Source organism: Melitaea cinxia, chromosome 16 (assembly GCF_905220565.1).
Source record: "Melitaea cinxia chromosome 16, ilMelCinx1.1, whole genome shotgun sequence".
Taxonomy (NCBI): domain Eukaryota; kingdom Metazoa; phylum Arthropoda; class Insecta; order Lepidoptera; family Nymphalidae; genus Melitaea; species Melitaea cinxia.
The window spans coordinates 10251875-10373592 of record NC_059409.1 but is presented as its reverse complement, the minus strand read 5'-3'; the positions used below and the strand labels follow the sequence as shown (position 1 = coordinate 10373592).

At 33.2% G+C, this 121718-nt stretch overlaps 13 protein-coding genes across 13 annotated transcripts; 5 read left to right on the top strand and 8 right to left on the bottom strand.

The window, feature by feature from the left end:
* Positions 1 to 4198: 4198 nt before the first annotated feature.
* LOC123660912 lies at positions 4199 to 10895 on the top strand. Its single transcript, XM_045595931.1, has 5 exons — positions 4199 to 4255; positions 4680 to 4763; positions 7924 to 7990; positions 9078 to 9265; positions 10478 to 10895. The coding sequence occupies exons 1-5, from the start codon at positions 4199 to 4201 to the stop codon at positions 10877 to 10879; spliced, it is 798 nt and encodes a 265-aa protein (XP_045451887.1). The 3' UTR covers positions 10880 to 10895.
* A 6700-nt stretch (positions 10896 to 17595) lies between these two features.
* LOC123660911 lies at positions 17596 to 29517 on the bottom strand. The gene is made up of 7 exons (XM_045595930.1): positions 29420 to 29517; positions 28881 to 29048; positions 20528 to 20645; positions 20129 to 20214; positions 19042 to 19209; positions 18491 to 18620; positions 17596 to 17771 (listed from the first exon to the last, which is right to left on the bottom strand). The coding sequence occupies exons 1-7, from the start codon at positions 29480 to 29482 to the stop codon at positions 17596 to 17598; spliced, it is 909 nt and encodes a 302-aa protein (XP_045451886.1). The 5' UTR covers positions 29483 to 29517.
* Positions 29518 to 31340: 1823 nt separating this feature from the next.
* On the top strand, positions 31341 to 33646 carry LOC123661286 (general odorant-binding protein 56a-like). Its single transcript, XM_045596273.1, has 5 exons — positions 31341 to 31450; positions 32587 to 32753; positions 33118 to 33232; positions 33346 to 33431; positions 33526 to 33646. Exons 1-5 carry the CDS (start codon positions 31384 to 31386, stop codon positions 33541 to 33543), a joined length of 453 nt encoding a protein of 150 aa, XP_045452229.1. The 5' UTR covers positions 31341 to 31383; the 3' UTR covers positions 33544 to 33646.
* Positions 33647 to 34051: 405 nt separating this feature from the next.
* On the bottom strand, positions 34052 to 42926 carry LOC123660910. The gene is made up of 7 exons (XM_045595928.1): positions 42762 to 42926; positions 42318 to 42491; positions 42022 to 42139; positions 41040 to 41125; positions 35216 to 35389; positions 34441 to 34555; positions 34052 to 34143 (listed from the first exon to the last, which is right to left on the bottom strand). Exons 1-7 carry the CDS (start codon positions 42822 to 42824, stop codon positions 34052 to 34054), a joined length of 822 nt encoding a protein of 273 aa, XP_045451884.1. The 5' UTR covers positions 42825 to 42926.
* Positions 42927 to 52153: 9227 nt separating this feature from the next.
* Positions 52154 to 57824, bottom strand: LOC123661070 (general odorant-binding protein 72-like). Its single transcript, XM_045596080.1, has 5 exons — positions 57734 to 57824; positions 54604 to 54679; positions 54119 to 54207; positions 53729 to 53840; positions 52154 to 52272 (listed from the first exon to the last, which is right to left on the bottom strand). Exons 1-5 carry the CDS (start codon positions 57794 to 57796, stop codon positions 52184 to 52186), a joined length of 429 nt encoding a protein of 142 aa, XP_045452036.1. The 5' UTR covers positions 57797 to 57824; the 3' UTR covers positions 52154 to 52183.
* An 860-nt stretch (positions 57825 to 58684) lies between these two features.
* Positions 58685 to 59655, bottom strand: LOC123661072 (general odorant-binding protein 72-like). The gene is made up of 4 exons (XM_045596082.1): positions 59580 to 59655; positions 59128 to 59216; positions 58944 to 59055; positions 58685 to 58837 (listed from the first exon to the last, which is right to left on the bottom strand). The coding sequence occupies exons 1-4, from the start codon at positions 59653 to 59655 to the stop codon at positions 58749 to 58751; spliced, it is 366 nt and encodes a 121-aa protein (XP_045452038.1). The 3' UTR covers positions 58685 to 58748.
* Positions 59656 to 60956: 1301 nt separating this feature from the next.
* On the bottom strand, positions 60957 to 64567 carry LOC123661073 (general odorant-binding protein 19a-like). The gene is made up of 5 exons (XM_045596083.1): positions 64559 to 64567; positions 63180 to 63255; positions 62112 to 62200; positions 61457 to 61568; positions 60957 to 61076 (listed from the first exon to the last, which is right to left on the bottom strand). Exons 2-5 carry the CDS (start codon positions 63253 to 63255, stop codon positions 60988 to 60990), a joined length of 366 nt encoding a protein of 121 aa, XP_045452039.1. The 5' UTR covers positions 64559 to 64567; the 3' UTR covers positions 60957 to 60987.
* Positions 64568 to 65837: 1270 nt separating this feature from the next.
* Positions 65838 to 69236, top strand: LOC123661071 (general odorant-binding protein 72-like). The gene is made up of 5 exons (XM_045596081.1): positions 65838 to 65944; positions 66209 to 66284; positions 67597 to 67685; positions 67848 to 67959; positions 68974 to 69236. The coding sequence occupies exons 1-5, from the start codon at positions 65888 to 65890 to the stop codon at positions 69060 to 69062; spliced, it is 423 nt and encodes a 140-aa protein (XP_045452037.1). The 5' UTR covers positions 65838 to 65887; the 3' UTR covers positions 69063 to 69236.
* A 3593-nt stretch (positions 69237 to 72829) lies between these two features.
* Positions 72830 to 78089, top strand: LOC123660909 (general odorant-binding protein 19d-like). Its single transcript, XM_045595927.1, has 5 exons — positions 72830 to 72943; positions 74332 to 74523; positions 75004 to 75121; positions 77582 to 77679; positions 78004 to 78089. The coding sequence occupies exons 1-5, from the start codon at positions 72830 to 72832 to the stop codon at positions 78019 to 78021; spliced, it is 540 nt and encodes a 179-aa protein (XP_045451883.1). The 3' UTR covers positions 78022 to 78089.
* Positions 78090 to 80526: 2437 nt separating this feature from the next.
* LOC123660762 lies at positions 80527 to 88042 on the bottom strand. The gene is made up of 5 exons (XM_045595795.1): positions 87644 to 88042; positions 87175 to 87323; positions 86066 to 86144; positions 83864 to 84073; positions 80527 to 80794 (listed from the first exon to the last, which is right to left on the bottom strand). The coding sequence occupies exons 1-5, from the start codon at positions 87941 to 87943 to the stop codon at positions 80699 to 80701; spliced, it is 834 nt and encodes a 277-aa protein (XP_045451751.1). The 5' UTR covers positions 87944 to 88042; the 3' UTR covers positions 80527 to 80698.
* A 4850-nt stretch (positions 88043 to 92892) lies between these two features.
* LOC123660866 (protein SMG9-like) lies at positions 92893 to 103944 on the top strand. Its single transcript, XM_045595893.1, has 8 exons — positions 92893 to 93114; positions 93194 to 93419; positions 96289 to 96423; positions 96701 to 96967; positions 97457 to 97673; positions 100628 to 100813; positions 101349 to 101515; positions 103682 to 103944. The coding sequence occupies exons 1-8, from the start codon at positions 93079 to 93081 to the stop codon at positions 103882 to 103884; spliced, it is 1437 nt and encodes a 478-aa protein (XP_045451849.1). The 5' UTR covers positions 92893 to 93078; the 3' UTR covers positions 103885 to 103944.
* Positions 103945 to 104319: 375 nt separating this feature from the next.
* On the bottom strand, positions 104320 to 105762 carry LOC123661119. Its single transcript, XM_045596114.1, has one exon. It carries the CDS (start codon positions 105745 to 105747, stop codon positions 104404 to 104406), a length of 1344 nt encoding a protein of 447 aa, XP_045452070.1. The 5' UTR covers positions 105748 to 105762; the 3' UTR covers positions 104320 to 104403.
* A 4879-nt stretch (positions 105763 to 110641) lies between these two features.
* LOC123660908 (protein Flattop homolog) lies at positions 110642 to 119109 on the bottom strand. The gene is made up of 3 exons (XM_045595926.1): positions 119083 to 119109; positions 111517 to 111730; positions 110642 to 110817 (listed from the first exon to the last, which is right to left on the bottom strand). Exons 1-3 carry the CDS (start codon positions 119107 to 119109, stop codon positions 110642 to 110644), a joined length of 417 nt encoding a protein of 138 aa, XP_045451882.1.
* Between the last annotated feature and the right edge of the window lie 2609 nt (positions 119110 to 121718).

Genomic DNA, 121718 nt, shown 5'->3' with positions numbered 1-121718 from the left:
CTGCCGGGTCCGCTAGTAGTTAAATAAATGTTTCGGTTAAATTTCTTTGGAAAATTTTAAAGTAGCCCTTCAACCCCACATCTCCTTCTAGGAATAAAATAAGACGTCTATTAAATTTACTTAGATCACTAATCAAAGAAAAATGGGCTTACAGTCACTTCACATCAATTAAGAAATAAAAAAAACAGTTCTTTGATAAAAATAACTAAAGGCAAAATAAATCACCATAAATACAAATCAACGGTATAGATTGTTAAGTTCAAAGCGCCCTTCTTTTTGTTTTCGAAGGAAATGAAGGGTGAAGTTCATCTCCAATCATTAATTTACTTCCGTAGAGTCGTAAACACAATGAATCGTTTCAAATGTCTTCACGCGTACGTAAAAAGTTTTAATTTTTTATTTATAACTCCTTATACCTCTTATTAATAAAGCCACCCCCTCTCTTCCCCCGTGGTGTCGTAAGAGGCGACTAAGGGATAACACAGTTCCACTACTAACCTTGGGACTTAAAAAAACTGACCGATGGCGGGATAACCATCCAACTGCTGGTTTTGAAATACACAGGCCAAAGACGGGCAGCAGCGTCTTCGGTGCGACAAAGCCAGCCCTGCGGTCACCAACCCGCCTGCCCAGCGTGGTGACTATGGGCAAAACACATGAGTTCACGCCATTTTTGACGTGAACTTGTGGAGGCCTATGTCCAGCAGTGGACTGTGGTAGACTGAAATGATGATACCTCTTATTGTGTTTTGAAAATGGCGTATAACAAACTACGACACGACGACTCATCATTGATATGTGTATTGAATTCCGTAACCATTACAGAGTAACTAAAACAATTATTTTAACATTTTTTATTCAGATCGATGAGTTTTAATTAGAACCGAATATAATACGTAGAATTTTCTGTATATTAGCTATCGGGTCGTTTACCGTTTCAATATATCAAAAACAATTGGTTGTTTTTAAATTTTGTAGATATGAGTTTTATTTAGGCAGGTGATATCGCCTCATTAGGCGCTATGAGCCCGCTCGTTTGTCAGCGTCCTCGTTTCCGAATTATGCGGGGTTTTTTATTAACGCCAATTCCTCGCACTCTAACGAGTGTAATTTTTTTGCTCCACCTTTTCCTTTTGGACTGCGCAGCGTGGCATGTGTTTACGTTTGTGGCTTTTAGATTTATTACGGAGATGTGTCGAGAGGAAAGACCGTTTATGGCTAATCGTTTCTATTCATCAAAATTGTGTAACTGTAATTTAAAAAAATAAAACAACATTTAGGAAGACAAACACACAACCACACCGACATACAAATTAAGATTTTATTTTAACTTAGATATACATATATTAATTTAATTATATGTGTATCTAAGTTATATTTTAATATATGTATAGACTAAATGTATATAAGTATATTAAAATAAAGAATACCACTAGTGAGTTTTGTGAGTTGTTGTGAGTAGTGTGAATTTTAACCGTAAAATTGAATAATTTAAAACCTAAAATTTTATGTTAATAAAACACTTTTATGCCTACGACGTCTCAACTCTCAACAATTCATAAACGATGTCACCTCAAAGTCACCCCATTTCTATTTCGAATCCCCATACGTCTGCACATTTGCTCCCTCGCATATTCAGCTGCATTAACGTCTGACAAGCATCACCGCATTTTTCAAACCACGTCACTCACAAGACTCGTACGAATCTCAAAAACATCTCCCTCATATCATCGGTAGATGCATTTAAAGTATCTACCTACACTCGGGCAAGTTTTCGCAATAATTACTTTTAAAAATAAAAATTACGGTTAATCGTCTATTTGTCTACAACAATACTTTCGATGACATTGCGAACAGATTTTTAATTTTATTGAAAACTAGCTGCTGCCCGCGACGACGTCTACATGAACGCTATACAGCACCAAAAATACCTACGATTGTACCTTTTAAAATAACATTCATTTACCCGTTTCTTCTTTACATTTCATATCTACAGAAAAATCTCATAGATGGCGCTGCTTTAAAATTGTTTTGTCTACTTATATTAATTTAATTATGTTTATCGGCTTAGTTTCTTATATTGCGTTATTTTTATAGTGTGAAGCTAGCTTAATATAGCATGGTTATTGACATAATAACAACAACATTCAAATATGCGTCGTTAGATTACACATTGTTACAGAATGCGTTGAGGAAATAAGGGTTCACTGCTCGTTCCCGGTAGGTGATAGCATGATAATATGTAGCCTAGGTATATGTTGACCCCACTTTTAATAATATTCGTGCCAAATTTGAAGTATCCATGCGGTACTTTTTGAGTTTATCCCGGACATACATACAGACAAACAGACAAACAGACAAAAATTCTAAAAACTATATTTTTGGCTTCGGTATCGATTTTAAATCACACCCCAAGTATTCTTTTAAAAAAATATTCAATGCACAGTTTTGAATTTCATACCATTTTATTATATGTATAGACTAGACCAACGAATTTCGAACGGCCTTATACTACTATACTTTTTTATAGGTTTCGAAGATTCATTTTATTAATACATTTCACATAGAAATAACAGAAGATTTCTAAGTTTACGTTTAGCCTTATCAAAATCAATACGGTATCAAAAACCCATTGTGTCACGAATAATCAAAACCAGGGACCATCACTCACAAGAGGCATAGTCAAACGCAATCACAAATCGCGTTTCTATTGATACTCGATTACGTTCGATCTATCTACTGTGACACCTTGCTTTACCTTACAAACGTTTCTTTGATGCTAGACATTGATGGATGTTTGCTTTCTAAAGCTTAAAAATTAGATTCAAGGAAACAGCGTTTTCGTTTTATTGTACGAGAAATATAAGTAAGTTCAACGCCAGTATTTTTATACTTTCTTACCTATCTGAAACCTATAAATGTATAATAATATTGAATATTTTTATTTTTTATTACGTTATTTATTTATGTTTTCTATACACTGTAGGTACCTGTCTGGCAGAACAAAAAATAACCCTATAAATAAAAGATGATATTTGTCCCAAATAACCAACAGAATCATTTGTCACGAACCTTTCTAATTCCAAATGTTTTTCCACGCGGTAGCAATTGAAAAGGCATCCGATACTTTTTCCACCTATGGATCTCCTAAAGAATTGAAGGTCGTAAAATAAAAAGGATCGAATACCGTCTACATAACGAAACGATACAGAAACCTTCCTGGAAGGGGTCTTTGTAAATATAGAATGTTTTGATATAAAAGTTTTATGTATAATAATATTACATAAGTTTTTATTTTAAGCATAAGTAAAATGTTTATATTATACGAAATATACATAAATAAAATAATACTGTGCTTAGAATAACTATGATAATACTACATGGTTAAATAATTTCTGAGCTTATTTATAGTTTTATGACATTTACTTTTCTTTAAAAGTTTAACTTTTTCAATTTATTCAATAACTTCGGTCCCTTTTATGTCTGTGTACAGAGAATTTTATTAGCGGGTTCCTGATATATTGCAATGCCAATCGTAAATCTACTTGCGCGAAATAAATAATTTAAAGTAATAAAACTGAAACCTGTACGTTGGTGTCAATCGATTAATTATTCATTGTAAGCTAGTATCTATTTAGGTCAAATAAAATAAAATAACACGGAAATTGACAGTATTTAGTAATATAGTAATATAGACAAAGTTTTATTTCAAAAACACTGTATTTATCTAATAAGTTAAAAAAACTATAAAATTTTTGGTGCAAGTCTTTCAACTTTAGTATTATAGCCTTGACATTTCAAAGAATAATTCTTGTTTTATTCGATATGACGGAACTGAAAAATAAAGAATTTTATGCAACGCACCAATATTTTGTAATCCAAAGTCACTCATATTAAAGGATTTTTTGTGGTTATTCAAAAATGTAAGTCTATAAATAAAGCACAAGTATTGTAAAGTTTACAATCGTATCTATACCATATACATAAAACATACAGTGCAAAGACTTCACTTTTTGCTTTCGCGTAAGTTCTTTAGTTCACTCCATTCCTGCTGCTATAATAAATATATTGGATAATTTTTCTCTCATTTTCTCTACCCCATCTTCGGAATCAATTTGCTTTTATTCTTTAAGTAGGAATAGCAGTTTGACTAATATACAAGACAATGCGCATGCACCATGTAACAATCTGCAATAACATGGCCATCATTATGATTAGAAACAATGAAACGACTTCGCAACGTACTCAACAGGGCGTAACTATACCTTGGACTCCATTGTTCTATACTCCGTCAAATTGTCAAACAAACCGCCCCTCTTCCTTTGCAACTTTTTATAAAGTGTACCATTTCAGCCTTTACTCTTTTAATGTAACGTGAGATCCATACATTTCATGTGTTTGAGCAGTTTTATAAGAAAGTGTTAGTGTAGGTACATTATGAAGTTAAATTCTATGAGATCTCCATATAACGTTTTTATTTTATCCGTAATTTTTATATTAACGAGAACGAACCTTGGAAGATGTAATCCTATTACAAATTCCAATTTCAACGAGCACATCAGGGAATTTTCTTTGAAGCAAGATAATACTGTAAGTAATATGCAAAATTGTTTGAATGCCGTCTTGTTTTATATTTTTATCAAATATTGAATTTTTTGAACTAATGTATTTTATTGCAGAATATTACAAATGTTAAAACATTGCAAAGAGAAGATCCACAACGATATGCTGACTTATCTCATTTCCGACCCATTATTTTGCCGGTATGTTTAAGAAAAATCTAATGTACCTACTTAATATTAAGTAGATAAATAATTTCACGCCTCCAAGGAGGCTGTGCTTTCATTATATTTTAATTTTGAATATAAAAATATTGAATTCTGATTGTTAGTGTTATATTGAGTTATCATTGTGATTGTAACTATTTATTACAGTCTGAACTAGGCGATGATTTAAATGCAATCCAAACGCTATATATATATATATATATATATATATATATATATATGTGTGTGTGTGTGTGTGTGTGTGTGTGTGTGTGTGTGTGTAACATATAAATAAAACGTCGAACTGCGTAAGAAACGTTGTAATTGAAATATAGAAATACAGCCTTAGGTATTGGTGGGAATATCACTAGTATGGCCCACATTCTTGATAACTTGTCGGAGCGGAAACGTGAGTCAGTGTAACCGATATAATTTACATTATTTTTATTACGAATACCATTAAATGATAAATATTGCTCCCATGTAGTAGGATTGTTTTACCACTGTAATAAATAGCTCATAGTCAATTTCTCGTCAAAACTCGGTCGACGTAACTGGTAACCCTTTCCCGTGACGGATAACATGTTACCTTTCTAAAGGAACTTTTACACGCACTTAAGTTAGTTACACGACTTTCGTATAAATTTTGGTTTTAAACTTTAAAAATATTAGTAGTTTTCTTTGTTTTTAACTAGTAATGAAATTCACATGTATTTGTTAATTGGTCTATTTATACTTTATAACAATGTGTTAAATGTGTGAGATAAACGTAAAATGCGATTAAACATATTATAGTTTTCATAATGTTTCCACTAGAATATATTTCACGAAGCCTTTAAAAAGGCATAAAAAGCCGACCGAAAAATTGACGACTAGGCTGTTGTTGTCTGTCACTACTACTTACTACAACTACTAGTTCAGCCTACCGCAGTCCCCTACTGGACATAGGCCTCACCAAGTTTGCGCCAAACATCTCGGTTTTCCGTAATCTACTCCACCGGCAATCTTACATAGATCGTCAGGCCAGCGGGCCCCGTCTTTAATAAAAACAAGTTTTTGCTTGGCAGACTCTGCCATTAAAAGTTTTTTTTTTTAAATGCCGCTGTAATAATTCCTTTCTTATCAAAAAGTAATTGCCATTTGCACTGTAATTATTTTAGTCTAAGATCCGAACTAGACACGATCTTCACCTATCTGCTTAATGGATAAAAGTTAAATAAATATCTTCATTAATATGTTGAAGATAAATCGCGAAAGGGTGGGCTAAAAAATACCTGCCTAGGCTATATTATATTCGGCAACTGCCATTCAAACTAGATTTTTAGCAGCCATTATCGTCGTATTTACGATTGGCATATGTTGTCATATTCGCAATGAAGTAGCGCTCATTTTGATGTAAGATATATTTATTCTACATGTGAGTGAAAGTAACTAGAACAATATATATTAATATACCTCTTTATATCTGCCAAACCAGTAGTTATGCCAGGAAAATAAAAGACAACCCAACGTTAGCAATTTATAGCGACTTCATTATGTCAGTTGGTATTTTTATTCCTTAAAAGCATTGGTGCATTTTTAAATATAAATATATTTTTTTTTCAATATTGAATTAACTATAGTCTAGCCAGGAGTTTTTCAGTCCACTCTTTCGGGATTTCATTTTTAATATACTAAAATAAATATAAAAAAAAATTTCGTGGAAAACATCGGAGACATTCGTCTCTAGTTCGGATCTCCTACTATTTAGTTTGTTGATCTAATTATGTATTAAATTTTCATCTTAACCACCACAAACTTTATTTCACAAATAAATGTTTACTTATATACAGCTCAAATATTGTTTATCCGAGGCCGATACACCCACAGTTCTTCGTTCAAACATATTATATTTATGTGAGTTCTAATTCACATCTTCAGTATTTTTATTACTTATTTACTAAAGTTTAAATCTTAAAAAATCAATTATTACTCTCGCATTAAAAAGGAATGAAAATTGTATTTTTTATTATATTTTTATTTCAATTCTATATACAGACTGTGTGAAGGCTCCTTTTTATTAGTCAGATTGTAAGTGAGATCGATTCTCGGTATATCTTTTGAATAATACATTCGAGGAAAATGTTTGAAGTACTTGACTCAATTTTTAAATTAAGAAAAATATTTGACTATTCGCGTTATTTTTGTAATCTAATGTCGATTACTGTGTGATTATTAGTTATATAATACGTTTTTATTAGATATTATTTATTAATTGCTTATACTTCCGATTTGCCTTTTTTATATTTAAGTTTTAATGTTTTTTATACCTCAGATATAATCTTCATTTAACGTATTTAAAGTGATGGTTAGTCAAAGTTTTAATCAAGTAAACGCTTAAGTAATTGAAACTAAATATTATGTCAATCATATTAAAAAATACCAAATTATTTCAAGTGAAACATCACTAGCGTCTAGTAACTTAAACCAATCGTAGTATTAGAAAACAGTTATAAAACTTCAATAACATCGTAAAACAAGTTGACGAACCCATTTGAAATATTACGATGCATTTAACGTGTACTTATTTACGTTTAATTCATTTCGATCGGAAAAAGAACAAGTCTTTGATACGATTGAGAAGTTTCAACATTAAGAGCCGTGTGAAAAGAGGGCAGTAAACAGACGCACTGAGAACATCGAGCTATCGGACCGTGCCAGAGGGCAGAGTAATTGGATTTAATTATATTTACTAGGGAAAAAAATCTCCAAGAAGGCCCCATTAACTCCTACACCTTTAAAGGAATTCTTCATTCAAGTTTATTTTTTAATATTTTAACGAGCACACGCGATCGTCTGTTCCTAAGATGCAACTTAATGTTTGTGTTAAAAGTAACAGCTGACTGCTTGCTATATAGCTAGATATTTTTTCAATAAGTTAATATCCATGTATGTAAAAACAATCAATGTCAATTAATAAGAATGACGTGCATACCTGTAATTGGCATGCTATCTTAAAATTATATAGAATGACTTTTTGTAATATGATGTTGGTTATGCTGTCGTTTCTGTAAATAAATAAATGTTTACATAGACTCAGGAATCGAAACTACGCCAACTATCTAGTCATTTAAAATCTTAGGCTAGTTGTTCATATATTTATTTTCTTTGTTTCTAGGAAATACCGGATAGCAAATTGTCCAGCTCGAGTCACAGTCGCGGTCTGATTAGCCGTGATCATCCAGGTAAAAGATACTTCTAGTAAGTAGAGGAAGTGAATGAAGTGTTGCATGAATCACTTTCTAGATAATTTTATTTCGCTTTATAGAAAGAAAACTTAAAGCTTCTTACTTTGATTATGTTTTTATTTTATTTTTATTAAGACATACTGTAATGAAGATTGTGTTTTTGATTTGTACGTATGTATGTACCTATATCTACGTATAACCTTTTGTCGTATGTTTTCGTAAGTCTTAGACAAATGAAATTAGTTCGACTAATTTAAAACGTTATTAAATTTAAATAATCTGAAGAATCTTACAATAGAATAATTTACTTTTGTAAGTAACTGAAACAACTTAGGAAAGTAAATAAAACTAAGAATAGATGAAACCAGGTTGAATTGATTTTTAAATAAAAGCTTTCGGAAAAGACTTCTTAATAAAAATCCTAGAAAGGTAAAATTGGTCAATTACTGCAAACGTACCTATATAATTGTCGATGACTTTAGCCATTTCTTCCTCTTTTCTGTCGTATGTATATTTATATTTTTATATTTATTTTATATATTATACTAGCTGACCCCGCAAATGTTGTTTTGCCATATATTTTATTATCTCCCTTATAACTTCGGGGTATGGAAAATAGATGTTGTTCGATTCTCAGACCTACCCAATATGCACACAAAATTTTATGAGAATCGGTCAAGCCGTTTCGGAGGAGTTTTACTACAAACACCGCGACACGAGAATTTTATATATTAGATTTATACAAATATGTTTTTATAAATAGTATATTATAAATAGTATATATATGTATGTATATTTATGTGTATGATTATATGTCTATACAATATGTATGTACACCTCCATGGCGTCAAACTTTCTTTGATGATCGCTCTTTTAGCGATAAGACATGTAAATGTTTTTCTTTTCGATATAAAAATTTCCTTTCTTACTGTACAATAAAGTATGTTTCTATTGTATTGATCGAGCATCGTCCGTCGTCTTTACATAAACAATATTGTTATTATAATTCACTCTATGATTTACATAAATGTACTTACTAAAATTACACATTTACCGTGTGTATTTTACATTTTTTACCTTTCAGGCTACTCTTTACACGATTATGAAGAATATCCGCATTTTGATTACGGATACGATCATCATATACCAATTGCCGATCATCACGAATTCGGTCATCACAGCTATGACCCATACCACTATGGACACCACTACGGTCACCACTATGAAGAGGAACATCACTATCCGAGTCATCAAAACAAAAATTATAAAAACGTTAGATTCATTTTTACTCTTTTCTTAATTTTTTTTTTTTTTTTTTTAATATACGTATATTACTCTTTTTACCATCGAATTACAGTTCATTATCTCATAAGATATTTCTATTCGCAAATATGAATTTATAAGTTGTAAGTTATTAGTAGAGGAGAAACAGTAAAAAGTCCTAATCCTCATAGTAAAACGGCCTATTCCTGCTGTTAAAATCTATTCGTAACTGATTAGCAGGTAAACATTTAACCACAACGGTGAAACCGGCTCTTGATATACTTACTCGTAGTGACAAGGAATACGCTTTAAATCTTTAGATTTACTCTTCGAATGTCATTTTAATTTATTTATACTAATCAAAAACCTTATAACCTGTATCACTTTCTTAGAAGTGGAAATTCCAAAAATTCCGTGTCTTTATGCGTGTATTTGGTAAAGGAGCTTGAGTCTTGCCTAATTTTTTGAGTGTATTATCAACAGTTAAATTTAGCGATGAAGAATTAGCTAGTCCTTAGTAAATGGATTTATATTAAAGTTTCAATAACTATCTAAATAACATAACTAATATATCTTACGATATTTTAATATCTAAAATCTTATTACCTTGACACACATACCTACGGATAGGTTTACATAAGTACAATTTTACGTAATGATTTAATAGAAGGGAACAAATTAAGTCTGCCCACTACGTAAGCTTATCAGGTACCAGATTACTTAGTAAATATCTAGTAAACGTAAACATCTAGCTTATAATAAATTACTAAGTCATTTAATTTGATCAATTATACTTTATTTTATATCAATTTGAATTACTATATTAATAAACTAGTATATATTGTAAGTTAATGACACTGAGAACTTGTTGTGCAGGTTAAGCGAATCAACTGCCTATATGTAATGTGTGGTTATGTGTACGAATAAAATACAGTGTTGAACGACAAGAATTAATATTTTAGTTATTGTATTGTATTGTATTGTACTGGGCTCGGTTTTCCGCATTTAGACGCAAAGGTAGTCCATTATGCGTGAAAATATTTTAGTTATTAAGTATATATTTCGCAATTATAGATAATCATTTAACAGATGATAATATAAACTTATTATATATACAAACTATAACAACACAGGTACAAAACAAGGTCACGTTGTACCGACTTGGTTATTATATTTCCATATTTGCTTATGAATATTTATTAAACGTAACATTTTTTTCAGGCATTGGCCGCTAAAGCGGTATTATGGCCGATTGCAGGAATTGCACTTCTTGGAGCCGCGGCTGCTTTAGTAAGCAATCCTATTCTTTTGCAACTAGGAGTGGCTACCGGCAAACGGAAGAGAAGAGATACCGAAGAAATTACAGGACCTGATACCGAAATTGACTTTAAAAAATGGAACTCTGATGACGATGATCATGGAAAACATGCCATGAATATAAACGAGAAAAAATCAAGCAAGCTCTTTCAAAGGAAAACTTTAAAAACTAGGATAATTAATCCAAAACGCTTTACTAAGTATTCCCGTCTCCAATCTCCTGATTTACAATTTAATGTCAATACTTCAATAAGTAATGAATCAGATGAAGTTAATTTTATACCGATAAAACTAAAGAATGTTTAATAAAAAACTTCGTCAATATGGTAATTTTTTTACCCCACGTTTCGTAATAGCTGTATCGATTAATACTAATAAATTAGAAAGTTGTTGTATCTTACAAGTAAATTATTTATACCTTATAAGTTTAGTAAAGTAAAAAACAATTTATTAGAATTTTTCTTACCGATAATTCAAGATCACGGTGACTTGATTACAAATAAACTAAAATTCACAATATTATAGCTAATGAAGAGCACAAACATCGCAAAAGCACTTCAACAATTAAAAGAATTACTGAATAAACATCACATAAACGCACTACATATGTTCGATTGCAACAGAAACTGTTATACACGAGATATTGACAAAACAAAACTAAACGATCAATTGTTTACACAAAACGTCATCAATAAGACCCAAGACCGTGCTTGAGTGAAGTTAGAACTAAAACACGAACCAGCAGCGTATCAACAGGCGCTACTTTGAATGAAGTTGGTTGCCTATTGACCTTTCTCTGTGTGTGTAACTGTACATGCTCTCACGCAGCGCAGGGTGTAGAAAAACCAGGTTCGATGAATATGTGTGAATCATGCATAAGATTAATATTTGTGACTACTCTGCTACAATAAGAATGTGAAACGTCACAAAGTAGAATCATTGTCATAACTTATAAAAATGTTTGTGGTAAGACTTTAATTTTATCATTATTTCAATCAAGGTTTAAATTTTTTATCTATTAAGTTCTTTCTGTGCTTATATTCCGTATTACAGATCATTCAAAATGAAGAGATAATGTTGCCAAAATTGTACAAACTATTTCGCCAATGATGCCACATTAGCTCGAGATTTTACAAATGTTATAATTTTGATTCTGTGAAAACATAATATACATAGGTACCTGCGTAAAAACAAAAAATATGTTTATGCAACTAACGTCCTCTGTCAAATATTATCCAAATTACGACGCAACAGAAAAAGCAGTACTGTGTGTTACAAATGCTCTTTTCCAAAAGTTTCAGCATGATGCTACTAGATGGCACTATACAAAAAAATTAAGAAAAATGTTTCATCTAAAATAATATTCGCTTGAGTTTCTCACCTCCTATCTCAAATAATATCTCAATTAAATAAGAGTTTACCAAAAAAATAAAATGATAGAGCACCGATTTTTTTTTTGATCGTACCAATTCAGTAATCTTTGTGGGCTCATGCACAACGCTGCTGAAGATCATGACATGATCAAATGCATAGTTTACTAGCTGTACCCGGCATACTTTGCAAATGTTGCAGTGCACTTTTTCCTACTTTAAATAAAATGTTTAGTTTCATTGAATCAGTTTTATTTCAGTGGTTGAAAGGTGGGGATAAAAAGTTGTATGGTATCGTCATTGTAAGAGCTAGAAACTGATGTCCAAAATTAAACAAAATATATAGGTATCCAAAAAATGCTGTCCAAATTCACTGTTCCACGCGGATGACGTCGCGGGCACAGCTAACACGTGGTTCAATAAGTCCCGAGACTAAGTACTAAAAAAAGGTCTTTTTTATAAAATTATTTTTTATTCATCAACATAGTCTCCTCCAAGAGCGATACAGTCCCTCCAACGCTTTTCTAACTTTTCTATCCCATGTGTGTAGAACGATTTGTCTTTGGCTTCAAAATAAGCCTCCGTTGCTGCGATAACTTCACTATTTGAGTCAAATTTCTTACCCTGAAGCATTTTTTTGAGGTCTGCAAACAGCCAGTAATCACTGGGGGGCAAGTCTGGCGAATAAGGGGGATGAGGAAGCAATTCGAAGCCCAATTCGTTAATTTTGGCCATCGTTCTCACGGACTTGTGACAAGGCGCGTTGTCCTGGTGAAACACCACTTTCTTTTTGTTCATGTGACGCCGTTTATCCGCAATTTCGTACTTCAATCGCTCCAATAAGCACATGTAATAGTCACTATTTATATTTTGCCCCTTTTCAAGGTAGTCGATGAAAAGTATTCCATGCGCATCCCAAAATATAGACGCCATAACCTTACCGGCCGATTTCTGAGTCTTTGGACGCTTCGGGCGGCTTTCACCAGCCGCTCTCCACTCCGCTGCCTGCCGATTGGATTCCGGAGTGAAATGGTATATCCAGGTTTCATCCATTGTTACATACCGACGTAAAAGATCCTTTTTATTATGATTCATCAGCGCCAAACATCGCTCTGAATCATTGATACATTGTTCCTTTTGATTAGTTGTAAGCAAACGCGGCACCCACTTAGAAAAAAGCTTTTTCATGGCCAAATTTTTATGTAAAATAGTGAAAACACTACACGCTGAAATCTTCACTATCTCGGCTATCTCTCGCACTTTTACCTTCCGATCTTCCAATACGATTTTGAGGACTTGGTTAATATTTTGTTGAGTCACTGCTTCATTTGGACGACCTGAGCGTTCCCCATCATTGGTGTCCATGAGACCGCGTTTGAAGTCGGCATACCACCGACAAATGGTTGCTTTAGAGGGAGCTGATCCTGCATAACATTTTATAAGCCATCGCTGTGCTTCAACGGTATTTTTTCCCATTAAAAAACAATGTTTTATCAACACGCGAAACTCGTTTTTTTCCATTGTATCGAAATTACAACCGTAGCGTCACTTAAATGTTTCAAAATCAATAATTTTATTGTTCCATTTTTAAAAATTTGACACTCTTGTATTGATAGCCAGTACTTTTTAAAAATCAAAAGAGTTTTTAATATATGCGCCATTTCCAGGTTAGTCTCGGGACTTATTGAACGATCTAGTATTTGCCCGCGACTAATACCAGGTCAGTTAAGTTTGCAGATCGATTCCAGTTCAAAAATCCAAGCCAATAGTGGTTAGTGTACGTAAAAGAGCCACATCAGTTCAGTCAGTAGAACGTACTGACGTACTTAGAATAACAAGAGTTTCTCTACCTTCTTTGTTATTATTTAATTAAAAAAAAAATCATCTGTCTCTTTTTGACGTAAATATCTCTCTATCTCTCTCTAACTTCTTAGGTTAGTTTAGGTTAGGGGTGGGGTATACAACCCCATTCAAATTCCACAAAATTGTAACTAAAACCTGTTTTGGGCACGTAGTAAAAGTAATTATTATTATTAAAAGTTATTATTAGTGATATAACTGTCAACTACAATTTATTTAATTTGTTTCTTGTTTTGAACTAGTACACATATTTTTTTTGTGGCTGGTTTTCCGAGAGTATATATATACTATTTTGGAATCTTGATTAGTTGCGTCAACTTTTGAAAAAACTTGCCATAGGGGCGTTCTTAATTTTTTTTTACACCACGATGAGTTAAAATTGATTAAAAGTAAAAATCTTAAAAAATTTAAGGGAAAAAAATACATTTGATTAATATTTATAAAAAAAAAAACCGATAGTATTTTGGATTTTTTAATGTTTGAGGTAGATAGTAATGCTATTCAGGTTGCCTATAAAAAAAAAACAACAACAGAACTATTTAAAAATTTGTGGGCATGGTAGTGAAAATTATCATCAGAGGTCTAAATTTTTGAAGAATTTCGTTATTTTTTTGTAACTTATTAAAAAGTTGAGAGTCTGTCCTTCGTACTCGGCTTATCGTTGAATTTTGGGACAGCCTGTACACACACACACACACACGCACACACACACACACAGACACACACACACACACACACACACACACACGCACACACATATATATATATTGGTTCTCTTTATTGCTGCCTTTTCCTACTTTATATAATTTTACATATTTGTTTTTCTTTAATGCATATTTAACATATCTAACCTAATTCTTTAACCTATGAAATTGCCGTTTCATCGTCCTGGCTATTTCAAACCTAAAAAAAACTTTAAGAACTCGAATTTCAAATTATTTTTATTTTAAAAATATAGAATTCTTATTTTTTATTAGTCATTTGTTTAATGGTTAGCGTTCTATTTACATCGCGTTTGTACGTTTTTCGTCATCATGGATATGTTAAAAGATCAAGTGAGTATGGAGTATCAGTTCCGTCGTGATGGAAAAGTGGCAGAATTGGCACGCAACATCAACGACGTTTACGGTGCGAACACTACTACCGATCGTACCACCCGTTACTGGTTTGCTCGTTTTCGTTCCGGAAATTTTGACCTAAGAAATGAAGCACGTGGTCGGCCGAAAATGTTAGTTGACAATGACGATTAAAAGGCGACTGTGAAGGCTTCTCAAACTACAGCTCAATTAGATGCAGCTTTCAAAGTTAGCACTAAAACAATATCGGTCCATTTGCGTCAAATTGCAAAGGTAAAGAAGCTCGACAAATTGAATGCGTCGAGACGTGCCTTGCACTGCTCAATACACACAAACAAAGGCATATTGAATCGCATTGTTACTTCTGACGAAAACTGGATTCTATTCGACAATCGTAAGCGCCCAGCTAGTTGGTTAGATCCTGTTTCAGTACCTAAACAATACCCTAAATGAAAAATGACCCCTAAGAAAGTGATGGTAACTGTTTGGTGGTCTAGCGCCGGTGTAATTCAACACAGCTTCTTACCAAATGGCATGAGCATTACTGCAGATGTGTAATGTGAAAAACTAAACACAATAATGGCAAAGCTCGGACGTCTCTAACCAGCTTTGGTCAATCGCTCGGCTCCGCTGCTCCTGCACGACAACGCGCGACCTCATACTGCACAGCAGACGGTCTCCAATTTATAAGAGCTGGGGTTGAAAGTTCTCCGTCATCCACCGTACTCACCAGAGTTTGCCCCTACAGACTTCCACTTTTTCCAGAATTTGGATAACTTTTTGGCGGGAAAAAAATTCAATACCCGAGAGGCAGTACGAAATGCCTTTGAAGAGTTTGTTGCCTACCGTCCAGCAAAGTTTTTCAAGAAAGGCATCAATAAGTTACCACTACGTTGGCAAAAATGCATTGATTCCATGGGTAATTACTTTGAATAATAAAAATAAAAATATAGACAAAAGTGCGTTAACTTATTTCATCAAATACGGCAATTTCATAAAAATACCTATTATATACATACATATTATATACATACATACATAGGATTGCGCCAATCACGTTTACTGAGGCCAATGGATCAAAAAAAACCAGAAAGACTTAAAAATACTTTTATTACTTATAATGAAATTACAAATTAACAGATGTTAAACCTATTCGATATTAAAATTAGGAATCACAAATTTATGTAAAAATTAATGAAGAAATTAAATGAAGACAATGATGCTGGCGTCGGCGGCTCGTGGCTGGACGGACGTTGGCTGCATCGACTTTCCTTGTTTATTGTAATAATGCTTGCTCGACATTATTAGCTTAGGGTACCGTATGGTAGAGAGAACTGTTCCGTACTTAACATATGTATAATTGAGGATTTAATGTAAATCAATTTTCTCAGTTACTCACTCATTACTCATTGTATTAAGTTATTGTATTAAATTATATATATATATGTATATATATATATATATATATATATATATATATATATATATATATATATATTTAATTGAAAATTGCATCAAGATAATAAGCAAAGTTAATCTGACTTGATAGTATGAAACGTATAGAATGTGCAGCCGTTGGGTTGTCAGGTATAAACAGGTATGTCGATGTCAGTTACAAGAAATTTTAAAACTGACTCGTAAATGAGTTTTACAACAGAAAAAATTTAAGACAATTATCTACTTATATTTATTATTTAGGACTGAATAGAAAAAATAAAACAACGTATTTAATTTTGGAAAATTTGCATTTTAGTAAAGTCATGTGAGATACTTAAAAAACTAGGAAAATGTAAATATAGTAAACGGCTTTTTTTCGGTTATCTGCCAAAACTATCCATCGATGTATGCATCGATCTGATCTCACTGTTGGACTTCTTAGGCAGAGTCAAAGATCTGGCACCACGCAAATTAACGTAAGCATTTAATGTTTTGTTAGTATTCTCTCTTCAAGGAGTTATTACATATTTTTCGTCTAAAATTACAGGATTTGCATAATATGTTAACAGCTAAGTTATTGCAGTTTGAATCCCAGCTGAAACGAAATAAAATATTTTAACTATTTACGTACCTACTACAAACATTGAATTACATACGTGGATTTTAAAAACAGTTTTGAATTATTTTTTAATAGAGTATTCAATATGCTTAAATGAATGTGAAGTTAGAAAAATTCAAAATTTTCCCTTTTTAAAATCGACAATTGTTATAAACTTATTCATAAGTATATCCTGAATATTACATAGCTGCTTTTGTACCGACAACCGCTCTGGTGTAGTGGTGCGAGTAGTCACCTAAAACACTGGCGGTTTGCGGGTTCGATTTCCGCTCAGGATGGATATTTGTGTTTGTACAAATATTTCTTTTCAGTTTGGATGTCTGTCCTTACGGGTCTCCCCACCGTGCCTTGGAGAGCACGTTAAACTGTTGTCCCCTGTTGTTATCATGTACACCTGATTAAGATTGTTACTCATAGAATAAATCGGCCAACCTGCATTGGAGCAGCGTGGTGGATTAAGCTCTGACTCCTACATGGAGAAAGCGGCCTAGACCCAGCAGTGGGGTGTTACGGGCTGAATCGATTAAAGTATTTATATATAAACTATTTATGTATTTCCTAGCTCCGGTTTTTTTATTTTAAACTATTTCACAGGCTTCCGCTTCGGCCGCGGCCTATTTATACAACTTTTGTTAAGCTAGCCGTGGGCCACTTGATCATTTATTCATTTGTACGGTCATAGAGTCTGAAACTAGAGTCCGATTTTCTTGTCACACATATTAAAGTTTTTAGAAAAAAAAAATATTGTACCTTAGGTGCATTTTCTACTCCACATTTGAAAATTAGAGCGGCTCGATCACATCCCTTTTGGCCATCGCTAACCGATTCATCGTTTACTAAAAACATCAAGTTTAGTGTGATAATAATAAAATTAACATTCGACACTCCCGTAAAACTTTAGTAACCTTGGATAAATCTTAACTGGTTCGATCGTCTTTATAAGTAAATCTATATTGTTATCATCAAAATTGATAAAACAAAATTATGAGGTAATTAATACTTCAAAATTCAAAATAATCATCTCGTCGTTTCGTTTCGTGTCCCTTCGCGTTGCCGTGTTTGTTACTAATCTAAGTACTAGATAATTAATATATATATATATATATATATATATATATATATATATATATATATATATATATAAGTGAATGTTTGTATGTCCCTTATAGAATCGTAAATTATGCATTTGATCATGTCATGATCTTCAGCAAAGTGTTGTGAACGACTAAAAAGAAGCGTAGTAACGCGCGCAGGGTACAGCTAGTAATAAATATATTTAACGTATAAGTTTTTAAAATTTTACTGTTACTATGAACACTTATTTAAATGTTACGTTACCACGATTTTAATTATTTGAAATATCAGGAGTTTCAAAATGACAATCGCGGTAAGTGCCATAAAATAAAAAAAATCTAATGTAAGACCACAAGCATTATTGTCAGGGATATCATACGACTACATTATACGATAGAAGTAGATTCTCGTGATATACCACAAGTTAAAACCAATGATATGGTGTAGTTGTAATTTAAATACGTAACGCTTACACTATTACCTTTACTGCATATATCGACAAGTTTTCTTGCGTTTTTAAGCCTTTTTTCATCTTCGGTTGAGGATCCGTTTTTCACTAATTCAGCAATTTCATAGGCTTTTTCAATGTCATACAAACCTTGACTATTCATCTACGGAGATAATTAACACAAAAGTCATAAATCAAATTATTTTAAAAGAACAAATGTTTAATTTCTTTTTTAATGAGTTAAATTTAAATTTACAAAAAAAGCACTTAAATATACCTTTTAGGTACTAATACTAATAATCTTAATTGCAAATTATTATTATGAAATAAATTTATTACCAAAAACCGAGTATGCTTTAGACTACACGACAGAAGTAAAACTTACGAAACGTAAATATCTCTCTCTCTCTCTCTCTTTCTATCTTGACTAACTTATATCTCCCCATCAACTTCCGTTCGCCTCGCCCAATCACACTTTTCGTAACGCTCTCACCACGCAATCACCAGCTCAGACTCCCCAAGTTAAGCGTGCGTAAGAAGTACTTCAAAAATAATAATTTAGGTATTTGAAAAAATATACTCACACTACCCAATTTTTTGTAAGCACAAGCCAAAAGACACTTTACTTCTTTTTTAGTCGGCACTATCAACTGCTGCAGTGGCATTAAGTCTAGAATATCTACAGGGCTATCTTTCATACATGCCATTACTATTTTTGTAAATTCTTCTTTAAGTTCATGGTCGGTCTTCGCCTGTGTAATTGTATCGACTGATATATCAAACGTATATCAAGAAATTTATGAATATTTATATTTTTTTCAATCATTTTAAAACTTGTTAACATAAATAAAATAAATCAAACATAAAGAAATCCACATTTCATTTTCACATAACATTTAATACACAGACACACGATTGATTTTGTTATAAGTAATGATATTGTAATTAAAATAAAGTTTTCAAACTTACGTATGAACTGCTAGAAAAAATAAAAACAAACAAAAAACTCCACTTCAAGTAATACATCGTCGATCGCTTTCGCTAACAAGCTGTATGGGAATAATTTGAATGAATTTATACCGTACGGTTTTAAAACAAACTGATTGGATTTATTTAAATGAATCCATAGTGTCTGAACCACATAATGTTCAGCTTCCGATATTTAAACATACAAATTTCAAGAATGAATAGAAAATATATATTCATTATTATATTAAATTAGTATAATTTTGTACACGACAGGACTAAATTAAAAAGTAGGAATTGTAATTGTCATACATGTAGTTATGAAAATTAAGCTCATTGAAAATTTAAAATGATAACATGGTAGAAAAAGTACAATTATATTTTATTTCGGTAATGATAGGTCATTTCCATTTCCTTCATTAAATAGTTCTAAAGTATGTTCGGTAATTTTTAATTTAACAAGACATTAAAGTGTAATAATAAATAAAACACGAAATTATGTTAACATATCTATTATTATTTTTGAGTACTTAAATATTTTAAATGAAACCTGTTTGACATGATCATTTAATTTTAAAATTATTAAATCGTTTTCCACCGTAGACCTCTTTAAAAATGAAAGTCATACTAAAAAAAAAAAAAAAAAAAACATTAGTAAACGTCGATGTTATACATATTAGCAATTAAATAATTACCAAATCTAACCTTGGGTCCTTTTTCAATGCTGCATTTAAAAATCAAAGCTGCTCTTTCACAGCCTTTATTTCCGTCAGAAACATTAACGTCGTTTACTAAAAAATATGTATATATTCTCAGATATTATTTTACTTTTAAATACAATAGATCCAATTAAAATTACTTCAGAAAGTTTAAGTAACTAAAGGTCTTAGAACATAATAATAATAACTAGGTTAAAAAAGGAAAATGAGTGAAATCAAAGTGCGTCATGCTGTCAGTATCATTAAGGAATCATGGTCACGGAAAGACCACCCGTATATATTATGTGTATATTATAATGAATAAAATTCGCGTAAAAAGTAGAAAACAATAATAAGTCTAACTTGTTGGCGCACTATTACAAATAAATAAACATGGTTATCTCACCCTCTTTGCATGCCTCTGTAAACATCTTTGCCTTTTCAAGTCGTTCCGGGTCGTCAGCGTAATACTTCTGTGCAATACTATTTACACCTTCAACTGATAACATTCCTTCATCATCCATCTAAAGTAAGATATATTAAAACATTAAATTTTTGTTTAAATAATGAATCAAAAGAAAAATTTGTGATAGTATTTCGTATCGTGATACAATTGTTTCTATTACATGTTAATTGCGGAGTAATATTTGCAGTAATTTAACAAATTATTTAATCTATATATATTATATAAAATCGTTAGGCCATTGCCTCATCGTGAAATATCAAAAACTGCTACGCGTAAAGATGAAATTTTGGCAGGAGGTAAGTTTATAGTTAATAGACTCTACAAAGAGCGGATTTTTTGATAGAGTCGGATTAAAAGGCTTCAACAAGTTTGTATGCAAGTCCTTCATTATTTGGGCTAGAAATTTTGCAGAGATAAGTAATAATTAAGTAGAAGTTCTCTTGAACGGATTTCATGACAATTGCCGCATTAATCTATAGGTATATAGGATATCTAAGGGTTTTCGTACATTTCAATAAAATACTACAATTTTCTACTACAAGCTTTAAATTTGGCAGGAGGTCTAAGGGCTCTCAACAATTTTTACAAAATACTATACAACAAATTTTGCGACAGAAACGCATTAAAAGGGTCTATGAGGTCATCGTTGGATATGGGTTAATAAATGTCCTTAAATTTTTATGCTACAAACTGAAATTTAACTCAGGTGTAGTTTAAAATGAGTAAAACGCCGCTAAGAACGGTTTTAACATTAAGAACGGAACTTCAAAAATTTTAATTTATACAGTGCGATTCGAAAGTGCCTTTGAAGCCTATTTAAATAAATTTATTATTCAGTTTGAATTTTATTTTCGATAGATCCGGATTAAAGTTGTCTTAGGACTCTCACAAGTTCATATCTCCTCTAACGGTTGGTATTTGAACTTTTTGCAAACAATCTTGGTCACATTCCGCCTACGATGGCTTCGTCCTTCTCGATCGAGTCAGAGATATCCGTTCCCCCTTCCATTACTGAGGGAGAGATGGAAATGGCCCTGAAATGTCTGAGGGCAGTGAGGACGGCCCCAGGATCGGATAGTATTGCAGGTCAAGTAGTATGGATCACCATAGTCGCCCTTTTAGGTATAGATGTAAAGGTACATTATATATAATAAGGTACATATATATAAGTAAGGTAACATTTAAACTATTACACGTACTTTTAAACGTTTTCCTATCAGTAGAAATTTTAGAAGCATGAAATTTTATCTTAAGGGTTTTGATTTCACCATCATATCTTCATCATTGGCCTTAGTCCGTCTATTGCAGGCGATTTAAACAGTGTTAGCGTGAGTTAATCACACAGTCTTTTCGTGACTGAATAAACCGATTCGTGAACAAAGCGTACCTGCAAAGCGTGTGACAGCCTCTACCACACGCTTTGCAGGTAAACTGGGTGGTGTTAATGACGAAAGAAGCTTGTTGTTGTTGCGTTCTTCTGGCCACTAAAGTCTTAAACCAAACCATAGGATAAATAAGTATCCCAGCGTTTACGAAAATTCTGTATTGTAAAATAAAAAATGGCTTGAGAAACCTAAGAGAACCTGTTGGCTTCAACACTTGGGGCTGCAATACCGACGAAAACCCCTGCAGGAGCTTTCAGTCGCTTTAATTGGATGGTCCTGGATCTGCAGGCAACAGGATCCCTCCAGTGACAGACTGGCCCCGGCGAAAAGGCCAGACTTCTCCTCCATGGAGACTATCCGGCTCACCTCTGAACAATCCCGACGACGCAGTGTCTAGCAGAACCGGGTCCCCAACCCGGCCCGACACGGGCACAGGGGCGTTACTGGAGACGCATTAAGTAGCGCCTCCTACGCACCTCCGTTCGTCGTCTGCGCATGGAGGCCTCGTCGGCGGGCTCCTCTCTCATCCGCTCATCATTCTCCTTCTGGGACATTACTGTCACGCAGAAGGAGACCATCGCCCTCCATGACTTGTCGTCGCCGAGCATCGCGGTGATGACGCCGGTAGCGACACTCCGAGGACTGTCGTCAGATCGCGACGCAGCGCCACCCATCTCGGGCACACCTCGAGGGTGTGCCGGGCCGAGTCCACCGCCGCGCCACAATCGTGACATCCAGTCGTCGGTTCCCTTTGGGCCGTCCGACACAAGTATTCACCAAAGCAGCCGTGCCCGGTGAGAACTTGCGTCAGACGGAAGGTGAGGGGCCTGCGCTTATGGTGCATCCACCGCTCAAGAACATACGGCTGCCATACGGCTGGTCCACCAGGTCCTCCCCCCACCTCCGCATTAGTGCTTCTTGCTCCATCCGGTGCACCCGTAAGATCCCGTCCAACGTGGGGTTCTCACCGAGAGCCCTCCTACCCGAGACGTATGAGTACTTAGGTCTCGGCAAGGACCTCCGCCACGAGCTCCCATGGGGGGTCGCCGGCTAGAGCAGTAGCTGCAGCACACGATACCGTACGGTACCCCCGGATCACCCTCACCGCGATGATCCTCTGCGCAGACCGCAGCGCGGCCTTATTCCTCGCAGTGAGGGGGGAGTTTACCCAGTGCACTCGTCACCTTCATGACCTTCGGTACCAACACAGCGAAGTGTGGCCGCACCGCCCCTTGTAGTCTCGTCCCCGGGAGTAAACGAGGGTGTCATCCGCGTAGCATATGACACCCATTCTGGGGAGAAGATGGCCTCGCAGGACCCAGTCGTAACCGATGTCCCACGGGATCGGACCCAGCACCGATCCCTGCGGGACACCACAGCCTACTCGCCGCCACTCCACGGACCCCGACTGATTCTCGAGGCCTATTTTCCGATCGGAGAGGTACGCCTCCAACAGCCTCCCTAGAAACGGGGGCACACCGAAGAATTTCAGCGCCTCCCGAATCACTGCGTGCAGGGGCTGTTGAAGGCGTTCGCGATGTCTAACGACACTGCGACCACAACTTCCCTCCCGTGTTCCGCCACACCCATCACCGCCCTCAGGCGTTTGAGGGCGTCGATTGTCGACCGGCGTGCTCGAAACCCGATTTGAGATTCTGATAGTCCGGGTCCCGAGCCTTCCTCCAGGTGATTCTAGTAGTTCTAACGCACGAAAGATTTTTTTTATGTCACTAGGTCGGCTAACAAGCGTACGGCTCACCTAATGGTAAGAGATTACCGTAGCTTATAGACGCCTGCAACACCAGAAGCCTCGCAAGCGCGTTGCCGACCAAATTCCCTATCCCCCCCCAAGAGCTCTGGTCACCTTACTCACCAACAGGAACACAATACTGCTTGAAAACAGTATTATTTTGCTGTGAAGGTCGAGGTACTACCCCAATCGGGCTGCTCCATATTTTGAGCAGGAAATTCCTGCTGTGCCCTACCTCAGTTAAAGGTTAACCATAAATGTGGTACAAACAACAAAAACGCCGCGTTGGCGCAACGGTTACAGCCATGGATTGTATCTGTTGCGCTGGCGGTTGCGGGTTCGATCCCCGCACATGACAAACATTTGTATTGGCCATACAGGTGTTTGCCGTGGTCTGGGTGTTTGTGCAGTCCTAGTGGGTCTCCCCACCGTGCCTCAGAGAGCACGTTAAGCCGTCGGTCCCGGTTGTTATCATGTACACCTGATAGCGATCGTTACTCATAGTAGGGAATATATCCGCCAACTCGCATTGGAGCAGCGTGGTGGATTAAGCTCTGATCCTTCTCCTACGTGGGGAAAGAGGCCTATGCCCAGTAGTGGGATATTACAGGCTGAGGCGTGGTACAAAGAGGTGGTGAATTACTGTAATACAACGACTATACACTACTTCAGATACTGAAATAAAATATATCATTTATATTAAATTTCGTTTGGCTTTAATGTAACATACTCTAATTTAGAGTTTTATTTAGACCGGACGACGGAAATTTTTGCTTATGGTAGTCTTACCAAAATTTTGGAATTTACTTAGAGTAACATAATGGGTACCTCCATTATAAACATTGTAAAGTACAAGTAGCCAACCGTACTTGTTCCTTTATATAATGCCGAACGTCTGGGGCACCCGATCAGATTCAGTAAAAAGGTCTAATGTTAGAAAGCTCTAGTGCGATCTCGATGTTCTCGTCATACTGACCCAAAATCTAACAATTATGAGGAATCAGTTGTTTTGACAGAAAAATATATTTAATGAAACAACTTTTTTCGGATTTTATCGCGGTTTATTATTAACTTTTGATTCCCGACACTTCGGATACTTTACAGCAAGCATGGTCACGGGAGGACTGAGGTGTCAGACGTCCCAACGTTACAAAGTTATTCGAAACTACCCGACATACATCAATATCTTATATAGTCCTATCTACGCAGAATGTGCTAATTGAGTCTTTAATCTGTGGTGAATTATGCTTGGTTTTTGATTTAATTATATTAATAATGGGGTCCCAAGCATATAAAAATATATTTCTTTTTTGTTGCATACATCCTATAACCATTTTTTTATTAGCAGACTTCAAAAAAAGGAGAAGGTTCTCAATTCATCTGTATTTTTTTTAAAGTATTACCTCGGAAATTTCTTCTGCGTGAACCGATTTCGATGAATATTTTTTTAATCGAAAGCCACGTACCAAACCGTGCCACGTGGTTCCTTTTAAATTTAATTGCGATCTAACAAGTACTTTTCAAGTTATACCTAATAATAATTCTTGACTATTTTTTCGTCAATCTACGTTTGTATTAACTTTTCACTGGGTATACCGATTTTGATGATTCTTATTTTAATCAAAAGCTGATGGTTGTCTTGTAGTCCTATTTAAATCTGAGATCTGATAACTATTTTTTTGAGTAATTGGACGTTACGTTGTATTACTTGTCGACGTAATAATTGAAGTCCATTTTTTTATTTTCGTTTGCGAACTAAAACAGTTATTTTTAGCATCTAATCTTTACAATTTAATAGGTTCCCGTGATGCTCGAGTATTTTAAAATTTAGCTTTCTGGCCTCCACTACTATTATCTTTAAAACGGACAATAAATTGGATCCATAGTAATGATTCGGGATTTTGTTTATCGTTTTATTAAACTGAAGATTCATATGGTGTTCTATGCTATAAAATATATTCATGCTCAACTAATACATGAAAATTATATACATCGCCTATGTCAAATCTATATATATAATATATATAAAAGCGAAAGGTCACTCACTCATCACGAAATCTCCGAAACTATAACACCTACAAACTTGAAATTTGGCAGGTAGGCTCTTTATAGGACGTAGACATCCGCTAAGAACGGATTTTACGAAACTCGACCCCTAAGGGGGTAAAACGGGGGTGCAAGTTTGTATGAAAGTCCTATGTTTTTGAAGTAAGAGACTTGAAATTTAAAATGTATGCTCTATAGATAATGAAAAGGTGTCCAAATAATGTATCTTTAGAAATAAACTCCCTTTTGGGGTTAAAACGGGGGATGGTAGGTTGACTGACTCATCACAAAATCTCCGAAACTATAACACCTACAAATTTGAAATTTGACAAGAAGGCTCCTTATAGGGTGTAGACATCCGCTAAGAACGGATTTTACGAAATTCAACACTTAAGGGGGTAAAACGGGGGTTGGAAGTTTGTGTGAAAGTCCCATGTTTTTGAAGTTAGAGACTTGAAATTTAAAATGTATGCCTTATAAATGATGAAAAGGTGTCCAAATAATGTATCTTTAGAAATCAACTCCCTTTTGGGGTTAAAACGGGGGATGGTAGGTTTACTTACTCATCACGAAATCTCCGAAATTATAACACCTACAAACTTGGAATTTGGCAGATAGGCTCCTTATAGGGCGTAGCATTTGTTAAGAACGAGTTTTACGAAATTCGGCCCCTAAAGGGGTAAAACGGGGGTTGAAAGTTTGTATGAAAGTCCTATGTTTTTGAAGTAAGAGACTTGAAATATAAAATGTATTTTCTATAGATGGTGCGAAGGTGTCTAAATAATGTATATTTAGAAATCAACTCCTTTTTGGGGTTAAAACGGGGGATGGTAGATTGATTCACTCATCACGAAATCTCTGGAACTATAACAGCTACAAACTTGAAATTTAACAGGTAGGTTCCTTATAGCGCGTAGACATCCGCTAGGAACTGATTTTACGAAACTTGACCCCTAAGAAGATAAAACGGGGTTTGGAAGTTTGTATGAAAGTCCTATGTTTTTGAAGTAAGAGACTTGAAATTTAAAATGTTAGCTCTTTAGATGGTGAGAAGGTGTCCAAATAATGTATCTTTAGAAAGTAACTCCCTTTTTGGGTTAAAACGGGGGATGGTAAATTGTTTCACTCATCACGAAATCTCCGGAACTATAACAGCTACAAACTTGAAATTTAGCAGAGAGGTTCCTTATAGGGCGTAGACATCCGCTAAGTACTGATTTTACGAAACTCGATCCCTAAGGGGATAAAACGGGGTTTGGAAGAAGAAATTGTGCCTTTTAAAAAGTTACTCAGTTTGATAAGCATTTCAAGTGACTGAAATAAAAAAAATAATTTGCGTTAAACATCTTAATAGTAATGCATATCTTCATAACCACGCGGACGTAGTCGCGGGCAATAGTTAGTGTATTATAAAATAAAGTCCCCAAAAGTATATGTGATCGATTCCTTTAAAATCTACTGAACAGATTTTCATGCGGTATCACCATACGAGAGAGGGCTCCACCATTGGCAAGAGGAAAGTTTATGGAACGGCTAAGACGATTTTGATGAGAGTTTCACTGGAAGTTTGCCGGAAAAACTTTGTGACACACTAATTTCAACGCGGGCGAAGCCGCGGGCACAGCTAGTTAGATATAAAACCCAAACTTTTAATCAAGTTTTTTTGTTATTTAAACAACAAAAATAATATTAGGTGTACTTTGGGTGCATTTATTCGTAGATATAAACCCAATTTCATCAACATATGTACATAATAATAATAAATAATAAAAATAAAAAAATATTTATTTAGAAAAACGTTTACATAAGATGGTACCCGTGTTTGGGACATCCTTTTAAATAAGTGTTTTACCTGTGTCAGGATGTCCCGCTCTTATATTCATAAGTACTTATAAAATTAAAAAAAAAACTTAACATTATCATAATTCAATCACAAAAGACAAAAAAAAGAGTTTATTTATGCGTGTTTCTGTGCGTGTGTGTGATTGTGTTTGAGTGTGTGTGTGTTTTAGGTAATTACTTCAAGTAAAACCTCATTCTCTTCATAACTTGGTTTGTAAGCCATTCAGTTAGTGATTTTTTAAGTTTGTAAGAATTTAAAGAACATACATACTCGTAAAATACACTTAAGACTCAATTTATCAGTTCAGAACAAAGGTTAACATAAGGTTAACCCAAAACCGTGGTTTCCGGTAAACATGTAGAATTAGCCGTAACATAGAAATGTAATTGTTCAGAGATCAACAGACCATGTAATTGTAGTAATCTAGATTGACCTTGCAAAGTTACATGAACACATCAACGAATAATGCTAACTCACATACAACACGAGTCCACAGACAGGGTTTCGTATTTAAAAAAATTACCTGTTTATTTTAGTACGGTTTAAATAATAACAATTCAAAGCCAAAACTATTATAATTTTTGTCTATTTATCGGAAAAAAATACGTTTTTTTATGTAACTAGATCGGCAAACAAGTGTGCGGCACACCTGATGGTAAGCGATTACCGCATCTTATAGACGTCTGCAACACCAGAAGCATCGCAAGTGCGTTGCCGAACCCATTTGCATTCCCAATCCCCCCAGAAACTCTGGTCACCTTGCTCACCAACAGGACACAACACTGCTTGAAAACAGTTTTATTTAGCTATGATCTTCTGTAAGGTCGAGGTAATACCCCAGTCGGGCTGCTCTATTTTTTGAACAGAAAATTCCTGCTGTACCCTACCTCAGTTAAAGTAACTATTATAATGTAATGACTACAATTATTTCATAAAAATAGGTATTAGTTACTAAATAAATAGAAACAATAACTCCAACCTAGCTAGATAAGCCTGAATAAAATAAAAGTAGGCAGGCATCACAATTTTTAAGCACGTTTAAAAAATTCTTATCTTTCCTCCTCTTTTCCGTTACCGCTTATATACATACTAATTCTGCCCTTAATCATTGTCGAAAAATATTGAATGCAATCATCTTATTACTTAATTTAGTTAGTTTAAAATATTTATGAAATATATATATATATATAGGTATATATATATATATATATATATTAGACACTAGCTAAAAATATAATTTGTTATAATAAACAAACTCAGTCAACTAACCATTCCTGCTGTTTTATAGGCGCAGGCAAAAAAACATTTAGCATCCTCACTGTCTGGCATTTGTCTGTTCTTCAATTGTTCAATATCGGCTTCGGTGACAGGAACATCTTTTGCACATTGCATTATCATTTCCGAAAATCTTTGTTTCAAATCTTCAGAAATTTCTGCCTTTAATGTTAAACAAATATAAACTATAGGTACATTTACATCGATTGTATTCCTTTTTGAATCTTTACAATTTTATTTAAATCTTACAGTTTGAAACACAAACTTTTTATGTTCAAAATTTTACAATATAAGTACGCCTTTAGCAAGTAAAACATGTTCACGTGAAATGGTGGCAAGAATACTGGCAACATTTTAATGTTAAATGGCAATTCTGATTCTTAGGGCAAAAAATGAGCCAGCCTTCGTATCGCCAATGAATGCCATGCAGTGCGATGAGTTCATAATATATTTTTAATCATAATTTTTAAAAAATAAATTACTTTTTGTGCAAAAATAAAATATCATAAAAGTAAAATATCTGAACTTCTTACCAAAGCACAAAACTTTAACAAAACTACAAAACAAAAGAAGAACTTTATAGATGATTTTAACATTTTTATCGTGCTTGATGCTAGTAAGCTTGAAGTGAAAATGTGTTTAATAGCTTGCATAAATATTTATATACACGTAATAATAGCTATGGTCACACATATAGTATTGTTATATTCACAATAGATAGACAGTAAACCAATCACTTGGTAGTATTGCTATGGTAAAATCGCACTAAGCGCTTAGAAGCTAAACCTTAAAATATGACAGCAGAATTTTATAAAGAGTTTAACTGTTAATTGGTATCTCCATATGTAAAATGGAAACTGTAATAGTACATTGATTTTTACAAAAGTTTAATACAATGTTTGACCTAGTTTTATGTTTTTTATTTTTATTATATCACTAGGTCGGCAAACAACCGTACGGCTCACCTGATGGTAAAAGATTACCGTAGCTTATAGACGCCTGCAACACCAGAAGCATCGCAAGTGCGTTGCTGACCCAATCCCCAATCCCCAATCCCCCCAGGAGCTCTGGTCACCTTACTCACCAACAGGAACACAATACTGCTTGAAAACAGTATTATTTAGTTGTGATCTTCTGTAAGGTCGAGGTACTACCCCAGTCGGGCTGCTCCATATTTTGAGCAGGAAATTCCTACTGAATTTATGTGTGTCAAAACGTCTCTCGTGGTTTTACTCATATAGAGCTTTAATACTTTAACCGTCAGTTTCATTCGTCAGACCTATAGTAATAAATAATTCAACCAGACAATCGCAAGTAATAAGGGTAACCTCCATTTAACCAAATAAACTTTAACTGAGGTAGGGCACAGCAAGAAATATCCTACTCAAAAGCAGGAGCAACCCGACTGGAGAACTACCTCGACCTTACAGAAGTAAGTCCCTTAGTTGAACTACTCCATATTTTATGCCTCAGTTAAACTCTCGAGAACTTGGATGTCTTGGACTCTCTGCAGAGATGTCATTATCGACTGGCGATATATCGAGGTACCCTTCTCGATTTTGTTCAGGATTATGTTTACCTAGGCCATAACATCCAACTAAGCCGCAACAACTTCGAAAAGGAGACCGATAAGAGGATTCGGTCGGGCTGCACGGCGTTTGGCAGGCTTCGTCGAGTCTTCACAATGCTTGATGACAAAAGTCTTCGAGCAATACGTTCTGCCTGCACGTGTTCGTGTACGTATAACATACGGAGCCGTGAGGTGGACACTGAAGAAGGGACTGGTCCACAAGTTTAAAGTTGCTCAACGTGCAATAGAAATGAGACTATCCCCAAACCGATGGCCGTTGGAGCAGACGTGTCCTGGGGTGGAGCCCGCGTCTTGACAAACGCAGTGTGGGATGTCCTCCGGCCCGTTAGACCGACGATCTACGTAAGTTTGTCGGTATAAGCTGGATGAAGATTGCGGAAAACCGGGATGTCTGGCGCGAACTTAGGGAGGTTTATGTCTAAACTGAATGTTCCCTCATAATCTTAGTTGATATTCAACTCATACTTAGGCCAATAATTATTCCAAGTTTATTTCATACGATTTAGTCAACGTTAGCATAATTGAATTAGAACATGAAATTATCTTTATAATGTCAATAGTTAAAATATATAATCGTACTTTTGATGCTCAGTAAAAATATTACTCTATTACAGATACAAATCTGTCTCTACAGGCTTAGTTTTATGCTATATATTTTTTTCTTTATCGATTAATTTCATAACTCATTAAGAAAATAAACATGGTAAATTGTGTGACAATGAATGATACGCAGTCAGCATCACTTCCTACATTCACAAATTCCCAAATTGTGTTTGATTATAAGGTTCTACGTATATCATTAGGCTGATTATTAGTTTGACATGTATGTATAAAAGCATGTAACGAAAAATTAAATTATCACATTACAGAGTATTACGTTGACGCGGTTGTAACAGAAATATCAACATGTACAAGACTTTGTCTTTAACTTGCCTGTTCGTAATGAACTTCGTATTTTTTGAAATCGCTGTAAGTTACTTTTATTTAATTCTTTTATAATAGTATTAGTATTAATATGAAAACAAAATCCATTATTAATTTTGTAAATTTATAATGTAAAGTATCGATCAGAGAGATCGGCTAATTCGGCGATTAGATTTAATTTCGGCGGTGATCACTTGAAACATTTGTAGTCCACATTTAAAACTTTAATAACTACCCGTGTAATCGTAAATTACCTTTTTATCACACATCGTAGAAAACATCATCGTAGAAATGAAAATCAAAAAGGAAATTTTAAAATAAACACGAATCTAAATGTTCTAATTTACTAAGATTTATTGGTTAAGAGGCGTGGGCATGCTGAGAGACAACGAAAAGTCACAATTTTTTAAATTGATGGCGGGATAACAATCCAACTGCTGGCTTTGCAATACACAGGCCGAAGACGGGCAGCAGCGTCTTCGGTCCGACAAAGTCAGCCCTGCGGTCACCAACCCGCCTGCCCAGTGACTATGGGCAACACCAGCAGGCTTATGTCCAGCAGTGAACTGCGATAGGCTTAAAGTATATGTGTGTGTGTTTGTGAGTGTGTGTGTGGTCTAAGGACTCTAGCAAGATTTTTTGTGCTACAAGCACGAGCAAGTTTATACTTAATGGACGTTTACTAAGAACAGATTTTGATAAATTATATCTCTAAGTGGTTGAAATAAGGGTGGAAACATGTAACAGAAAGTTCTCATTTTTAAGCTGGAACCAACAAATTTTAATTCTGGACTGCTGATTTAGAATCAATAAACACGTATTTCAGTTTTTGTGGAAATTTCATTCTCAAATGGATAAAATATTGATTGTAATTTGTGTGGAACTCCATCATTTCTGCAGTTAGAAGCTTGAAAGATATTCCTTAGGTTTTTAATCACAAATACATTTATATATTATCCATATGTATTTCTTCACTTTTGAAATCGAGGAGAAATCGCTCATATAAAAAATTTGGACATTTTGTATGAGAGAGCGTCCTAATTTTGCAAAACCTTTATTTCTGGAATGCTTTTGAAATTAAAATAATACATATATTTACTTGAACATCTAGGTGTAGCAAAGTGCAGTAATGTGTTTCGTCATATATATTTAAAAAAAAACTTATTAATTTCTAGGCTATGACAGCAGATCAAAAAGCAATGATACACCAGCATTTTGAGCAACTGGGCATTGAGTGTATTAAGGATCACAGCATTACAGAAGATGATATAAATAATCTGAGAACAAAAAAAATTCCCAGCGGCGAAAACGCTCCTTGTTTCCTAGCCTGTATGTTCAAAAAACTAGGCCTCGTAAGTATGAATGAAAATATTTAAATATACATGGGGTTGTTTTTTAAGTAGAAGACGTAAATTTCATTCACCATTTCAAGTTACAGGAGAGTATATAATTATGTATGTAAATATCTTGGAGTTTTGGTTCGACCATAGGTCAAAAAACTATTTTCAGTTACTGGTGTACATTGACTAGAGGTCTAAAATGAACCTTCTTTGAATGTAACCCACTACGAACAACTATTTGCTTTAAAGTTAATCTCAGTTTATTATCTAAGTATAAAATAAAAATAAAAAACTTAGAAAAAAATATAAAAATGTATCTAATAATTTAAAAAATAATGTAAACTAATATTTTAAAACCATAATACGCTTATTCCAGTTGGATGACGGTGGCTTACTACAGAAAGAGAATGCACTTGAACTCGCTAAGAAAGTATTTAATGACGACGAAGAATTAAAACTGATTGAAGACTATCTTCATTCTTGTTCACATAGTAAGTATTATAAATATTTTTTATTTACGTTTTATTTATGTAAATAATTAAGACTGTTTTAACGGCCCTATTTTTTATAAATAAATAGATTAATATCATCTGACAATTTGTAGTTAATTCTGAATCAGTTAGTGATGGCAATAAGGGATGTGAACGCTCCATGTTGGCTTACAAATGCATGATCGAGAACGCTTCACAGGTAATTAATTTTGTTATTATTTAGTGTTTGTTTTATACATAAGTGTATAGCGCTTATCGTAATAATCTAATAAATAATATCTTGTTATTTTCAGTTTGGATTCGATCTTTAAGAAGAGGCATATGACTAATACAAAAACCACTCCGTAAGCAACAATACGATTAAGGATTTTTTTAAACATAATGTTCTGTAATTTCTCGCTTAAAAAAATACTAATATTATATTTTTTTAAACGTGTACTAATTTGGGTTTAAATAAAATAATCTTAAATGAATTCAAATTGCTTTATTTAAAACTAAACATAACAACGTCGGGTAAGGTGTGTACATAAATCGTTTAAGAAAAGACCCCAGCTTACAAATACTTTATTTAACCGGCTTTGACAAACTGAAACAAAGAAATAGTAATGATTCGTGTTGCACTTTAAATAAAATAATAATTAACTTGTAATATCAGAAATTTTGTTGCAAATATAGTTTCTGTCGGTTACAACTTATAATCAATAATTACATAACTAATATTCTTTTAATAACGAAAATTTTGATAGTGAATGGTAGTGATACAAACATATAAAAAATATAATAGTGATCAAAGTAAAGTAAGCTTTGAAAATATTTGCGTTATACCTCATCTCTAATCGGAGCAAAGCATTCGTGTAAGAGCTTAGCTCTGTCGCAGCCCTTCTCTCCGTCACTGACATCTTCATCGTTTACTGAAATCACAATATTAAAAATAACGAATAATTTATAAATATCTGTATACAAAAGAGTTCAAAACAATTATTTAGGTAGTATATATCATTGATTTTTTGTACAAAACAGTCATAAATTATACAAAAAGGGGACTTAAAGCTAAAGACATTCGATACTAGCAGTACCAGTCAACTTAAAGACAATTTAACTAACGGTTATAGGTGTGCAATGTAAAAAGACAAAAGTTATATTATAAAATAAATATTAGAATATTAATATTATCGTTACGTTTTTTATTACTAGTAAAAAATCCGTACCAGATTTGCAAGAATTGATGACTTCTAAAGCTTTCTTCTGATCGTCTTCATTTGGCAAGAACTTCTTTGTGATCTCCTCAGATTTTTCGGGATTATATAATCCTTTATCATCAATCTAAAATAATTAAGAAAACATGTATTGGAGAGGAAGCAAAAGCTTAGTGACGAATTTAAGTTATATTTATCAACCTACAATTAAATGTTATGCCAGTTTCACTGCTTACTTAAATGAGTTAAAATTAGTATAAACAAAGACGTTCGTATGTAATGAAATATCCAATCACTTGATTGTTTAATACTTTCAAAACATACGTCAATACCTTTTTTTGTATTATATGAACAGTAAATGCAAAATATGAGGAAAGATCACTGAAACAAACATTCGTATTAACAAACAAAATTAAGGGATATATTAGAATTACTAAGACAACGACACTAATCAGAAAAAATACTGTACCTAAATATAATCCGCGTAAAATCAAAATTAATATTTTTATTTAATTCTGCATTTATAAGCTTAAATCGGAATTTACAGACCAGCCTGACCGATTAGACCAATTTTGAAATCACTGACTAATAATTACACGAAAATGTTTTTTTGTAAGTGCACCGCTTTTTTTTTTTTTGTTAATATTCAAGTCTATACATACTCGTAATTTCGAGACTCTTCGAATAAGGTACACTACATTCCCACATGATTAAATGAATGACCATAAATACGGGTAATACAAATGCAGATAAATTTTAAAACTCTTTTAAAAGTAATTGTACTCACAATTCCGACTTTCTTGAATATACAACCCAGTAAACAAGGGTCGATGCCATCCACTTGGCCAGATTTTTTAGCTTCATTGGTCTGCTCCTTTGTTACACCGAACTCCTTTCTACACTCAGCTACATAGGGTATTATCGCTGCATGGATGTTCTCCTTATCTTCGTCAGACAACGACTGTAAAATTTACTTCTGTATTATTACGGTAACAAAAATTGTAAACAAAATATTTTTGAGTGAAGACTGCGTGGATGATGAATGCTAAAAATCTTGTTAAATAATTATAACAGTCGTGAAAAAGTAACGCTTTTTTATAGGTATTGGGTAGTTAGCATATTCCTCACAAAGCCAGGGTTTTGTTATTTACGGTTCATTCGATAAATTTATTTTGCGTATATTTCAATTATTAATAAATATAAAATCAAGTGGTAACGATGAAACCGCAAAAAAATACCGACTTTAGTGTTACTAGAACACCTACGCACTCGTATTTGATTATCTTTTTGGAACTATTGAAATACGTATGTATATGTATGCGATAAATAATGTGTGTGCTTTCTTATTTTAAAGTGGTTACATTTTTAAAATTTAAAGGATGAGAAGAGAGTCGTTAATATGACACACCTATCGTTTCGTAAGTTGTGGTTTAAACATTTTAAAATAATTATTGTATTATTTAAAAGTGTTATCAATCTTAAAATATATCGAGTTAATTAATACACCTTCATGATTGCTGTCTTGAAGACGCATTATTTTATACACGTATAACTTCAAGGAGGACTTCAAAATATACGAATCAATCAATAATATATCTATGTATTGTAATTCAATATTATTCACATTTTATAATGTTTTACTTACCTGAACATTTCGTAAGTTAATTGCCAGTCCAACGACGAAAAGCACAAGTGATAATGACGTCATTTTTCTGTAGCTTATTTAAGGAAATATGACTGTACTGTACGGTATACCGTCTCCTAGATACTGGTTACACTATTTAGTTGCACCAAGTAAACCCATCTTATATATATACAAATTGCATGGTCAGGCCAATTTTTTTCTAAAATGATTATGTCTTTTTAATCTTCTTGTAATACGTCACAGTACATTATCCGCCGTTAATTCATTTGTTAAGGCTAAGGACGCTATGTAAACTTGTCTTGTAACTATTAGTCAGGGTGTAAACTTAACAAAAAAAAAATTAACATAAGACACACAGACGAGAAAAAAGAAGGAAAATATGAAACGAAATAAACTTTTTCGATTAATTTTTAAAAACGTGTAATTTCGTGTAAAACTGAACAAACATAATGTTACAGTCATAACTTATACTTTGACTACCGCTATACCCTGAAACCATATGCAATATCTCAGGAAGTCTGCAGAGATATTCGCTCCAAATATTTTCATTGCATATATTGTATGACTCTTTACAACAACTTAACTTATCTTTATAAGTTAAGTTGTTGTAAAGAGTCATACAATATATGCAAAATACGCACGCTTAAGGTTTGCTATCAATTCATTTAGTCTGCGTCATTGAAGTAGAAAGTGTGCTTAACATTCAAATTATTTAATGTTAAGCAGTTACTGAATAGTATTTTAGCCCATAGACGCTCCAATACCGCAACTACAACCTCCATCAAAAGGAGCATTAAAAGCGCGTTGCCGATTTTACACCCGTTGACAAAACTTTGCAATCCCAGATCTCTGGGTGAGCAGAGAGTGTTTGAGGAGTCATCCAAACACTCTCTGCTCACGCGCTCTGTACAGACCATAGACATACAACTTTAGTACATGTAAGTGATAACTGTAATGTACTTTAAAAAATATTAAATTATTTGTTGAGACACTTCCTCGGTCTGATTTTTATCTGAAGTACCCTGTGTTTTATTCCCTTGCGAGTGTCAATGCAGCATAAACAGCTGTATCTCTTAGTTGCGTTGGCTTAGAATTTTAGGTGTTCCATTTTTTACAGCTCCAAGGGACAGTAGACCTGAGTATTTGATATGAATTTCAGATTGATACCTCCCTGCGTTCCTGAGAAAAAGGGTCTTGACAGAAAACGGACAACAAAGTGATCCCACAAGTCGTCCGTTTCTTCGTTTCCCGTTTTTTCGTTTTAAGGTACGGAACCCTAACAAGCAAAAGATTAAGTTCAGATAATGTACTTAAGTTTAAACTATAAAAATTTCAATTAATATAATGCAAAAAGAATTTTTTATGATAGACAAAATTTTATATATTTACTAGCTGACCTGGCGAACTTCGTATCACCTTATTTTTTTCTGAAATATAATAATAACATAATATATCAAAATAAAATATAGCCTATCTTTTAAGTTGGATCGAACTGCACATGGTGTGCGAATTTTATTATAATCGGTTAAGTGGTTAAGGAGTCCATTGAGGACAAACATTGTGACACGAGATTTATATATATTAAGACTAGCTGACCCGGCCACGCGTTGCTGTGGCTAAAGTTTTTGTTATATTACATTATAGTAAACAATCTAAGAGAAACAATAAGAGAACATCAGTCATTGAATTATACGGTATTTCGTTCACTACAAAATAAATTTAATTAATTTTATAGCGTCAACAACACGTGGTAATTATGCTGTTAAAATGTAGCTTATATGACACGTTCGTAGATTTACCATAGCAGCGCCATCTATTGATTACTTACTCAACCCAGTCGAAAGGTATCGACATCTGTTAGAATCATTTGGAGTTAACAGATAATTGTGACTGTCAAATAATAACAGACAAATAATTAGCAATAAATTAAAATTGCGACGATAATTTGAGATTTAAACTATCCTATCTCTCAAGTTGGATCGAACTGCACATGGTGTGCGAATTTTACTATAATCGGTTAAGTGGTTTAGGAGTTCATTGAGGACAAACATTGTGACACGAGATTTATATATATTAAGATGTATTAGCTCAGTGATCAATCAAGAACTTTATAATGGTTCTTTTTGACAGATTTTGTGTTCGACAATTTCAACCGTGTGTAATAAATATGTTAATGAAAAAGGTTTGTGGCTTATTGGCGCTTTATTTTATGCCTGGCATGAATAAATTTATAGTAATAGATAATTTTTAAGAGACTATTTACGGAGTTTTATTACCGATTCTTCTCTGCAGAATCTATATTACAAATTAGTGGTAGTTCATGTTAAACGTAAGGAATTTAAAAAAAATATCAATATAATTATATTATTGCAAAATTATCATTCAACAGTGCTTTTGAAGCTTACTTAAATAAAGAGAATTTTCATTTTGAACAGTATCATATCATTATGATTTTTTGACGGTGTTCCAATGCGAATAAAAAAAAAACATGCATTATAAGTATTCTATTGCTACTGTTTGAATTACTTTGGTTTGCCAAATTCATATACAATAACAGGAGTAGTCGATGTAGTTAGTAGCGATAGCTGGGCGCTATGATCATTGGAAAGGAGAGGGTGTAGCGATCATGGGTTTCAACAATGAACTAGTCATACTATAATTGGCCGTGGTTAGGGAATTTTTATTTGGGAGGTACGAATTACCCCGATATAGGAATCGCATCTTACTGGAAGGTTTTGAGTATGGGGTTTTTATTTATTTCGTTTGGATTTTATATTTTTAAGTATAAATTGTCGTTGTAATTATAACCCTACTACTTGTTGGACATACTACAGAAAAAGAGTGTGGGCTAATTTTTTTATTTCTATTTGATAGTTCGAAGATCCGGCATTAGAGAATAATACGAAAGGTCTGTAACCAGCAGTAGTTGGTCAATTGTCATTTTGTAGAGGTAGATAGGACACAGCAGAAAATGTACTGCTCAAAATTTAGAGCAGCCTGTTGTGGAAAATATATAACAGAAAAAACACCGTAAAATGATACTGCTGTCAAGTAGCTTTGTGTTCCTGTAGTGAATGCGGTCGTTAAAGCTTCATGGGAGAGTTAGAGTTAGGGTCGGCAAGCTGCTTGCAATGCTCGTCGTGTTGCAGGCGTCCATGGTTAACGGTAGATACCGAACTAACCATAAGGCGTACCATACGTTTGTTCCTCACCATCCACCAAAGTGTAAATATTATTTAATTTAATTATATAATAATTAATAAGCTTGAATTGCATAATGAGACCAGAACGGTTAGGAGATTAAACCCTATTCTGTTGGTTCCAGATCACTTTTAAGTACTGTTTATTTAGTGTAATAGTTATAACATGCAATTATAAACAATTACATTTTATTACGATTAAAGCGAGATATATTTATTATTTGGTGCTGTTTAACTTGTTATATTTTATACTACTAGCTGGTATTGTATAACTTCAACACTGTAGGCTTTTATTTATATTAACAAGTGATAAAACTAAGGTTTCATGTCAACCTTATTGTTTTTAATTCTAAACTACTACTACTACTCTTATATCTAGTTACTCCTTACAAAAATAAATCCAATGATATCGGATATTACATGAAACAAATAAATTATTATTCCACAGACGAAACAAAAATATAAAAATTTCACTACGAGTAAAATCGTTTTATTAATCATATAAGTAATGTACATAACATTTCTTATTGTTAATTAGTAAAAATTGCTATTTTGATACATTTGATGAACGGACTGAAATGAAAGTTTACGTATTTTTTTAACCGAGTTCAAAAAAGGAGGAGGCTACTCAATTCAACCGATTTTTTTTAAAATGTATGTTCGGGGATAACTTCGTCGTTTATGAACCGATTTTTATAATTCTTTTTTTTTTGTCGGAAAGGAGATATCAATCAAGTGTGGTAAGGAAATCAGTATCTGATAACAGAATCCCAGATAAATCGAGGGAAACCCTCGAAAATCGTAGTGACGACTAGTGCATTGTTAATTTCTTTCGATTACTCATACTTGTCGATGTAATTAAAGACGGCTTTTTCGTTTGCAAGCAAACACAATTATATTAATTAAAGTCGTAATAAAAAAATATAAATAGTAATAAAATTGCTTTATTTAAAACTTAACATAACAACGTCAAGGTACATTTTGATGAATTTTATACGAAATAATCGTTGCATCCAAATACTTCTACGCAGTGGACTTAGGCAAACTGAAACAAAGAAATAGTAAAATTTATATATGTCTAAGGTTCCATGTCAACCTTATTGTTTTTAATTCTAAACTATTACTATATACACTTATATCTAGTTACTCCTTACAAAAATAAATCCAATGATATCGGATATTACACGAAACAAATAAATTATTATTCCACAGACGAAACAAAAATATAAAAATTTCACTACGAGTAAATTCGTTTTATTAATCATATAAGTATCTACATTTCTTATTGTTAATTAGTGAAAATTGTTATTTTGATAGATTTTATATGAGAAACGGACTGAAATGAATTATATATGTCTACATAAATTTAATATAATGAACCACTTTTTCAATCACGTCTTTTTAGTATTTATGAAATATTCATTAAATATTAGATACAATAACTAACGCATATTCGAATTGCGGGTTTTCAACTTCGGTAAAAACAATGAAATTTGCATTATAACACCACCAATGTTATAATGCATGCTGATGAATATGGGTGACATCATAATAATGACAGTGATCTCATTAAAAATTGGAATTCGATTTTAAAAACAAATTACGCCCATACAACGCAGTGCAGTGAACGTTTCTGAAACAATTCTTAGAAATGTAGGTATATTTCCATTCCGTATTAGATCTTCATATACATATATATAAAACTGATCTACTTTTAGCCATCAAATATTTAGAAAGTAATAAAAAAGTAGTCATTTGTATTATACCTGTCCTTTGAAAGGAATGAAGCAGTCATATAAGAGCTTAGCTCTTTCGCAGCCCTCGGCTCCATCACTTACTTCTTTTTCGTTAACTGCAATCACAAATTACTTTAATTTTGTGTAGTATATTATAAAGCTGAAGTGGTGGAACATTTCAAAAGCGGAAGTGGCGAAACATTATAAAGCGGAAGTCAAAACATGATTGAACGTAATTATCTTTGAGTCTACTGTCACTGTTGCCAGCATAGTAACAATAACAAAGCCTTACAAAACCAAAATTAGTCGGTAATCTCATTCTAGCCCTTGATTTATAATATTTGTATTAACTAGTATTTCAGAGTAATCCTACTAATATTATAAAAGTTTGTATGTATGGATATATACGTATGGGGTATGGATGTTTGTTCGTCTTTCACGAAAAAATACCAAATGGATTTTAATGAAAATTTACAATATGTAGCTTATACATTACAATAACACATAGGCTATAATTTTTAAAGATAGTTTGTAATTGTCCAAAATATAAAGATAAATTTTCAAGTAAGTCGGAAAAAAATCTGCCATCTGCGAGCTATTCTGGCGTGGGCTGCTAAAACTATAGAGTTTACACGTATATAATGGATAAGAGAAATGTTTATCTTAATTAATCCTACAAAAAAGTCCACGATAGCATATATCTATCTTTTATGAGTAAGCCATCGCAAAAACAGGGAACCATAAATACAATAACAATTGATAATATATTTCTAACGCACATTTGGTAGTAACAAATTGATTTTTATGTCACAGGACGAATTTTGATAAATTTTGGTATAAAAATAGATATTGAGAAGATAATAAGCTACTCGAAGTACTTTCTAATCCTACGCAGACGAAGTCGCGGGTACCAGCTAGTATTTCTTAAAATCTTTAACTGTTAGATTGTTTAACTCATTATAAGGGAATTTGTACTATATTATTGAAAATGAAATAAAGGTAAATCATGAACCAGATGCGGTGCAGCTTTTGATGATATCCAAAGCTTTCTTCTGTTCCTCTTCCTGTGTCAAAAACTTCTTTGTAATCTCTTCAGCCTTGTCTGGATTAAACAGCCCTTTGTCGTCAATCTAAAAGGGCATAAACAATGAAATATAGATTTAAAAAAGTTATTAAATTGGAAGTAAATAACTTATTTGAACTTCAACTTTAAATACAAAATAATTTGAGTCGGCTCACTTATTTGTAAAATTGAAGAAAATGTAATTCATAACTTTAACATTATTTTACAATACATGTCGAACTCACCACATTAATTTTCTTAAATATACAACCCATGAGGCATGGGTTGATGGCTTCAACTTTGCCAGATTCTTTAGCTTCTTTAAGCTGCTCCTCTGTCACGCCGTACTCCTTGCTACATTCGGCTATGAAGGGTAGAATCTCTGAGTGGATAGTATTCTTTTCATCGTCGCTTAATGCCTGTGAAGTATCGTTAATTTTTTTTTTAAGTATCATAATAAATGCAAAGCGTTTTATCTATCACACACGTAATGAAGTGTCAACTTTTAAGTTATTGCACCAAATGAGACCTGTTAAAAAAATGAAAGTAAGTGTATCTAATATTTCATAAACACAATTTACGGATACAATATTATTATGAACAGGATATTAGTTATAGATATAAATATAGGGAGTAGACGTAGGTACACTAGTAAAATTATAAATGTTAATTAAAATAATTTTACTTACACGAGTATTGTCTAAATTGATAGCTAATGCAACGACAAAAACTACAAGCGACAACGACTTCATTTTACAAAAGGATATTCAAAAGAACACTAAATAAGGAAATAAGAAAGATTGTTCTACAACGTCTCCTTGCTCACTGTTGATCTTGCACCGTGTAAACCGATCTTATATACACAACAGGCATGGTCAAGGAATCTTTTTTTATTACATGATTATCTGAACCTCTACCTCACACGTGAGATAAGTATCTACGTAAAAAACTAGTTATGTCTTAGTTATTTTGATCTGTTTTGCTTTAACTCATAACATGTCACGGAACATTACCCGCTGTCAATTCATTTGTTAAGGGTAATTACTAGTCCATGTAAAGGCCTAATTACTAAACACTTAAATTAAATGGGGCCAAAATTCTCGAAAATTCAAATAAGATAAATATATGCATAAATATGAAATTTCATTAGGCGTATTTATAATTGCATTCAGCCTTTATCCTCCCACTGCTGGGCATAGGCCACTTTCTACACATAGGAGAAGGCTTGGAGCTTAGTTAACCATGCTGCTCCACTACGGGTTTTCGGATATGCTCCTTACTATGAGTAACGATCGCTATCAGGTATTTATTATAACAAAATGTGCTTTCCGAGGCATGGTGGGGTGACCCACAAGGAGAAAAATCCATACCAGAAAGGAATATTTATATAAATACAAATATCCATTCCGAGTGGGATTCGAACCCGCAAACCATCGGTGTTTTAGGTGACTACCCGCACCACTACACCAGAGAGGTTGTTATGTTATTTATACTAGCGAATCGGCAAACGTTGTCTTGCCGCTAAACGCTATTTAAAAATAAGGGTTGATCGTAGAGGGTTATAAATTTAGGGTTGTATGTATTTTTTAATGTTGTATCATAAAAAAATAAAAAATAAATATTTTATCTAAAAATTAAAGAAAAATTAGGGGTGAACTACCCTTAACATTTAGGGGGATGAAAAATAGATGTTGTTCGATTCTCAGACCTACCCAGTATGCATACAAAATTTCATGAGAATCAGTCAAGTCGTTTTGGAGGAGTTTATCTACAAACACCGCGACACGAGAATTTTAGAATATTAGATATATTATTTTAAAATCATCTAGAAAATTTACAATGGTGTACTCACATACGTTAGTTGTTATACAAAAGTTTTTCTACACCCCATCAATATACAGTGAATTTTCAAATAATAAAAGTATAGATTTATAATAATTGAAAATATAATAAATGCCGCACGACGGTATAAAAGCTTTATTTACTATTCTTATATGATAATAAAATTGAAGTCAACAACAATCAGAAAAATAAGTATGATTCTAATATGAGTAGTTTACTTTGGTAATGATTATTTAACCGACTTAAAAAAAGGAGGAGGTTACTCAATTCGACCGTATATATATTTTTTATGTGTGTTTGGGGATAACTCCGTCGTTTATGAACCGATTTTGATAATTCTTTTTTGTTGGATAGGAGATATCCCTAGTTTGGTACCATGATAAGGAAACCAGGATCTGATGATGGGATCCCAGAGAAATCAAGGGGAAACTATCGAAAATTCCGCATAACTGGGTCTACAAATTTTGATGATTTTTAATTTAATCGAAAGCCGATGTTTATCATGTGGTCAGATTTTAATTTCATCGAGATCTAATTACAACTTTTGGAGTAATCTTTGATAATGCGTTTTACTTGACTATTTTTTCGTCTACCTACGTTGTATTACTTGTCGATATAATTGAAGTCAGTTTTTCTTCGTTTGCCTGCAAACACAATTATCAAATATGTGATATGTATAAAATTTATTATTTAATGTATGTTTATGTAAAAATGAATAAAAAATATACAGAAAAAACAGTTAATATAGAAAGAGCTATAATATATAAAAACTATTATAGGTATACATTATATTATAATATTTATAGCGAAAGTGAGTGTGAGGCTCGGGAGTAGTATCAACCAAGTCCTATCACAGGCGTGAAACTCACACTTGGTTTATTTTCACGTGTCTTTTTAATCGGCGATAACTCTTAAGACATTCATTTATTTTATTTTTTAACATTATCTAAATCAGAATAGTAGGTACCTGTCCTTAAAAGATAGACAATGCCTGCAAAGTTTTTTTGTAAACTAAGCAGACTAGGCTCTAGACTAGGCAGCGTTTTCGATAAAAACTCCTACTGGGTTGATTTAGCCTTTCCAACAATTTTTATTGTATTTAAGGTTATTTACACAAAACATTGACAAATATACGCCTAAACCTTCTCCGTAAACGGCCTAACTCTGTCTGCTAGCAAAAACAGCATGAAAATACCGTCAGTAGATACATTTTGAGATTTTATTCTAGACATACAAACAGTCAGATAAACCCAGTTATATTGTATAATGAAAATCTAACACCGTAAAATTGTTTCATTTCCACGTAATTACAACGTCGTTATGCACATTATTTTATTTAATTTAACGATAGAGCGTGAATAATTTTATGTATGTCAGTAATATGGGGTTTTTCCATATCTTATATTTATAAGATATTATTTTATATCTTGAATTATATTAAACCTTGTTCCATGACATCTTTATATTAGTCCATCTTATCCACATAAACGAGTAGCTTTAAACCTTAAACTTAGTTTCGGACGCCCTACGACCAGATGGATCGACGACTGAAAGAGGGTAGTTCGTAGTAACCGGATAGTGAAGGCGGGAGAAATCTGAAACTGAATCCATAAAGGGTCTAAATCATAATCTATTTCGACAATAAAAAACACAACAAACAGTTAAAATAAAACTACTAGCTGGGTTATGGTAGAGCAACCGATGACCGCGATATTTTTATTGCAAAATTAAAAAAAAAATATGTCCGTACGAAGTTCGTCAGGTTAGCTAGTATTATTTTATAATTATTTTTTTTATAAATAAAACTATCGGTTGTGATTACGTGTTTTTCCTTTTCATTATTAAATGCTAATACTATTTCAAAGTACTCATAATATTGCCCAACAAATTTTGATAATTTTGGCATGTAATCATCACGCATTTTACAGTACACTGCGGGACGTGCGCCTCCATTATGGTACGCCATAATGTTAAATCATATTACGTATTTTTTTTATTGGTTCATTACTAAACTATTCTTTTTGCATTATTTTTTATTTGTGTGCACTCATTATTCATTTCTGTAATAAAACTAATCGACCTTCCAACATAAATGTCTAAGCTTCTTACAATTCCTAGAACGCTGATATTATAAAATTAAAACTTGGAACATTTTGAATATACATATACAAAACGAATGTTGAGTATACCAATTGTAAATAACTGGCTCTGTCAGTAATCTCTATAAATAAAAATGAATCGCTAATTGCGTTTCTAAGCGCAACTCGAGAACTGCTGAACCAATTTAGGTATTTTTTTTAAGTTACCTAACACTCGTATAGAAACTTCTTAGAGAATGAAAAGTTAAAAAAAAATATGTATAAAATATCAAAAAAAAATGGAAACATTTTAGACGACAACTATTATTTCAAATTCACACGTTTGACAGGTCGTAAGACATGAGAATGTCTGTCTGATAAAATTGCCAAATGTCCGCCCATACTGCATAATCTGTAACTATCTTAAAACTATCTATATAATGTAGTTATGGTTTACAATGAAGCATGAATAAATAAATATTCAATAATATTACTACATTATTTAATAAAATATATAATTAAGACGAACATGACAACCTTTGACCAATTCTTATGGAATATAAAAGTTTCAACAAAGTAACTTACTTTAACAGTACTATTATTGACACAAAATAAAGTTTATTTGTGAATCATTTTATTGTGTATCCAAAATTTTAATGGCAATATATCTACGACTAGCTGTTGTCCGTTTATATATACCTACCACATTCGTGATTCGATAAGACTACTCGCAGAGCTTTTTCTCAAACAGGCTACATAGAACTGGCCAATCCGTTTATCTTTAGGTAATTTCAATAATATTGTTACGAACACACAAAAAAAACTAGCGCCATCTAGCGGCAACCATTGAAACCACACAAAGACAGAGACAGCATGAAACTCTCTACTCAATACTAGATGACGTTAGAGGAACTACTGTGGAACTATATAGAAGTATAGTCTCGAAAACCGGGTACATGCGCGAACTTTCCAGAATGATCTGGGCTTCGTCTCGGCCGATATAAATAGCCGTAGGGAGGTGAGCGAGTTCAATTGAGTTTGAGCGATCTTCGAGGCGACTTTAAAGTGAAAACTAGTGATCAAGAGTGATACCAGCGAAACCTACGACATTGGCTACGACTTAGGACATCGTTAGTGCTTAGTGTTTGAGCCTAGTGGTTTGTGTTGGACCTAGTGCTAGTTAATAAAGTCTCCAAAAGAGTCAGCAGGTCTCTCTCTAAATCCTTCGAACCCTAACACGTAACAACTGGTGTCGGAAGTGAGATTTGGAGATGCCATTGACTCCGAGAGAAGACTTCAAGGACAAGGGCACAACGAGATGCGGAGGCTACACTCACTGGGGACCAAGCTCCGCCCACCGTGGACCAAGCCCCGCCCACTGACCCCGCCTATCATGCCCCGCCCACTGACCACGCCCCAGGCCCCGCCTAGTCGGACTCAGACCCCGCCTACTCGGACTCAGGATCCGCCCACTCGGGCTCAGGCCCCGCTCACTCGGGCTCAGGCCCCGCCCACTCGGGCTCAGGCCCCGCCCACTCGGGCTCAGGCCCCGCCCACTTGGGCTCAGGTCCCGCCTATTCAGGATGAGGCCCCGCCCACTTTGTCTCAAATGCCTCTTTGTCCCACTGGATCCACCCACCTTACAACGCCCACCAGTGACACCATAGCTTCTACAGACCCTCAAGTGGCTCTTCAATTAGGAAGTTTAATTAAATTAATGGAGCTGCAAAGGGCTGAAATAAACAAGTTTCAAATTGCAAGAAATACAAGAGCAAACAAGTTTCAAATTGCAAGAATCACAAGAGCAACAAAAAGAGCTCCAAGAAAAAACGCTTTGGGCTGTAAAAGATGATGATGATAGATATTAGTGACGCGGTGACTAAGCTTCGAAAAGATGTCGAAGTAGTGGAAGAACGAGTTACCGGGTTAGGATTGGACCTCGAAAATGTGAAAACCGGCCTCACTGAACTACAGAGGAGAGTAGTACGCCTTGAAACTATAGGAATTGCGATGTCTAATGGAACTACCGGAGTGGCGCAAGGACCAAAAGTGAAAGTGCCTCCATACGACGGTACTACTTCGTGGAACTGTCCCAAGAACGAGAGTACCAGATATTCTCCGTGAAATACATGATGGCGTATCAGGAGGTCATTTAGGTGTCAAGGGGACATTAACAAAAGTGCGAGAATGATTTTACTGGTTGCATTGTCGAGATGATGTACAGGATTGGTGCCGCAAATGTACTACTTGCGCAGCTGTAAAAGGACCACCAATCTGCGGTTGTATAACGTCGGTACACCGTGGGAACGAATTGCAGTTGATGTAGCGGGGCCATTTTCTGTAACGGAATCGGGAAACAAGTATTTTATGGTCGTCATGGACTACTTCACCAAATGGCCCGAAGTGTTCGCCATACCAAACCAAGAAGCTACAACAGTCGCTTCTAAGTTAGTCGAAGAAGTGATATGTCGCTTTGGTGTGCCTCTAGAAATCCATTCTGATCAGGGCAGGAACTTCGAATCGCAAGTATTCCAGGAAGTGTGCAGAATTTTGGGCATGCATAAGACGAGGACCACCGCGTACCATCCACAGTCTGATGGAATGGTTGAGAGATTTAACCAGACCCTTGAGAGGCATTTGGCGAAATTGGTAGACGACAAACAAAAGGATTGGGACAAGTATATACCACTCTTCCTTCTGTCGTACCGAACCGCCGAGCATGAGAGCATAAAAGCTACCCCGGCGTATGTTAATTACGGTAGAGAATTACGAATACCAGTAGACCTATTGACTGGGGGGTCACCAGAGGGACCAAATACCGTACAAGACATGTCAGCGATTTAAGGGAAAAAATGCGCTATATACACGCCTTGGTTCGGGAAAATGGGTTACAATCAAGCGAGAACATGAAAACCAGATACGACCAAAAATCTAACACGAGCGGTTTCAAGGAAGGGTCACTGGTGTAACAATATGAACTAATTCATCCATTTCTTCACTCTGAATTTCCACAAATGCTAATATACTTAATGTTAGTGGGGACGGGTATTATCGTAATATTACGATTAGTTATCACAAAAACCAGAATAACTGATTAAATTGATAAATTAAATAGTCACTTACTAGATATTTAAGTAAATGTACAAGCTCTCTTTTATAGCACGTTATTTTTATCGATGTAATTACCTAATGATACCAAGCATCAAGGCCATGTAGCCTATCTGCTTTATCGGCAACTGCATCACAGTTGATTTGAGTTGGAATAAAACCTACAATATTCACAATGGTTTCATAGTGAATAGTACGTGAATGATATTTAATACAGAGAGAAATTAATACACATAATGATATCCTGCGTATCATAATATCTTAAAACTGAAAAGCACCTGTCAGCCCAACTTTCTTAGGCAATAGGACCCTTTCACCTAAATACATACTTAACAACTTTAGGTATAAGTTAAACAATAAACTCAGGTTGTCTGGAAGAAATGGCTAACTAGCCATAAGACCGCCTCTTGTACTACACATTCTTAAGTTGTCTGTATTATTATTATTTTGTATTTGCATATTGTGGTGTACAATAAAAAGTAAATAAATAAAATAAATTAATAAATAAACTTTACTTATTTACAAATTATCAGACATATATTTCAATACTAGCTGTGCCCGCGACTACGGCCGCGTGGAATTTCACAAAAACGTTCTTGTTCAATTCACAGTTATAAAATAAATAAATTTCTAAAATAAAAGTAGCCTAAGTTAATCCTTATTATATCAACTATCTGCCGTTTCAGAGATTAGCCGGAACAAAGAGAAAGACGGACCGACATACAGACAAAAATTGTAAAAAATGTTATTTTGGTATATGTACCGTGTATACATCCATATGCATTTATTAAAAAGCGGTTATTTTAATATTACAAACAGACACTTCAATTTTATTTATTTGTATAGATATTAATGAACTTCTCTTCTTCATGTATGTACATGTTTATGTAAGTGTGTATGTAGACAAGTATACATGTTATATAATTAATTCTGAATAAGTTTATAGATTTACAATTATTATTAACCACTGTTGCACTACTGTGCCCCGCGGTAACATCAATTCTCACCACCATAGGTAGACTGGTAGAGATAAGTTCGCCCTTGCCAACTTTCTTTGTAATATCATTTTTACTTGTTTCTTTTTTTAAGTGCAATAAAGAATACATAATTTTTGGATATGTCGTATTAATAATTACAGATTATAACATTAATTTGACGATGAGCGATCGATTGGTTGATCTAAGGTTTCAGTTCTGCATTATGTTCTAACATCTCTATACGATCTATCTAAGATAGAGCAAAAGCACTCAAAAACATATTGCTTATAGTAACAAGTCCCAACGTAACTCTTATTGTTATATTTATAATGTAGTTAATATACTATTCTATATATGTATCTTTTATGAATCAGTGGACAGATAGACGGAGAGGAAAAATATTGATAATATATTCCTGAGACCTATTCATTGATATAAAATACGAATAAACTCATGTTTTTTTTTAAAGCGATGCAGATTATTTATGTACATATTTTTACACGTAGGCATAACAACATAACAAGTGTAATGTAACTACACCTAATGTAATTATAAACGTTGTAACTGTAAATATTCCACTGTAGCTACTACGCAAAGATATTTTTTCCTATAAAGGATATTAGAGGAAGGATTTTGAGATTGATCTTCTCCAGGCTCTGCTGCGCTCAATTTAGGTGAATATACACTTTATATTTTCATTTGACATATTAAAGTTTTCTCACTATATTTTCATTTAAAAAAAATAAAAAAAAATTAAATTAATAAATTTTAAAAACAAACTATGTACCTAAAATTTCAACACTATAAAACTAAATTTTGCTTGCAACCTCGTAACTTTTAATTCGTATTTTTTTTGAAACTTTGTGAGACATAGTTTCAAAATTTTACAGCTATTCAGAATTAGTTTAATAATAAAAAATGTTGTTCACATATTATTTATATTAGCAAAACCTAATAGAAAATAGACATTTATTACAACGTCGTGATATTTTTTATTCTAATTTGTACTAAACATTAGGTGAACTTTTTTGTAGGTCATTTAAAATATACAAGGACACGTATTTATATGAAAAATACTTAGAAATGTAAGCCATTAGCCAAGCAACCTTGATATAATTACAAGTCACGAAAAGAACCATTGTATGCAACGATAAAGGAAACATGACAAACCATGACGTGGTATTTGTTATGAACTTTGTACGTCCGTTAAATCATACTTTTTGTCAACATTTACGTTAACATTGAAGCTAATGACGAGATGACTCTAAACAATACTGTGAAGCTGCAAATTTTAAATCGATTAAACAACAAAAAACTACGAATAGGTCTTTGTTTTACTGTAAATAGAATCGATTACAATGGATTAACTAAATAAATAAAGTACCATATTTTAAAGAGAATTGCATTAATGAAAATATCTGATATCGATATTACAAGTTTCTGTAAAATTAAATTTGTTATGTATTCATAAATTAACCGCAATTAATTACTATGCTTTATTAATGCTGGTAACGACAGTAAAGAATATAGCCACTCCGAACCCATGGGTGTCGTAAGAAGCGACTAAGGGATAACAGAGTTCCACTACCACCTTGGAACCTAAAAGCCGATCGATAGTGGGATAACCATCCAACTGCTGGCTTTCAAATACACAGACTGAAGACAGGCAGCAGCGTCTTCGGTGCGACAAAGCCAGACAGTGTTGATTATGGGCAAAACACATGAGTTCGCGCCATTTTTAGCGCGAACTTGGGGATGTCTCATGTCCAGCAGTTGACTGTGATAGACTGAAGTGAATAATTATCTAGCTAGAGTTTTATAGAGTATTAGCTTATTGAAATAAAGGATAAATCATTGTTACATTTTGATATATTTTTAAAATACTTATTGGTACTTTATTCTTGTTACTAAGACAATCTGAAATGCAAGTTAGAAGTTAGTCCTAGGTCTTACAACTTTCTGAATTGTGATTATACTATGTGGCAAGTCACTCATGATGTAAATATATGCTTTAAAATAATTGTTACACTAAAATAAAAAAAAAAATCTTATTGGATATAAGAGGTAAAAAATACATTAAAAAGTAAATAGTTTAATCGAAACGTATCACGCAAATATAAAATTCTTTGGATTATCGTCATATATACATTTCGCTGTCCAGTACGACGCTTCACATATATCTTTGTAGTTTTTAGCTGAAACAGAAAAAACAAAACTGTTAAAATAACTGTTATACTGTACAGTTCATTTAATTCAGTTCAGTTCAGTCAATTTAACGTCTTACAAAAGTAATGGTTGCTACTTATACCCTACATATATATTCGTATTGACACAATCAAAGGCATCATTGAGCTTAAATATGACTTTCGAAATTGTTGTAATCAAAAGCATTAGAGAGCGTCAGCCTTTTGTGGAATATCATGTCATCTGAACGTTCGCGATGATTGAAAGTTTCAATCGGTGTTCGACTACGAACGTTGAAAATGCATAAAAAATGCTTATGTCCACCAATGGATGACTATCGGCTATAATATATATTATACTAGCGGATCCGGCAGACGTTGTCCTGTTCGGAAAACAGCTGCCAAATTTAGTTGCTTACATACCGATAGCAACCTCACCTACCTGGTCTATATAAAAAACGGTATGTCTTTAGATTAAGACGCGTCGAATAAAAAAAAATTAACCTAACCTATCTAACTTCAAAATTTGACCGTTTATCAGCATAATTTCGTTACAAAATTAATTCCACGGGTCTTAATCTAAAGACTAGTCATAACAACTGCCCTATTTCTCAAGTTGGACCATATTACAAAATTTGATAAAAATTGGTTCAGTAGTTTCGGAGTTACATATATATAGCACCGCCACCTACCGGGTCCAATTGAGATAATAAAACTACCCTATCTCCCAAGTTGGACCAAATTACAGATGCTTACAAAATTTGATAAAAATTTTAAAAATCGGTGTTTATCGGCCACATACGAGTACATCGTGACACGAAATTTGTATATATATATATATATATTGTGTAGCAGCAAGCAGTATTGTGTTCCTGTTGGTGAGTAAGGTCACCAGAGCTCCTGGAGGGATTGGGGATTGGGTCGGCAACGCGCTTGCGATGCTTCTGATGTTGCAGGTGTCTATAAGCTACGGTAATCGCTTACCATCAGGTGAGCCGTACGCTTGTTTGCCGACCTAGTGACATAAAAAATATATATAAATATATTTTTTTTTTAATTATCACAATTATCAGACTAAACAAAGACACGACTAAAAAAAATTAGCACTGTAAGACCATAGGGCAAGTAACGACGGCATTATTCTTTAATTCTTCAATTTTCTCAGGGTAATAAGATTTAAAAAGAATTTAATTTGAAGAAAATTAGAAAAAATTGCATAAATTAATACCCTCATATATATGTAGGACTGTATTTTAGTCCTAAAGCTGACACAGTGATTGTTGTGACTACCTTAAAAGCTCCTCACTGTAATTTATTATTTAAAAATGGAAACCTGTATATATGTATTCTCTGACGTATCTGCTGGTTGTGGTTATCTTGGTCTTTGAATAAAAAAATAAATACAATCAGCAGTTCTTGAAGGCATCCAGTAGTTTATTACGCTTGCAGTATTTTAAGATAAACTTACATATATCTTTACAGTTATCGATGGAAGCTTTCATGCTGTCTTTCATTTCAGCGGGAAACATCATATCCACTTGTTTAATTGAAGCTTCATAATTTAATTTATTGTTTTTAACCTGTAATAAAACGTAATAATTACGTCATCTTGAATACATTTTCAACTTCTTTTATTACAAGATTAGTCGAATAATTTGTATTGTGTAACGTCATTGTTTCTTTAAATAGCATTGCAGATTGATATCTTTTTGTAGACACGTGTACCACTGGCAACAATTAGCGAGGAAAAACCTAGAATTAAGAGCATGTCGATGAGTACCGAGACGCTAGTGTGTGTTAAATTAAATCGCACGCTTACTTTAAAACGAAAAATAAGAAGGTTTGATAAAATACGTACAATTTGCGACATTTGATAAATACACGCTATGTAACACATAACTTTTCTATCTTCGATAAATTTTCCCTTTTCAATATTTCCAACCATATCTGAAATACGTATACAAATTAAACTTATACATATTTTAACAATTTTTAATAGTAGCAAGGTTTATTATAGGTATCATTTGACATTTGACAAGTGCACCTTAATGACTAAGCCCCAACATTGAGTAAAAGCTTCCTGTCCTAATCAAACAGCCGAATCGTGAGCTGGTACAAATCCTACATTTTCTATATAAAATTATTTACAACATCGCACCATGAATATAAAAAAGTCGTAAAATAATAATCTCAGCCATTAAATAATTTTCTTTACAAATAGAAGTAATGAATTTAATTGTTAACCAAGAGTGGCTAAATAATTAACGATGATCAAAATAATACAATAAAATATATAATTTAAAAATAAATCAGTATTTTTTTATTTTTTTTTTTTGTATTTACCTTCCGTGACATCGTTCTTACCCATGCAATTCTTTTTCAACATTTTCGACGAATTTTTTAATTGTTGTCTCGTCATCTAGAAACGTAAATATTTTAAAATAGTAGGGCGTGCAGAATTATAGAGCATTACTACAGTAGTTTAGAGATTACGGATCAAAATAAGCTTAAATACGACTACATAGATGTATAATAATAGTTATTTACTGGCGCATGAAGTACAAAGTAAATTGGGTGTAATCAAAATAATGATTATAATGACACATGAGTTTTTAAAAATTCATCAGTTACAATGGATAAAACTAGAGATAACTATTGTTACAACTCTGTAATGTCTGTTGTTAATATTACGAGTCATCAATTAATTTTGAAGATTGTGTTTAACAATAAATAAGAAAAAATTTAATATCAACATGAGAAACCGAAACAAATATTAATTAACTAACATTTTCCCGCGGCTTCGCTTGCGTGGCAATTGATAATAATTACAAAGAAGAGCTAAAATAGTGTATAATTGCAACATTACAAAAATTTTGGATTTTATTTGTATACAACATTTATGGTTCACCACACAATTTTATACAAACCGGCTTTAATAAAAAGGATTTAAGATATAAGATAAAGGATATTAACTTATTTTATAAAAATCTTTCGTAGCCCTTAGATATTCTTAACGCGGACCTAGTCTTGAGATCCGTTGTTAAAAGACCTCTACTAACTAAAAACTATCTCTGTGTCCAATTTCAAGTTTGTAGCACAAAAAATTAGGAACCTTTAAAAAATCTTTTGAGAGCCATTATAGCTTCTTAATACAGCCCTATCGCTAATTAAATTCTTAGTTTACGGCTACTAACTATAAACTACCTCATTGCCAAATTTCATTTTTATGCGTCCACCGGTTTTTGAAATTTCGTAGTGAGTCAACGACCTAACGATTTTTAATACATATAGATTTATTAGTCGTAAGCAGTACGATATTGTCTTATTACATGATATTGTAAGTGGGAAAATAGATTGAAGCGAGCTTTTATCCCAGATTGAATTCCGAATTCCATCAAGACGGTCTAGACATATTAAACCATTTTTCCATACACCTCAAGTAACAACTAATTACGCACGTAACTCAGTCCTCTGCCGTATTGTCAATACGTACAATATGCAGTATCCAAACTTAGACCTTTTTTGCCTAAGAACAAAGACGGCACTTAAAAAAGAAATCAAAAAGATGCATTTTTCGTAGTATCATCAATAATATTCAAACCCAGCACCTACAGATTTATGCACAAACCCACACTAATACACCTTCATCTTACATGCACTCACATACACTAATACACCTCCATCTTACATGCACACACCTACACGAACACACATTCACATCTTCATGTCATGCACTCACCTCTAACTGCAGTGGATAAGATGGAACATAGCCGTTTACTTTTTTACTTCTTATTACTTTTTTAAATATAGTGTCTAGTTATGCATTTTATAATGATTAATTTTTTTTATATCAGTGTGATCCTATTTTGGCCATTTTTATACATTATATTGTAACATACTATTGTACTCGTATCATAACGCTGTTGGACTGTCTAATAAAATAAAATAAAAATAAAATAAATATTACAATTATAATTAATTTTACGCTATTTTAACAGGATTAAGATGTAAAACAAAAATTCTATACAAACTATTATCCTTTAATTACATAGTTTTTTATATTTATTTATTTTATTGGGCAATCCAACAGCGTTATTATACATTAGTATGTTCCAATATAAAGTATGAATATGGCCAAAATAGGATCACACTGATATGAACAAATTAATTATTATAAAATACATAGCTAGGCATTATGTTAAAAAAGTAAAAATAAGTAAGTAAAAAGGTAAGTAAAAAAGTAAACGGCTATGTTCAATCCCATCTATTGTAGTTAGAGGTGTTTGCATGACATATACCTAAAGGTGAATGTGTGTTCGTGTAGGTGTGTGCATATAAGACGAAGGTGTATTAGTGTGGGTTTGTGCATAAATATGTAGGTGCTGGTTTTAAATATTTTTGATAATACTAGGAAGAATGCATCTTTTCGATTTCATTCTTAAGTGATGTCACGTAAAAAAGGTCTAAGTTCGAATACTGGGTATTGTATGTATTGACAATACAACAGAGGACCGAGTTACGTGCGTAATTAGTTCTTACTCGAGATGTATGAGACAATGGCTTAATATGTCTAGAGTGTCTTGATGGTATTCGGAATTCAATCTGGGATTAAATCGCTGCAATCTATTTTCTCACTTACGATATCATGTAACAAGACAATATCGTACTACTTACGACGTTGGCATAGGGATTCAATTTAATAGTGTTTACAGGAATCATAGGAGGGACAAATTCTATAAGTTTTGAAATTCAAAAGCTTTATAATTTTTTTCTGGAGCGATTCAATCCTGTCAATGTGTACATTATATACAGGGGCCCATATACTAGAAACGTATTCCAGTATAGTTCAAACGAAGCAGAAATGTAAAATTTTGATACAACCTATATTTTTAAAGGAGTCGCAAACTCGCGATATGAAACCTAGTTGACTATATGCTTTAGAGATTATTGTATCAATATGATTTACAAAAGTCATTTTGGCATCTACTATCACCTCAAGGTTTCGAACAGAATCGACTTTTATGATGAAGACATTGTTTATAATATAAGTATATATTATAGGATTCTTTTTACGAGTTTTTTTTACAATCTCTCGCACTCTTGCTTTTTGACTTTATATGGACACAACTTTATGCTCTATACACAAATAACTATTCTGGTAACTAAATAGTTAGGGGGATATTAAGCCAATTTTAGCAAAAACAATTTTTTTATGTTCTTGTAATTAGATTATTCTTAACTAAAGTTGAAAAAGTTATAGCTTATCATTATAAGAGTTCTGAATTAAAGCTTACAGTAGAATATTTTTCAAAGATAAACATTGTAATGTACGCTTTAATACAGATTCATCACAAAAAATTGGTTTTTTTAATTGGATACATATAAGAGAACATACATACACATATAGCTCACGCTATATAATAATGTATGTCTAAATAAATAAAAAAGAACTTAAACGAAATTTAAGACTTACACTATCCGCGCCACTCGCTAAAACTGTAACGATTATTAAAAGAGAAAAGTCTCTTCGATCCATTTCATGTAATTTGTTTCAATTCAAGCAAACATATGAATGTGTGACTGAGATTCCTCAGTTATAAAGCGTACGTTGATTATACCATAGCTTTGTAATTTGTTATTTGCAAGACAAATTTGCGTGTTTATTTTCTTGGATTAATACTATAGTATGTGTTTATCTATTTAAACAATACGCTTTTATGTAATAGTCTTTCTAGTTAATAAACGTAATATGAAACGTGTAAAATAATTGTTACTTTAAAACATAGAAACCTTTAAAAGTAAAGTAACGATATCACATCACACCCTTTCAAAACCCATTTATGATCAAAGGTATCCATAAACTTACGTCTAATATCCTGGCTCTCCGTGACTCTCATAAACCCTCCGGTAACGACCTTGCTCAAATTTGTCGTGTGGTTTCCGCAGAACTGAATGTAGCCATGCCTCTTTTTCCATTGTTGGAAAAGGGGACTAAGGAATAAGAAATTTTCACTAGAAACTATGAGACTATAACAAACAACAAACAAACAGCAGGCAGCAGTGTTATCAAGGCGATCACCAACCCAGCGTTATGTCTATATAAAAAAAAATTATAATATACTTACCATTTTAAACCATGCCATTTTACTGTGGCTCTAACCTTCTATATAATTATATATATATATATATATATATATATATATATATATATATATATATATTCATTACAATTTTTTTAAAATTTATAAGCGAATTTCCTTACACTTTCCTTACACTTTCCACCATAGAAAATCATCCTAGCTCTGGTCGATTACAAACTAATTAAATAACATATAAAATATTAGAGACTTTTTTCACTTTTTTATAAGTAACAATAATGGGTCTCGTAATCGAACGTTCTTGTGACAATAAGGGAAATAAATTATATGAAAAATGTATTTATTTCAATATAAGAATCATTCATGACCATACTCGAAAATGAAGATTAATCAAGGGAATATAAAGTTCGCCGGATTGTCTTCATAAAGACATTTTGTTGAGTAAAATACTCCTTCACATGGATCTTCATAATTATCCTCTGAAAAGAAATAATTGTTTTAAAATTACTATAGCAACATTTGTTTTTTATTTTATTTATTATTTTTCTATTAATTATTTCTCGTTTTAAATCGAATTATACTTACGAACTATAATGCATTTTTCGATAGATTTCGAGACCGGTTCTTTAATTTCAGGAGGATAAAGAGCATTGACTTGCTTAGAAATCAAGTCTTTGTCTAATCTGTTATTTTTTACCTGAAAGTGCATAATAACTAGTAAGATTTTTTGAACAATTTTCATATTTCCTATCTAAGCAACCCTACTTACAACTTGTATAGTTTTATATACACACAAAATGTAACACATCACGTCGTGATCCTCTATAAAAACTCCTTGTTCAATTTTACCAACTTTATCTGGAATTTAAGAAGAAATTACTTTACAAATAACAATAATACACAACACTACTTGAGAGTAGCTATATGTCTTTATTTATGTTACTTTTAATTTTCGAAGCTTGGGAGAAAAATAAATTTTCAATTTATTCTACTACACATATCACATGAAATGTACAAAGAAGGTCTTATCGTTAAATAGCGATTCCAGACCAGCTCGATTAAAAAAGAATATTATCATTATTTAAGAAAAGGTAGTACCTAAGATCGTCATCTTGAAATTTACTTGATACTAAACAAAATTAGAATAAATATAATAATAATCGTACAGTACAATTAAGACTAAAGAATTTCAGTAATCAGTAAAAATTCCGTTTTTCTTACCATTAGTAACACCGTGTTTCGGCATACATTGATTCTTCATAATCGTCATGGTCTTCTTAAGTTGAGCTCTAGTCATCTATATAAAATTAAATTTCTTAATAATAATTACTTCAAATTATAATTTATTGCATTAATAAAAAAAAACACACCCCAGTCACGTAGTTTGAAATCGCAATTAATAAAAATAATGTAAATATAATTTTATATTTCATTTTACAAAAAAATTAAGCCAACTTCAACTGAACTGTTAACTTGCAATAAAATATATGAACTGAAATATGAGACTCAGCAATTTTACCATTTAAATAAAGCTGAAAATTTTGGAAAATCATGTAGTAATTATGAGAACCATATGTTTAAAAGATACAATGGCTTAATATAATCTAAGCCTTTTGTGGCGGTTAAACGTTTAATTGAAACTATTGTATCAAAACATAGTTGCTAATTTTATGTCATTAAGCTCCCAAAAAACAATTTATCGAACAAACCGTTTGAATAACAGGGTTTTTCATTTTATAAGCTTACCACGTTGTTAACGTGCAGAATTTTAACAATAAAAGGAAAATAAACTATATATTTCTGCTCCTGGTACGAAAATATATGCTTGCTACATGCTTTTTATTTCTGCTCCTGGTACGAAAATATATGCTTGCTACATGCTTTTACTAAATATTACTTCTACTAAATTTAATAGAAAAATATATGCTTTTTGCACGGTTTGAAAAATCCCGGGACGGGAATATAAAAATGGAACCTACGTAAAAGAATAACATCTGGTAAATAGTATCAACCAAGTGGATATTTTTTTACACTAGCCTATGTACCCATGCAATGATGGGCACACGCTGACATTGCCCCCGCTGTCAAAGCATTGCATCCCCAGAAGCTCTGATTTGCGACTTATCTCAGTTAGTTTTGGTATCGACGAGAGGTGGCTGTCAAATATTTCAAGGTTTATAATCCAAGGTTTTTTTTTACTTTATCGCTGTAATTAATCGTAGTGTTATTAAAAATGACGGGTGGTATAAGTGACCAGTCAATTCGACAAATCAGTTATGAACTACCGATGATAATAACTTGACACTTAGAAGGGTTAACTTAGACCGTATGATTTACTCTAACTATGAATGTTGTTCAACTCATGTAACTTATTTATATATAAGTCGGTAAGTCAATTAATTTCGCATTGCGGCAAATATGGAGATTGTAAATTCGGAGATAGTACGTAAACGTGTACATTGAAATAATTTCAGAATACTTTAGTTACTTAATCAGTCAAATACATGTATATAAAAGTATAAATGTAACGCTACGTCAATCCTTTAAAGATTTCTTTTCAACATTTGATAGTTTATCACATCATAAATAAAATAAATCTAAAATTTCAATATGCTTTATTCAATCAAATTCAAGGAAACAGAAAATTTTTAGGATCCTGTTCATACATACATTTTGCTGTCCAATAAGAAGCTTCACAAATGTCTTTATACTTTTTACCTGAAAAATTAAACCTTCGTCAGAATCGTTACAATTACATTTGTAGATGGCGGGTACATTCAAAATTATGTTGTCGTGTTCTGCGTAGGTAGGTTTTATATTTAATTAATTTACACAAAAGCAATAACAAATTTTTTAGTTGTCGCCGGTAGAGCAAGCAATTATCTATGAAAAGATATACTCGTATAATAATATATGTGGAATAATTGTGAGGCTTTTTCTAAAAAGAGAGGCAAACATCTTAAGCCTTGGTGTATTAATTTAAATTGATAATAGGTACTTAGAAACTAGGCAACGACTATACATATATACTATCTCTTAAACCATTGGAATCTCTTTTGGTAAATTATTACTTGGTTACTTTTAACACATAATTATACCTATATCTTTGCATTTATCTGCGGCAGCCTTCACAGCATCTTTCATATCTGGCGGAAACATCAGATCTACTTGCTTAATTACTGCCTCATAGCTCAGTTTATTATTTTTTACCTAAAACACGCAAAATGTTCCTCATAAAAGCAAGGATTTAACTGAGATCAGTAAGATAATAAAATTTAATAACAGAAACAACATAGGAAACTTAATTTGTAACATTTTGAATTCAGATTAATAATATTAAATCCTCATAAAAAGGTAAAGTAGTAAAGTAGGTAAGGTAATTTACAATAATTCTTCGAAAGTACAAAAAGTGCAAGTCCTCGTGTACTAATTAATTTGACTTTAGTATATGGAAACAAAATATCCCACCAATTCTTTAACTTCGTATTTGAAAACAGACAACATCAACAAACGTTACCCAGTATTGCGAACTGTCAAACACGTAAATTTGTAAGAATCGTTTTCTGAAGTTTTCTAATTTTCTGCGCAATTTTCCCGATTTTTTACTCCAGAAAGATCATTCTATGCCTAAAGTATTCGTAAACTTTAGAAAAAAGTTAGTCTCCAGTTTTACGCTTAGTAACACATTAAGCATTTTTATTTATTTACTAGATTTACTTTCTTATTACTCTTTTATGAAAGTGAGAAACTTACTACTTGAGTCATAGTGTAAATGCAAGCGATGTAACACATAACGTTCCTTTCTTCTACGAAGTGTCCTTGTTCTATTTTTCCGACTTGTTCTAAAAAAGGTGTACATTTACTTATCTTAGTTAAAAAAATTAGGAAGTTAGAAGTCTTTTTAACCGACTTCAAAAAAGCAATAGGTTACTCGGTTTGACCGTATATATTTTTTTTATGTATGTTCGGAAATAACTTCGCCGTTTATGAACCGATTTTGATAATTATTTCTTTTTGGAAAAGAGATATTCTTGGTGTGGTATAATGATAAAGAAACCAGGATCTAATGATAGGATCCCATAGAAATCGAGGGAAACTATCGAAAATTCCGCATAACTTTCTAATGGGTGTACCGATTTTGATAATTTTAAATTTAATCGAAAGCCGATGTTTATCATGTGGTCACATTAAATTTCATCGAGATCTGATTACAACTTTTGGATTAATCTTTGATAATGCGTATTTACTTGACTATTTTTTCATCTACCTACGTTATATTACTTGTCGATATAAGTAAAGTCGGTTTTTTTCGTTTTTATTTAATCTATACAAATATTATAAAGCTGAAGAGTTTGTTTGTTCGAAGGCGCTAATCTCAGCAGTGGCGTAGTGAGCTTTACTCGTGCCCGGGGCACAATATTTTTAGCCCCCCCATTCGAAAACTATATTATATGTCCAGCAATGTTTTGTCTTGCGAACCATCGCTACCCCCCTCGCTACGCGACTGAATCTCAGGAAATAGTATTTCGAATTGAAAAAAAATTCTTTCGTCTTGGAGACTCCATTTTCCAGGGAAGACTATAGGTATATAATATTTTACTACCTTTTTTTTCTCAAATTAACGCGGGTGAAACCGCAGGACACAGCTAATACATGTCTTTCATATATATCATTACTTTACCATTTAAGTTTCCTTTCTGCTGTTATTTTCATTTTTAAAAGACTTCATAAAAGGAGGTTCTGAAGTTGATCTCAAATCGAATCGAATGAAATCAAACCTCAGATAAACATTCCTAATATTTGTTTACGAATCCACTTTACCTTCTGTAACATCGTTCTTCGGCATGCAAGATTTTTTCATAAGTTTCCCAGAATTTTTGAGTTGTTGTCTTGTCATCTTTGTTTTGTATGTAAGAACAAAAATAATTAGTACATTGCTATTATTTTTTATAATACATATTTACTACTATTAACAGAATAATTTTAAATAATAATTTAAAACTCGAATACGCTAAGGAGGCGTCCATAAATTACGTGAGGTGTTTTTTTAAATTTTCTGTCCCCCCTGGTGAGATGTCGTGAGATTTTATTCAACCCCCTCCCCCACCCCTGATCTCACGTGAGATTTTTCAAAATGTGGGTTTCTTACGTAAACGAGTTGGATTGTTATTGAAATTATTTTCTTTCGAACGAATTAGTGAATGATCTTAATCGTATTACGATTACGCTTAAGATTAAATTTTAAGCATGTACAATCTGGATTAAATGGAGTAAAATAGTATTATTTTTTTTGTTTTAATCAGAAAAAAAATTGCGTGATGAGATTTGACTCGACTCCCTCCCCCCCTTAAATTCTCGCTTCAGCCTGTAATATACCACTACTGGGCATAGGCCTCTTTCTCCATGTAGGAGAAGGATCAGAGCTTAATCCACCACGCTGCTCCAATGCGGGTTGGCGAATATATTCCCTACTACGAGTAACGATCGCTATCAGGTGTATATGATAACAACCGGGACCGACGGCTTAACGTGCTCTCCGAGGTACGATGGGGAGACCCAAAAGGACTGTACAAACACCCAGACCACGGCAAACACCTGTATGGCCAATACAAATAATTGTCATGTGCGGGGATCGAACCCGCAACCGCAAACGCAACAGGTACAATCCATGGCTGTAACCGTTGCGCCAACACGGCGTCCCCCCTTAAACATCTCACGTATTTTATGAACGCCCCCTAATTTTCTATTGATACTTCATTTTAAATGACCAGTATAAATCTTAATCTTATCATAAAAACATTCTTATAAATAGGCTTACCGCAAAAATTTCTTCACTTTGAAATAAACATATCACAATGACAAAACCAACAAAAGCGTTTTTCATTTTGATTAGATGTAACGTAGTAAAAGAAATAGTACCAATCAAGACATACGTGTTTTATATACAGACAAAGTGACATTTGATTGATTGATACGAAATGTACCCCATCTTTACTGTCACCTCATTTACATACTACACTATAATTTTATAGTAAGTATAGTAGACTATTTTTCATGCCATGATAACCGCTTCAACCTTCATTTATCGCATGCTCCTTTGCCCTCTAGAACCAGATTTGCTTAGACTCATAATTTCCCGTCATGTCTAACACATTTTTTTAATGCTTCATAATATTTATATTTAATTTTCTGCTATATACCTTTAATAAAATAATAATAATAAAGCTTACCAAGCACAGCCCTTAAATCGAATTTAAATTCTATTCGGACAACGCACTTGGCGCAGCAGTCCTAAAACTGACGGTAGCCGTTTCGTGTCCTGCTCATCGCAAGCATTTGTTTAGGTCCTACAGTTTTGGTTTTCAGGTTTGTAATTGTATACTTTGAGTACTTACGGCCCTCGTCATACAAGTCGATTCAAGTTAGGGCCATTGAGAATGAGAAGTTTATTATTATTTTGTATATTATATATCTCATACTATTCTCACACCAACACTAACTTACTCCAGTATGACTCCAGGATATACCAAAAAAGTATAGAGAAGGTGCATTCCTCCTCCTTCACAGAAGTTAAGCTACTTACTATACTTTTATACCAACATAACAGCTGATTAGTGACTGTCATGTCAGGCTTCATTATTTAATTACTTTCCCTTATTTTATTTAAACATTAGATCGTAAACTCGAACTAAACTCAACATTAATTGGAATTCGACATATTTACCAGTCAGATTAAAATAAAATTAAAATCGAAGATAAAAAATATAAATAAAAATCGTCAAATTATATTCTTTTTTTCGTTATTTTCCGGACAACGTATGCATAAAGGAAAATTGTTGTGTTAAAAAAAAACGGTGGAAAAGGTTCGCAGTGGTGGTGGTCGCGGCTATGGTTGGGGACGTTAAAGAATACTTATAATTGTGCAGTATTCTATTATTTTCTCTGTCATTTTGTCATTTTAATTTCAAATAATTATCTTTAATATAAAAAAAAAATGTTTGCAGTGTCAGCTAATAATGATTTAATTAACCTAACCCTCAGGTATCTGACATTAACGCAACATCAAGTAATATAATTAAAACCTGTAGAATATTCATGAATGGTTGAACATATTGGCGGAAATGAACAATTAGAAACCATTATAATATAGCATTATCTAGTTTGTAGGGTGACCAAGGTATAGAAACAAATGAACTTGAAAAAAAATTGTAGTAAAAATTATTGTTTATTATTTTTATTCTAAGACTAAGAATATTTAAGACGAAGTGATTAATTAAAATCAATTCTGAATGAATTTAATGCTTATTTAATTTAAATAACATTTCGTTGATTACAATTATTAAAATCGAACGTCCTTTTAAAAAAAAACTTTTAAAAGTCTCACGGTGGATCCGTAATTTTCCGGTATCCAGAGTATTCATGGTGTCAACATTAACGCTGTGAGTGTTAAATATTGCACTACAATTATCAATTATCCAATGTCATAAAAGCGAGCTTACAAAATCGAGATAGTCAGAAAAACGTAGGCCATGATAGTTTTCATTGCGATCGTAAAAATCCTTGTTTTTCTTAATTTTTGTGACGCGGTAACTTCAGTCTTATTTTTTTTATTTTTTTTTGTTTTTTGTTCATTGAACTTGTAAAAAAAATATAGTTTTATTTTTTCTCAATTGTAAACTATGTTGTGTTAAAAACTCGTTTTGGTCATGAAGTAAATTTTAAATAATTGTTTTTTTTTTCTATTATATTTATCCTCTTTTGTTGTGGAAAAGTTTTTAACTCACCAAGATTAGCATGTGGATACTTAGATCATAAAGCAATAAAGTTGTACTAATAATATTTACTTACAGATGACAATGAAACAGATAAAATCAACAGGAAAGATGATGCGAAAAACGTGTCAACCGAAGAACAATGTTGCTGATGGTTAGTTTACTTTTACAAATAAAAAAAATTTATAGTATTATTGTATCCAATAAATAAAAGCATTTTTGTACAAATATATAGAATAGGTCATCGCTGACAAGCGGTCTTCGAAAATGAAATATTAACTTAGGTTTTCGTATGTATAATAGTTTAAAAAGTGTCTTTTCTATCCCACGTAACATTGGCGAAATCGACAGTGCCCACTGGCACAATTGAAAGCAATTAAGCCCAAGAATATTATTAATAATAATAATAGTTTAAAAACTGAATTGAACTGAATCATCCTGTAAGCATCCCATATATAGCTAGCCAAAGCAGAGGCTTTTTCTCCGTATAGTAGAAGGGTTGGTGCTAGATCCAAGACGCTATGCTTTTGCCGGTTGACGCATGTTTTCACTGCATTGCGTCACAATCGCTATTAGTATTTGTGAAACACTAGAGACAAAATCGTTTACCCAGACCAAAAATTAATTTTTATTGACCGACTTTCAAAAAAGGAGGAGGTTCTCAATTCGACTGTATTTTTTTTTCTTTTTTTATGTATGTTACATCAGAACTTTTGACCGGGTGGATCGATTTCGACAATTTTTTTTTAAATCGAAAGTTGGTGTGTGTCAATTGGTCCCATTTAAATTTATTTGAGATCTAACAACTACTTTTCGAGTTATATCTAATAATGCGTTTTTACTTGACGCTTTTTTCGTCGACCTACGTTGTATTGTACCGCAAAACTTTCTACTGGATGTGCCGATTTTGATAATTCTTTTTTTGTTGGAAAGGGGATATCCCTAGTTTGATACCATGATATAAAACCAGGATCTGATGATGGAATCCCAGAGAAATCGAGGGAAACTCTCAAAAATCTGCAATAACTTTTTATTGGGTGTATCGATTTCGATAATTCTTAATGCAATCGGAAGCTGATGTTTATCATGTGGTCGTCACATATAAATTTTATTGAGATCTGATAACTACTTTTTGAGTAAACTTTGATAACGCGTAGTTACTTGACTATTTTTTCGTCGATCTACGTTGTATTACTCTTCGATGTAATTGAAGTCAGTTTTTTTTTTTCGTTTGCGAGCAAACACAATTATGTACAAATACAGATATCTGCATCAAGCAGCAATCGAATCCGCGAGCGACGGTTTTAAGGCAGCGAGCGAAGGTTATAAACATAACTAATATTTGAAATGGCAATATTTAAACAAGGATTTCGCCATATTAATTATTATTTTAATTAATACCCGTATTAATTGTTCCATAGATTTTTCCAAACCTCAATATAGTTGTACGCAATAATTTTTTTCAGAGAAAATTGATCCAATGGTCAAAGGTGAATTCATAGAAGAAAAAGAAGTGATGTGTTATGTGGCGTGCATAATGAAAATGGCTAATGCGGTAATACAAATGAAGATACAATCATTAGAAAATAATATTATGTTATTATAAGATTTATAACATTCCAAATAGACTAAACAATATAATATAATTGAGAGAACTATATGTAACAGTTTACATAAATAATTAGTTTTTTGTATATTTTGTATATTTTTCTTCAAGATAAAAAATGGTAAACTAAATTATGAAGCAGCTATGAAACAAGCAGATTTGCTTCTGCCTGATGAGATAAAGGAACCAGCTAAAGAAGCTTTAACAGCTTGTAGGAAAGTGGGTGCGTATCATTTCGAAATAGGTACGTTTTAATATAACTAATGGACGCCCAGTGGTCGAAATTCGACCATAATTTATTAATTTAAATTACAAATTTGAACCTTAAATAAAAGAGTATATGTGTGTAGTCAGTATGTGTGTGTGTCAAATACGTGTTAGTGTGTGTCATTTTTTATGGATTTAATGTATTGTTATGCATAATTAAAAAAATAGTAGCATTTCACCATTACTTCTGTATATAAACTATAAGTGTGCGAAATTTCATACTCCTCCGTCCGCGCAATTTTCGTAAAAAGAGGTCAAGGGGTTTTGCTTCACGTATTAATACATAAAAATAAATAAAAATGAATATTTTTTGGTTTAAAGCTTATGTCGGGGTTTCAAATATTCTTGTTACGTTATAAATCCTGGAAGTGGAAGACACAATAACCCATAGGCGAAGTGTCAGAAGTGTATGTGAGTCATGAAGTATTTTATACATATTTTACAACGTAATGAACTAATCGATATCAGTTTATTTTTAGACAGACCTGATATTTATTACAAGCGCTAACAATTCAAGTATCAATACATATAATAAAATTTAAATGTAATATGTATGTGCACGCTAATCTCTGAAACAGCTTATCCGATTTAGATTTGGATTTCACTAATATATTGTGGTAAGCTTCATTTACCATTTAGTGTTTATTCATTCATGTCCACCGGTTCATAAATAAAAAAGTTATGACAATTTAAAGAATCACGTTAAACATGTAAATAACAAAACGACTGTGTTTATAATTAATACAAAATAAATCAAAAGGCATATCCAAAAGATGCTGTCCAAAGTCACTATTCCACGCGGACGAAGTCTTGGGTACAACTAGTATGTTAATATGTTTTTATTTTATTCCGTAAGAACGTTTACAGTATAATTTTTTGTATGGAAAAACTTTATCATAAGAGTAATAATAACTTATTTTGCTATACATTTATTTCTATAATCGAAGAATTTAATTATTATTTTTTTCAGCGGACTCGTACAAAGATGTCTGCGAGTCGTCATTCTTCTTAACAAAATGCATTTACAACCACAATCCATCAGTTTTTTACTTTCCCTGAAAACTAGATTATAAATAACGATTTCAGTTTTACAAATGATTCCCCTTATCTCATTAAATAATAAACATTTTTATGTAATTTGGAATAGATATCAAACGATAAGCAACATACAAATTTAGCATCTCTCCTGAACCTGCGTTCTTTAACTTAATAAAAATATTTTTCAAACAGCAACTCTTATTTTTAATTTCCTTAATTTTTTCTTAACAACAAATGTTGTAAAATTCTTGCCTTTCAATAACATACCTTAAAAATATCTGTAAATAGGCAGACTTACAAAGGTTGTAAAAAAGTAGTTTTTATACTTAGTTACTATTGATATCAATTAAATCCAAATATAAGCTTTCTGCTTTTATGCAATGAGTCTATGACTAGGGTTGAGACATAGGCTGTTCACATATCACATAATAATTATATATAGAAAAGTATAATACAGTAAGTAGGTGGGTTTATAAATACTCTAAATGTGTAAGTAACACATTTAGAATGACTTTTATATTATCAGCAATACACTAGCTCTTTATGTTGCGAGCATTATAGAACAGCCTGATTGAGGTTTAAGATATTATGTATATAGTAAAGGTCGTCAATAAGATTGTTAGTTCTTTTTAATCGACCTTTAAATTATCAATTTTGTATTTTATTTAGTTTATCAAAATGTTGTTTTACAGATTTGTAAATAAAGAATCACTATAGTGATTTTTAACTGCATTTGTCTTTCCGTGTGGTAAAATAGTGCTTTAGAAACAAGATTAATTAAAATTTTACTTTTATAACATATATGAGGTTCTTCGTAAATTAAAAGAAACACTAGGTTCTAGAAATATAAGATAACAATTAATTGGCAGAGATTTTTCTGCCAGTGCATCTAATTCATATCTATTTGGACGACTGACTTCCTTATAACGTGAAGGCGATTATGTGTAATTGCGTTATTTGTAAAAAAATATGCATTCTAACTGCGTTTTAATGTCACTTGGATTCCTCTTGGAGGTAATTATTAAATGAAAATTACAAACCCTTTAAATCTGCTAAAATGTTTATACATTACAGAAATAATTCTCACGGTTTTTGGCAATAATTAGACATATATTTTCTTTAATACGTAACATATATGCATTTTCGGATTTATTTGAAAATATAAAACTGTGAAATATTTACAGACTAGGTACGCATTCTTTTAATCTCTGATGAAACGGATACGGATTTAAATATTACATCCAAGGCATAACGGGACCACATTTTTGTACAAGGTACCTTTAATAATATAATCCGTCTGTACTGTCTGTTTAACATAAATGTGTTTGCTCGCAAACGAAAAAAAACCGACTTCAATTACATCGACGAGTAATACAACGTAGATCGACGAAAAAATAGTCAAGTAACTACGCGTTATCAAAGATTACTCAAAAAGTAGTTAACAGATCTCTATAACATTTATATATGACCACATGACAGGCTTTCGATTAAATTAAAAATTATTAAAATCGGTACACCCAGTAAAAAGTTATTGCGGATTTTCAAGAGTTTCCCTCGATTTCTCTGGGATCTCATCATCAGATCCTGGTTTCCTTATCATGGTACTAAGCTAGGGATATCTCCTTTCCAAAAAAAGGGTTTATCAAAATCGGTACACCCAGTAAAAAGTTATTGCGGATTTTCAAGAGTTTCCCTCGATTTCTCTGAGATCCCATCATCAGATCCTAGTTTCCTTATCATGGTACTAAACAAAGGATATCTCCTTTGCCAACAAAAACAGAATTATCAAAATCGGTACATCCAGTAGAAAGTTATGCGGTATAATACAACGTAGGTCGACGAAAAAAGCGTCAAGTAAAAACGCATTATTAGATATAACTCGAAAAGTAGTTGTTAGATCTCAAATAAATTTAAATGGGGCCAATTGACACATACCACCTTTCGATTAAAAAAAATTGTCGAAATCGGTCCACACGGTCAAAAGTTCTGATGTAACATACATAAAAAAAAATACAGTCGAATTGAGAACCTCCTCCTTTTTTGGAAGTCGGTTAATAAAAACATAATTAAATTAAAACTAAACACACATCAAATATTTCACAATATACTATATTATATGTAACTAGCTACTTATTATAATTATTTACCTACATTAATTTTGAAATGTACAATAACGAACATTAGGTATCATTGACAAAAACGGTGATGGGTAAATAATAGCCATGTATTTTTGTTCAATTTTGTTAACATTACTCAAAACCTTTGCAACAAATTATAGTAAAAACTTCCCGTTCACCTCAACTCACACTGTCTTCAAGGTGTTCCTCAAAGCCTGTTCCTCAAAGATCCTAATCAGAATGATCTTATTTTCCTAAAATCCATACTAATATTATAAATGTGAAAGTAAGTTTGTTTGTTTGTTCCACTTTTACGGCTCAAAAACTTGACCGATCGCCACGTAATTTTGATGCACACAGCGGGCTCAGAACGGACATAGAACATAGGCTACCTTTCATTCCATAAAAATACGCAGTGATTCCCGAGTGATTGCGAAAAATCGTAACGGGTTCAATGGTAATAGTTGCCGTTTACGTACTTTTGTATGTGGTATAAATATGAGATTACTTTTTTAATCGTTTTAATGTATTGGGTATTTTAATTTGTATCTTCGTTTGTTGCCGCCATTATATTTTGAAATGAAATAAGGTAAATAGGAGAACGCTGTCAAATGTCAATGTCGACTATTTATCAAGTTTTTTGAATGTTTCATTGTTTATAGATATTATTTTTTTTGGCACTGTTGGAAGCCATTAATCTGAATGAATAAATATTATTTTTATCAGTAAGAAAATAAACTTTTATTTTCTAACGTGTTTTTAAGCTTTTAATTTTTACAGCTTCAGCCTGTGATATCCCACTGCTGGGCATAGGGCTCTTTAAACACCTTCACACCCAGACCACGGCAAGCGTCTGTATGGCCAATACAAATGTTTGTAATGTGCGGGGATCGAACCCGCAACCACCAGCGCAACAGCCACAAACCAGTGCTGTGACCGTTGCGCCAAAACGGCGTTTAATTTTTGAACTCTACAATAATTATTTGTAAACTTAATATCTGCAAGTATGTTTATTATTTAATATGTATTGAAGGCCATTAATGCCTAGACATTATTAGGCTAAGCTAAATTATAGTTTCTACTCTGTCTGTAAATTTTATTAATTGTAATAACAAATGTGGATTTGGGGATAATTAAACATTAACACATTTTGATTGTTTTCATATACCTATTCATATTAAAAATACTAGATACATCAAGATATTGGTAGCCTTTAAATTTTAGATTTTCTCGGGCGGAGCGGAGATATATTACGATATAAGCCAGGATGATATGAATTTACGACTAACTTACCATCCCTTTTTCATATAAACCACCAATAACAATTCAACTTTTGAAAAAATAATTACACCTAACAATAAGAACAATCACTTTTACAGTATACAGCATCTTAAGTTATGTCAAAATAAATTGTACATGACGAACCCGTTGACACACACAGTTTCAGAGTTTTCACAGATTTCTGCAACGAGTTTATTTGCTTTTATTTAGGCCGTCTTGATAATATTCAATTAGAAAAATAAATAAAATTTAAAAGTACACAAAAATATTACAAATAATTATATAGAACTAAACGCTGCAAATAAATAGTTTATATATAAATCGTTAATCACCTAAATATTAAAACGACATCATCCGCAAAACTATTGTTTGCTCCATCCACAAATAAAAATGAAACGTATAAAAAGATTTTTGGATAAAAATCGATTTAGTAAAGGTTCAGCTGGAAACAAGATGACAACTTTAGTAGTTCTTTTTGCCTGTTGCTTTATTGGGATCGCAGTTGTGAGTAAAAAATTAACTGTATGTATGTATTCACTATATATATTTTATTAATAACAATTATGTTCACAAAAACTTTGTAGCAGGAAATTAAGCATAACTATATGCAGTGACTACTAATCTAGGTAATAAGCTAAAACTACCAGTAATAGTGGGATAAATATCACTCTTACTTAAAATCGGGGTAAAGTTGTTATTATGATTAAGTTTTGTAGTTCGGCAGTGGTTAATTACGTAAATAAAATATATCAAAATATTATTGGCGAATTTTAAAATAAAAATAAATTATTTATTATAAAAGCACGATAAACGTTTTACCTATTCTTGAGAGTGACCTACAGAAATCCGTCTTGAAAAAGAAGTTTGTCCACTTTATACAAAGTTAAGATAGTATAATTGTTTGACTTTTGATTGATTTATTGTAGAGACGTAGGTATATAAAAAATTGTTGACGTAATACTTAATTATTTTTCGCATCTGAATATACTCGTAGCTACTTCACTACATAGTATAAAACAAAGTCGCTTTCTCTGTCCCTATGTATGCTTAAATCTTTAAAATTACGCAACGAATTTTGTTGCGGTTTTTTTAATAGATAAACTGATTGAAGAGGAAGGTTTATATGTATAATACATACATAATATAGTAGATGAATACTGGTAGTTTTTGCAACCGTGCGAAGCCGGGACGGATCGCTAGTTCATTGTAAGTTTTTTAGGTACACAACATAAGACATACCATAAAATATATTTATCTATTATATTATAGATAATTTAAGGAGTCCCTATTAAATATTTGTTTTATTTTAATTTAACCATTTATTTTTAAAGTAAAAATATAAATAAATGTAATGACAATAAATTCTGTGAATATTTCAAGCATTCATTTTCGAGCAAAAACGAGCAAAAACAACACGTTTGATGTATGAGAGCCCTCTTAAGTATATATTTTATCTTGTTTTTTAGTATTTGTTGTTATAGCGGCAATACCTCCATCGTCTGTAAATATTTCAACTGTCTAACTAACACGGTTCATGAGCCACACAGCATAGTCACAGCCTGATTACAGACAGAAGGACGGAAGGACGGACAGCGGAATATCCTAAAAAGAAGAGAAAAGTCCCGTCAGCGTCGGATCACGTCCTAATTTTAATAAGCAGTCACTGGACTGTCAATCTGATTGCCTGTAGCATAAGCATTTTAGAACCTGTGAATGTTATATTTAAAATTAAAAAAATACTTGACAATAATCAATATTTTGCTTAGATACATGTTATAAAGTATATCCTTACTTTACGTTAACATTGCAAAAGTCGATTTCACTCATGATTGCTATTGCTTCTTCCAAAAGTTGCGTAGCGGTCGTTGCCTAACACGACAGATTACAATTAGGTACTCATTTACGAAATATTTCAGGCCCGGACTGACATCGAAATAAAGAAATGGTTCATTCAACAAGCGCTCGATTGTACCAAGGAACATTCTGCCACTAGTGAAGAGATACAAATGATAAAGGAACACAAAATTCCTAACAGCAATAATGCCAAATGTCTTATAGCTTGCATGTTTAAAAAACTGGATTGGGTGATTATTTTATGTTCATTAGTAACAACGATAAAACATTATTACAAGTTAACCTTATTAATAACTTTTAAAATTAAAAAAATTTCGTTGAGTCGATTACCGATTTTTAACTGAGGTAGGGCACAGCAGGAATTTCCTGCTCAAAATATGGAGCAGCCCGACTGGGATAGTACCTCGACCTTACAGAAGATCACAGCAAAATAATACTGTTTTCAAGCAGTATTGTGTTCCTGTTGGTGAGTAAGGTGACTAGAGCTCCTGGAGGGGATTGGGGATTGGGTCGGCAACGCACTTGCGATGCTTCTGGTGTTGCAAGCGTCTATAAGCTACGGTAATGGCTTACCATCAGGTGCCGTACGCTTGTTTGCCGATCTAGTGACATAAAAAAAAAACCCTAAATCCTAAAAACTATTTAAGCAAAATAGACACAATTCTATAGGTACCTACTTTACAGTATTGCGATATTTGTTTCTATTATAGATTGACGAGAAAGGAATGTTTAGTGATAAAAATGCATACAAGTGGTCTGAAAATGAATACCCAAGCGATCACGACAAGTTGGAGAACGCAAAGAAATTGTACGAACTTTGTATGAAAGGTAAGCATGTTTCAAAGTAGATACACGACCACCTACTACGGTTCGCTTTATATATGTTACCGGAAATGTATGTAATCCGTCATTGTATGTAATTCCTAGGAAATGTATCTAATTCCTAAAATCGCACGGAAATATGTTAAATAAATTATATTAGAAACATTTCCTAGGAAATCTATACATTGTCTAAACAGCAATGCCAGGGATTAAAAATGCCTTAGCAAGAAAAACTGTACTACAGCAAGATGTCTGTGCTATAAAAATAAATTATTTGTGTACTTCCAAGTGGCATTTCGGCTTACCCTGCAAAAATAAATAGCCATATGGACTGACTCGTTTACATTTAACACAATATAATAATATACTTACTTTAATATTGTGACTTTTATAATTACATAAATAACAGACTGATTACTTACCGAACGAAAGTTTGACTTTATAAGAATCAGACTTAATATGTCGATTTTGTGATAAATACATTTTAAAAGTTCCTAGATACCTGCAACCTGCAGGCCTAGCATGCGCGCCACGACAAAATTTTGTCTACCCCTTTTCTCGCATTATCTCTCTATGTCTACAGTAGCTAACATGCGTGCACGTGATACTCTTCTCGTTACGTCAATAGAAGAGATAATCATTAAATTTTAGTGATCTGTGATATTTATCTCTACGGAAGCTAACATGACATCGTAATTTTGTCGAATTTTGTCGTTTTAGGAAGAGAAACTTCTCGTCTTCAATATTATCGACGAGAAAGACGATAAGTAAAAAATAAATAAGACCGGGTGCCTATTTTTTGTATACCATGGCGTTTCCCTATTATAATTATATAATTTCGGTATACGAAGAGCGGGAAGCGCGAAAAGTCGAGTGAAGTGTGCCATATAATGGCACAAAAAACGTATTTGCGCCCTGTTGCTTCTTATTCTAAAACATTGCGTGATAGAATTACAATTATCTAATGTGCGACAAGATATAAAGCACAACACGAGCATATTGTTTTACATATATATTTAAATTCATTTACTTACGCCGTTTTATTTTCCATATTAGATTTTTTAAATTTGATATACACTTTTTATCTTAGCCAAAAGGCCGAGAACATTGTTAAATAAAACATGTGTCACTCGTTTGAAATTATACTGTGAATCCAAACGTTGGCTCATCCCGGTTCGGCACGATGGTCAATAACCTTGTAAATTCAACTTTACGACATAAGAAATAAGAATGATATTCAGTTGTGATTATGGTTGATAATGTTTAATTTTTGAAATTCCTTCTTTATTAAAATTTCATAATCGAACGAATTACAAAGTGTTTTGAATTTTGGAAGTGATAGGCGAAATTATAAGATTCTTGTATTTCTTGTTTTTTAAATTAGTTTAATAGTTAGTTAGTTAGTGTTGTTAGTTAGTAATATTTAGTTAGTGTTTATATTTTTCATTATAAAAAAATGGTATATTTTTTTGTAAGGGCAGCACAATTTTCTCTACTCGACAAGGCGAAGTCTTCGGAAGAGAATTTTGTCTCTCGTAGTGCGCATGTTAGGGTAATCGAGAAAATACTCGATGTAGACATTATCTTTCTCTCTCGTCAAGAGATATCTCGTTGTACGCATGCTAGGCCTGCAGGAACGTTGTTGTCTCAACGAGTGCTTTAATAAAAATTATTATTCTTATTTTAACAACGTGGTTTATTACAAAAGCATTTTTTTATACATTTCCTAATACGATATTGGAATTATACACTTACAATTCCTAGGAATTGTGCACATTTCAGGACATTTATGTATTAAATAGTTTTTGAAACAATATTCTATACATTTCCTAAATAGCTTCGGAATTATATAAATTTCCTAGGATTTGTATACAATTCCTAGATTTCATACGGTAACATATATATATATATATATTTAACTATTAAGAATAATGTAGAGATGCACCGCTACACCAAAAAATATATGTAATGATTTCACGTTGCCTACAATGTATTCAGTAATAAATAATGTTTAGTTGTTTTTATCATCAAATTGTATTACGTTTAAGGGCCGGTTTCGCCGGTTGGGGATAAATTTGATCTTGCTACAAATAGACTAATAACAGGAGGTAGAACAGGCCATTAAGACCTGTTTTTCTTCAATTAATAAACTTCAACTTTCACTTTTTGCGAATAGAAATATCTCTAAAATATAGTGAGATTCGATCGTAAAAAACAATATATCAAAAACTTTTATCTGTTGGATACCGTCATCCTTTAAAGTGTTAACTTTAACCGGTGATACAGGTCAATTTTTAAGGCAGAATTTTAGTCTAGTTTGCTGATGTTATCCGAACATCTTATACTATTTGTTAATCGTAATTAGTACAAAGGCTTGCCTAGTGTGTCACTGGATAATACCAAATATTTAACATTCTTAATTTCATTTTATATATATATATATATATATATATATATTTACTACATAACTATTTTGTTTAAGTCAACGAAAAATCTCTAACGATAAAGAAGGATGCGAGAGATCAGCTCTATTAGCTACGTGCTTGACTGAACACGCCCCCAAAGTAAGTCACCTAATTAACGCATATCAATAGATCGGTGCATTATATAATATATCAATTCTAACATTTCCGCATTCAAGTAAAGAAGTTTTGTTATGTACTATTTATATTTAATTTAGGAAGATGTTAAAATTTGAAAACAATTTTTTTATTATATAATTTGTTTCATAAAGTTCAAGCCATTATATATACCAAGCTATAATGTTATTTTATTTATTCAAGACTTATTCAATTAAGAATAAATGCTTAAAATTTGCTTATAACGACGCTCACGATTCTTCAAATATTCCATTAAGCTCATTAATAATTATTTCTATTACTTTTCAGATGGGATTTTTCTTGTAACGACCAGATTCTTCATATATTATACTTTACATTTTATAATTTTTTTTACTACAAAACTACATGTGAAAAATTATAAATGTATAAACTTGCACATAAATATGTTTTCATTATTCATTATGTATATCCTTCCTACGCAGTCTTTTTTTTTTGTTAAAAGTTATTGGGTACTTAGAATAATACTTTTACTCTCTGAATAAATAGGTATAAAAATAAAAAGGCAAAAAGTTTATTCGATTATTATTAATTGCAAAATATTCAACACATTTTTTTTTGTGCCTATGAAAACAAAATTGAAAAAACAAAACACTTCTAAATTAAAAACAATTCAAACAGTACAGTATATTGCAAAACTCTTTCATTAAATAATAATAGTTGTGGCTATAAAAAAATTATACTGACTTCACAAAAAAAGTCTATATTCACTACAGAAATTATGCTTTTCTTAAATTTTTTTTAGCTATTCATTAATAGCCAATCGAAATAATTTATAATTTAACTTAAAATTACACATAATAGGCACATATAAACACATACAAAGACACAGCAGACAACAGAGTACAGAAATATACAAAGAAATAAATATGCCAAAACTTGAAAAATGATCCAAATAATCATGTCACATACATAACAAATTTTCCACTAAATGAGGAACGGAAATTTAAATAGGAATTTTGAATTTTAATACTTCCTGCAATTAATGACTGAAAGTAATATTCTAAATAATTACAAACCTTTTATTGTGAAGCCAGTAAAACGATACATATTACACAGATACAAAACAAATCAAAAAATAATAACACCTACCAACCACGTTTTTAAAACAACTACATACTTTTTTTATTAAAATTAAGATGAAATTTAAATAATTTCTTGGCACTTTTGAAAAACAGTAAATAGAAAATAAACTCAATAACGATGGAAAATATTACTCATTTTATTTCGTTCGTTATTCTATAATTCGTTTCAAGTAACTGAGCTGTAAAGTAAGTAAATATTTAAAATTATATGATTAACAAAATACAGACTTTTAAATGACTCCATCTCTATCATTTTGGAAATAACAACCTGATACAAACTTTATACATTTTTATGAAACGATTACAAATATTCCTTATCTGCTTTATGTATACATAAAAATATTGTTTTAGTGATTTCACAGACTTAATATGGTAGACAAAAATATAAATTCAAAATTATTATATTTCATGATTCTTCACGATTCATTTCTGATTTATTAAACCTCTGTTCATTTATTATAATTAATTATTAAGTTATTACTATCGATAAACATACATCTAATGAATAATTAATTAGATTATCGCACAATGGGTGCTTAATAATATTTAAAACAAACAACAAAAAAAAACTAATAAATACTACATACTTAACAAACGTTGAAATTAAAAGTGAAAGTACAGTGAAAAATAAAAACATAAATTTCAATATTTTTGGTGACAAAAAAGGTGTATATTAAATAAAAATGTGTAAAAAGGTAATGGTAAATGGTAAATGTGTAATGTGTACAAAGTGTATTGTGCATGTAAGTAAAAACTTTTTCGAGAAATTGTAGATTCGAAGAAGACTAGCCAAATCGGCTATGTAATTTAACGCCTAAAATTATAATACGTGTTTTTATTGATATATTCGATTATACAATACAAATTCTATATTATAATAATAGTAATATTTTATGTCTAGTATTTTTTTAATAATTTTATTACTTATTGTTTAATATGTAAATCTTATTGATCTAAGGATTCTTATAATCGAGAAGTTGGAAATATTTGAGTACAGTACATGAATAAGTTTTTAAAAAAATAGTTAGTTCAGCAGTCAGAAAATACTAATTAATTAAGAAAATACATAACTTGTAAAAAACTTCATATATTTAAAGTGTAATCAGTTCTGATATACATAAACCACGAAGATTAAAAAGTAAGCCAAATAAATTTAATTATAAACATTTAGATTAATCCGATTATTGTAATTAAAGTGTACAATACCTCTAAATATGCATGCTGAAATAACTAAGGAGTTGATAGTGTTAGTATTTGAATTATATACATCATATTTACTTTCAAATCACTGAATAAAAGATTACAAATACATCAATATATAAATAATATTATAAAAATTATTCAACTTTCACTTTCAAGTTTATATAATCGTTACGATTGATCCCCGTGTGTGTCAGCGCCATGACGTATGATATTCGAATTTTAATGGTGGAAAATTGATGAAAAATGTCGCTATCGTAAACTCGATCGCTTTTGTACCTATTTTGTTGTGAAATAATGAACTGAACCATATAAAATTATAAAATAATATTTCAAAAAAGTCGTTTGCGATACTTAGGCTTTACCGATACAATTAAAAAACCATAGATTAATCAATTACCCCCCTACGTTAGTATTTTTTTTTTTTTGTAATGTATTTGATATGTATATCAGATATATTTTATTATAAGTTATTTATATGTTGCGAGCTTTTTCAAATAAATAAATAAAGTTAAAAAAAATTAATGTATGACTACACTTGCAATAATAACAGAGATAGCAATTTTTTTGTGATAGCGACAATTTTTAGCAATCAAACCCTGATTGGATTTAAGCGTCAAAGTCCATATTGTTCACTCTATCAACACTAGCTGACCTTCATTGAGGGGGTCCTCGCTATGTTATATGCTGTCATAGCTGTTGGGGTCGGGTGTCGTCGCTGGGCCAGGTCCTCTGGCGGGTAATTTAAACCCGTTCAATGCAAATGCCCAACCATCCTATAAAATTTCAAAGAATATTTTAGAAACATTTAAAAAAACATATCAGGTATTAAAAGCGGGATAATCGACATTGGCCTGAAAACACAAGAGTCACCTGGTAAATATTACAAAACTAAAATGTTTCTTTAAAGGCAGAACCAGATTTTAAACAAGCAGAATATATATGGACATAATTTTAGAATATATGTAGACATAATTTTTCAGAAGTCTGTTTGTAATATTAAAATAACCGCTTTTTACTAAATTAATATGTTCCTTATACATGGTACATATACCAAAATAACATTTTTTATAATTTTTGTTTGTCTATCTGTCTGTCTATCTGTTTGTTCCGGCTAATCTCTGAAACGACTCGACCGATTTTGAGAGGACTGTCACTAGCAGATAGCCGATCCAGTAAGGAGTAACATAGGCTACTTTTATTTTAGAAAATTATTTATTTTATAACTCTGCGAACTGAACAAGAACTTTTTTGTTAAATTCCACGCGGACAAAGTCGCGGACACACCTAGTAATAAAATAAATTTACAACTCATTTAATAATATTATTAACTCTTTTCTGAAAATTAATTTTGACCTTTGAGTGCGAGGCCTTTATTTATTTATTTATTTAAGTTAATATAACAGACTGACAACTACCATAAGCTTCGGCCTGTAACATCTCATTGCTGGGCATAGGCCTCTTTCCCTATGTAGGAGAAGAATCAAAGCTTAATCCATAACGCTGCTTCAATGAGGGTTGACGAATATATTCCCTACTATGAGTAACGATCGCTATCAGGTGTACATGATTACAACCGGGACCGACAGCTTAACGTGCTCCCCGAGGCACGGTGGGGAGACCTACAAGGACTAACACCCAGACTGGAAATAAATATTTGTATAAACACAAATATCCACTCCGAGCGGGAATCGAACCCGCGATCGTCGGTGTTAGGCGCCGCCGACACAGCACTCGCACCATTACACCACTACCATAGCAGTATAACACCCTTCATAATTAATCTTATACATAATTATATATAAAACAAAGTCGTGTTTGTGACAACATTTATAACACAAGAACGGCTGGACCAACTTATATGATATTTGATAGTCTTAGGATAATAAGTATTAAAAACATTAGAAAATTGACGAAAGAAAAATAAAAAAAATGGTTGTCTATAGTCGGTTTACGGACGATAGTTGTACGTGATAACGTCATAAAGAAACATTGATGAAATATTGAAAATTATAAATTGAATTGAATTATTATCACTGAATTATTTCGAACTGCTAGCTCTGACGTCTCGCGAGAAGAGAGATAAATGTGTCACAAGCCAACGCTAGGGCTAAGCGCGCACTGGCGGCCAGGCCACAGCGGCCAGTATTGCGACCAGGCCGCGAGTGTCGCGACCAGCCGCAAGCGTCGCTCCCAAGCCATAGCCCATAACGATATAATTTGAACACTCCGTGAAGAGTAAAACATCTATCCGCGGCGACCAGTGCGCGCACACTAGCGCACGACGAGCAGACGACGATACAATTCTTCGAATCTCGATGGCCGCGGCGGCCGGCTGGCCGCAGGTACGCCGCAATGATCTCGTTGGCCGCGTATAGTGCGCGCTCTATGATACGATGTACATACATTTCGCTGGTCGCCGCGGCCCGGCCGCTGCGGCCAGGCCGCCAGTGCGCGCTTAGGCTAGGGCCGATCGTGCCTCTCTATCGCTTGTTCCGCGCTCTCGCTTGCACGCCCAGGCTCAGGGGGAACGTGATACTTTTTCGTGCGAGCAGACGGTGTTCATCGATTTATAAGTCGTTATCACCTCAAAAAAAATTTTAATACAAATATTCATGGGTTTTGTAACTGTCAAACGTTTAATGTTCACCCCATCGATACGAAAAACTCTCCTCAAATGAAAGAACGTATTTAAATAATAAATAAATAAATATCAGTAGTCAATAATTAAAAAGGATTGACATATATTAGTTGTCAAATATTTAAATAATTAAATAAAAGCTTCACACTAAACGGCCCCCAGTAGGAATTCTTCTGTACGGGGAACACACACAATACACAAGCACAAACGCCTAGACCACGACAAACATCTATCAGGACAATACAAATGTCTGTCGTGAGTGGGAATCGAACTCGCAACCATCCGTGCAACAGGCAGTGCTGTAACCGCTGCGCCAACGCGTCGTCAATGTCAATATTTATGCGTGCGTTAAGAAATTTATTTTGTATAAACAGCTTTCTTCCATATGCTAATGATGCACTTTTAACAGCGAAAAATATATGTAAAGACATTAATTTTAATCATATATCATATATGTATTTGACTAGCCCTTTGGCGCAGTTTATAGTGAGCCTGCTCCGAGGGTTCTGGGTTCGATTTCCACCCCAAGTCCGGGTGTAATATAAATATTCATTTATATATTTATATATGTATGTTTATCAAAAAAAATATATATGTAGCTATACCAGTCGGCTGTTACCTATAACACAAGTATTAAGTTACTTACTTTAGGAACAGACGACCACGTGTGTATTGTGTAGATATTTATTTATGTATTTATAACCGACTTCCAAAAAAGGAGGAGGTTCTCAATTCGTCTGTATTTTTTTTTTTTTATGTATGTTACATCAGAACTTTTGACCGGGTAGACCGATTTCGACAAATTTTGTTTTAATCGAAAGGTGGTGTGGGCCAATTGGTCCCATTCAAATTTATTTGAGATCTAACAACTACTTTTTGAGCTATATCCAATAATGCGTTTTTACTTGACGCTTTTTTCGTCGACCTACGTTGTATTATACCACATAACTTCTACTGGATGTACCGATTTTGATAATTCTTTTTTTGTTGGAAAGGGACCATATTAAATTAGTGTACCTAACACTAATTTAATATGGTCCTTATCATGGTTGGTGTAAAATTATGATTTGAGACCAAAACACGTTAAAAAAGGGCAAATATTTGCCAGTTGATATGATTATGATTACCATTTTATTTTATTCTAAGAGACATATACAATATGCAGTTATCTGAAAAAGTATTTTTTATTATGAAATAAACATACCTTGACTAGATTTGGTAAATCTGACCAGAAACTTAAATTCGGTACAACTTCGATTCCAGTCGCTCCCATTAGGAATTTCTTAGTACAAATCCCAAGTACAAGATATAATATCACGAACGAAAAGAATATGATAAGCAAAGTGGACCCGAAGGAGCGTCCCTCCTCTTCAATAAGCGTCAGACAAGCTCGCCTTGAATATAACGTTAGTACCTGGAATGATATTACTGGGTGAGAATAGTTAAAATAAGTAAATAGCTTACATTTAACTGGTTTTGAATATTAACTTCTTCTACAAGTTAACACCTAAACTGAAACTTACAAAGGGTCAATACAAATATTTGAGAAACATACATTAAGTACAAACACTCTATTGTGTGGTGCATACAGTCGCCTAAAGCACAGCTTGTCTCGGATTCAATTTCCGTTGGTGCACTGATAACTGTCAAACTGTCTGTCTATGTGGGTCTCCTCATCGAATCTCTGTCTCCTGACTCTACTGAGTCAGTCCCGATTGTTATCATAGAAACCTGCTAGTGGTACTTTTATTAGGGAAGACACCTGCCAACTTGCAACTTGCAGTAGAGCAGCGTGGTGGATTTAGCTCCAACCCTAATACATGGAGAAAATGCCCTATCCCAATAGTAGAATAGAAACACAACATCATAGAAAATCGCAGTTTCTAGTGGTAATTGTAAACCAAGTATTTTTACTTCATATGAGAATTTGAAATATTAACTTCCACAAGATAACTAAGTTACGGCTGAGTTAACTGAGGTAGGGCACAGCAGGGGTGTCAGTTGTCGGTAACCTCCTCGCGGTGCACCCTGGGCAACGGGACGGGCAGCAGTGTCACGGTCGGGGTACTGCTGCTCGTCGCGGCTAACGATCGACTCGTGGGAAATGCGCTCCCATTATACCAGAGTTGTCCCGTGGGGGAATTCTCCGGTAGTACTGTGCTCGCGCGCCTGGCCACCACGGGGGATGGACGGGTCAGGCGTGCGCTCACCCCGCCATCGGACGGAGCGGGCAGGAGTCCTGGTTGCTCACCGTCCTTTTCTCGTAATCCTGTTTCGTGGTGTCGAGGTCATGTCTCGCGGCCACGTACGGGACCGAAGGTCTTGCCTTAACCGGCCGGACCGTGAGGAATAAAACCTCTATAAAAAATTACCCCAAATCCCAAGCAGCGACACAGCGTGAGGGGGTGCATGGCTGATGGGAAGTAAAGTGCTGGAGCACCGCCCACTGCGGTGCTGTAAATGCATAGGACATACTCGCCCGACGTGGTCGTTCGCGGTCGACCGAAGCAGGCTATGCTTCCGGTGCGGGAAAGAAGGACACATTGCCCGCACCTGTACTACGTACGGCTACGCCGTGTTGTGCAGTCTGCAGCAGCGCCGGCAAACCGGCAGCGCACATTAAAGGCGGGCGAGATTGTCGTCCCCCAAAGATAGGAAAAACTGCGGAGAGTAACTCAAACGCTCCCAGTAATAAAGCTGCGGAGGAAGCTGCGGAGGAAGCCCCCAGGCAATAGAGTGCTCTCGGTGCTCGTGAGCGCTCTATAATCGAAGGAGGCTGCAGCGCGTGTGGCGATCCGCCGGGCCGTCGCGGTGCATGCTAACGCGATCCCGTAGCGCTCGTCTAGGACGTTGAGGAAACCGCTGGTTTTTAGTGGGCAGTCCGGTGCATTCTGTCTGCGTCGGGAGCCCCACTCTCTCGTCGCCTAAGGGTGGCGGGGTCAGTGGGTAAAGGCATTTTCCAGCGTAAAAAAAGGTAGGGCACAGCAGGTTGCATAGCGGCAGGTTTTTTGCGGACTTAGTTGTATATAAAAAAAAGGTTAATATTGGTTTTATTTAATAAATATTTAGTTAGAAACTATTTTTTATACCAATGATTGCGTTTATTGCAACGAAAAAAAAATTCAATTACATCGAAAAGAAATACAAGAGTAGGTATTCAAGAGTCAATTAAGTCAGCATTATTAAGGGTAACTCAAATTGTACTACCAAATGACAAGCACCAGCATCCGATTTAAAAAAATATATCAAATCGGTAAAAACAATTAAGTTGAAATGAGAATCTCCCTCTTTTGAAGTTGATAAAAATATGTTTCAGCATTTATCACAACACTTAACATTTATCATTTTTATTGTATTTCACAACATTAAGCAATAAAATGTTCCTCATTTTTCTATTCATACTTACAATGTTATCAGGATCTACGGTTGATAAAAGATGTAGTTCATCATCTGTTTCAGCACATACTAATGTAACAATTGTTGATCTGTGCAGATAAAAATTTTACATCATTAAAATTGCATATCTGTCATAATTAAAACATAACAAAACTATAGAAATCTATACTATTATACTAATTAATTAATTTGTATTTTTATGCACACCAAATCCAATATCAAAAATCCTATATGAATTAGAATGCTCAATGTATGTATGACGAAAACACAAATTGTTTTTAATACAAAAAATTATTATTGATATATTATTAATATTTTACATGAATTAATAAAACTGATAATGCAATATTTTTATTTTTTTAGATCGTAATTAAAAAGTATAAAAAATAAACATTAAAAAAATTATTAAATTGCAACATTTTAAAATATTTTGTTTATATTTTTCAAATTATTATTATTATTATTTTTAAATATCTATTGATAAGAAAAAATATTGGTGAATTATTATGAATTATGTAAGAATAAATTTTAACATTTTATGAAATCTTATATTTTATGCAATAAAATTACACAATTTTACAAATATGTAATTCAATAACAGTTACATTAACATTAACATATTAATAAAAATACAGAATTTCGATGAGTAAAAATTGTTATATCAACTTGAATATGAAAAATTTCATCATCTATGTTAAACAGAAACCTGTTCTGTAATTATTCTAAACTGTTTAAGATGACTTTGGACTCCATATTAATTCATAAAACTGGTTTCTTTAGAATATACTACTTGTATACAATGTAACCAGCATAAACCTAAATATTAGGAGTTCAAATTTAAAGAACTGTACAATAGGCAGTACTTAGTACAATTTATTAATTATTTCAGATTACTAGTTTGTGAAAAGTTTAAGTGTCATTTAAAATTAATATAAACATTAGAAATATAAGCCCAGTTACAATATGACACTTTTATTTAATTACCAATCGATATTTAAAATATTGAGAAATTTAAAGTGACAATTTCGGTAAGTCCTGTACAACTGAAAATGTTAAGTGGCCTTGAAAACCTAAAATTAATCATATAGGGTATTTTTAAGTTACAAAATAAATACTTACGATGGACCATTAAAGTAATAAATTGATTTTCCATCTGGTGTAAAGTGTGATCCATTGGTTTTACCTAAAAACTCATAGTTACCACCATCTTTTTTATATAGTTTTTCAGTTTGGTTAGTTAAATCAAATACATTTTTATATCTGCATATCTGAAAAATATTAGTTAAATAATAAGAGTTGACATTAGTTAAGTAATATGTGTATAAAAATATCAGGTACCCACTTCAATTACAAAAAAAAAACTATGACAATAAATAAATACTAATTAAAACCATGTAACATAAAAACTCAATAAAATTGATATACACTCATTATTTTTATATTTATATTGTTATTTTACAACAACTATTAATATAAACAAACAGATAATATTATAATATTAACACTTAATTGTTTGCAAGCCATATGTGACTAACATAGAAGGTATGTACAAATCTAAGAAAAACGAAACTGAATACTGAAACCTTACCGACAGTGGTTTGTCACAGGAATTGTTAGACGCAGTGTCGTTTATTGGAAGCATTACATCCGAGCACGGATGATAGTAATAAGTACTCAATTCAAATTGAGTTCCATTATTCTTTACTTTATATGACTGCGTAGAATAAAATGTCCCTTTTACAGTAGGCGATAAGTCAATACCGGTGCCATTAGGGTATTCACAAGAACAAGGCCCCTTTGATACACACACATCTTGGGCGTATACTGTTTTTAATAGGAACACATGAGACACAAATAAATGACAAAATATTTTACTTAAATCGAACATTTTTATTACAACAAAATAACTACTTAGACATTTAGAGTGACAATCACAATTCGGTGTTCAAAATGTCGGAAAAGTTACCAGTTACTAAAATATTTTACCCCTAATGTTATTGTTCATGTATGATGTTTACACTTCGTATATAAAATAGTATAAATAAACGATTATTTTAAACTTGTAACTGTTTATAATATTAAACAAATTAATGGTAAAGTAAACATTTTACGAAAAAAAAAAAAACTGGTCAAATATTTCAACAATTTTATTTGTATGGAATATTTGTTTATGAGATACGATTACTATTTTCATATCTTTCAATAACTCGTTTCTTTCTTCCTCTAGATGTTCTTTTAAATTTACTGTTGATTATTGAGTTTAAAAGTATAAAGTTTTATATCATATAAATTATGTAAATAATGATAAGTAGATAGTAAAAGTTTTAAAGGAAAAATTTATTTTTTTCATTTTAGCGCATTCAAATAAAAGCTTGTTTTTCAAAAAGGTTTTTTATTTTTAATTTATATGTATTGATACAAAATCAAAAAACTATATAATACTTTTTTATTACCACAAAGCATATCTTAAAATATTATACCAAATAAGGAAAGCCTCAATACTTTTTAGCATCTTATAATTATTACAGTCTGTTAATTGCTACTGTTAACAATGATATAATATTCAAAACACGTGTAATGAATGTTAAAATAAGAATAGGGACTTGAACTGTTAGCACAGCTTCTGTATTCTCCATCCTACGTGATGTTGGCGATATCATTTGTACTCTTTTAACACCATTAACTCCAACAATCCATGGATTTTTAATTTAAACACTACTACTAAACCAATTTTAATGAAACTTGGACTATTTCCTGAGTTTGAATATACTTTATTCAAATAAAAAAGAATCAACTTAATATAGCTTTTAGAACAAAATACAAACCACAAGACACTTACGGATTTTAGTGCACGTACCTGGAAGCCTAAAGAGATCATCATACTAAATTATTATCCAATTCCAATAATATCACACAAATTGCTCAAACTAAAATAAACAGGACCTGTTCAATCTTTTTACAAAACTCCAAGGTTGGCGTTGTAGTGTGTGCTACCTACTTACCAGGTATAATTGTCGTCGAGTCGGATCGAAGTCGAGTCGAGTCAGTGTCGAAGAGTTTTTTTAGACAAATTAACAGTTTTGTATCCATACATTGACGTATAGTTTATTGTTACATCAATTTAAGCGAATAAAACGGTGTAGAAGTGTTTTTTTTTCTCTAACTAGTTTTGTGTTTGTAGTTTTTTCAAAAAATTTACACGATACTTAGGCGAAATGCAGCATTTGTTTTTTAAAATGATTTTCAATATTGGTTTAGTAGTTCCAGACATTAACTCCTACACATATACAAATAAACTTACAAACTTCACTTCTTTATACTATTAGGCCTTGTGACCTTCTTTGGCTTCCCATGGGTAGTATAATAACCGGTTCGAAACCCCTTTTGGATTTATTATAACGCACATAATTTTTCGCGTAGTTGTTTCAGCCTAGTTGGATAATATGGCCTAAGTAGATACAATCCTGAATAACTTCGAGAAGGGTACCATCAAGCGATACCGGTCTGGGTATAACTTGGCTGTTAAACATAACTTTCGTTTTTTCCAACTTCATAAACTGATTCCAAAACTGGTTCGTAGGGATGACGTTTAGGCCACCCAGCATTTGGCCTAGCTCGCCCAACGTCCCCGCAGAGATGACGATATCGTTGGTGAAACGAAGGTGCGATATGTATTCGCCTTTGTCGTTTGATATACTGCCTGAGGTTGCTCATGCTATCAGCCATTAGACAGATATCATCGGCGTAAAGAACTTCCAGTACCGGACGCTGTTGAACTTTGCCTTTGGCTCTAAATCGAGACACTGGACAAATATACAAGAACTGATGGCGGGATCTTTAATTTAAAGATCCCGCCATCAGTTCTTGTATTTATAACTATTTGACCGCTGCTACTTCAGAGCGCATCCTTCAGCACTGCAGCGAAATAGCGAGCAAAAAGTGAAGGTGCCATAACACAACCCTGTTTGACACCTTTGGTCACCGGGAATTGATCAGAGAAGCAACCTTCATGTACTACTCTGGCAAACATGCCATCGTGAAGGTGTCGTATTATGTTGATAAACTTCTCTGGGCAACCCACTTTCTTAAGTAGTATCCAGAGTGCAGCTTTCGGGACTCGATCAAACGCCCTTTCGAGGTCGGCAAAGCACAGATACAGATCACGGTGTTGTCTTAATATATAGTTAACAATTTCAATTTTTTTTCTTCTTTATTAATAAGTGTCTTATATACTGACAAATTTACTTGTTTTATTTCTATTTTCCTTATTTATTTTTGCTTGTGATATCTAGTTTTATAACTTAATATCTAGTTCTAGCGTTTAATAACAAAATTTTTACGTGCTTATTCACTACAAGACCTAAATCTAACAAATTTATAGCTTATTCTTAACTTAATTTAACTACTTATTCTATCATCATCATCATTACAGCCTATACAGTCCACTGCTGGACATAGGCCTCCACAAGTTTACGCCAAAAATAACGTAAACTCATGTGTTTTGCCCATAGTCACCACGCTGGGCAGGCGGGTTGGTGACCGCAGTACTGGCTTTGTCACACCGAAGACGCTGCTGCCCGTCTTCGGCCTGTGTATTTCAAAGCCAGCAGTTGGATGGTTATCCCGCCATCGGTCGGCTTCTTAAGTTCCAAGGTGGTTGTGGAACCTTGTTATCCCTTAGTCGCCTCTTACGACACCCACGGGAAGAGAGGGGGTGGCTAAATTCTTTAGTGCCGTAGCCACACAGCACTTATTCTATGCTTATGACTTATATACTATCATATAACCTTTTCACATTTGCCTAGATTATATGTTAAGTATCTAAAACTACCTTGTCATACCACACATAGAGGCACTGCACAGGAATCCGAGGTCACGCATTCCCATCTTGTTCTGTAGGAATTTTGTTTCACAGTAAACTGCAAGTCTTCTCTGGAGCAGCATGGTGGATTAAGCTCAAATCGTTCTCCTTTGTGGAAAAAGAGGCCTATGCCCAACAGTGGAATGATACAAGCTGAATGCGAAGTACGTTTGAATGACTTTCCGCCGTCATTAATTTTTTTAAGAATTCTTAAGTTATGAAAGAAAATGAAAAAACAATTAGTGACCTGTGAACCGTGTGTGGCCCGTGTGGTTACGGTATTAAGAATATAGCCACCCCTTTCTTCCCGTGGGTGTCGTAAGAGGCGACTAAGGGATAATACAGTTTCAATACCACCTTGGAATTTAAAAAGCCGACCGATAGTGGGATAACCATCCAACTGCTGGCTTTGAAATACACAGGCCGAAGACAAGCAGCAGCGTCTTCGGTGCGACAAAGCCAGCCCTGCGGTCACCAACTCGCCTGCCTAGCGTGGTGACTATGGGCAAAACACATGAGCGCACTTCATTTTTGGTGCGAACTTGTGGAGGCATATGTCCAGCAGTGGACTGTATTAGGCTGAAGTGGTGAAGTGAACCTGTGAACATCTCATTGCTTTCTACAGTTCTTCCTCTCATTGTCATTCATTATAGTACTTAGCAAAGACCTCCCTCCCCTTTCATTTGCAAACGTATTTGACGGAAGACCACTACTGCGAAAAAATACATAATTATACATCTATTTTTTTATCAATAAACTATTATTATTATTGAATTCATTTCAGCCTATGGCAGTCCATTGCTGGTCATAGGCCTCCCCAAGCTCGCGCCAGACATCCCAGTTTTCCGCAATCCTCATCCAGCCTACACCGGCAATCTTACGTAGATCGTCGGTCCAACGGGCCAGAGGACGTCCCACACTGCGTTTGCCAAGACGTGGTCTCAACTCCAGGACTCGTCTACTCCAACGGCCATCGGTCCTGCGACACAGATGACCAGCCCACTGCCACTTCAACTTGCTAATTCTTTTATTTTAGAATTCAGGTGGGGTCAAAAAAATTATCAAACAAATTGTTTCAATAAAATAAGTAATAATTAAATAAAGAAACGCTTCACACTCAACGGCCCCCAGTAGGATTTTCTTCTGTGTCGGGGTCCGGAAACACACACAATACACGAGCACAAACGCCCAGACCACGACAAACATCTATATGGCCAATACAAATATCTGTCGTGAGCGGGGATCGAACCCACGATCGTCAGCGCAATAGTCAGCACTATGACCGCTACGCAAACGTATCGTCTTTATTATTATTAACAGTTATTATAATTAACAGTTAAATAATAATAAAAAATGAACAGTAGCTTATTTCATATTCCATTATTGTTTTATAAAATATAACACAAATATAGTAATGAAGAATCAGATACAATTAAAGAAGCAAGACGTATTCAGTAATAATTTAGAAAGCAATGAAAACGGTCCTAAATTAAAATTTTAATCTATCTCTTTTAAACATACGTATGCTCGTAGTTGTAACAATTACGTTACTTTTGTAGGTAACGATAGCAATTAATGGTAAAGGACGATATGTGACGTTAAATATAACGTTAAATGATTTAATACCGGTAACAATGTACCGTTATTTGAGGTTTTTGAGGTATCGTTATTACAATAACGTTATGTCTGCCGAGAAACGCTACCGAATTTTTTACGGTATTCAAAGTCCTGGGTTATTACATTTTATATTCTGTATGCCATATTCTCGCAAAATAAATAAATAAAATACAAATATTACACCCAGACTCAGGCGGGATTTTACCTCACAATTCTCGGAGCAGCCAACGGGGTAGTCAAAAATAAAAAATAAAAATAGGTTCCCTGAAGAAAAATTAATGTTATATTATCTATTAATATTTATTTAAATATTTTTTTATAGCGAGAAAACGGGAAAAAATTATAGTGACAACACCGCACTAACAAATTTCAAAACGCCAAGGTAATGTCAAAAGCGTAAACACAAATTTTTTATTTCTCACCCCCCATTAAATTAAACCAATCAATCAATTTCTAACTCAATCTTTCATAAAAAAATATAAAGAATATTATACTATGCATATATTTTGAACTCTTCAACTTGAATTTTATCTAGTTCATCAGGAATGGCCGACAAAAAGAAAAAAATAATAACTACCAAGGTATATTTAACAATAATCATTCAACTGTTCCTTGGTAATTGTTAAAAACATTATCTCAATTACTAAATATAATTCACAGGAAGCTATAATCACTTCGAGAAGGCCAGTTATATTAAAATCTGATCGTGAAATTCCTAAAGATCAAATGAAAGAAAAAATTGAAAAAGAGAAACAACCAACTATTATATTGAAAACTCGTGAACAGAGTACGCCCAAAGATGAAAGACCCGTTAGTCCAAAATCACAAACGGAGTTTGAAAATCTACATTCTTCAAAAATAGCTCAAAATGAGAAGGAAAAAAAAGGTTTGTATTAAAGTATGTTTATTTCAGTATAATACAAACCAATAAGATTCACGAAGTATGAGTTGGTAGAGTCGTTATTAGAAGTATTATCATTGGTTCCTGACTACTTCTAAAAAAAATATACCTACTAATTTATATGCAGCATTCAATATAGGAGGCTATTAGACAGTGCTAAAAATGGTTCTGTAATAATTTTTGTAACATGCGTAAATGAGTGTATTTAATATGTGTATTTATTTTTATAAATAATATTTAGATATATTTATTGAAAAAGAAATATGTATCTGCCTGCAGTTACATATGACCATGTGTGTATGTTATGGATATTTATTCATTTCATTTTTATAGCACTACTTTTCGTTTTGAGTAGTATTATTTTATATTGTAAACTCTACATATTAAGCATAAAGTTTACAATGTACTATATTATATCTAATTAATTATATTTTTTTTAAATTGAAAGTTTTAGCTAAATCATAAAAATGGAAATAGTATGTATGAGTGGTGCTAATAATGTACAGCTTAGTATACTAGAAGTATCAATGTAACAATTATATCCTGTATTATATAGAAGGTGTTTGATTCCTAACTGCGTTCCTTAAATGGGGGGCTCTGTAGGTGTTATAGATAACTCTCCACATGAAAAAAAAATTCTAGCCCATTTTTAAATTTGTCTTTGTTTAAATAAACAAGCTACTTTGATTGACTCATTCCACATGATACCATTCGTGAGCACTTAAGCATGGCTATATAATTTACATAAGGTTCGAGGTGTCTCCAGCTCCCGTCCGGCGTCGTTGTCGTCGTCAATGTCGTCTAGGGGCGTAGTCAGTTTCCACGTTGGGCACTCTCTAAGCTCAACCGGGAACTGGCTGAGGAAACCGCAATCATCGGCCGCTGGAGTCTTTCACCGCTTTTGGAGTTTGGGGTGGATGAGGCGGCTACTCCCGGAGACGAGACTACAAGGAGGCGGCGTGGCTGGCCGAGGTCGGACTCGACCTCGTGATCAGCTGCATAAAGAGTTTGAGGCTTCGTATCAGAATGGCCAAGACCGAAGCCCTCCTCTTCCGCGAGACCGGACGCAAGGGACCCCCACCGGGGGCTACCCTGCGGATCGGAGAGGGGAGGGTCAGGGTGAGCTCCCAAAACAAATATCTGGGTCTCATCCTTGACGGAGGGTGGACCTTCGGACCACACTTTGCTGTGGAGGGACCGAAGGTCGCAAAGGTGGCGAGTGCACTGGGCAGACTCCTCCCGAACCTCGGCTGACCCAGCGCCGCCTGCAGGCAGCTATATTCCGGAGTATGGCGACGTACGGTGCCCCAGTTTGGGCGGATCGCCTCACTGCGAGGAATAAGGCCGCGCTGCGGTCTGCGCAGAGGATCATCGCGGTAAGGGTAATCCGAGGGTACCGCACGGTATCGTGGGCTGCGGCTACTGTGCGTACACGATCTACGTGGATGCGCCGTAAGCGCAAACCCCTCAACTTCCGTCTGACGCAAGTTCTCACCGAACACGGCTGCTTTGGTGACTACTTGTGTCGGACGGCCCAAAGGGAGCCGACGACTGGATGTCACGATTATGGCGCGGCGGTGGACTCGGCCCAGCACACCCGCGAGGGTACACCTCGGATGGGCGGCGCTGCGTCGCGATCTGACGACAGTCCTCGGAGGGGACTTGTCACTGTCAAGCGTCATCACCGCGATGCTCGGCGACGACGAGTCCTGGAAGGCGATGGTCTCCTTCTGCAAGACAGTAATGTCCCAGAAGGAGAATGACGAGCGGATGAGAGAAGAGGCCGCCGACGAGGCCTCCATCCGCAGGCGACGAACGGGGGTGCGTAAGAGGAGCTGCTTAATGCGCCTCCAATAACGCCCCAGTGCCCGTGTCGGGCCGGGATGGGAATCCGATCCTGCTAGACACGGCGTCGTCGGGATTGTTCAGAGATGAGCCAGACAGTCCCCATGGAGGAGAAGTCTGGCCTTTTCGCTGAGGCCAGCCTGTCGCTGGAAGGAACCTGTTGCCTGCAGATCCGGGACCCTCTAATTAAAGCGACTGAAGGCTCCCGCAGGGGTTTTGGTCGGTATTGCACCCCCAAATACTGAAGCCGACATACGATCTAGGAATGCCTACCCGGGCATCCTGGATATCACCCGTAAATGGGTTTCCCTGCGATAAGAAAAAAAAATGCTATATAATTTGCAAAAACATTCTATGTGAGTTCACTTCCATATGCAATTCTTTAGTTGTATATGGCAGTTAGTATTAACATTTCACTTAATCGACATTTCTTAGGGGTATATTGCCAAGATGGCTAATATACATATGATGACAAAGTTAAATTTAAAAACAGGCAAAGATTTTTTTTCCAAGTGGAACGTGATCTATAACACCTACAGAACTCCCCATTTGAAGGAACACAGTTAACTCGTTAAACGCTGACTTGATTTTTTTAGTTTTTCTGTTTGGGCTATGGGACACCATGTAGTCGACACACAAATTTTCCGCTGGTGCCACGGGGGACACCACATGAACGCTAACCAAAGTCAACTTAAAATATATGACTTCGAAAAATATTTCATATAGTGTAAGCAAAAATAAATAAGATCGTTAATAATGGGTATGGTAGTGCAAAAAAAAACTTATCATAAAAAATTTATAAATAAAGACTTTTAAACTGGCCCCATGGACTAAACAAGTGAGGCCGAACTGGTCCCCCATGGCATTAAACGTTTCGTGGCAATTCAACGTGGCATTCGACTCGAACATATATTAATATCAGTCAGCTGTTACCTAAAAGAAAGGCATTAGATGTGTGTTATATTTATTGAACATGTATTTTATTCTTTGGTTTTGTATAATATTACAGATCAGAAATCCAGTTCATCATTTAAAACTATGGTAGAACCAGTGAAGTTGCTTGATGAAAATTTAGAATTTAACAGTGCAGCTCTTGAGTTTCTTAATGATTCCAACACAAATTACCTAGTGGTTGGTGTATTGGGTATGTTATGAGTATTGTAGTACACTATACTAGATTAGCTTTGTTAAATTAAATTGTTCTTTCATAAAATCAATGTAAACAAAAATGAGTAGCTAAATGTGTCGTCTCTAAGTAAATAGCTTGATAACAACTGGATCAATTCAAGTAGTCGGAAAAATTAACGATCATTTAAAACTGCGTGTATGTGACAATGTGCAAGACAGGACTTTCAGGTCAGCTAGTACGTAGAATTACTACCCATCTACTCTGTCATTGATAATAAATTTTTATTTTGCAGGCACACAAGGTGTTGGAAAATCAATGATATTAAATTTAATAGCACAAAATGTACCAATAAATGACTTAAGCACCCAAATACTAAGTTCTCACGAAATTCCGACAGACACAGTTTTTGAATCAACAGAAATGGTACACTTAGAAAATCAATTAGATAGTTTAAGCTTTTCTGAAGTATCTGAAGAAAAATCTCAACTAAGTCAAACTATATTTAAGTTCAAGATGCAAGATATTGAATACATAGAACGAGGGGTTCATTGTACTAAAGGTATTTCATTATAATTTTGTATAGTTTTAACTTGAGATGGTTCGACTATGATCTTGCTTCTATTAGCCCACGAGTTCTTTCCAAAAAGCCTGGCTAGTCAACAAAGCCAATTATTGTTTCCAATGCTAAATTTGTAATCTTTTATGTTCTAGTTCAAGTAGTTCTGGCTTCTAAGATATATTTTAGTTAGAAATAAATATATATTAAGACTCTAAATGTTGGGTTAGCAAGTTAGGTGGGTTGTAAGTGCATTGTACTTCATAATACGTAACTATTTTTAAGCTTGTTTGTAATGTATTTGTGGTGTACAATAAAGTGTATAAAATAAATAAAATAAAATTAATATCAACAACGTGTAATAATATATTTTTCATTGAAATACTAGATAAATTTACTTTTTTGGTTTAATTTTTTTAATAAAGTAAAAATAATCCGAACAAAAATATTTCTTATTATTCTGCTCTGTTAATTGGTGTATTTACATTACAGGTGTTGATATGTACATTACAAATGATCGTATAATTCTACTCGATTGTCAGGCTTTATGGTCACCCTCCCTAATAGAAGAAACAAGTGCGAACCCCGTTACGGCAAGAAGTGCAAATATTATGACAGTGGATTGTCTCCAAATAGCCTCATTCTTAATGTCGATATGTCATGTATTAATTGCTGTGCAAGATTGGTTCACAGATTATAATTTTATACGGTTAGTACATTTAATTCAGAAAACTGTAAAATTATTTATTAAAGTTGAAAAGTATTCAGATTAGACTGTTTTTGCAGTTTGTTAATCTTATAGAGTGTGCATTTAAAATAAAGTATTAAATAAGTTAATGAGATTAGCTTTGCCCCGCAATTTCACACGCGTTAATTTGAGGAAAAAATAGCCTTCCTCGGTAAATGGGTTATAGAATTTTTCAGTTCAAACGAGTAGTTCCTGAGATTAGCGCATTTAAACAAAAAAAAATTCAGCTTTATAATATTGGTATAGATTTTGTATTAACTGTAATGTATAATTCTAAAATGATTATTCAAAAGCACCTACGTCTCTTATAAATACAGTATACATTTTGATAATGGAATCGCTTGAAATTAAAACTAATTTTGTATAGTTAAAATATTATGTCATGCTAAATCATAGTGACATGTATGACCAATCTTCTAATATATAAAATTCTCGTGTCGCGGTGTTTGTAGTTAAACTCCTCTGAAACAGCTTGACCCATTCTCATGAATTTTTGTGTGCATATTTTGTAGGTCTGAGAATCGAACAGCATCTATTTTTCATCCCCCTCAATGTTAAGGGTAGTCCACCCCTAATTTTTTTTATGTTTTAGATAAATTATTTATTTTTTATTATTTTACTAGTTATGATACCCGGCTTCGCTCGGGAGTTGATATGAAATTACATGGTAGTTGAAATAAAAAAAATCTTCTTCTTCTGGTTGAAATAAAAAAATAAACTATGACGTAAAAAGTAAAAAAAAATATCGTTTGACGTTGAATCGATGTCTTCTATATACTTTTGGCCGTAAACAAAATATCGCCCGACCGCTTGAAGGTTAAGGAAATTACAATTAAAAGGGAAGAAAAATAAAACAACACTAAATACTTACACGTGATACTTCAAAATAAAGGCTCACAGATAACTTCTTTCCTTTTCGTTTTGAAATCGCTTGTTTCGCTGTTCAAATCGAACTAACTCTGGCGGGCGACACCGGGCTCTTATACATATATTTAGAGAGCTAGGCTCTAGGAAATTCGAGAAATTTTGAGAATATTTTCTTTTTCACACTTTCTAGAATGTTCGCGACATTATCGTCCGCCGTAACAATAGGTTCTGCAACTGTAGCATACGTAGTAAAAGCCCGAAATTTAAAAATTTAAATTTTAAAATGTTTTCAGAACTAATTTGAATAACTAAAATTATGTCGCTTTAACTCCAAAATATAAGTTAGCTACTGCTGTATAAATACATCAAATTTAATAACTTTACTATAGTTACAAATGTAATTTAAATCTTTATTGAAATTGAAATTTTAAATTTCGCGCCATTACTACACGTGCTGCAATTGCTCGCAGCGCCTATCGAAATGCAACCCAAATAATCGTTGTTCTGAATGAAGTTCAAATACTCGACAACAGATGGCGCCACTACACTTAATTTCCAAGTTGAAGGGTTGGAAAAGCCCTTATATCTTTAAAAACACGCCCTTTAGGCTAAAACATGAACTTTCTTGTACGAGGGGGGATAAAGGGTTATCCTATATAATAATAGGGGTATACTATATAAGTCCCTTTATCGTGCCGGGACTCCTTTTTAAGTTTTATCGGCACGCACATTTTATCAACTTAGTTTTATTATACATAATGATAATGATAATGATTATTTTTAATTATGATTTTTTTTTCAATTCAATTTGATCTCCTGCCTTCGCCGGTCGATAACTATCAATCGATCAGTTATCCCCGCTAGATGTCTACCGTTGTCACCTCACATCCAGCAAACATCACGGAGTAGGGATGAGAATGAAGCTGGTCTCCTGTCTTATACCGTTTTTGGCCATTTTTTTTTTGTTTTATTTATGTATCGATCGTAGTAGTGACTGTTATACGTATTATTTTAATTTTTCTGTGCACTAAATAAAGAATACTTTCATTGTCTACAACGCTTTCGATTATAAGTAAATCCCTGCACACTTATAGTAGATAGTTTATTGGCAAAACAACGTTTGCTGTGTCAGCTAGTATATAATTATATACTTCTCATCAAAAAAATCGAAACACCTTCGTTTTAATTTGTTAAATAATTGAAACACGTCCTAATTTAATACAAAAGAGTTTTCATTCTATGGAAAAAAAACGTTATTGTATAGTCGGCAATCTGGTCATTACAATGGTAAGCGAAAATTCGAAATTAGAATTACATTTGTTTATCCTCTAAATGAAATTAATCATTATTTTGAGACAAATGAGCGTCTACAGTTGTAGAACATGTCACGTTTAACTAACTAGCGCCGACACGGTCAGTCGGAGACGCGGGTTCGAACTCCGCTGGAGCGGTCAATTTTTGATATGATATTCAAAAATGTTTAGAATTCCTAATGTGTGGGTAACACAAAAATAAAATCGTAGATATAAAAAATAGCATGGTGTCGTCTTCTGTCAAAGATTTTCATTGTAATATGAAACTTTGAATTATTACGGGTTTCTGAAAAGAGCTCACTATAGATGGCGCCACGTTTCGCTTAAACCGAATATAAACATTATTATATCAAGAATTTCGATCTAGCGGGTACATCGTTCCATAGCTTAATTGGCTAGAGCGCCGACACGGTCAGTCGGAGACGTGGGTTCGAACCCCGCTGGAGCGGTCAATTTTTGATATGATATTCAAAAATGTTTAGAATATGAAATCAAAATGTTTAAAGATATAATATATAAATAACCTTTTAGATTAGAATTAAACCAAAAATTATGATAGTGCGTTAAAATCGCAAAAAGGGTATATAAAATTCGACATATCCCTTATCACAGGAGACACACATATAATTTGGCTAATTATAATAACATAAATTATCATATTTTTTTAGTTAATAAAATATATCTTATATGTTTATTTATTTTTATATAATATATTATTTTTGTATTTTTTTTTAGTTACATTCAAGCGGCCGAGATGTTAAAGCCGTCGTTATCAGCATCAAATACACTGACCACCAATCAAGAAAGTTCAGAGTCAACAAGTAGTGGAGAAAATCACCCACATTTACTATTGCTACATAATAGATGCCAACTGGAAGATTATATTCCAGAAGCCGTTAAAACTATGCAGGACCTTTATAGGTGAAAATTTTATTTTGATCTAACTGTCGCTTGTAGTCTCCAATCCCTTAGAATTTTCAAGATAAGAATTTATGTCATTTTCAATTTCTTGCTGACTGCATGCCAAGCTACATTCAAATTTTAGTAACTTATTTATGAAAGATTACCACCAGTTGACGCCATGGGGAACACCAGTCGGGCCTCACTTGTTTACTCCATGGGGCCAGGGGCCAGTTTAAAAGTACTTATTTACAAAAAAATTATACTAAGTTTTTATTGCACTACCATACCCCTTAAAGATCTTACTTATTTTTGCTTACAGTATATGACATATTTTTCTAAGACATATATTTTAAGTTGACTCTGGCTCGCGGTCATTTGGTGTCCCCCGTGACACCAACGGAAAAATTGTGTGTCGACTACATGGCCCAAACAGAAAAACTAAACACTTCACACCCAACGGCACCAATTAGTTTTAGCTCCTGTATCCAGATCACGATTTTTTTGTAATGTTTTATAATATATGCTATTTTATGACCACTCCTTCTTGTAACAGGAAAGCATTCCAGCGATCTAATCTTCAGCTAAACTCCGGAATGTACTTGTACAGTGATACAGATAAAAATGGTCTTAATATAGACAATGTTTGTAAATCATACAATGTACAAACTTGCGGCACTCCAATCAACTTATTCCTATTACCCGAGATTTATAGTGACTTTGGTAAGTTTATTATTTTGATACAAAAAGAGATTTGTTTTATATTCTAAAAGCCTATTTATTAAGGGATATAAAACATATAACTGTTAAGTAAGCTACAAAGATTGTAGATATGTTTCTAAATCAAAATATTTTTAATGTACCTCTATAGTAGTAGCTTATACACACATATCATCAGTAATGCGTTTTAAAAATTTTCACAAGTTAGTTGATTTATTAATTTAAAATTATAAAAACGTTATTTTTTTTTTTTTTGTACTTTATTAACCTTCAATAAAATAACAAATTAAAATTGGAACACATAGTAAAATATGTATAACTAGCTGGCCCCCGCGGTTTCACCAACGTTGATTTGAGGAAAAACCTTCCTTCTTCTTAAAGCATACCTAACCTTCCTTTTTTTATATTGTAAATTTTTTAGTTGTGGATGTCGGTAGAGCAAGCAATTATCTATAAAATGATATATATATTATTTATGTGGAGTAATTGTGAGGTTTTTTTCTAAAAAGGGAGACAAACATGTGCTAAGAAAAACTTTGAAATGTATTGTGTATTACAATTTATTATGATGAATGAAAAATTATGAATTTAATTATGTTAGTTATTCCATATTTGCATATTTAATTGACTAGTCCGTTAGCGCAGTTTGTAGTTATGTATGTATTATTTCTATGCATATTTCAAATCAAAAAAATATTTAGCTACGACACTCGGCTGTTATCTATAACACAAGCATTAAGGAATATGAACAAACGAGGTTTTAACTGAGGTAGGGCACAGCAGGAATCTCCTGCTCAAAATATGGAGCAGCCCGACTGGGATAGTACCTCGACCTTACAGAAGACCACAGCTAAATAATACTGTTTCCAAGCAGTATTGTGTTCCTGTTGGTGAGTAAGGTGAACAGAGCTCCTGGGGGGGATTGGAGATTGGGTCGGCAACGCGCTTTCGATGCTTCTGGTATCGTAGGCGTCTATAAGCTACGGTAATCTCTTACCTTCAGGTGAGCCGTACGCTTGTTTGCCGACCTAGTAATATTAAAAAAAAAAAAAAAAAACGACCGTGTGTTAATGTTATAAAATATTTATTTATTATTCTTCATCATCTGGATGTCTTATTATTATTATTTATATTTTTGAGACTAGACTTGTAAGCAAGTTAATAGTTAGGTATAGTTCACGTCATGTAAAAAGAACGCTGGCCTTGAAGCTGCGCAGAAGCGATTTATCAGTCTATTTGGTGTAAGGGGTAGGGGACGGGAGTGTTTATCACGTGTCGCATGCTTGCCGGTATGCTATTGGTTGACAGTTCCACGTCGACTCAAAACATTATCGCGCACAAAAGTTTTAAATTACGAAATAGTTTTACATAGAGAAGTGAGAACAATTATTTATAATATATAATTCGCGTCATGTAAAAAGAACGCTGGTTGTCAAAATGCGCAAAAGGCGATTATGACAACCAACGTTCTTTTTACATGACGCGAATTATATATTATAAATAATTTGGCGACAGTGTTGCCAACTCTTGAAAAAACTGTTTCGTACTGTTCACTTTTTGGAACAGTCTTATTTGGTAAACAAACCACTGTCAATCGTAATTCACGTTTTTTCCGCATTTATCACTTACTTTCACAACACATTAGCATACGGACACTTGTAAAACTCCATTTACTATTTATTTAACTACAAAAAAAATATCAATTTATCATTTTAAATACATAAAAACTATTAAGATACGAATATCGAGAGTACAGATAATTAATATTTTTGAATACGACATTTCAATAACTAAAAAACTTGTTATTGCTTTTGTTTGGAAAAAAAAATTGTAATTTTGTAAAGTGATAATTATTATACTTATTTAGTCCGAAGTATTCGCACTGGTATTTCTAGTATTTTTAAATGTACCTACCAATAACCATTATACGAAGCCGCGAGTGAAAGCCTAATTAAAAAATAAAACAGTAGTACTTTTGTGCGCGAGTATGCCCATGCGCAAACGCTCCCCCTCCAGTTTCTTTCAGCGTTCTTTTTACATGACGCGGACTATATATAACTTGGTTTCTGGTCTCAGATTGTGAGTTTTGATTAAAGATGTATGGATTCACATCAAGGACTAGGATTTACGCGAGGCACAGGTTAAGAAAAATATTTTTTTCATTTTCAGACAACCACGATATATATCGTGGACATCCTGCATTTGAAGATTTAGCTAAACGTCTCCGATGGATGATCCTCGGTGTGAACAGACATCAAATAACGAATGTACCAAACTTATCTGAGAAAGGATGGTTCCAATATTGTAGCAAAGCATGGGAAACAATACGAAAGTGCACTTTTTTCATTGAATATGAACGATTTCTATCATAAGTTTTATTTAATTTAATGTAACATTTATATTTGACTAAATTAATAATTAACTTTGATAATTTTATGTCTTTTATTACACTTTAAGGTCTTAAGTTTTCAAAGGTATGAAATCAAAGTGGGTATTATGCCATGAATAACAAAATAACTCGTAAGTAAAAATCTGCATGTAAAACAAAATAAAGTCAGACAAGTGTATGTTAATCAATGAACGTAATTTTTTTATTCTGTTTGAGAACAAAGAATAGTCCTTTTTTAAAGCGACGACGTCGCAGGCAATTCCTCTGACATTGATTTTAATATAAAACTTTTATGAAATACACCAGATAAAAAATATACTTTTAAAAAACGTTGTTACACTGATTATAATAATCTTATCAAACATTAATCATCGTCTTGAATCTCCACAGGTGTTAAGTTTAAAATGATAAAGACCAATAAATTTTATTTTTATTATACCCAATAGACCAGATAACAACACACCAAGTCACGTCGTATAATTTTACAACATTCAAAAATGAATTATTGATAAACACTGTCTATAAGCGGTTTTCTTCGTTGTTCCGGAGGCTTATAAGCGTGCTGGTAAACACTTGCCAACCTCCAGTGTTCTGGATAGCCTGTTGCGTTCGCATCTCGCCAAATACTAAAAGGTGGTGCTAATGTTGGAATAGTGTACGACTTTTTTGTATACGGGTGACGCATCTTAGGTATCTTTAACACCTTCGACTCATTTGAACTGTTACTTGAAACAGAATTTGGGTTGCCTGCCTTAAAAGCGAATTTATAATCACTTTTTTTTTCTTTCTTTTCTTCAGTAACTTTTGCACCATTGCAAGAGTAACAGTGCTTGTGTTTTACATTTGTATTAGAATTTTTACTAATTTTAAAAGATTCTTTAGGAGAATGCTTCGAAATTTGTGATTCATTTGGCGAGCTCTGATGTAACTTTCCTTGTGCTAACGGTGTCTTTTCATACGATTCCAAACTGTGACGGTTTCGATTAATATCGTATTTTGAATTTTCCTTTTTATTGGCGTTCCACGCTTCGTTCTTTTGTTTCAAATTCGGTATTGAATTTTGACGACTTATATTTTGACTTATATCTGAAAGTGTACCACAACCATTTATACCATCACATGGGCTCTTATTTTCGGATTGAATGGAACTTTTTCTACTTGACGTTCGAGATTTTTCGTGTTTTTCGTTTTGATTATGTTGGGGACAATATTGTACTTCGCATGATTCTTTTCTTTTATCTTTTGTCATATCTTTTTCAAAATGCGGAACACTGTGGCGTCCCACGTCGTTCAGGGTTTTATTTTTATTAAAAATAGGATATGCATGTGCTAATATTATTTCACTTGCTTCTTCTTTAGGAGTATGTACCATTGTAAAAACAGCCGGTGCCAGTGAGCCATTTGAACCATCGATATGTTTTGGCGGTCGTGGCTCTCTTTTCGAATCATCAGCCTTGAAATCCCAGCAGATTGCCAAATCCATTAAAGACAGAGGTTTTTTATACTGTGCTCCCAAATTCAAACAAGACGTAGCTGGGCGCTGCTTACCTTCATCTGCTACGTTATCATTCTTTTTCGGATCGCAAGTTTTAGGTCGATGTACACGCATTTTTGTGCAACATGTTGGTCCTGAAGCACCATATCCTTTCCAGCCAATAGCATATGGTTTTACAACAATGTCTGAATCTCTATGTTCTCCTACCTTGGTCATATTACGATATCCCAAAGTATCAGGTAGTGGTTCGTGTTCTAAGTTTCCTGCGTGCATTTTCTTAGCGAAATGAAAGTTTTGCGAAACGTTCACGTATGGTAATTTCGGCGTTTCACTTTTTTTTGCGTATTTCATATTATCGTCATTTCTGTCATTTTTATCTGCCTTCTCAGCTACTTGACGCCAAAACCGTTCCGTTGGGTTTTCTTGTGGTCCGTGCAATGTCTCAACAGCGTTTTTTACTAAAAGATCGTAGTTTTCACCTCTTTTGTCTGGATCAGTTTTGGAACCAGGAATATATGGCCCGTGACCGTCGTCATCGATTGGTTCTTTATTTGTATTTAATTTTAAAGGATAATTGTTGTCATCAGTATCACCTTGATCTTGATTCAAATCTCTAGGTAAGTTTCTTTTTGCTTCTTCTTGACCCTGATCCTTTTATGTACAGACATGTAAAAATTTAGAAAAAATTTAAAAATTTCCAAATGTGTAAACTGTATTACGTTGTGTTTTAAATTTCTCCTTTTTCCTTTTTCTTTTTGTGAACGTGAAACGGACACTGATAAGGCTAAAATAAAAAATTATTGTATTAAAACTAAAAACTACTATAAATTATTATATTTTGGACAAGACCATAAAAAGTAAAAGGAACGTGAAAACGATTATTCAAGTACTATACTATATATAGGGAGAGATGTACAAATGATATAGGTGGGTAAAATGGCACATTGTGTTTTCTATAAAACTACATGCATGTTAATTCTTCATCCGTTCGGTCGTGTGATGCTAAAACTTGATTGTTTGGTATTTGTACTCTCAAGTTTACGCATTAATATTGTTTCTTCGCAAAAATAAGTATTTTTCTATATTTAAATATTTTTATTCGCTTTGGTTTATTATAACATTATTAAAAATCTTCATGGATACGTTTCAGTATTGTTATTATTTCCATATTTTTAGTGATCGGTTTCTATAGCTGTAGATTATACAGTAGACAAAATAGCACACTACTTGTTCGGATATAATGGTATAGTATAATGTTTGACCCGCCTTTTTCCTTTATAATAATTTATGCAATTTCATCACAGCATCATCATCATCACAGCAGCCTTTCGCAGTCCACTACTGGACATAGGCCTCCACAAGTTCACGCCAAAAATGGCGTGAACTCATGTATTTTGCCACGCTGGGCAGGCGGGTTGGTGACCGTAGGGCTGGCTTTGTCGCACCGAAGACGCCGCTGCCCATCTTCGGCCTGTGTATTTCAAAGCCAGCAGTTGAATGGTTATCCCGCCATCGGTCGGCTTTTTAAGTTCCAAGGTAGTAGTGGAACTGTGTTATCCCTTAGTCGCCTCTCACGACACCCACGGGGAGAGGGGGTGGCTATATTCTTTGATGTCGTAACCACACAGCATTATGCCATTTACAATACATAAAATAATAAATAATACCGTTAATATTTAACTAGTTATTTGATTTTTTAAATAGAGATAGTTTTTTAGATACTTGTCTTTCAGATAATCAAATAAACCCACAAAACAATTCTAGAAAAATAAACTGACTGGGTTGGGATAAAATATCTATGAAATATCATTTATGATTACTTTTCATTTTCATTTTCTGCAAGTTCAAAAACCAAACTTTGTTGGTAATACCAATGTAAGGATCTAAAGCAAAATCTGCTCATTTAACTGTGACAAAGATTAATTAATTTTAAAAAATTAGGCGCCGCGTTAGCGCAACGGTCACAGCCATGGATTGTACCTGTTGGGCTGGCGGTTGCGGGTTCGATCCCCGCACATGACAAACATTTGTATTGGCCATACAGGTATTTGCCGTGGTCTGGGTGTTTGTGCAGTCCTTGTGGGTCTCCCCACCGTGCCTCGGAGAGCACGTTAAGCCGTCGGTCCCAGTTGTTATTATGTACACCTGGTAGCGATCGTTACTCATAGTAGGGAATATATCCGCCAACCCGCATTGGAGCAGCGTGGTGGATTAAGCTGCGATCCTTCTACTACATGGGGAAAGAGGCCTATGCCCAGTAGTGGGATATTACAGGCTGAAGCGTAAAAATTTTGGATTCTGACAATGTAAGTTATCTTTCATTCTAGCTTACAATCAAGCTGACGCTGATTATAAAGATTGTCCCTGCATATATTGCAATAACTCCTATTCAAGTTTTAAGCCAAAAAGTTATAGTTAAAGTGCATAAGCTAAAAAATTGACTCATGCAGATCAGATGCAGATGTTCCTCAAAAGACAAAATGAGACTTACGTGCTAACTTAACATGTACTTGACTCATTTTCAATACGAACTTGATATGCCATTTGTAACAAACCATCATGTTTCATTTTACCCACCTAAGCTGGACAAAACGGTTTTATTTTAAGCTTTTAGAAATAATAGACACCGAATATAAAACAAACAACTGAATCAAACTATAAATGATATATATAATAATGAATCATAAATTCCCCGCAGCTAGGAAGAAAGAAATAAAAAATTTAAGTATAGTCTCCTATTTAGGAAAATGGAACTTTATCCGTTACATCGGTCCAGCACTTCATTTATTTATTTAGTTGAGTTTAATTGACAGATAATTTTCCTACCACGACCAATGGTAGTTATAATAAAAACTGGGAACCGTTGAGCCTGGCCGGCCCGTAGATCCCAGTTGTCTCGTAGAGCACGTAATGTATTTTTGCAAATATACGATTTAAAAGTGCTTTTGAAACCTACTTGAACAAAGATTTTTTTTTTTGTGAAAGTCGGTATTACGTGTTCTACGAGTCAAGGTGGTTAATCACAAACGCCCAGACCTGAAACAAAAACTATTACATATACAAAATTGCGTTTCCAACGGGAATTGAAAGCGTTATCGTCGACATTAACAGAATTTTCATCGCCATTACGAGTAAGTAAATCAAAACGGTCGTTCTCATTGTTCAAAGTTACATAGGCTGTCGACATTCATTACTATAAAATAATAATTTTTCATGATAAAAAAATATCATTCGCAATTTTCGTATAAAATTATATCAATAAAAATAAAGCTGAATATACATGACTAAAATACTGAAACAATGTATTTAAAACCTACTAATTGATATTATCTTTAGTTATCATTGTCGGCTAAATACGCAGGTGCGCTGTGATAAAAACTAATTAGGTATTTGTTTTTGCTTCGATTTTTTTTCCAAAACCACCACGTGAGAATATCGAGTAATTATAGTTTGAGAACTTCAACCAACAAGTCGCGAGTTCAATGTCTAAGTAGTTTGAATACGTTTACAAAATTTATACATCATTATCATCATTAGAAAATATGCAGTAAATTAAGCTTTAATTTTTATTTTTAAAAAAACATGTAAGAAAAGAGTGCGGTAACTATAAAGATTAACATCGGAGTTATTTGATTTAAAAAAATCATTGCGATGCATTTAAATAATAATAAAAATAGTAATAAACAAAAGATAAACATCAATTAATTAAATGATTACGATTTAATAATTATAACTAATACTAATACTTATTTGAGGTGTATTTTTATGTTGACGATCTTATAGAGATTATTTTAAACATTACACATATTATTAGACTGTACAGTACAATTGGGCGGATTTATGGCTATTTAGCCATTTATTTCAGACACCAATTAAAGAAAGGATAAATTTAATATAATCTCGAGACAGGGTAGGTGGTGCAGTTATATGACAAACTTACATGCTAATTCGTACATACTACTACTTATGCAGAATACACGTATAAATGTATATATATTAATATCTAAAAATAGTATTTAAAAAAAATATTATTCAAGTTATCGCTGTATTTTTTTGCTTTTTTTTTTGTAGGATTCCATACGATCTTCGCAGTTGAGTTTAAATAATTGTATTTGCTCGCAAACGAAAAAAAAAATCAACTTCAATTACATCAACAAGTAATACAACGTAAGTAGACGAAAAAATAGTCAAGTAAATAAGCGTTATCAATGATTACTCAAAAAGCTGTAATCAGATCTCGATGAAATTTAAACGTCACAACATGATAAACATCAGCTTTGGATTAAATTAAAAATCATCAAAATCGGTACACCCAGTAAAAAGCTATGCGGTATAATACAACGTAGGTCTACGAAAAAATAGTCAAGTAAAAACGCGTTATTAGATATAACTCGAAAAGTAGTTGTTAGATCTCAAATAAATTTTAATGGGACCAAATGATACGCACCACCTTTCGATTAATTCTTTTTTGTCGAAATCGGTCCACGCAGTCAAAAGTTCTGAAGTAACATACATAAAAAAATACAATCGAATTGAGACCCTCCTCCTTTTTTGGAAGTCGGTTAATAAAAATGTGTCACATGCGTTATAAATGATTCCATTGTTAGGAATTCATATTTCCACTTGCAGTTAATCGGACTTTATCAATCAATAAATTTTAACACATTATCTATATATTAATACGTGAAGCAAAAACTTTGTACCCCTTTTCACGAAAATTGCGCGGACGGAGGAGCCCGAGTAGAAATTTTTTCGTCGTGTTCTTAGAAGGACCGGACCGGGCGTGCCTGATCTGGACCGGATAAGGTATGTAACGCAGAAGATATGTCTGGACCTGATCAGGAATCATCAGGATCAGGATCAGGTAGTGAATTAAAAGTGTACTTAATGTTCATGATCACGGAACTCCTTCTTATTCTCTTCTTATCTTCTTATATATTACATGTTAGAATTTGAAAACGGTATTAAACTTACCAATTATGTGAAATTGACCAGTATTAAGTTTTTTTCATTATTCATATACTAAATTATTCTAAGTACTAATTTATAACAAATTAGTAATACCAATATAACTTCCGAATTCATACTCTATAAGCTGAATTGAAGTTTATTGAAAAGTAGGCACAAAATTAGTCTTTACTACACCAATAATAATTCTAAAATTTTAAAATAACTGGATATTTTTATCATTGCTAACTTATTCAAATAATATATAAATAGTTTCACAATGTCACGTGTAACTTCGTTAACTTACTATAAATGTCTGATCATCTGGCGCTTGTTTTGCCTCCTCCTTTGCTTTACCACATTGTCCTCTGCGCATGCTCGCTCCAGTCGAAGACGACACATTTTGTCTTTGAACATGAAGATTCAGCCAATCGGAAAATCTCCCGTCCGGTGGTTCCTTCGTTAACTCTTCAGCTGAAAATAAAATAAAACTTTTTCACACGATATATACGCTCAAATTTTACGCACGTCGTATTCGTTTGTGACATGCGTGCAAAATAGGTATCAACGAAAGAACGGAGTTGTATACTCATGGTATATGTTTCTAGTCGACAATTCATCGAAAAAAGTAAATTACTGGGTAACATGAATTGTACGTGAAAGTATTCTGATTCATGTACATATACTCGTATATATAACGTTAAAATAAAATAGTTATAGGTATTTAGAATTAAAATTTTGGAATTGTCTCTGCATAAATTTAAAGTTTTTATTAAAAAAAAAATTAATATATAAAGCTTATTACTCGTTTCAGGATTACATAGTTGATAAAGATCTACTCTAAGGACTTAGTGACGCTGTATATTATGCAACATGTTACTAATTTTGTACTAAAACAGTTTATATATTATTTTTCAAAAGAGTAACTGCGGAGTTTCTTGCCGATCCTTCTCTGCAGAATCTACATTCTGAATCGGTGATAGCTTCACTTCTACAAATATAATAATTTATCTTTAAAGTTTTAATTTGTAAAATGACGATTCGAAAGTGCTCTTGGGGCCTATTTGAATAAAGCTATGTTAAAAATGTTAACGACAAAGCTTAATACAGTGTACATTATTAGATTTATAAAAAAACCAATACTAACAATATAAGAAGGTAAATTCTATTTACCGACTTTCCTTGTAATCTTTCTAGGTAATTCCCAAGTTCCAGTGTAGTGGCCGAAACATTTAGACGATCCACGAGGCGCCCCTGGTAGAAACCGACCGTTGATATCACATATAGGTTTCGGGTTTGGTCGCATTTCCACAGGACGAGCTCGAGTTGGCGCCCAACGTGGTACTTGCCAGTTACCAAGCCGTTTCGGAGTTGTCTCTTTGTTGAACTAATCAAAAAATCTTACAAAGTTATTTTTGATGATTAATATTGATTTTGTTAGAATTGCAAGGGTCTGAGAAAAACGACAAACACTTAGGTATATTCTGAATTAAGGTAAAATTTATGAGTATTTATTGCCAATATAATCTGAATAACTGACTTAATAAGGCCTTTGTCTAATTACGAGTAATAATAAGCGTTGCTTGTATAGTGTCTGTCCACTGAGTTTTGTCATAATAAAAGAATGATAAAATATTGTTATCTACTTTTTTATATGGCGACAATATTTTTTTATAAAATTTATTTTACTACATAGAAATAAAAAACAAAAACATTCTTATACTCGTATACTTTATGAAGTGTTGAGTTCTATACAGATTTTAGGAACCATTGTTGTCCTTGTTTTGTCCTCCCTATACTTTAAATTATGATGACATTTTATAGGCAAAAAAAAGAAAAAACATTCGGAATACAGTGAATAATTCTGCAAGTCATAAATAGTTGAAACAACTTTGACTGCGCGATGAAGGGTGGCACGCGACCGCGGCGTGACGCACGTGCCCAACCATTGTCATCAAATTTTAATCAACAATATTACAAAATACGTTTCTAAATGCATCTTGAGGCATAATTTATAATTAAAACAATTCCAGTGTATTATTTGAAAGAAACTTGTAAGAAGTTGGACCTTTGTTTGTATTTCTTAATAATATTTTTTAAATCTCGGTGTTCCTTATTTAGTAAATTATATTTCATTTTTAAAATTTATAAGACTGACTCATTACGGAAAAGTAAAACCTAATCGATGTTGACAGCGTTGATAAAACATAGATAAGACCCTTTAATACATAATGTATATAAAAACACCTGCGAAAGAATCAATTACCATTTAATAAATACCTGTAGATAAAGCTATATAGCATTTCATTCAATTCAGAGTAAAAAATGTGGGATGCATTAAAATGCATCTACTATAACATAGTATACTACTACTATATTTTCATAACTTTTTACTGTGTTTTTATAACTCGCTCCGCACATAGATAGTTGCAAGTAGAATAATTATTACATTTAATCTATCAAGCACCGCACGCTTTTTACTCTGAATTAAATTATTCTCTTAATAACTTAAATTTTATTATAATTTTATTTTGAAATAATTAATTATGACAGATTGCTAGATGTTCTACTATTGTAATAGATTAGATATAATATATTAGATTAATATTAGAAATTAATATAAAATAATATTGTAATATATTAGATTAATATAATTTAAAAAAAAAAATTTGTAATATAAAGTCTTTGTTATAAAAAAAAATTATTTTCTACTTTTTAGTTCAATTAGCTATTAAAGCGTGGGTTTTTAGTTTTTTTTTTTTTTTTAAGCTATAATTTATTTTTTATTTTTTAGGTCGATTTTTCAATTAATTATTTGCGAACATGTGATAGTTTTTCATTATTAATCTATACATATAATAAAATGGTAGGAAAGTCAAAACTGTACATTGAACATTTTTTTAAAAGAATACTTGGGGTGTGATCTACAATCGATACCGAAGCCAAAAATATAGTTTTTAGAATTTTTGTCTGTTTGTCTGTATGTATGTCCGGGATAAACTCAAAAAGTACTGCATGGATTTACTTCAATTTTGGCATGAATATTATTAAGAAGTCGGGTACATATAGGCTACATATTATCACGCTATCACCTACGGGGAACGAGCAGTGAACCTTTATTTCTTCAACGCATTCTGTAACAACGTGTAATCTAACGACGCATATTTGAATGTTGTTATTTTTATGCTAATAACAATGTCATAAGCTAGCTTCACACTATAAATAAAGACATTCTGTAGTATATTTAGTATCAGCATTCCACCCATGCGAAGCCAGGGCGGGTCGCTATCGACGCCACGAATTTACGTCACGTGAAGCGGACGGGAAACAGCTAGCTAGGTATAATAAACAAGGTAAAAATGCAACTAGCCTGAAAAAGTATCTGCCTCCGTTGTGCTGTGCCGAGTACCCGAGCGAAAGAGTAAGTACGAAACTGCAGCATACCTACGCAGCTCGAGCGCTAGCTTTATCTCTCTTACTTTCTTGCAGAGGATCCACAAAAGAATTTATTAATCCTGACAATCCTAATAAGGATATTGGGAAACTGTTATTGAATTATTGCATTGCCATCGGTCCTTAATACGTGTGCAAAGTTTCAAATTAATCAAACTTCTGGAATTGGTTGGTGATGTGGAATTTCGATCACCAACTCGCCTGCCCAGCGTGGTGACTATGAGCAAAACACATGAGTTCACGCCATTTTTGGCGTGAACTTCTGGAGGCCTATGTCCAGCAGTGGACTGTGCTAGGCTGAAATGATGATGATGATGATGATGGAAATTGGTGAAAATTATGCTCAAAGGTTCCATTACATACATACATACATACAAAAAAATTGGTACATTTGTTGAAAAAAATTTATAGCGTTTATGGACCTAATGGTGTATCAATAAGAGTAGAACAAAATTAGTTGAAGCATTTTTAGTCAGAAAATTTTCTTCTTAAAGATGTATTTCTCTCTGGTCACACAGTTACAGTGAAACACTGTAAGATATTTTGAAAAAAATAAAGTTAGATCCACATTTGAGTAGTTATACGATATAGCTGAAAAACTGAGAATAGACCATAAAACAGTTTCTACACATTTGAAAAAGGCTGGCTATAAAAAAAAATTCCCAATAGGTACCTATATGGATGCCACAAGGACTCACTGAAAGAAACCTAATGGACCGTGTACTCATTTGCAATTCTTTTTTGAGACGTAATGATATCGAACTACTTTCTTCGAAAAAACCTTTCGCCGACCTAATAATATATTACGGTGTGAGATACACAAGTTTTTATTTTTATATAAATAAATGCTCCACACTCAACGCTCCCACTAGTATTGCTCCTTTGTCGGAGTTCCGGAAACATAAACAATACACAAGCACAAACGACTAGACCACGGCAAACATTTGTATGGCCAAAACAAATGTATGTGCGAGAATCGCACCCGTGACCGCTAGCGCAACAGCCATTATTAGCTAGTGCTTTTGCTTTGATATAAGACTCGTAGATATGAAGACTTACAGACAAGTGATCGAACAGAAAAGGGTATGTAAAAAGGTTCCTTTGAAGGAAGCAAGGATTGGTTAGAGAACCCTAAAAAGAATATACGAGTATAATAATAGCACCAAACGTCCCATTGAGCAGGTGTCAATGTACGCTCCACTATGCTAGGCGTTATAATCATTATCCCTTTTCTCAACAAGGGGTTGCAAATTATTATTTACCCCGTACACGTCACTCGGTGATTTGCCTCAATTTAAGCACCCGCAATAATTCAGAATTATCTTGTCACACCCTTGTGTATAATGAATAATTTTATCACGACTGTTAACTTTAAAAATGACTATTTAAATCAAAATTCCGTTGTAATAATAATACCGAAATTCGTCAGTGACCTGAACTCGGTAGTAGACGGTCACTGGTCCAAGTCTGCAAAGTTTGAAATCCTTTAACGTTTATTGTTTTATGCTAAATTTACCTCATGCATGGTTGTGAAGCAAAATATCATTGCCAGGAAACATGTATCGAAAACTTACGAAAAATTGTAAGACATTTACCTATAACATATATCTGTTAAAACGCAGTGCCTTGTACAACACAAATCAAAATGACGTATTAAATCCATATCAAAGTTTGTATTGTTTACAAGCGAAAAAAAATTATGTATTTAGGTACTACAAATTTGTAAGTATTGCAATAGTGTTTTAGGTAGGTATACAAGATATTTCTTTCCACGCTTGCCGGAACACAGAATTTTGAGGTAGTTCAGTTATGATTTCTATTTTTTATAGCTAAATTAGACAACATAATGAAAAATCTTATTACGGATCTAAAACAATATTATAATAATTAATTTTTTATCGTTGCCATTACTATGCTGTTATTGATAAGCTATTTAAAAAGATTGATATTTTGTTACTGATTTTCAATTCGTTATAATTGTCATTTTTTACTTTTTTAACTTGCTAAGAAAATATATACCTATATACATTCTATAGTTTTATCACTATTGTTACTTCTGTTTTTAATATTTCTGTTAGCTAGGACCAAACAAGGCACAAGCTTTACTTTATCAAGCTAAAGCTATTCGGACTTACGCGGGTAATGAAGGAATTATATCTCACAATTTCACAAGCATTGATACGTTTGATATATTGTTTTAAGCTAAGTACGATTAAATTCTTCTATTAGCGAAGATAGTCACGTTAAGGTCACGGCCTCGACCCTGAACCTAAAAAGAGTTAATCAACTAAAAGGCTCACCTTACATGCTCTATTTATAGCAACGCATTTCTATACAAGTTTCCCTATTTAGCTGTGTTATGTTTGTCACTTAAAATTAGTTGGTGAACATTCAATACGTTTGTTTACTACAATTTTGTCTGAAAGTCTACAATTGCAAACATGAGCATAATTTTCAACAAAAACTATTTCAGAACTAAGTATTTCGTAAGACCTTGCGGTCTTCAATTAACGTTAGTCAGAATTTTTACCAACTTTCACTTAATATATAGGTATCAATAGTTTTATAGAAATAATGCACACACTCATATTTTTTAATTACTTATTCGCCTAAATATTGTCGTTTTTCAAAGTGTGGAAAGTACTACCTGTCGTAAAAAAAATGCAAGCAAGTATTTTTGCGTCAGCTTTAAAATCTAAGCTTACTTACTACCTCAAACGTTTGTGTTATGGAAATTATACAGTACCATATGGTTTCATTAGCCGAATATCCAAAAAATATGACCATTAATTTTAAAAAACTTGTATTTACCAAACCAAGTTGGTAGTCCCAAGAGTCACGAGAAAATCGGGAATTATGATTTGAGAGTTTGGGTGTTTGAAGGAACAAAAATATATTTTTTTTAGCAAATTCGTACCTATTTTTATTTTTGGCTATATATTTTATGTAAAATAAAGGACACATTTAGAGGACACATTACATTTATATAATCGACATATGAAATATTTTCGTCGCTTTGAGGTCGCCAAAAAATATTCGCGCTCAAGTTTCGAAGGAGAAACTCGATCATGTCACGAAATCATTTCCGGACATAAATCACGCAAAGCGACTGACTTTGACTAACTTCAAGGAAGTTGTATTATGATGTCTTTAAAATAACAAAAATCATTTGAGAAATGGTGAATCCATTTGGACTCTTTTTAGTGAAGCCAAGGTGGTTAAAATATTATTGCTCTACTGTACAAAATATTAATAATAATTAAATAAAAAAATATATATCTTATAACATACACACACGTTTTTGCATGTTGATATATTTATTTAAATTTTAGTTAAGCTAAGTTTGATTATTAATATTATCTCAACTTTACACTTTATATAAATTTGATTGATGACCTTTTTAAATGAATTTTATTATTAACAAGTAGTATCTTTACTGTTAATTTTTATGCGAAGTAATTTTAATTATACTTGCTACACGGCATTAATATATTGTGGAATGTTGTGTACCCCGTGATGGGATACATATTAGATAATAATGTAATAGTGAATTATATATAATGTTCCATATGTATTTTGTGGATGTACCTATAAAATAAAATAAAAAAATAGATAAATAAATAGTTATGTAGTGAAATTTAAGTAAATAACAGAAATAGATAACTTATACATAGATAAACAAATAATAACTATATAAAAAATAATATATATATATATATATATAAGAAAAAAAAAATCCTTACTAACAGTAACATAGGTTAAGTGTACATTGTAAGTAGAACATAAGTGTACATATATGGTAACTAGGAAATAAGTGTACATATATGATAACTAGGCAAATAAGTGTAAATATAGACATAGATAAGAAAAATAATAATGTTAGAAATTAGAAAGCAATTATGTGTATACTTCTGCATAAACAGTATTTAGTAAGGAAAAAAAAAAAAAAAAAAACCGTCGGCGTCGGACCACGTCCTAGTTTTACTAGCCAGTCACAGGACTGTCGATCTGTAGTATAATAAGTAGAAAAATCGCCTGTAGTATTATAATGCATGCATGATAAACAAAGGCACGGGCATTTTGAGCCCGTGGATCAAAATTTATAAATAAAAAAAAAAAAAAACATACACACACGTTTGGCTGTTCCTATGGTAAGCAACTTAATGCTTGTGTTACAGGTAACAGCCGACTGTTCTAACTATATATTTTTTAAATATACATAGAAATAATACATATATAAATATACATATTACACCATATTACACCCAGACTCAAGCGGGAATCGAACCCGCAACCCGCAGAACAGAAAGCAAGTCCTCTACAAACTGCGCTAACGGGCTAGTCAATTCATAAATTGTACAAAGCGCGGACTAATGCAAAAAGCAATCTTTACAATCCAAACTTGGTACGTACAAGAGCGGACAACAAGCACAAATTCAGCTTTTAAATTGGTTTACTGTTTTACATTTTTCTTATTAGGTATATGGAATTTCAAGATATATCAGACCTTGTCTGATTTTTGAAGTAAAACGTCTTTAAAGCTTCTTAAAGGCGTGAAATAATAGTCGGTCTCTTTGAAATAGAAGCAGCCCCTTTCAATATCCTCTTTTTATTGAATAAAATATACATCAAGGAATTTTAAACTCTAATAGATTAAAAATGTGTGGTTACGGCAGTAAAGAATATAGCCACCCCTGGGTGTCGTAAGAGGTAACTAAGTGATAACACAGTTCCACTACCACTTTGGAACTTAAAAAGCCGATCGATGGCGGGATAACCATCCAACTGCTGGCTTTGAAATACACAGTCTTCGATGCGACAAAGCCAGCCCTGCGGTCACCAAACCGCCTGTCCAGCGTGGTACATGACTATGGGCAACACACATGATCGAGTTCACGCCATTTTGTGGCGTGAACTTGTGGAGGCCTATGTCTAGCAGTAGCATTTTATAGTCTATTTTAATTCATCTAATATTTTTAAAAAATTGGCTACTATTGGTACTCTTTATAATATTACTACTAACTAACATGTTACAAATAAATCTTCTCTTTTTTAGATACAATAGTATCTAATATAGTAGTATCTAGTATCATAATAATGAATAATATAGATTGATTTTAGCACTACAAATATCATAAAATCTTAAAAAAATCTTATAGGTATAATAACCTGTATGCTAATGCATATGTACGTAAAATATATATTTAACTAGGGTTGAATAATTTTACGATTGTGAATGTGATATCTCGAAATTTGAAAAATAATCATGTTTAAAAAATAACGTACCTGCCCACTGTCGAAATTAAAAGCCATTCTTGAAAAAATACTTCATAAAACAATAAAATATCACAGATTTTACAAACGTCTCAAAAAAACTGTCATAATAATGTAGTAAATTTGTCAAAAAGGATAAAAATTAAGGAAGTATAGGCACATGATTGTCTATGGTAGGCTTCCGTTAGACAGGAAAACTGGAAAACATTATTGGCCCAACTGTTTGGTAGCTATGGTAACCAGCCTTTCCTTAATTTTCCCTAAAATCCTTCCCCTCTGTTACTTCATGTTATCGTTTTGTGTACAAGATCTTCCTGTAAAATATGGAAAGTTGAACTTCTATTAACAACAATTTTAGTTTTAATAAATAATATACAATATTTAATTACAGTCAATGTGACAATAATGTGCGTAAAATTTTTATTTTTAACGCATAGTTTTAGACACAATAGAAACGAATTGGAAATTTTGAAGTTGCTTAAGACATAATAATAATAATAATTTAAAACAATACTAAAGTTGTTGTTGCCCTAAAATTAAAGTTGAATTTGACAATATTTATTTACCTATGAAAACAAAATAATAAGTACAAATACTTTTCCTTTAAAAACAAAAAAAAAAACGTATCAATGTAGGTATATACTACACAAAATAAATTGCAAAATATATATATTTGTTTGCTACCAAACGAAAAAAACCGACTTCAGTTACACCGACATGTAATACAACGTAAGAAGACGAAAAATATTAACAATAAACGCACTAGTCGTTACTACTTCTTTCGTGTATGTATTTCATGTATTTCGTGTCGTCGGTTAAAAACACACCGTTAAGAACCAAAAAATGTGTGTTTATTTTTGTGCTACCCACACATTAGGGAAATCTAAACATTTTTTTTTAAATATCATATCAAAAATCGACCGTTCCAGTGGGGATCGGATATGCAGATTCGATCCCCGCTGGAACGGTCGATTTTTGATATGATATTTAAAAAGATGTCAAAAAGATATATTTTCGCACAATACACTTTATTTATAGCAAAACAAATTCATGACTCAAATTTAATATTTATGACGCATGTCGTGAAACGATGGCACAATATGAAAAGTTAATAGAACATACATTATTTTTACCAATACGACGAAGCAGTTTATATGGAATATGAACTGTTTATATATTCTATTACTATTTATATACTCTTATGGCACATAAAATTGTACAACTACTAATTAATGAAATACAACTATTAAAAATGTTGTTTTTGGCTAATCGCTACTATGTTGTGTATTAATTATGATTGTGGCGACGTACACCATTCATGTGATTAAAAAGAACTAGGTGTAGAATATGTGTGGTATAAAAAAATAAACTTAACTATATTTCATATTTTTTAATGGCGAGTCAAAATGCAATAAATAAAGTATTAAAGAAATAAATAAACAAACCTATCTTATAATAACAATACCAGTGTCATCATATTATGAAACTAGCTATGCTCACGACTTTTTCCGCGTGGAATTTAACAAAAAAGTTATTATTCAGTTCGCAGTTATAAAATAAATAAATTTCTAAAATAAAAGTAGCCTAAGTTACTCCTTACTACGTCAGCTATCTGCCAGTTAAAGTCCCTTCAAAATCGGTCCAGCCGTTTCAGAGATTAGCCGGAACAAACACACAGACAGACAGACATACAGCAAGACCATATGCATTTAATAAAAAGCGGTTATTTTGATGTTACAAACAGACACTCCAATTTTATTTATTTGTATAGATAATTATTAATAATTATGATAATTATATTCGCAATTTATTTTGCTTAGTCATTAGTACATATTTTACGATAGACAGATGGAAGGTTTTGTACATTAGTAGCAAATTTCTATATATATTTCGTGAGTAATTTAAGCCTTTAACCAAAAACTTAGACGTAATAGCATGGCGTGACGAAGTCGTAAAGTTAAAAATTGTCCCTAACCATGACCTTTAAGGTTTGTTCAGTATTTGTGTATAGCTGATTATTATAGCATTAAACTGAAATACTGCCATTAGCGGATGTCGCAGGCCGGTACATGATTCTTTGCATAAATTATAATACAATTTCTCGAAGTAAGCTTCAGCGTCGCATTACCATTTGAGTAATTTAAATTCGTATTCAACTTTATTGTCTTATGTTTATTAATTCTGATAAACGACAATAAAAATATTAGCGAGTATTTAGTTAAATATTTAAAGATTAGTAGTAGTTCTCCTTTTAGATTTGTAAATGTAACAATAGTCAGAAATGAAAAAGTACTTGGAATTGTAAAAAAAAAAATGTTTTAAAAAATTCATTCGCACACATGCTTTGCGTTTTGTAGCCATTAGTGGTGTTTTTTGGAATTTACTCAATTTGCCGGTCCGGTCCAAGTGAACCTTAAATTTGTGAGTTCCATTTGGACCTAATGTGAGCTGAGGTAGGGCACAGCAGGAACCGGGGTGAGATGGCGAATGCTAACGCGACCCCATCTCGCCCCACTCAGGCGGACGACTGCTCACACGTGGTGGTTTTTAGTCAGTAGGAGTCTGACATAACCCTCTGGCGCCCCCGTGCTGGAGGGTATCCATGATGGATTTTCCCCACGTATAAAAAAAAAAAAAAAAAAAAAAAA

What these genes read in the sequence shown, in the direction of transcription:
- LOC123661072 (XM_045596082.1), bottom strand. Translation starts at nt 59,655, where the DNA reads ATGACTAGAGCTCAACTTAAGAAGACCATGACGATTATGAAGAATCAA. An exon ending in GAAACACGGTGTTACTAATG is followed by an intron (nt 59,217 to 59,579) that starts GTAAGAAAAACG and finishes CTTAAATTCCAG; the next exon opens with ATAAAGTTGGTAAAATTGAA. An exon ending in TATATAAAACTATACAAGTT is followed by an intron (nt 59,056 to 59,127) that starts GTAAGTAGGGTT and finishes ATGCACTTTCAG; the next exon opens with GTAAAAAATAACAGATTAGA.
- LOC123660909 (XM_045595927.1), top strand. Translation starts at nt 72,830, where the DNA reads ATGAAACGTATAAAAAGATTTTTGGATAAAAATCGATTTAGTAAAGGT. An exon ending in GCTTTATTGGGATCGCAGTT is followed by an intron (nt 72,944 to 74,331) that starts GTGAGTAAAAAA and finishes GATTACAATTAG; the next exon opens with GTACTCATTTACGAAATATT. An exon ending in GTACGAACTTTGTATGAAAG is followed by an intron (nt 75,122 to 77,581) that starts GTAAGCATGTTT and finishes TATTTACTACAT; the next exon opens with AACTATTTTGTTTAAGTCAA.
- LOC123660911 (XM_045595930.1), bottom strand. Translation starts at nt 29,482, where the DNA reads ATGTTAAAATCATCTATAAAGTTCTTCTTTTGTTTTGTAGTTTTGTTA. An exon ending in CTTACAAAAAATTGGGTAGT is followed by an intron (nt 18,621 to 19,041) that starts GTGAGTATATTT and finishes TTATCTCCGTAG; the next exon opens with ATGAATAGTCAAGGTTTGTA. An exon ending in TGTCGATATATGCAGTAAAG is followed by an intron (nt 17,772 to 18,490) that starts GTAATAGTGTAA and finishes TGATGTTTTTAG; the next exon opens with TAAACGATGAATCGGTTAGC.
- LOC123661286 (XM_045596273.1), top strand. Translation starts at nt 31,384, where the DNA reads ATGTACAAGACTTTGTCTTTAACTTGCCTGTTCGTAATGAACTTCGTA. An exon ending in ATTTTTTGAAATCGCTGTAA is followed by an intron (nt 31,451 to 32,586) that starts GTTACTTTTATT and finishes AGGCTATGACAG; the next exon opens with CAGATCAAAAAGCAATGATA. An exon ending in TCTTCATTCTTGTTCACATA is followed by an intron (nt 33,233 to 33,345) that starts GTAAGTATTATA and finishes GACAATTTGTAG; the next exon opens with TTAATTCTGAATCAGTTAGT.
- LOC123660762 (XM_045595795.1), bottom strand. Translation starts at nt 87,943, where the DNA reads ATGTTCGATTTAAGTAAAATATTTTGTCATTTATTTGTGTCTCATGTG. An exon ending in CCTGTGACAAACCACTGTCG is followed by an intron (nt 87,324 to 87,643) that starts GTAAGGTTTCAG and finishes AATATTTTTCAG; the next exon opens with ATATGCAGATATAAAAATGT. An exon ending in CCGTAGATCCTGATAACATT is followed by an intron (nt 84,074 to 86,065) that starts GTAAGTATGAAT and finishes ATATCATTCCAG; the next exon opens with GTACTAACGTTATATTCAAG.
- LOC123661070 (XM_045596080.1), bottom strand. Translation starts at nt 57,796, where the DNA reads ATGGATCGAAGAGACTTTTCTCTTTTAATAATCGTTACAGTTTTAGCG. An exon ending in TAGCGAGTGGCGCGGATAGT is followed by an intron (nt 54,680 to 57,733) that starts GTAAGTCTTAAA and finishes TTACGTTTCTAG; the next exon opens with ATGACGAGACAACAATTAAA. An exon ending in TTTATCAAATGTCGCAAATT is followed by an intron (nt 53,841 to 54,118) that starts GTACGTATTTTA and finishes GTTTTATTACAG; the next exon opens with GTTAAAAACAATAAATTAAA.
- LOC123661073 (XM_045596083.1), bottom strand. Translation starts at nt 63,255, where the DNA reads ATGACAAGACAACAACTCAAAAATTCTGGGAAACTTATGAAAAAATCT. An exon ending in GAAGAACGATGTTACAGAAG is followed by an intron (nt 62,201 to 63,179) that starts GTAAAGTGGATT and finishes CACCTTTTTTAG; the next exon opens with AACAAGTCGGAAAAATAGAA. An exon ending in TTTACACTATGACTCAAGTA is followed by an intron (nt 61,569 to 62,111) that starts GTAAGTTTCTCA and finishes TGCGTGTTTTAG; the next exon opens with GTAAAAAATAATAAACTGAG.
- LOC123661071 (XM_045596081.1), top strand. Translation starts at nt 65,888, where the DNA reads ATGATAGTTTTCATTGCGATCGTAAAAATCCTTGTTTTTCTTAATTTT. An exon ending in TAATGAAAATGGCTAATGCG is followed by an intron (nt 67,686 to 67,847) that starts GTAATACAAATG and finishes TTTTTCTTCAAG; the next exon opens with ATAAAAAATGGTAAACTAAA. An exon ending in AACAGCTTGTAGGAAAGTGG is followed by an intron (nt 67,960 to 68,973) that starts GTGCGTATCATT and finishes TATTTTTTTCAG; the next exon opens with CGGACTCGTACAAAGATGTC.
- LOC123661119 (XM_045596114.1), bottom strand. Translation starts at nt 105,747, where the DNA reads ATGAAATACGCAAAAAAAAGTGAAACGCCGAAATTACCATACGTGAAC.
- LOC123660866 (XM_045595893.1), top strand. Translation starts at nt 93,079, where the DNA reads ATGGCCGACAAAAAGAAAAAAATAATAACTACCAAG. An exon ending in CCTAGTGGTTGGTGTATTGG is followed by an intron (nt 96,424 to 96,700) that starts GTATGTTATGAG and finishes TTTATTTTGCAG; the next exon opens with GCACACAAGGTGTTGGAAAA. An exon ending in ACTATGCAGGACCTTTATAG is followed by an intron (nt 100,814 to 101,348) that starts GTGAAAATTTTA and finishes TTCTTGTAACAG; the next exon opens with GAAAGCATTCCAGCGATCTA.
- LOC123660910 (XM_045595928.1), bottom strand. Translation starts at nt 42,824, where the DNA reads ATGAAGTCGTTGTCGCTTGTAGTTTTTGTCGTTGCATTAGCTATCAAT. An exon ending in CAAAAGCTGCACCGCATCTG is followed by an intron (nt 41,126 to 42,021) that starts GTTCATGATTTA and finishes TTGTGATTGCAG; the next exon opens with TTAACGAAAAAGAAGTAAGT. An exon ending in TATTCAAGAAAGTCGGAATT is followed by an intron (nt 34,556 to 35,215) that starts GTGAGTACAATT and finishes TAATTATTTTAG; the next exon opens with ATTGATGATAAAGGATTATA.
- LOC123660908 (XM_045595926.1), bottom strand. Translation starts at nt 119,109, where the DNA reads ATGGCTTTTAATTTCGACAGTGGGCAG. An exon ending in TTAATTTCGACAGTGGGCAG is followed by an intron (nt 111,731 to 119,082) that starts GTACGTTATTTT and finishes TTTTTTGATTAG; the next exon opens with TTCAACAAAGAGACAACTCC. An exon ending in AAAGATTACAAGGAAAGTCG is followed by an intron (nt 110,818 to 111,516) that starts GTAAATAGAATT and finishes TTTTATTTTCAG; the next exon opens with CTGAAGAGTTAACGAAGGAA.
- LOC123660912 (XM_045595931.1), top strand. Translation starts at nt 4,199, where the DNA reads ATGGCCATCATTATGATTAGAAACAATGAAACGACTTCGCAACGTACT. An exon ending in CGCAACGTACTCAACAGGGC is followed by an intron (nt 4,256 to 4,679) that starts GTAACTATACCT and finishes ATTTTATTGCAG; the next exon opens with AATATTACAAATGTTAAAAC. An exon ending in TCCGACCCATTATTTTGCCG is followed by an intron (nt 4,764 to 7,923) that starts GTATGTTTAAGA and finishes CTTTGTTTCTAG; the next exon opens with GAAATACCGGATAGCAAATT.